The sequence below is a fragment of the Haliotis rubra genome, unplaced genomic scaffold (genome assembly GCF_003918875.1).
Source record: "Haliotis rubra isolate DU_JTF1 unplaced genomic scaffold, ASM391887v1 Scf524, whole genome shotgun sequence".
Classification (NCBI taxonomy): domain Eukaryota; kingdom Metazoa; phylum Mollusca; class Gastropoda; order Lepetellida; family Haliotidae; genus Haliotis; species Haliotis rubra.
This window is the reverse complement of record NW_025767218.1, coordinates 349,420-468,309: the sequence shown is the minus strand read 5'-3', so window position 1 is coordinate 468,309 and position 118,890 is coordinate 349,420. Positions and strand designations below refer to the sequence as shown.

Here is a 118,890-nt window from a genome sequence, read left to right as displayed (position 1 = left end):
TGGTATCCATTGTCCTAACTTTAGAACTTGTTCTTACTGTAAATATATCGCATTTATCAGTTCCCAACTGAAAGCTTTCTTTCATCAGTTTTCATCTCAATCCGTCTCCTAGCATGTGCGTGCTTGTGTCCAATACGCTGTCAACAATACAAACCACATTGTGAACCTCAAATATGGCTAACCTAAAATATTTCCTGTCATCTCTTGATTCAAGCTTGTCAAATATGTATAGATATAGCCGTATATGTTCTTCAATAGACATTCAAATTAATGCCCTTTGCTCATGCAATTGAAAAGTTGGTTTTACGTGAAATTGTCAATAAATTAGTTAAACATATCAGCACAGTCGCCATCCAACTCAGAATCATTATCAAAATACTGATCTTGATTTCCTCAAGGAATAATTAAATGGAAATCTAAAGTACGAAAACTGAAGTTTATTAAGAAAACAAAATGTTAAAAACTGACTGATGAAACATGAAACCTTGGCCTCTACATCAGGTACAAGTGAACCTGAAACATGAGGTACCACTGGTCAAATGAACCTGAAACATGAGGTACCACTGGTCAAATGAACCTGAAACATGAGGTACCACTGGTCAAATGAACCTGAAACATGAGGTACCACTGGTCAAATGAACCTGAAACATGAGGTACCACTGGACAAATACCACTGGTCAAATGAACCTGAAACATGAGGTACCACTGGTCAAATGAACCTGAAACATGAGGAACCTGAAACATGAGGTACCACTGGTCAAATGAACCTGAAACATGAGGTACCACTGGAAAATGAACCTGAAACATGAGGTACCACTGGATTTAATGAATCCGAAACATGAGGTACCACTGGACAAATGAACGTGAAACATGAGGTACCAGTAAACAAATAAACCTGAAACCTCAGGTACCACTGGATAAATGTACCTGAAACATGAGGAGATTGGCAGAAGAACAGGGCGTCATTACTCCACAATAAGCCGCCTGGTGAGAAAACATGCGCAGACTAATGATGTAAAGAATCGCAGACCTTCAGGCAGACCACACATAACCACAGTCAGGGATGACAGAGCATTGGTAAGGCTGGTAAGGCGACAACCCTTTGCTTCAAGTGCAACCCTGAAACGCCAATGGCTTCCTCATCGTCAGATCAGCCACCAAACAGTGAGAAATCGACTCAAGGCCGCTGGATTGAGGTCCAGAAGAGTCATCAAGCCCCCAAGTCACAGAGAACCACAAGAGGTTACATCTAGCCTGGTGTAGACAAAGACAAGGGTGGAACTTGAGGTCTTGGAGAAAAGTCCACTGGTCAGACGAGAGCAGATTTCTTCTGCATGTTGTGGATGGCAGAGTCAGAGTTTGGAGGCGTCCGGGTACAGCTTATGCACCTAGGAACATCATGCTAATGGTACCACATGGAGGTGGATCGGTTATGGTATGGGGTTGCTTCTCATTTGACTGTAAGCTGGATCTAGTGACCATACAAGACACTTTAACGGGCGATCGCTACATTCAGGAAGTGCTTGATCCAGTTGTTGTGTCCCATTTTGACAGTCATCCACTTGCAACCAGGCCAATATTCATGGATGATAATGCTCGGCCACATGGTTCACGAGCTGTGACCCAGGTCATCCAGAACAATGCACTGACTCACCTCCCATGGCCAGCAATGAGTCCAGATCTCAATCCCCTGGAACACATATGGGACACTTTGGGCCGTCTGATACAACGCAGGGATCCTCCTCCACAGAACGTGCGGGAACTGGAAGCAGCATTGCACGAAGAGTGGCAGCAGCTGCCCATAGAGCAATTTCGACGTCTGGTGAGGGGTATGAGACGACGACTGGAAGCTGTTATCCAAGTACTAGGCGGAAGTTCACGATATTGACTGTTCGTGTTTGTCCACTCTCTGTATGTCAGTTTCAGCTTAAGAGAAGTTTTGTTTCGACATTAAATTTCCATTTGTACCATACTTAAAACCGTCTCGTTTTCCTTGAATTTGAACGCAATACTTAAGGGCAAGATCCTTACATACCATGAGGTCAGGGGAAACCAAGACTGGTTTGTTGGTGTATGCACCATCCAGGTTCTAATTCTCATTCTGTTATCGTTCAGTTACGCCAAAAACATCATACCCCGGAAAAAAGATAATCCAAGGAACCCTGGAATTCGTGGACATATTATCTACCAAGCAGGGATAACAGTTAATGCAACAATCAGTCCAAAGTCCTGCCAAAGGAATGACTCAAACAACAGTCAGAACATGACATAAACACTTACCTGTGAAGATCAGCACAAGGAAGATGAAGACGTGCTTCTTTCCCCGACGTTCACACTGCGCGAAACCCAATTGCTGCATCATTTGTTAGAGGGACAATTCTGACATGATCTTGTGATCAGTCCTGAATATATGGCCGCTCCAACTGTGCAAAGATCAGCAAATCACGTACATTGTCCTTTGATCATTTGTTCAGACGTAATGCAGTTGTGCCATGTAAGTGACATATTTTAGAATTGATATTAATAATGCCGTGTATTGAAGATGTTTTTACATAGAGCACACTAAATGTCTTGTTATTGATGTTCACAAGAGATATTCAGGTACACACTAATCAAGTTTAGAAATCACTGAGATAAAAGGCTTGTGGGTCTCTTTCAATGCAACAAAGTCAGCGAGCGTGTCCACCCGTTCCTGTTCCCGTTAGTCGCCTCTTACAACAAGCATGGTAGTTTAATAGTTTCATATTGCTCAAGACTAAATCTAACCCGGATCTTGTATGTTTGGAAACATCCTAACCATGCCAAGAAAAATTCATTGTCAATACTGTCGTGTTTTAAATCAGTTCACAAAACTGTAGTCCACATACTGCAATTCTGAAAGTTTTACCAATGTGACTCATAGCTTTTGAGAAATTGTGTGAAGCACGTGTTTTCTGATGGATGGGGAAAGGGTTTTGTCGCTTCTATTTGCATATGCACTCCAGTGTGCTAGGGTATGATCGTTCATGCCAACCAGATTCGTAGATTTAGGAGGTAAGTACATTAATGCTCCTGTGCATGTTGTTATGAGAGCGTGTTTTTTGTAAGTTGTAATATCGCATAGATTATCTGATAGTTATTATGGGTCGCAAAATTTATAGTTTTGAGTGTTGGTTTTGGGTCGCATCTCGCATGATGTATGTTCAATGGCAATAGTATTTTTAGCGGCACGCCTTTGAGATAACGCTTTGGGGTTGCCTGCCCTTGGCTGGCTTGTTTATTTGTCTTAACATCCGGCGATGGCTCTCTTGGTGTCTTGTGTTTTCGATGGCATTCCTTCTGAGAGGATAGTGATGAAGCCTAGCTTTGCTAGAATGCTCGAGAACTGTGTAAAACTATATAAAGGATGACAGGACTTCGGATTTATACACATCTGTCTGCCATCATCAAGTTGATCAGCGTTTCAAAAGCGACCGTGCTTGTCTATTCAACTGCTGTCATTGTCAACAACCTTCAATCAGAATATCTGTTCTCATTGTGAATGTGAAGACGCATTGTGAAGGTGAGTTGATATTTTCGATTTGTGACTCAATTGCATTGTACTAGGAATCTAGTACATTCATTGCAACCTTGTTCATGGTTTCTTCAATATACAATTGAATATTATAAACTTGTCTCTGTTGCACTTTGCTGGTTGAAAGAGAACTCACAAACCTTTTATGACAAACCTTTTTTTTCCTACCTGGGGGCTTGTCCGGGATAGAATCCATTTGACATTTGAGACCTTTTGAGAAATGCATTCCAAATACCTGCATTTTTGCAAACAAGTTAATTGTGAGAGCAGCAAAATGGTGTTTGAACTTGAGAACATTCTTAAATCCCCTACCTTGAGACAGTCGGTGACTTGTGCAAGTCAGATTTGTTGCAACTTTCTGCACGTTTCAAACTTGACTCGAAGCCTGCGATGAGCAAACATCAGATTGAAATTGTGTTGAATCATTATATTGATGAGGGAGTTTTTTGAACGTGAAGTTTTAGAAGTGGTGAAAGAAGAAAATTCAGAAAATCTGGAGATGAAAAAACTTGAAATTCAATTACAAATTCAAAAAGAAGCTATAGAATACAGAAAAGAAAAAGAAGAAAGGGAAATGAAAACGTTTGAAATGGAGAAAGAGATAGAAAAAGAAGAAAAGAAATAGATTTGAGAAAATTGGAAATTGACAAAGAAATTGCGTTGAAAAAGCTGGAAAACCCCCTACTCCTCCCTCAAACCCTTCCTCTTTGACATTGCAAGGCACGCCAGACTGGTCCCCAATGATGAAGAAGTAGACAAATATTTTCTAAAAGTTGCTGAAGGGAGTCATGGACTATGCTAAGTACTGCAAACTGTTTTGATGGGTAAAGCTCAGGATGCTTAATCGGCCTTGTCAATACAGCAAAATTTGACTGTGAATTTGGGAAGGCACAAGTTATGTTTTTAGGGCATATTGTAGGACACGGCCAGGTACAGCCAGTTCATGCTAAAGTTTGAGGCCATTGTACACTTTCCAGAACCTGAGTCTAAGAGAGAACTCATGAGATTCTTAGGTATGGCAAGCTATTATAGAAAGTTTTATCAAAATCTCTCAGATGTTGTATCACCACTTACCAACCTTTTTGGGGAAAAGGTAACATTCCAGTGGGATAGCAGTTGTCAGACTGCATTTGAAAAAGTCCAAGCAATACTCATGAATTTTGAGAAAGCATTTAAGTTACAAATTGATGCAAGTGATGTTGGTACAGGTGCTGTCCTGATTCAAGAGGATGATTCAGGAATTGATCACCCAGTTTCTTATTTTTCCAAAACGTTTGACAAGCATCAAAGAAATTATTCAACCATTGAGAGAAAGAGAGACATTAGCACTTTTACTAGCTTCGCAGCATTTTGAAGCGTACCTAGGTACCACTACGTTTCCAATTGAAGTGTTTACCATGTTTACTGATCGCACTACTCTGACTTTTCTTCAGAAAATGACGAACAAGAATCAAAGACTTATGAGGTGGAGTTTGACCTTGCAAGGATTCAATCTTGTGATTAGGCACAATAAAGGCAAAGACAATGTTTGTGCTGATGCACTTTCCAGGTTGTAAATGCATAATGACTTGATGATGCTGTATGTTTGTCTCTGCATTATATTATGGTTATTCTGCAAGATGTTTCTCATGTTATTCATATTATTACATGTCATCATATTATGTTAGTTATCTTGCTGTTTAACAGAAATTACTTTCTTTTCCTTAAGGGAGAGAGTGTTATGAGAATGTAAAGCTGAAAGGGTTACATGACGAAAGGTTCATTTTGGTTTTAACTTTGTATATTGATCTGTTGTTTGGTGGTTTCCGATGTACAAATCATGAAAATGAATCAGACCTTCTCTACGGTCTTGTGGCCGTATCAGTGTCAATGGTCACAGTTTTTTATATTTGGGATGTGTTAAAATCTATATCTTATGGTTATAGACTGTGTTTTAAATTGTATATAACAGTGTAATGTTAACATGTGTATATATGTATATTACTAAATGCTAACTTCACGTTTGTAATGGACTTATGTACACGTGTTGATTTGGCCTCTTCGCTGAATGGCTGAAAATGGATGCAAGGTTAAATGTTAACCCCATCTCTACATCTTTTGGAGAAAATAGCTGATAAACGCAGTTTGCAAACTTACTCGGTCATGATTTGTCCGAATTTCGAATCACTTTTCGTAGTTAGGCCATCCAGCAATAACGCTGCGCTTTGTTGTTCACAGCAAATTTTAATTCATAACAAGACAAAATTAGTAATTAGTACTTTTACGGCGCTTTTAACAATATTCCGGCAATATCACGGCGAGGGACACCAAAAATGGGCTTCACACATTGTTCCCATGTGGGGAATCGAACCCGGGCCTTTGGCGTGACGCTTTATCCACTAGGCTACCCCACCGCCCCTAGTACTTTAAGAAGGACATCAGCCTGAAAAGGAATATTACCTAGTCTATATCATGGCATTGTTAATGGCATATATTAAATGCTAAAATGACGTCTTTGTTCATTTTTAGAAATATAAGTGAGAAACCTTTCCTATATAATATAATATATATCTAGGAGCTGTGGGGTAGCCTACAGGTAAGCGCGTTCGCTCGTCACGCTGAAGACCAGGGTTCAATTCCCCACATCGCCATAATATGTGAAGCCCATATCTAGTGTCCCCCACCGCAATATTGCTGGAATCTTACAAAAAGTGGCGTAACAATTAAACTCACTCACTCACTCAAATTGGTTCAAATCTGTCATGATGATTACCTTGATCATGCATTGTTTAGAGAATATTGAGTGAGTCAGTGAGTTTAATGTTTACGCCTCTATTCGTAATATTGCGACGGGGGACATCAGAAATAGACTTCACACATTGTACCCATGCGGGGAATCGAACCCGGGTCTTCGGGGTGACATGTAAACGCTTTAACCACTAGGATACCCCACCGCTTCTCGTTGGTAGTCGAAACGTCATTTTCGCGTTCCAAACAATGACGACACACATTTTTTGTTACAGAGATTTGAACCCGACTGTGGGAGCCAATGTAACCAAATTGTGACATTCAGTCAGATATTATTTTTACTTGATAAATCTTTGATTAGTAAAATTCCACACCAGTCAGGCAATATTTTAAATAGTGTGCTTGGTTTGACAGTTGTTTTTAGCCCTGGTTTCCTAAAATGAAAAATTATCTTCGGTGATATGTCGACTATAGAATCGATTTAAATGGCCATTATGCCCTCACTATGCAAGAGACTTGACCACACAATACATACGTAACAACGATGGTCATCCCAGTGATGGAGCTGCTGCTGACGGCACCGGGAGATCGCCCCATGTCCACGTTCGTAGGCGTTGTTTCATTCATCTTTGCACCATTTGTCAAGGATCCTGGTGATTCCGGTGCCGCTTCAGGGGCCGTTGCAGGTGTTGTAGCAGGTGTGGTCACAGGTTGACACGCAGAATTTCCTGTCGTCAACCAGCATATTGAATTGCAAAGAGCGCCGATGTTAACAAGGACGATTAATTAATAATAACTTACATGGATGTTGTCGATGTTGTACCTTTTTATCAAACGCGATGATCACGTGTATTATGTAGTGATTCTACTATGACAAATACCCTGGTCTAGCCTCGTTTTGGAGCCAGCATTACAATTTGTTATCAGCAACCCACATTTTTCTAGCGAAGCCAGTAGATTGACGGGTTACCAGGTCCGATTCCTTTATTCAGTCCTGCCCCACAACGAAGCACATGTGATACATGTGGTCTTACCTTCGGCAAGTGAGTTTGTTCAAAATTGCCTCTGTTCACCCAGCAGTAAATGGGTACCCGGTGGGATAAATCGTGTGACTATTTACCTTCTAGCGCCTCACAGGCAGCTTAGTTTATCTGGGGTAATAATAGAAGCGCTTTGAGCATATCCCTGTGACGTGGAAAGGCGCTAAAGAAATGGCGTATTATTATTGTAATTATTATTACTGTGACTTTAGGTTCGATGCTCAAGATATCAGCCACGGGTTTGCCAGTGGTTTGTTTATAATAAATAGGGCTTAGTACAACGTACACTAGCTAGGAAATAAGCCTACTGATCAACTAATGTCTATTAACAACCGTAGGTTTTCCACTATTCACCTGGTTTTCATTTGATCGTCACATTGCTGTTACTGGCTTCATACATCAGGATGTTTTATCCATTAACTGGCTTCCTGGTGAAACCTGACTGATTAGTCTGGCGTTTTGTGGGGTTTGGTGTTTTTCATACGTGTCTGTTCATTCATTCATTCATTCATTCATTCACCAAATCATTCATTTGAGAGAAAAAAAAGCTTTACCAAGTCGCCACCAGGCATTCTGTTTTGAAGAGACTTCAATGTCGTACGTTAAGGGAACATACATTAACGGGATGTCTCGAAGTAAGTTTTGTCCGATGTCGCAGCCTTCGCCCACATTAAGGCGAAAGAAATCAGTCTCCACCCATAGTGGTGTGTAGTCGTTACACAGATCACCAGATATAGTCGACATCGTCCCAGAGCAACTGTCAAAGGCTTTATCGTAACAGAACTGTAGATAAGAAGTCTTGTTTGGATAAATGTCGATAATTGCCAAGCCTGCATCGCTGTTTATGAGGAGCCGCACTTTACTGCAGCTCTTCACGTCAAACAACAGGGAACCGGAGCCGAAAAGCAGTTCCCCATCCACCTTTGTCAGATTTGAAATGCTTTCAGTTCTTGAGGTTTGAAACACGTCAGCATGGATTTGACCACCTGAAAGAAGTATAAGAGGTGAATGATCGATTGATATACAATAACATTTATGACAAAACGTCCACCCCGGACATGAACATACCATGTGTGTCATTAGAAATGTAAGTATCAGAAGATAACATTAGTATCATTAGAAATGTAAGTATCAGAAGATAACATGAGTATCATTAGAAATTTAAGTACACGAAGACGTCATGTGTATCATTAGTAATGTAAGTATCAGAAGATAACATGAGTATCATTAGAAATGTAAGTACACGAAGACGCCATGTGTATCATTAGAAATGTAAGTATCAGAAGACGCCATGTGTATCATTAGAAATGTAGATGTGTGATGACACTACTTGTGTCAGAACTCTTTGCACATGATCTCGCCAGGGATGTCATTAAAACTGTAAATTTGTGATGACAATATTTATGTCATTGCAAATGAAAGTACCCTATGTGCCATTTGTATCATTAGAACTGTAAATACGTGACGACGCAATATGTGCTTTTTTACTGTAAACTGTTCATACCTAATGACATTGTATTTGCGAAAAGGGAAACATATCCTGCCCTACCGATAGCACTCGCCACTCACCTTACTACTTTTGTTTATTATTAAAGTTGTTTTAGTCACGATATGGCTGAAATATTGCCGATGTGACTTTAAATCTTAATTCACTCACTCAGCTTACTGTCATTTGGTATCCATTGTCCTAGCTTTAGAACTTGTTCTTACTGTAAATATATCGCATTTATCAGCTCCCAATTGAAAGTTTTCTTTCATCAGTTTTCATCTCAATCCGTCTCCTAGCATGTGCGTGCTTGTTGGCATTATGGAGGCTTGAAACAATATTATTTTTTTTCTAATACATTGTCAACAATATAAACCACGCTGTGAAACCCCAAATATGACCAACCTCAAATATTTTCTGTCTTATGTTGATTCAAGCTCTCTCAAATCTGTATAAATATAGTCCCACATAGATATTCAAATTAATGCCATTTGCTCATGCAATTGAAATGTTGGTGTTACCTGAACTTGCTATGATACCTTGACATGATAGATGTCAATAAATTAGTTACACGTATCAACACAGTCGCCATCCAAGGCATAATCATTATTATAATACTGATCTTGATTCCCTCAAGGAATAATTAAATGGAAATCTAAAGAACGAAAACTGAAGTTTATTCAGAAAAAAAGCATCTTAAATAAAAATGACTCATTTTGTAGTGATGCTTACTATGGTTGCATTAAGTTAGCAAGTGGATCATTTTCGAGATTCTGGCTTACAAATCTCAAGAAATCACATTATGCCAATAACTAAGAACAATGTGAACATTTGGTGTAACCTCCGCCGACTGCACTAACATCACTTGATATTTGCTTAATGACAGCTACACGTATTCCACGTGATGCTCTATAATAATCAATGTATAGTGCGCCCGAATGGTCTAAATAATCATACAAACATAATTATAATATCAACATAAATGACCATATGTGGGTGAAAAATCATATCCGTTGCAATACCTTTTTTCATGTGTATATGTGTACATTGTGAATAAAGAGTTCATAATTGTTCACGATTTCTAAAGATGTGTTTTTAGGTGTGAGTGGCCATTTTTAGTCGGATCTTTGTATTAAAACAATCTGGATACCAAAACCAATTAAGCTGATATTTGGCCCCTTGATGTACCCAAATTCGTCGTTCATTTCCAATGTTCAAATAAGGCCGCAACGGCAGCCTTTATTGACAAACCTTGTGACCATTATTTGTAAGGCAACAGAATCATTTTTGGAACATTTGAAAATTTGACCTTTCACGTTGACAATGCTTCTAATGTAATTAACTTACAAACAGCGGCTCCTCCAAAACATCAGGTACCACTGGAGGCCATGTTGCCTGATCCTCTCTCTACCTCCATTCTTGCAACAGGTATCATTTTGAGCCAAAACAGATGATTAGTGTTTGGGCCATATCCATTATTAATTGAAGGAATCTGTCCTTATATGTGTCTGCTTGTAGTCAAGACATAATCTTTCAGACCAATTTGCAGGTACCAAGGTACTGTGCGGACACAACACTGCAGCTTTGCGTAACCGAAACATACAACTTTGTAAAAAAATCATCGGCGTTGCTTAACGGGTTTTTTAGGGGTACTTATCAATATAACTATATCTTGAACATATTTTCACACATTTACCTCTATCTCTCACCTATGACTGATCAGCAATTTTCAGCTTAGAGATCGTAAGTACGTTGCAGACAGTTTCAAGTTTTTTCGATTGTGCACAAACATTCTCTCTAAATTCATATTTCGCCTCTATGAACTTTGTGTCTGAAATTCTCAGACTTTGGGAGCTGTGTATATTCCTTATAATGGTGATGTCATGATTTCCAGTTCATCATATACTCATGCCAATAATGGTGGTCACCCCCTCCCCACCCCAACCCCACACCTACCTCACACCCCACCCCACACCCCTCTCCAATTAAAAAAATTGAAGGGGGTGACAACCATTATTGGCATGAGTATATCTTATTGCTTTTATGCAGAACAATGTTAAGTCTCTGTCTGAGTTAGCATGTTAACATGTTGACCACGTGTCCAGGCTAGACACCTTGCTGTGGCAGTAATTTCGATTTGTTTAACATGGAAAACTTCAAACCTGCCTTTCATGTACATAATATCTACCAAAGCATTGATAACAGTTAATGCAACAATCAGTCCAAAGTCCCGCCAAAGCAATGACTCAAACTGCAGAACATGACATGGACACTTACCTGTGAAGATCACCACAAGGAAGATGAAGACGTGCATCTTTCCCCGACGTTCACACTGCGCGAAACCCACTTGCTGCATCATTTGTTAGATGGGCAATTCTGACATGGTCTTGTGATCAGTCCTGAATATATGGTCGCTCCAACTGTGCAAAGATCAGCATATCACGGACATTGTCCTTTGATCATTTGTCCAGACATAATGTGGTTGTTGCATGTAAATGACATATTTTGATATTGATATAACACTGGAGCTACTGGTCTATTGATTATGCTTTTACACAGAATACATGTAATACATGACACGCCATCATTGCCTTCGAGCAATAATTAAGGGCAGAGTTCCTTACATTTTGTTCTACCAAATCTTGAAAAAAACATGAACCAGTCTGCAAAGTACTTACTGTCTCCAAGCTGAATTTAGCTGCTTGGTGAGAGGGAGTTGTAAATGTGTGAAAATATGTTCAAGATATAGTTATATATTGATAAGTACCCCTGGAAAAAACGCTAAGCACCCCCGGTAATTTTTACAAAGTTGTGTGTTTTCGCTTCGCTAATTTGCAGTGTTGTGTCCGCACTGTATCTTGGTACCTGCATATTGTTCTGTAAGATTATGTCTTGACTACAAGCAAACACAAAAAAGGACAGATTCCTTCAATTAATAATGGATATGACCCAAACGCCAATCATCTGTCTTCACTCAGAATGATACCTGTTGCCAGTATGGAGGTAGAGAAAGGATCAGGCAACATGGCGGGTATGAGATGAGACAATAACGGATATTTGTAATCTTGGAATGTTGTACAATCAATATCTAGTGCACCCTCCACGTGCTGTCTGGGTCCTATGTCGCACACCCACCGTCAGTCGTCGTACCCGTCGCAGAGGAAACAGCTGTCGCCATACTTGGTGCAACGCTACTTCCAACTCATGCAGACTTTGAACAGGTGGTACACGTGCTTGTATTGTCACGACTGACAAGTCAGGCCTCAAGACTGACAGGTCAAGCCTCACTACCGACAGTGTAAGACTCACGACTGACAGATCAAGACTCACGACTGACAAATCAAAACTCACGACTGACAGATCAAAACTCACGACTCATGTTGAGCCTTTCTGTTCACAACTCCCGTCTCACGACTCATAGCTCATGAATGCACAGAGCCAAATATGACATATGTTTCATAGCTCATGAATGCACAATGCCAAATATTTGAAATGTTTCATAGCTCATGAATGCACAATGCCAAATGTTAGACATGCTTCATAGCTCATGAATGCACAGAGCCAAATATGACATATGTTTCATAGCTCATCAATGCACAATGCCAAATATTTAAAAATGTTTCATAGCTCATGAATGTACAATGTCAAATATTTGAAATGTTTCATAGCTCATGAATGCACAATGCCAAATATTAGACATGCTTCATAGCTTATGAATGCACAATGCCAAATATTTGAAATGTTTCACAGCTCATTAATGCACAATGCCAAATATTAGACATGCTTCACAGCTCATGAATGCACAGAGCCAAATATGACATGTTTCATAGCTCATGAATGCACAATGCCAAATATTTGAAATGTTTCATAGCTCATGAATGCACAATGCCAAATATTAGACATGCTTCATAGCTCATGAATGCACAGAGCCAAATATGACATATGTTTCATAGCTCATGAATGCACAATGCCAAATATTTGAAATGTTTCATAGCTCATGAATGCACAATGCCAAATATTAGACATGGTTCATAGCTCATGATTGCACAGTGCCAAATATTGCATATGTTTCATAGCTGATGAATGCACAATGCCAACTATTACGTATATTTCATTGATAGCTCATTAATGTACAATGCAAATAATTACATATATTCTATAGCTCACGCGCAATGCCAACTATTACATATATTTCATAGCTCATGAATGCACAATACCAATAATTGCATGTATTCCATAGCTCATGAATGCACAATGCCAAATATTGCTTATATTTCATAGCTCATGAATGCACGGTGCCAAATATGACATATGTTTCATAGCTCATGACTAAAAGCGGCGTAAAACCAAACTCATTCGTTCATTCACTCAAATACTAGTATTATATATCATCTGTCATATCTTACTGTCTTTGTTGTCGTCAGTTTCAATATTAGGTTTTATGTATAATTTGGTCATATCACGATATGGCTGAAATTTTGTCGATGTGACTTTGTTTTGACTCAATCACTCACGTCAGTTGGGACGAACTGAGTACAACATTAATATCGCCGAAGAACCCACATTGGTACAACGTGCGAAGCCCTTTCTGGTGATATTGCTGGAATATTGCTAAAAGCGGCATAAAACTAAACTCACTCACTGTGACGTTTATATAAGTGTAAGCTATATTTTGTGGGTAAAAGTATCTCAGACACTCAGATCACACCTCATCTCATAACAGTTATAAGGGCAGTGGGGTAGCCTTGTGGTTAAAGTGTTTGCTCTTCACGCAAAAGACCCGGGTTCGATTCCCCACATGTTTTCTATATGGGAAGCCCGTTACGCGGGACCAAGTTTAAACTGGCGTCTGAGCCGGGATGCGATGACGTGTAGCGGGTACCATTGTGCTAAACACGCCTCAGTAATGACACAACACACAAATGGGTAAGACTTCCGGCCCAATCCCCAATTTTAACGATGAGGAACAATTTCTTTGAGTGGCATGTTTAGAAGTTGGAACTTGGATATGTCTTTCGATATACATGTATTCAGATACAATGTAAAGAAACATGTTAAAACTCATCCTTATCAGATGAGGAATATATATTCAGGTGATATGATTTGACTAGAATGATACTTAAGGGGGGATACGGGCGGAAGTCTTTCCCACAAATGTACCAGTAATACGATTCGTTTGTGAAAACGTCATGTGAACAGACGAAAATGTCCTCGGATAAACAACGTAAGGCCGCCAGTCTCACATATTGACATTTCAGCAGACCACTAACGACCTTGACCTACTGGTTTGACCCATAGCTTGTGAGATCCATGCTTGCTATCGCGGCTGCCAAATCCGTTGTCCCTCGACTGGTCACCAGATTGACACACTGCCGCCTTGTCTCTAAGATGACAGGTAAAAGACTAATTGTATTTCTTGTTCGATGCAGTGATTGCACAGCGATGTAGGGGCACTTTATCGACAGAGACGGTAGAAGTGGGACATGTGTACACAGCACATATCGATCGGGTGCTCCACATACGAGGGTCCATGTGTGAGTCGGTTTGCTTAATCTCTTGACTTGATTACATAGTGTAATATGTTTACGATGTGGTCTCAATTAATATGCAGCTCATTTAAGTTATTTATATATGATGTGGGCCATAAGGTTGTATTGCCTGAGCGGTTAAAATTGTGTTGTGGTAGTAGCTGTAATATTTGCAAACAGGTAACGTCTTTTCTATGTATTTCTCTCTAGCTGCAATACGGTGTATCTTTTGCACATGGCAAGACAAGGATAGTTGAGGTGGACGCGCACTCAATGGAAAATGTTCACGCTGTGGTGCAATAGCTGGGTGAAGTAGCGAGTTGTCTCCCTTAGACAAGCTGAGTTTATCTGTCAACACACAAACACAATATTTATATGACACATCGCACTGACACTCATAGACTAAGGCTTAGTCTCTGAATATATATAATTTTGATAGTAACAAACAAGCCCATTTATATTGAAAAGGAGCCCCAGGGAGACTAGAGATTCAGAACCTGAGGAAATCTAGACTTGCTTTATTTAGGGCTTTAGCACTGCAGGGAGGGCTTGGCAGTAGGGAAAATATTGTGGTTCAGGGACTGTGAGACAGACTATGACACTCACTGCGAGCTTGTGTGGGAGCAGCCTGGTGTGGGAGAGGGTAGGGGTGCAGATTGGGGAACATCACTCAGATACGGAGGCACAGACATGCACGCACACGCACACGCAGACACCTTTTTCACGACATGTCAACCTGTTTCAGTCTCACAATCAGGTTGGGGTTAATTCGTCTCATGATTGGCTAGAGAAGTGTAAAATTTCGCCGAAACCATATCATGTCAGTAGCATTAAATATGGCGGTACATAAAATGATAAGTGGAAATAATTAATTGACATGTATCATGATGGAGGGAAGAAAAGGTTTGTAGGCCAGGGACGACTGCATTTTTTTGTTTAAGGGTACAATTCCTCTTCATGTGTCACCACCAGCGTCAGATTACAAGAGTGAAGTCCATTTCTGGTGTCCCCGCCGTGATGTTGCTGGAGTATTGATAGAAGCAACGTAAAATTAACCTCATTCACTCACGTGGGGTTCCTTGTTACATAATAGCCATAGTCAGCGGCCATTTTGACCACCAAATCATCGATGTAACAATATACCCCACGTTTATACTTCGAAATCCTAGAATACAATACTGGCTGTGTGCATAGAGCTCACGTCACAAATCAGTTGAAGTTGGGCACGGTGAGACTTGGGTGGGTGACCGTGTTTGGCAGCATGACTCTTGCGGGTGTCTAGGACTTCAGTCCTGCCCCACAAGGAAGCACACGCGATACATGTGGTCTCACCTTAAGCAAGTGAGTTTGTTCAAAATTGCCATTTTGACCACAAAATCATCGATGTAACAATATACCCCGCGTTTATACTTCGAAATCCTAGAATACAATACTGGCTGTGTGCAAAGAGCTCACGTCACAAATCAGTTGAAGTTGGGCACGGAGAGACTTGGATGGGTGACCGTGTTTGGCAGCTTAACTCCTGAGAATTTCTAGGACTTCAGTCCTGCCCCACAAGGAAGCACACTAAATACATGTGGTCTCACCTTAGGCAAGTGAGTTTGTTCAAAATAGCCTCTGTCCACCCAGCAGAAAATGGGTACTCGGTAGTCATGTGACTATTAACCTTCTAGCGCCTCACAGACAGCTTGGCTTATCCGAGGTAGTAATGTCCGCGCTTTGAGCATGCACTAATGTGTGGATTATATAGCACACAGCAAATAGCCGTTATTATTATTATTTAACACTTACTGCAAACTTTCCGATGGTTTCAGAACAGACTGCTCTTCACGACGACATTAAGCCGTTGGCGTGGTTGTTGGGGAGATGGAGGGGAGACAACGGCGTCGGTATATTCCCCACCATCAAGGACTTCAACTACGGCGAGGAGCTGTATTTCTATCACACTGGACAGCACTACATCCACTTTCAGTAAGATCCAAACTAAGTTCCCTGCAAATCCATGAGTGAGTGAGTTTAATTTTACTCCGCACTCAGCAATATTCCAGCTATATGGCGGTCTGTAAGTAATAGAGTCTGGACCAGACAATCCAGAGATCAACAGCATGAGCACCGATCTACGCAGTTGGGAACCGATGACATGTGTCAACCAAGTCAGTGAGCCTGACCACCCGATCCCGTTAGTCGCCTCTTACGACAAGCATGGGTTACTGAAGACCAATTCTAATTAGGATCTTCACGTGTTGTAGTTTAGAGCAGCGGCGAGGTAGCGTAGTTGTTAAAGCGTTCGCTCGTCACACCGTCACCAAGGTTCGATTCCCCACGTGAGTACAGTGTGTGAATGTTGCTGCAATAAAACTAGAACTCGCTCACTCACCCACATAGCTGCAATATGGATGAGTGCGTGGTTAAACAACAACCAAAACAAACCACTCACAAGTATCTGTTGATTCGTATTTCAGCTTCATTTTTCAGTTGGGATTTCTTAAGTATTTAGCCCATTTCATTGTTTTGCACAGGTCAGATTTCTGATTATTTGAAAAATATTGATCTTCAGCTGCCTATACAGTTTCACCAATGTTTATTTAAGTAGATGTATAACTACAGAATGGTTTTTAATTGTAGTCATTGCTCCAGAAGATATTGTTTAATTTATTTAGGTTTGTACAAGGGTAATTATTGCTGACTTGGTTACAGTCTGTAATCATTTGTTTGTTTGTTGTAATACGCCGCACTCCTTATACGACGGCGATCCGTTAATATGCAATGCTGGACCAGACAATCCAGTGACTGTCCTCAAGAGCATCACACTACGCCGCTGGAATACGACGTCAACCACGCCTGCGAGCTTTACCACCCTCTCTAGTCAGGCGCCTATCATAAATGCATAAGGGACGGTTGGGTAGCCTGGTGGTTAAAGCGTTCGCTCGTCACGCCGAAGGCTCGGGTTCGATTCCCCACATGAGTACAATGTGTGAAGCCCATTTCTGGTGTCCCCTTCCATGATATTTCTGGAATATTGCTAAAAGCGGCGTAAAACCCAACTCACTCAATCACTAATCGCGTAGATCGCATGATATTGATCACTGAATTGTCTGGTCCAGACTCGATTATTTACAAACCGACACAATATAGCTGGAAAATTCTTGAGTGCGACGTTAAATTATGAAGAAACAAACAAACAATCCAGTTCTAACTCTGATCTTCACTGATGTGTTATGATCATTTATTTGGGATCAGACTTGTGTTCGGTATCACTGGTGCTTTGTGCTATATATCCGCGTCATATACATCTATGTAATATAAAATTCCGTTCCACAGAACACGCTCCTGGGATGCGGGGACAAAGAAACCTTTGCATGGAGAATCAGGTTTTATTCGACGACAGTCAGACACAAACCGCGTCGCCATCACTATTGCAACGAATATAGGTAACATCTCTTAACACGTCCCATCCTCTATAATCCAGTGTGTTGTTAGGTCACGTGTGTCAGAATCCTTTGTTAATAGGTTCGAATCCCTGAGTCGTTACTAGTTTTGGAACAGTACCGCTTCAATTTTCCTAGCAATATTACACTGACACGCTTTATACATGTTTAACTGAAGACCCGTGATGATCCGGGTTAGAATTTATCTTCAGTAACCCATGCTTGTCGTAAGAGGCGACTAACGGGATCGGGTGGTCAGGCTCGCTGCCATCCTATTCCAATAGCGGAGATCGATGCACTTGGATTGTCGATCACTGGGTTGTCTGGCCCAGACTCGATCATTTTCAGACCGCTGCCATACAGCTGTAATATTGCTGAGTGCGGCGTAAAACTAATCTCACTCACTTTGACTGAAAAATTGTTCAATTCAGTCGGACACCTTTCCTAAAACAGCATTCTATGTAAGTTGAAAAAAATCGTGAACCGATTCGTTTCAAGGCGTCATGTGATGATCATGCCCATGCATTCGTCGTGTAGTTACTCGAAACGAAGCTGTGTACCTTACTCCTAATGGGTTCAGTGCATTTGTTAACAGCATTTGTTAACAGAAATATAACAATTATATGATGTATTTCAGCAACATAACACATCCTGATCAATGCGCCTGGTATAATTTACACAACGGGAGCTGTGCGACTTCATGATCTCATACACATAGGATAATGTACGATTACGACGGGACCTCTGTCAGCAATCTTTCAGTGGACTCTAGCTCTGTCTGCGGTTTAAAACTAAACTCACTCACTCACTCTAACTGTGTCAGCAATCTTTCAGCAATACTATACCTGTCAGCTTACTTCAGCAATACCATACACCAACCATCTTCCAAAACTGTAACTCTATCGGCAATCTTTCAGCAGTACTATACCTCCGTTGACTATACTTCAGCAATACCACGCCTATATATAACACATTCAATAACACCATACCAATATCGGCAATATATACTGAACCACAAAAGAAACGTCGCTTTTCAAAACCAAATGCAAGATTTGGAAAGGAACCAAGTCGTGGGACGGTTGCAAGTTGTCCAGAGTGCACGGAGGGTAGCCAATCATTTTAATGTTCATGTTAGGACAGCAGGAGTGGTGTCAGGATTCAAGACCGTCCACGCAGTGGGCGACCTTCAGTATCATCACAACGTCAAGAATGGCAGGCTGTGCGCCACCATCTGCAGGATCGCTTCCCCAAAGCGACGGAAACAGCATGGCAGACAACTAGGACTCACAACAGACCCATCAGTGTCGATACAGTGCGTGGACATCTGCGCGGAAGAAACCTCTACTGTCACAGATCATATCGTAGTCCTGTCCTCACCGCTCATCACCGCCAAAACCGACCAAAATTGACAACTCAGCATCGAAATTGGCGTTATCGACAATGGAGAACTGTGCTGTTATCTCATGAAAGCCGATATTGTGTTTCGACAGTCGATGGCAGAGTGAGAGTATGGTGAGGGCGTGGTGAAATGTTTTCCAATGAGTGTATTGTTGAAAGAGACTCGTGGGGTGGTCCAAGCATCATAGTGTGGGGTGCAATCGGTCTGAACCAGTTAGTTAATACCGTGGAGTTCCCGAATCTTGTTCCAGGATGACGAAATGACATGACAGCTGCTCGCTATATTGATTAAGTCATAAGACCCCACGTTGTACCACATTTTGGACGTTACAGAAATCACATCTTTCAGCAAGACAACGGTAGTGCCCACACTGCCTGAGCAACATTGGACTTCCTAAGATAGCATGGCATCCAAACCCTACAAAATCTTGCACTCAGTCCGAATTTAAATCCAGTTGAACATCTTTGGGACAAGATTCAAAGAAGACTGAATGGCATCCAACCAAGGCCGACAAATACGGCTGGACTCGATCAGGCATTTCGCAGAGTATGGACCCAAGTGCCTATGGCCTTCATCGACCGGCTAATTCATTCCATGTACAGACGATGCAACGATTTCATCGATGCCCATAGAGGCCACACACGATACTGACTTCTGGGTATCTTAATGGTACCATTTTTGGTGATTTTGTTTGTGTGAACTCTAAATGTGTTTCCCGAAAATGTGTTAACCATGATTGTCAAGTTTGAACTCAGTCCTCCGTTTTGATTGTTAATTAGAGTGAATTAAAGTGTGTGCTTTAAGAAACCACTATCAGTGCGACATTTCTTTTGTGGTTCAGTATATATGAGATATATATCTATCGTATTATATAACTTCACTGCTATTCTGTTTGTGCTTTGGGTTTACTATAACAGGGGGCGGTGGGGTAGCCTAGTGGTTAAGGCGTTAGCTCGTCACGCCGAAGACCCGGGTTCGATTCGCCACATGGGCACAATGTGTGAATCCCATTTCTGGTGTCCCCCGCCGTGATATTGTTGGAATATTGCTAAAAGCGACGTTGAATTAAACACACTCACTCACTCACTACTATAAAAGACTTTGCAAGGGTAACTGGTGCGGGAAACTAAATACATATTCAGAAGAAAAACAATTTAAAACAACCATTGGCCAGACCTTTTAAAATGAAACTGATTATGCATGCACGATGCCTTTTAAAAAAGAATTACAAATTCTAATACTTTTGGGGGGTTGGGTCCCATTTCGGTTTGTGCAGGTTCTCAGATTGAGGCACCTAAATCGCCGATCTAACCGACCCAGCCAGCGCCATTTGGACAGAACCCGAAATAGCACCGGAATCTGTACTTTACTGAGAAAATGTAACACTGAATATAACATTTGCTACATAAAACCGATTGCTTCAAACAAAATATATTATTTATGCAATCGGTTTATCTCCCATTTTTGATACCAATACTATTTTTTCGACAGCAAGAAATTAAACACACAACTAGTTGGTGCTGTGAACATTACACACATCATGCAAATCCAGGTTTCAGTGAACTTGAAGAAGGGGAGCTAAATGGTGAAGAGCTGAATGTGGAGTCTCGAACTATAGGTGGCATGAGCTTCTTCCGGTTGACGCCAGCAACAAAGGTGAGAAGTGAAGACGACCTGACGTAAAGGGGCTCTTGAAATACAAATGTTATTCTGGTGAAAATAACAACAAAATAGCTTATCCATGTCTTGTCATAGCGAATTCATTACCAACATCTTTTCCCGGTCAAAGGCAACATGACATGCCCTGAAACACGGGCAGTGTAACAGTTCCTTTAACAATGTCAATATAATAATAATTCATTTATGATAATAATTCATTTTTATGGCGCCTAGTATCCATCTGTCTCGTTGCTCGCTGGCGCATGTGTAGGAGTTTGAGGGGAAAATGTCAAATATTGTAAGTAGTTCTGAACAGAAGGGTTTTGATTTGGCATTATGAAGTGGATTCACACATGTGGCTTTGAGTTCTGATGGTAAAGTGTTCCATAATTGAGAGGCAGCAATGGAGACGGCTCAGCCACCGATTTTGCTTGTGGATACTGGTTGGGACAAGAGTACCTGATCAGAGGAGCGTAGAGGTCTCCATGGCTTGTAGACCCTGATGAGCTCTTTCAGGTAGAGAGGGCTGTACACACGATTTGCTGTTTGGGGTAGAGAGGGTTGATTTCCATGTTGAGGACTCAATATCGGGCGTGACCACCATTTGCATTGGCGCTGGAGAGACAGGGGCGGCACACTGATATACCAGATAACTGGAAACTTGCCCTAGTAGGGATACGGGTTAGTTTCGGTCTTGTCGTGGGGATCCCATCCCATCCCATCCCATCCCATCTACCGTGGGAGAAAGGTCGGAAGGAACAGCCAGCCATGGTGCTGCAAATATGGGGGCTCACATGGTCCCTGCATGTGCAATATATTCGTACTACCAAAGTGATGATGAGTTCTGTTATTTGGGGTTCACTATCCTGTATTATATTTGGTATTGGAAGTTGTTATTTGGTAGTAGTTGTGGAAGTGATAGTGATGGTGATGATGGTCGTGTGGTGAGTGTAGGAAGTGGAATTGGTTTGTTTGAATGTTGTTTCACGCCGCATTCAGCAATATAAATAATCGTCTGTAAATAATCGAGTCTGGACCAGACAATCCACTGATTGACATCATGAGCATCGATCTACGCAATTGGGATACGCTGACATGTGTCAACCAAGTAAGCGAGCCCGACCACCAGATCCCGTCAGTTTACTCTTACGACAAGCATGGGCTGCTTAAGACGATTTTTACCTCATTCTTCATAAGCTGAAGCGGAAGCAGTTGGGTAGAAGTGGTAGCAGTTGTTGTAGTGCTAGTGGTGATGGTAGCAGTTCTTGTGGAGGTAATTGCAGTAGTAGTGGAAGTGATACTGGAAGGGGCAGTGGTCGTGGTCGTGGTAATTTACGACAGTGGTCGTGGTAGTGGTAGTGGTAATGGTCGTAGTCGTTTTCCTGGTCGTGGTAGTGGTAGTAATCGTGTAATGGTAGTAGTTGTGGCAGTGGTCGTGGCAGTGGTCCTGTTCGTGGTCGTGGTCGTGGTCGTGGCAGTGGTAGTGGTAGTTATCGTGTAATGGTAGTAGTCGTGGCAGTGGTCGTGGTCGTGGTCGTGGCTCTGGTAGTGGTCGTGGTCATGGCAGTAGTCCTCGTCGTGGCAGTGGTAGTGGTCGTGATCGTGGCAGGGTAGTTGCAGTGGTCGTGGCAGTGGTCGTGGTCATGGTCGTGGTCATGGTAATGGTCTTGGTAGTGGTAGTGGTAGTGGTCGTGGCAGTGGTCGTGGTCATGGTCGTGGTCATGGTAATGGTCTTGGCAGTGGTAGAGGTAGTGGTCGTGGCAGTGGTCGTGGTAATGGTCGTGGTCGTGGTAGTGGTCTCGTGGTAGTGGTCGTGGTCGTGGCAGTGGTCGTGGTCGTGGCGGTGGTAGTGGTCATGGTCGTGGTAGTGGAAATGGTGGTAGAAGCTGTTAATGTAGGATGATTACCAGCAGCTGTTATATTTGCTCCAGATTAAACGTCTCATTCGACGTGACGGGGACAGCCTGGAGCAGACGTTGTGGATGGCAACGGAAAAGACGCCCCTGACGCAGCACCTGAACATCCGTTACTCCAGGATACAAGAGGATGCCGCCGAACTGAAGAGCGTGCTGTGACCTAGCTAGAGTCACAGTTCAGAACCACACGCGTCTATTACATGCTTAAACACACTGAACCACTGTGATAGCGTAAAGGCTCTTTTTCGTCTTTTAGATTGGTTGTATGGGTTGTAAGAACCAAAGCTGAATGGAAGTCATTTAATTGGATATGTATGTTTATTCAGATTGGCTGTGCATGTATTTGTACAAATTAATTTAATTAGCATGCATATGATTTGTGTGTAATCAAGGTCATCTCTTTATGAAAGGCGTTTCAAGCAAATACAGTTTTCATTTAACTTCGAAGCAGATGCTGTAAATTGAAAATGTGTTCTTAGAATTGAGAAACGAAAAGCATGTCCTGTGACCAGCCCGCAATCAAAGTCCAGGATTGTAGACTTGAGACACACCTGGTCTATTGCATATACTGAAGCCCTTTCCAAGAAAATGGGGGCGGTGGGGTAGCCTAGTGGTTAAAGCGTTCGCTCGTCACGCCGGGTTCGATTCCCCACTTGGGTACAATTTGTGAAGCCCATTTCTGGTGTCCCCCGCCGTTCTATTGCTGAAATATTGCTAAGAACGGCGTACAACCATACACAGACAGTCAGTCCAACAAAATGCGTGATTTCATTTTGATTTTGTCGTATAAAGTAATATTGATTCTGATTTGGAACTGACAACAATTATGTTTTTCGCCAGATTCTGTTTTCATGGCATGGTAATGTTTATTTTTAAATGTGTTTGTTTGTTCGTTGTTAAATGCCGCACAACAGCAGTTTTCCAGCTGTATGACGGCAGCATCTAATTAAAGGTCTGGACCAGACAATCCAGTGATTTACATCATCTTCTCAATGGGGCTACCCGATCACGTTAATCGCCTACAACAAGCATGGGGTGCTGGAGATCAATTCTAACCAAGATCGTCAGGAGTTTTTGTAAGGTCGATATGCTCAAAGGACACCATTATGGGGTGTGCTGTACAATGTATGTGGTCTCGCGTAGATCAATGCTCATTCTGTTGATCGCTTGATTGTCTGGTCGAAACTCGATGATTTACATGCCGCCGCCATATAGCTGGGATATTGCTCAGTGCGGCATTAAACAATAAACCAACCAACCAACCATGGTGGATTGGAGTTCCATACCTCGTGCCACCTGCTTATGTGTGGTAATGTGGTCCCCTGACGATGTGTTGTTAATAAATCTGTCTGCCTCATTCTTTGCGTCCTCAACGTTGGAGTTCACCAGATTCATTTGCTTGTCATTGCATAATCGGGTCTGCCTTTAGAAGAGATTTCTTCTGGATGTGGAAAAGGGTTTGTTACATTTATTTGTCGACTATGTTCACATCCGACTAAAGCTAAAAAGTTGACTTATGTTGAGTTTGACATTATGGCTGATTAAATTCATGATTGTTCAATTTGACATTATCGTTGATTATATCCATGAATGTTCAATTTGACGTTATGGCTGATTAAATCCATGAATATTCAGTTTGACGTTATAGCTGATTAAATCCATGAATGTTCAATTTGACATTATGGCTCATTAAATCCATGATTGTTTGATCAATTTGACATTATGGCTGATTAAATCCATGAATGTTCAATTTGACATTATGGCTCATTAAATCCATGATTGTTTGATCAATTTGACATTATGGCTGATTAAATCCATGAATGTTCAATTTGACATTATGGCTGATTAAATCCATGATTGATTGATCAATTTGACATTATGGCTGATTAAATCCATGAATGAATGTGAATTTTAGCATTTTAAATCTGATTAAATTTGACGTGCCTGATTAAATCCACGAATGTTCAGTTTGACGTTATGCCTGATTAAATCCATGAATGTTCAATTTGACGTTATGCCTGATTAAATCCACGAATGTTCAGTTTGACGTTATGCCTGATTAAATCCACGAATGTTCAATTTGACGTTATGCCTGATTAAATCCACGAATGTCACATTGATGGCGTCATAATGGTTACAGTTATGACGTCAGACTGCTAATATCTCAGTCACATTGGTATTGGACCTTGCTTGACTTGCCGAAAGCTGAGAGTCATCACACTGTAGGTAGTTTCTATGAATCTATGTTGGAGAGTAATAAACAGAATACTAAAGTCGCTTCCGTGAAATACCATTTTATGAAACTCATGAAAGATTTAGTATCAAACTCGCTTTCGATCGTTTGATACCAAATCATTAACTCGTTTGATAAAAATGGTATTACACGGAAGGTCGTTTAGTATCCTCTATATATTTGTTGAAAATAATGTCTCCTCCCTGCATGGAACTTCTGTCTGCAGAGAGGACAAGTTACAGGGTATTGTTTGTTATCATCTTACCACACATGCTATTGCAAGAATAAGCCCGTGACTTCTTCGTATTCTGGGTGGGGATCACAAAACTGTGCCCAAACTATAAACAGCGCGAAATATAGAAATGTACCCATTGTAAAACAGTGTTTCAGCTGTGTGACATTATTTCGTTAAAGACCTGGTATGATGAAGAGGGATGAGGTTTATGTATAGACAACGTCTTTATTGCAATTGATGCTACGTTTCTATGTATATGACAGCACCGTTATCAAAGAGGGAACAAGTTATATTGTTTGACATCATTACAGCAATGGATAGACGTTTTCTGTGTGGGTGCTAATACCGTTCAAGATTAAGAATATTCTTTCGAGTCTTCTTGTAATTAATCTGACAAGCATTACCTTCATACAATACAAGTTTAAATATACCTATATGTTACACACACGTACTACTTTCGAGTCTTCTTGTCAATGTAATTAATATAAGCATTTCCTTCATGCAACACACGTTTAAATCTACCTACATACTCACACACACGTACTACTTTCGAGTCTTCTTGTCAATGTAAATAATATAAGCATTGCCCTCATGCAACACACGTTTAAATCTACCTATATATTTACACACACGTACTACTTTCGAGTCTTCTTGTCAATGTAAATAATATAAGCATTGCCCTCATGCAACACACGTTTAATCTACCTATGTATATCAATTACACACACGTTTAAATCTACTTTCACAGTCTTCTTGTCAATGTAAATAATATAAGCATTGCCCTCATGCAACACACGTTTAATCTACCTATATATTTACACACACGTACTACTTTCGAGTCTTCTTGTCAATGTAAATAATATAAGCATTGCCTTCATACAACATACCAAGTTGCTACCAATATGTTTAAATCTACCTGTATATTCACACACACCTACTACTTCGAGTCTTCTTGTCAATGTAATTAATATAAGCATTACCTTCATACAACACAAGTTTAAATCTACCTGTATATTCACACACACCTACTACTTCGAGTCTTCTTGTCAATGTAATTAATATGACAAGAGGTGCCCTCATGCAACACAGGTTCAAATCTACCTATATTTACATCACGTCCGAGAACTAAACATTCCAATGTATTTGTACTTGTAATTACCTACAGAATATCATGTTACTTGACCAGCTGTTCACAGCTACACACCAGTGAATAAATTATGACTGGCTGTCAATGCCAGTCACGTCTAAACTGTCTGTGAAGCAGAACAAACAGTTATAATATCGTGTTTCATTTGGTCGTCACTGTCGTTGTTGAAAACCAGCATGACAACATCAGGAAACAGCAAAGTCAGAGGTCACTGACTATTAAAGTCTCGAGGCTAGGTAATTATTCATAACTCTGGGAACATAACGCCGATTACAGTATAACTGACTGACTGAGTTTGGTTTTACGCCGCTTTTAGCAATATTCCAGCAACATCACGTCGGGGGACACCAGAAATGGGCTTCACATATTGTACCGATGTGGGGACTCGAACCCGGGTCTTCGGCGTGACGAGCTAACGCTTTAACCACTAGGCTACCCCACCGCCCCGATTACATCATAAACAACGCTATAATAATCAATGCCCTCATTCAAGGCACAGCCGACTCTATCTGTATGTAGATGTATATACATTGGGGAACCTGCTGATGTATTGTGTTTCTATAACCAGCGTATCTCGTCACTGGCAGCTACACAGCTTGTAGTATTTAAGACTGAATGTTAATTCAGAAGTTGTTACGTTTTATATAACTGAGGCAAACAAGACATGCCTAGAATTAAGTGTTACCACTTAACAGTTATGTTGGAACCTCGTTACAGTATCGTATTTCGGTTGGTGGTCGTAGTCCATGTAGGTTGTAGCACATACGGCAGTTAGGCTCTCGTGGCATACATACAGCAGTTACATCCCTTTGTTACCTGAAGAATGTGTGTTTATATAATAATATGTATGTGTGTGTGTGTGTGTGTGTGTGTGTGTGTGTGTGTGTGTGTGTGTGCGTAATAGTTAAAGCGCCGTTCGTTACGCTGATATACATCCCCACATAGCAATAAAAATGCAAATTGCTACAAGCGGCGTTAAACTATACTAACAAGTGATCTTTTCGGGTATATAAGCAATATATATGGATGTTGACATTATTGTTTATACATACTTATATATATTATATGTATATAAGTAGCTATATAAGCAATAAATAAGCAAATTGATGTTTATGAAGGATCATATTTATACAATATACTAATATACTAGTATATCATTTCCCTCCAACAATTTTATCTTCAGCGAGCAATTACTGTAGACGCATATGCTGATTATGTATACACGTCTTTCGTGCCTCATGTTCTGTTTGGAATACCAAATGCTGCCAATTGATTCGGGGCATGGACATAGCATCTATTTCCATTGATGAAGTCGTTGATGTAGAAGTGGTTGTGGAATGCGTCGAGAATGCATGACAGCACATTGTCACCCGAGGCAATAAATACAGAGACATCCCTTGAATACAAGCCGTCATACGTGTGCATTTTTGTATATGTGTGAGAACAGTTTGCTAAATGAATATTTACGAAGCATAGTGACATATTATGTTTGAAGCAAAATGAAATATTTATGAAGCCAAACAAACGTATTTGTAATGTAGCTATGTTGGGGTATAGTTCAGTTATTGTATATATTTCTGTCGTCGTTGTAGAAGCGGTAGGCTTTGACGTAGCTGGATGTTTATAACATTTTCGTCACGTGGCATCCTGTGACATCCCGTTGTTACGTGACACATGTGATCATATGTTGCGTATTTATTTGTGCCAATATACATTTTTATAGCGTCCTGTTACGTATGTGCATACATTTGAATCAATACATCATTTGTAGCTGGGGTTTCTTTTTCATTTTATTGCCTGTTTATTCGTCGCAGTTCAGTTCAGTTTGTCATAGGTATAGCAGTAATTATATTGCTTCACACATAAAAGTCGTTTTCTGATTGGCTGAGCGCTCTTCTATTATTTTCAATGTACCCCGCTTACAAGCGCGTAACATTTTCTACGTACCCTGCTTGGAATGCCGAACTCATTTGGTACTTCGTAGTAGTAATTCTTTATCTCGAATAACATTGAATAACGTATGATGTACGGAAATTACCGATAGTTTGCGAATGCAAATACATGGAAGGGAGATGACTCTAAATTTGTTTTTCTTCTCGTCTTGTCGCCTGGTACTCCATACTATGATCCGATACCCGTGCTTCAAACAGTTCAAAATTACCATTGAGGTGTTCGGTAAGATAAATACGTTGTTCACTGGTCCCTCGGGGCCCATGGGTTCAGGCTCAGGGAACATAAACAAACATCGAGGATACATCAGCCCATGTCCCCCTCGAGACCAGTGAACAACTTATAATGTCAAACTAATTTCAGGTTTTTTTATCTGTCGCAATGTATAGTACCTTTTTACGTCAATGCATGCTCAGTGACTTTGTGAGTGAGTGGGTTAATGGGTTTGATGCTACCTTGAACAGACGCACAGACCCAGACGGATTTTACTTTTGCCCCAGCCAGATTTGGCGTCTGGACCTCTGAACAGTACTTTCGGGCATAAAAATAAATCAACATTCATTGCGAATATTGAACTCGCAAAAACGACTGACCATAGACCGGTTAGGGGAAGCAACTCCTCTTAATCACTTGACTGCAAACTACATACATCATAAATATGTATGATATGCATTACCACCGTCAATACGTTTGTGTGCAATAAGTCTGTGTCTCAAAGGATCATTCACAGACCCTTGAACCGCTGAGGATGACAGGTTATTGTGGCAGTAACAGCTGTTGTATTTATAGCAGGTGTTACAGCAACATCAGTGTCTCTCTTAGCTGCAGCTGCCCCGATACAGGAGGATGCAGATGGACTGAACACGCCACGATACAGGAGGATGCAGATGGACTGAAGACGCCCTGATACAGGAGGATGCAGATGGACTGAAGACGCCCCGATACAGGAGGATGCAGATGGACTGAAGACGCCCCGATACAGGAGGATGCAGATGGACTGAAGACGCCCTGATACAGGAGGATGCAGATGGACTGAAGACGCCCCGATACAGGAGGATGCAGATGGACTGAAGACGCCCGATACAGGAGGATGCAGATGGACTGAAGACGCCCTGATACAGGAGGATGCAGATGGACTGAAGACGCCCCGATACAGGAGGATGCAGATGGACTGAAGACGCCCCGATACAGGAGGATGCAGATGGACTGAAGACGCCCCGATACAGGAGGATGCAGATGGACTGAAGACGCCCCGATACAGGAGGATGCAGATGGACTGAAGACGCCACGATACAGGAGGATGCAGATGGACTGAAGACGCCCTGATACAGGAGGATGCAGATGGACTGAAGACGCCCCGATACAGGAGGATGCAGATGGACTGAAGACGCCCCGATACAGGAGGATGCAGATGGACTGAAGACGCCCCGATACAGGAGGATGCAGATGGACTGAAGACGCCCCGATACAGGAGGATGCAGATGGACTGAAGACGCCACGATACAGGAGGATGCAGATGGACTGAAGACGCCCCCGATACAGGAGGATGCAGATGGACTGAAGACGCCCTGATACAAGAGGATGCAGATGGACTGAAGACACCCCGATACAGGAGGATGCAGATGGACTGAAGACGCCCTGATACAGGAGGATGCAGATGGACTGAAGACACCCTGATACAGGAGGATGCAGATGGACTGAAGACGCCCCGATACAAGGAGGATGCAGATGGACTGTAGACACCACGATACTGAGGATGCAGATGGACTGAAGACGCCCCGATACAGGAGGATGCAGATGGACTGAAGACGCCCCGATACAGGAGGATGCAGATGGACTGAAGACGCCCTGATACAGGAGGATGCAGATGGACTGAAGACGCCCCGATACAGGAGGATGCAGATGGACTGAAGACGCCCCGATACAGGAGGATGCAGATGGACTGAAGACGCCACGATACAGGAGGATGCAGATGGACTGAAGACGCCCCATACAGGAGGATGCAGATGGACTGAAGACGCCCCATACAGGAGGATGCAGATGGACTGAAGACGCCCCGATACAGGAGGATGCAGATGGACTGAAGACGCCACGATACAGGAGGATGCAGATTGACTGAAGACGCCCCGATACAGGAGGATGCAGATGGACTGAAGACGCCCTGATACAAGAGGATGCAGATGGACTGAAGACGCCCTGATACAAGAGGATGCAGATGGACTGAAGACACCCCGATACAGGAGGATGCAGATGGACTGAAGACGCCCTGATACAGGAGGATGCAGATGGACTGAAGACACCCCGATACAGGAGGATGCAGATGGACTGAAGACGCCCCGATACAGGAGGATGCAGATGGACTGTAGACACCACGATACTGGAGGATGCAGATGGACTGAAGACGCCCCGATACAGGAGGATGCAGATGGACTGAAGACGCCCCGATACAGGAAGATGCAGATGGACTGAAGACACCCCGATACAGGAGGATGCAGATGGACTGAAGACGCCCCGATACAGGAGGATGCAGATGGACTGAAGACACCCCGATACAGGAGGATGCAGATGGACTGAAGACGCCCTGATACAGGAGGATGCAGATGGACTGTAGACACCACGATACTGGAGGATGCAGATGGACTGAAGACGCCCCGATACAGGAGGATGCAGATGGACTGAAGACACCCCGATACAGGAGGATGCAGATGGACTGAAGACGCTTGATACAGGAGGATGCAGATGGACTGAAGACACCCCCGATACAGGAGGATGCAGATGGACTGAAGACGCCCCGATACAAGAGGATGCAGATGGACTGTAGACACCACGATACTGGAGGATGCAGATGGACTGAAGACGCCCCGATACAGGAGGATGCAGATGGACTGAAGACGCCATGACACAGGATGCAGATGGACTGAAGACGCCCCGATACAGGAGGATGCAGATGGACTGAAGACGCCCCGATACAGGAGGATGCAGATGGACTGAAGACGCCCCCATACAGGAGGATGCAGATGGACTGAAGACGCCACGATACAGGAGGATGCAGATGGACTGAAGACGCCACGATACAGGAGGATGCAGATGGACTGAAGACGCCCCCATACAGGAGGATGCAGATGGACTGAAGACGCCCCGATACAGGAGGATGCAGATGGACTGAAGACGCCACGATACAGGAGGATGCAGATTGACTGAAGACGCCCCGATACAGGAGGATGCAGATGGACTGAAGACGCCCCGATACAAGAAGGATGCAGATGGACTGAAGACGCCCTGATACAAGAGGATGCAGATGGACTGAAGACACCCCGATACAGGAGGATGCAGATGGACTGAAGACGCCCCGATACAGGAGGATGCAGATGGACTGAAGACACCCCGATACAGGAGGATGCAGATGGACTGAAGACGCCCCGATACAGGAGGATGCAGATGGACTGTAGACACCACGATACTGGAGGATGCAGATGGACTGAAGACGCCCTGATACAGGAGGATGCAGATGGACTGAAGACGCCCCGATACAGGAAGATGCAAGATGGACTGAAGACACCCCGATACAGGAGGATGCAGATGGACTGAAGACGCCCCGATACAGGAGGATGCAGATGGACTGAAAGACACCCCGATACAGGAGGATGCAGATGGACTGAAGACCCCCGATACAGGAGGATGCAGATGGACTGTAGACACCACGATACTGGAGGATGCAGATGGACTGAAGACGCCCCGATACAGGAGGATGCAGATGGACTGAAGACGCCATGACACAGGATGCAGATGGACTGAAGACGCCCCGATACAGGAGGATGCAGATGGACTGAAGACGCCCCGATACAGGAGGATGCAGATGGACTGAAGACGCCCCATACAGGAGGATGCAGATGGACTGAAGACGCCACGATACAGGAGGATGCAGATGGACTGAAGACGCCACGATACAGGAGGATGCAGATGGACTGAAGACGCCCCCCATACAGGAGGATGCAGATGGACTGAAGACGCCCCGATACAGGAGGATGCAGATGGACTGAAGACGCCACGATACAGGAGGATGCAGATTGACTGAAGACGCCCCGATACAGGAGGATGCAGATGGACTGAAGACGCCCTGATACAAGAGGATGCAGATGGACTGAAGACGCCCTGATACAAGAGGATGCAGATGGACTGAAGACACCCCCGATACAGGAGGATGCAGATGGACTGAAGACGCCCCGATACAGGAGGATGCAGATGGACTGAAGACGCCCTGATACAGGAGGATGCAGATGGACTGAAGACGCCCCGATACAGGAGGATGCAGATGGACTGAAGACGCCACGATACAGGAGGATGCAGATGGACTGAAGACGCCCCGATACAGGAGGATGCAGATGGACTGAAGACGCCTCGATACAAGAGGATGCAGATGGACTGAAGACGCCCCGGTACAGGAGGATGCAGATGGACTGAAGACGCCCCGATACAGGAGGATGCAGATGGACTGAAGACGCCCCGATACAGGAGGATGCAGATGGACTGAAGACGCCCCGATACAGTAGGATGCAGATGGACTGAAGACGCCCCTGACACAAAGGGTAGCTGTACTGCCTCGGTCTGTGGCATTCTCGCGGTTACAGTTCCGCTTCCTTTACTTGAGTCTATTACAAGCATGATAGGCAGACTGGATCAATGTGATAGCACGAACTGTTTATGGTCCTGAACTTTGTTAGGATGTGTTGCTTGTACCGAATTTGAATTCAGTGGCAATAGGACGATGATATATATCACCGTGAAAATCTGCTTAGTGTGTAAAATATATTTTTGGTAACAAATCAGGATCATCTTTTTCCTTTCCTTGTGTTTTTACAGCTGAGACAACCTTTACATACAAATCTGAAACGATTCAACAAAAATTAAAATCGAACAATTATCGAATTCAGAATCGATTCAGAGATACTCAAATGGTTTCTAACAGACAGTAAGAAAGTAAAATTGTTCACAACATTCTGAAAAATAATTAATTAAAATTTCTCACACAATTCTGATTTGTTCTCAAAGTCTGGTTACGGGAGCTGTATTATTAGTTGTTGTTTGTGATAGGTTCAACATCCAATTACACCCATGAAGATCCGGGTTATAATTGTCGTAGAAGGCGATTAACGGGATCGGGTGGTCAGGCTCGCTGACTTGGTTGACACATGTCATTGTGTCCGAATTGTGCTCTTTATGTTGATCACCTTCCACCTCAGCTGGAATATTGCTGAGTGTGGTGTTAAGTAACAAACAAACAAACAAACGTTCAACTGCTACATTTGATATGACTTCTAATACAGTTCAGGATAACAAAACAAATTTATCAATCTACTGACAGCATGACCCCACCAAAGTATGACGACATATTGCCATCATAGAGGTTGTGTGTCGACGACACCTCCACCCAAACCTCCTCCCCTTGCTGAGATGATCAACAGCAACAGCAGAACTATCAGCGACGTAAATATTGGAGTCCGTCGCCACGTACCCGCCTGCCATGGACACTCTCCCGGACTTCATGATGTACACGTTCATGTTGGTGTTGGACTCGACCATCTCCAGCTTGGTCCAGAACATGTAGGTTCCAGACTCCGGCGCTGAGAACCTTCCCGTGGTGGTGTTAAAGGCAGATCCGGCGTTGTACAGGGTCTTAATGAATGTCAGGGCAGTGAATGCAGGTGTCTTGCTTGTTGGGCTGGAAACTTGGAATGCCACGTTTCTGGTCTTTGATGCTGAGGTAAAACAAATGAATGAATTATTAAAAGAAAGAGCTGAAGACGCCCCTGGCACAGGAGGATGCAGCTGTATTGAAGACGTCCCTGATACAGTGAGTTTAGTTTTACGCCGCTTTTAGCAATATTCCAGCAATGTCACGGCGGGGGACCATAAATTAGCTTCACACATTGTACCCATGTGGGGAATCGAACCCAGGCCTTCGACGTGACGAGCGAACGCTTTAACCACTAGGCTACCCTAGTTTATATCACATCAGCAATATTTCGAGGAAATAGATAGGGAACAGTTGATGAACGAGCTGCCTTAGACGTCACAATGCATTCTGCAGAGTTGCGTCCCTTAGATGGGTCAGAAACCTATGACTGGTTAGTTTGACTAATCTATGTGCCTTTGTTTCTGGGGTTGTCAGCAGCCCGAGTGATAGTAAATGTCCAATGTGTTTTCGTATTAGTTCCAGCTCTGTCGTTTTGAAAGATGACGTCGAGTGAGTGAGTTTAGTTTTGTGCCGCTTTTAGCAATATTCCAGCAATATCATGGCCGGGGACACCAGATATGGGCTTCACACATTGTACCCATGTGTGGAATAGAACCCGTGTCTTCGGCGTGACGAGCGAACGCTTTAACCACTAGGCTTCCCCTTCACCCCAGATGACGTCGAGGTGGCCTTATAATAACACCTCTACCGGGCTCTGAAACCTACTTCACAAATATGGCAGTGATGGCTATATATAGTGAGTCCTTATTCATAACCTTGTATTTCTGCTGACGTCATCCGTGGTATTCAAGGCTGATGTTATTTATCGTATGTGTGTATTATTACACCTCGCTGGGTATGCCAGCCGCGGTAGCCATATGTTCTTGCTCCTCAAAACACAAAATATGACCAGGTCTAGTGAATTGTGGGGCACAAAATATACATGTCACTATCTTTCCGGGGGTTGTTTTTGCGATGATATCGGTTTTTTACCTCCATGTAACCCTTACACTTAAGTAAAACGTAGTAACATGGAAATTACCCTTTGAACGTATGAAGTTAATGTTGCTTCTTCCATATATGCTTCGCTTAATTCGTTTTTGACATGCTCTATTATTCTTACAAACTGCATATTTGTCTCTGAAAAGTCTTTCTCCTCTGAAATTAACGTACTGTGGGAGATCAAGTTTGACCTTGTTGCTCTTTATGATAATATTTACACAGGCCTTATTCTCAGAAATTATGTGAATACCATTGGTGATAGCAACATTTGCACTATGGCAGTCCGCTTTATAATCTGCTGACTAATGAGCTCTTTCATGCTCTGTCGAGCTTCTTTAGTTTGATGTCAAATGATTTAGCTGGCTTTTTATCCAATCAGGTGTCTACGCTGGGAAGTTGAGCGTACATATCACAAGGCTTCTACCACAACTCACTTCCGCTTCTTTTATCTAACCGATTAAACTTGGCAACACAATTGTTGCAGAGGTACCCTGAAAGAGGTAAAAGAGTTCTTGCATATTTTTTTTAGGATTTCAGACCTGTCAATAATTTGTCTGTATACGATTTTTCCACTAAATATGAGTCACACAGCGAGCAAACCTTCGCAGCTGCGGCCGTCATCTTTGTTAACGCTGGCAAGCTCGGTTGTACTTGTTTATCTGATTGTCTACTGTAACAAGGCGGAGCCATCAACGGGAGGTAATACAATTATCGGACCGAGCCGTATATGCATCCAGAGTACTAGTGGAGATTTATCGAACGTATACCCTGGAGACTATCGAGGATGAACAATAAGGTTACAAACCTCATTTGTCCTAACGAAGCTTTATGTTGTACTGCATAGATTCTATCGAGAACCTTTCAATGCATCTGAGATAATAAACTCTACACACAGTTCCAGACTACGACTCAGTCTGGCATAAAAATCAAATATGTCAGTGTGAGATAACTCATATCATATACTATCAGTCTCTACAAAGTGCACACGAAAAACATTGAATATCAAACAATATCTTCAGCTTGACGAGCGGAAGCTTTCACCATTAGGCTACCCCGCATCTCAGATAACAACCATAGACACAGTTCTAGACTACATCTCAGTTTTCCACGCAAAGTTTCTTGCCGATAATTTAGAATAATATGTCATATCATATACTGTCAGTCTCTACAAAGTGCACAGGAAAAACATTGAATATCAAACAATATGCTTAGCGGTAACTTACCAAGTGCCGCCACCAACTTCTTATTGTCCTCAGATTGTGTTTTGACAGCGGCCAGGTCAGCTGACAAAGTCTCCAGGCTGATATTCGTCGTGTGAACATCCGCCAACAACTTCAGATCTTGTTTAACCTTTGCCAAAGACTGCTTGTTATCCTGGGACTGGTTCTTCACAGCGGACAGGTCACCTCTCAAAGTCGTGACGTCAGTACTCGTTGAGATGAAATTATTCTGTGTCAGAAGCAGACCTGCAGATGTTGAGTTCAGTTCCAGTTCCAGCCTCATCAGTTGTTGCGATGTACTTTGTGTCAGCGTCTTTGTCGACTGGAGTTCGGCTTGTTGCTGTGTTATAAGCTGGATAGCTGATGACGTATTCTGGATACATCTGTCTGTCTCTCTCTTTACATCATCAACAGTAGCGTTTACTAGACTGAGTTGTTTGCCCAACATATTGACGTCCGTCTGAAATGCATTTACCTGTGCCGTGTTCATCTTGACGTCGTGGCTGATCCAATCCAAGATTGTTAAGTTCAACTGATTATTAGTGTTACTGGTAATCCGTTTCATGTCATTCATTTCTGATTTCAACACAGCGATATCATTGGAGGATAGCTTCAGTTCTGCTTTTAGGGAATCCACTTCCTTTGTCAAAGTCGCAATTTGAGCAGCTGATTGTGCCTTGCTGACCTGTAGATCTGTTTGTAACTGTCCAGTGGTTTTCTGAAGAGTGGTCACAGTCTGTTCAAGGAGGGTAACGTGACTCAGAGAGGCTTGAGACATCTGTACTACCATCTGGCTTTTTATGGGCAGAATCAACCCAGAAATAGACCCACATAGTAAAACACATAGCGACAGAACGGCGAGGTACATTATGCGTGTGAGTTGGTTGGTGTTTTAGCAGGCTGTTTTTTTATCTCCAGGAGCTTGGTCAGGTGGGAAACGTTCACCTGCTACAACTGTACGAGATTTCTGGCACTCCTATCAGTATTGCACATCACAGATACAATGGTGTCACACAGTATAGTTTTATCTCAATTCATTTAGTTTCACAGTGAATAAATGGCCCATATTTTCTGTGAGTGAGTGAGTTTGGTTTTACACCCCTTTTAGCAATACTCCAGCAATATCACGGCGGGGGACACCAGAAATGGGCTTCACACAAAGTACCATGTGGGGAATCGAACCCGGACCTTCGGCGTGACGAGCGAACGCTTCAATCCCTGGGCTACCCCACCGCGCTATATTTTGGGGGAGGACAGTACACTACAGTTATAACGAACTAACGACTAATTTTACTTCGTTAGCACAGTAATTCATTAAAAGCAGTTTCACTAAAATACACAGCAAGTGGACGGGACAAAGAGAAATGTTACATCGGTCAGTTCGTCATAAGTGTGTTCGCCTTTTCCATTATGATTTCATATCGCGCTTAATGTGCACACAATAAAATATGTGATTAAAGAAAACACATGAATGATATCTGGAACTTCACCAATAAAATCAAAACCAACCATATTTTTGTGGAAAATACAAACTTCATAAGGAGTCTGAATTGGGATTCCTATTTGAATTTCCATAAGAGACACCCAGATACTTAGCATTATGCTTCAGCATTATTCCACGCGGATGCAGAATAAATGCATGTAGGACCATGCCTCATCAAATATATACATTCAGTAACATCACCCCAGTTCAAATGCGTATAAAACAGTCTGGACTATTGTCTGACGCTGATTCCAGGGAGCGTTAAGAACAAACATTATTTCATTGATCATCGAGTGAGTGGGTGAGTTTAGTTTTACGTCGCTTTTAGCAATATTCCAGCAATATCACGGCGGAGGATACCAGAAATGGGCTTCACACATTGTAACCTAGACTAAGGCTTAGTCTACGAATATATATAATTTTGATAGTAACAAACAAGCCCATTTATATTGAAAAGGAGCCCCAGGGAGACCAGAGATTCAGAACCTGAGGAAATCTAGGCTTGCATTATTTAGGGCTTTAGCACTGCAGAGAGGGCTTGGCAGTAGGGGAATTAATGTGGTTCAGGGACGGTGAGACAGACTAATTGTACCCATGTGGGGAATCGAACCCGAACCTTTGTCGAACGCTTCAACCACTGGACTACCCCACCGCCCCCATTGATCATCGAAAAGCAGTGACGACAACAGGTATTAGCATTCATGCCATGTCATACCGGTAGCTCCAGCTTTTGTTTCCTCAACTCGTACAGAAGTATTCCTGTGAATCAACGTCGATCTGTAAACAAAGCATATAGTCTGTTTGCAGTGAAAACATACCGATGAATTTCACTTTAAACAAAAACTAAATCAAGTTATGTGAAATTAAGATTGCGAATCCTCATTATTTTACCTTGCCAAATGAACATTTTAACCTCAGAATTTTATTCAACTTAGGATAAAAGTTGTTTAACAAACGATCATAATTCAAATCGCTATTATTGGTTTGTATTACAAGGGGGTGAGCGCAGTAGATGGAACAGTGAAATAAATGCACGTGCGGTATGTGATGAGCGTTAACTAAAACCAACCCTACTTGTTCTCGGTGTTTCATTTAAAGTGCATACCCCTTTGTAATGCAAACCAATAATGGCGATTTCAAACTATGATCGTTTGTTAAACATCTTTTATCCTAAGTTGAATAAAATTCTGAGATTTGAATGTTCAATTGGCAGGGTAAAATTATGAGAATTCATAATCTTAATTTCACTTTATTCGATTAACCTTTTTGTTTAGAGTGAAATTCATCGGTACTATAATTGATAAATATTCTGAAGCACTGACAGTAGGTGGCAGCAAATGAATGAAGCGTTCGTTAAATTCAAATGGCCTCCCTTTGCTCTGTTAGCTCTGTTCCAATTATGTTACCTCTCCAAGGTGGAATTACCCAATTCGTGGATTGTCTGTAACAGTTTCTATATCAGAGGGACTTGAATGCGATGCGAAGCCATTTGCCATCTGACTGGAATCCTAAATTCCTGAGCAACGGAATCAACAATTTCTCAACATTCGTGTTTTGTTTGTTTATATATTGGTTTACGCCGCAAGCAACAATATTCCAGCTATATGGCGGTGGTCTGTAAATAATCGAGTCTATACCAGACAACCCAAAGATCAGCAGCATGAGTACCAATCTACGCAATTGGGATGGGATGACATGTGTCAACCAAGTAAGCGAGTCTGAACACCCGATCCCGTTAATCGCCTCTTACGACAAGCATGGGCTGCTGAAGACCAATTCGTCACAGGTTCGACGTTCGTGAGTTCACTGAAGGGCATTTATATTTTGCTGCTGCCACATATCTGACTCCTGTATTGCCTATTGACTTTTGTAAACCTAATCATTTATAAGTAAAATTTTGATATGTTTTTCTTTTGTTAGCATACTCTTAAAAACCTGAAATTTCAATTTGGATAGGAAGTATAAGCGTCAACAAACGTTTCAAGGACAGACATCTTATGAACGCACCACCATTTCTCTTATCACGACCCCTAAACACAACGCATGGGATGCACGTGCACAATGCAGTAGCCCCATACACGTGCATGGGGTGTCATTCTTGATTTTGACGGTTTTCAAGGTCGATAAGTCACTGTAGACCATTAATTTTGTCAATCATCTTGCATCACACAGTTGTTAGTGTTTGTTTCTAGCCGTTGTTTGTTTTAAAATGAAAACCGTCCACATACAAATTCCCCGTCATACACCAATCATCTTTGGCGTCTCATCTTTCAAGAGCGATTACTGTACAAACAACTATGGTCATAAGGAAGTACAAGTGGTGATGCACTCTCCAAACATTCATAATTATCATATCAACATTGATTGACTCTGATATATATCCCGATTCTTTTCAATCGCAAATTAAAAATGAAGTTCACCTACTTTTTTAAAGAGTACATTTGAATAATCGGGTGCAGTTGTCTTCTAATTTCACAGTTTAGTTGAGCTCGCGATACCGTCTTGGTTAACTAACTTACGCGTTTCATAATCACCAGGCAGAAAACACTGGATGGTTATGCTTTGTCCTCTTCCTTTGTGTTTTGTCAACAAGATGGATTACGTTGTCATGGAGACATATAACATTATCGATCATATTGCGATGGCATAACCTTTCCGATTAGCATTTGGTATGTTACAGCTGTTTGAGTAACCCTCTCAAACTGAGTACGAGATGAAATTAACGTTAATTAAGACTTCAGCTCCAAAGGGATTTTCTAAGTATTGTGTACTCAAAAACTACGATGTATACCGTACTTAGACGCACACTACCCTAATTGACAAACGCGAAAGAAAACATTTTAACGTTTGCGAAAAATAACTAATTATAATATTAATATTGTTGATGGGAATGTACTGCTGGATGGTACAGCGATGGGAGTAAACCTGGTGAAGTCCTTCACCACGTGTGCCCAGAGTCTGTCATTTGTGGAGAAGCTTTCAGAGAAACCCTTGCATCGTGTGTACATGCAGTGTGTGGAACAGAATAGCAATCCAACCGACTCCTTCGCCTGGATGAAATCTGCTTGTCTAAAATGTGAAACTGAGGGCTTTCTTTTTTGCTGCTCAAGACCAGTCACTTCCCACTCGCAACCGCCAAAATATCAATATGAAATGTCGACTTTGTAATGAATTCACAGAGACTGTCCAACACCTTGTCAGTGGATGCCCTTCCTTGGCACAAAAAGCATATCTTAAAAGACATGATGGCATGACTCGCTGCTTTTATTACCGTCTCCGCCATGCCTGTGGATTTGACTCCGAGGTCCATCCTTGGTACGACCCTGAGTATGTTCGGGCGTCATGGAAAATGATGCTTTCAAACTTCTGTGGAATAGGCCCATATACAGCCTTTGAAATGTCTCGCTTGCATCCCAAGTACACTGTCGCCAGACTCCCCATTGTTCTGGGTGCCCTTGTTTTGGTACCTCCTGATCTCTTGGCGCAGATCAGGAGAGTGCCCGGGTTCTCCACCGGGAGCACAACCCTTCTGACACTCTGGGTAATGCAGAAGGCTGCAGTGTTGGGGAGCCTTCATATTCTCCGGACAGTTCTTGGTGGGTTCGACTAGGCAGCGTTTCCTGGGAGAAGTCCCATTCGCTGTCTGGGCTGCGTGTAGAGGGGGCAAGGGCCCTGAGCTGATGATGAGCCTTACCAGCCTGACTGTGCCAGGATCACCCGAACACTGTCTGCGGCATTTTCATCTTAATCGATAAAACATAAAAATAATAATGGTACATTTATCGAAGCACCCAAACAATCTGATTATTTTTGCCCCGGATAACTCAAGATGCCTGTTAGGCGCTAGAGGGTTATAGTCACATGACTTTATCCCACCGGGTACCCATTTTTCTGCTGGGTGAACAGAGGCAATATGGAACAACCTCACTGCGTCGAGAGAATTGTTTGTTTTGTTAGTTACTTTGCTCGCTTGCTTTTCGTTTAACGCGGACTCGGTATCCGCCCAGCTACATGGGATACGATGACATGCATCGGCCAACACAGCAATTCGCACATCGGGATTTGTGAACATACTACAAAACATATACCGAAAGCAGATAAATCAGCTTTTAAGAGGTAAATATTTATTGATTCTGTACCATCTCGAGACCATCTTTGATTTTCAGTTGGCAAATGCGTTTTCTTGAATAGATCGGCTAAGGAGATATTTCATGCGTATTTTGTTTCAACGATTGTTCGATGATCTAAGTACCTGCCAGTCAAATCCCACTGAACACCACAAGAAGTGCCGTGTCGCCGTTCCTCTCTGAAATGCCACCATTTGGAAAAGAACTCTTTAATTGAGTGAGTGAGTGAATGAGTGAGTGAGTGAATTTGGTTTTACGCCGCTTTAAGCAATATTCCAGCAATATCACGACGGGGGATACTAGAAATGGGCTTCACACATGATACCCACGTGGCGAATCGAACCCGGAACCTCCCTAGACTGGTAAAGGCAAACTATGGTGAGATTTTGATGGTGAACATCGTATTGAGATATCGGAGAATGTTATCCGTGGAAAGAAAACGTCGTTTGTAAAAATATTCGGTTAGGCTGTTTCACTCCAAACCGAAACATGAGTCTCATTAACCAATTCAGACAATGACCTACTTTTCAGCCGATCCGAATTTTCTCGTGTGAAAGTGAAAAGAGACACTACAAACAACTATGGTTATACTGAATTCCAATTCCTTGTTTCATAAGAAAATGGTATTTACAAATGAATTTTAACAACATCGTATTTCTATATTTGAAGGCGAGGTTTAGGCAGCAAGACCTTAACTAAGACGTCACAGATTGCCCCTGTTTGATGAGGTAGTAAAATTATACACAATTCATCTGGCTCACTGGTTGCACCTGTTATGTGTTCTTTGCGCTCATTCAGTGTATTTTTATAACGCACAATGTGATTGATATAATATCAAGTCCGTACCAGTCCGCCAAACATTTCTACCAGCCGAGCCTCGTTTTGAGATTTCCACGATTTCTAGATTTCCGTTTGTGAAAGCACGTTGTACGACAGAGCACGCTTGCCCGACGTGTTTGCAAGGATTAGAAGGAGCGTAGTGTTGCAATATACAAGAGCATAGATATATCAAATAATATTGATTAACATGTATATATCCAGTTGAATGAATTGGTCTCAAAATTCTGGACTGGTTATTGTACTAAGTTGCGCAATAGGACGGAACCCAGTCAGCAGGAAACGAGACTGTTGTGTAATCAATGTTTTGACACGTGATTACAGAGAAGTGAACCTGTGAAGATCCGGGGTAGAATAGGTCTTCAGCAACCATTGCTTGCTACAAAAGGCGACTATGCTTGTCGTAAGAGGCGACTAACGGGATCGGGTGGTCATGCTCGCTGACTTGGTTGACACATGTCATCGGTTCCCAATTGCGCAGATCGATGCTCATGTTGTTGATCATTGGATTGTATGGTCCAGACTAGATTAGTTACAGACCGCCACCATATAGCTGGAATTTTGCTGAGTGCGGCGTTAAACAACAAACAACCAATCCTCAATCTCTCATCTCAGTCGGACTACTAGTATAGATCAATGTAAACAGGGGTATTTATTTCTATCTATAATATACCCTTTAAAAAGGTAGAGGAACTTCAGTTTTAATTTACGATTAATAAACTTGGGAGATATATTGGAGTCAATCAATGTTGATATGATAATAATGAATGTTTTGAGAGTGCCCTTCCTTATGACTATAGCTGGTTGTACAGTAATATGGTGTAAGACGTGAACTTTGCATGTGTACGATTTTCATTTTCAAACACTCACAACTGTGTGATGCAAGATGATTGTCCAAATTAATGGTCTACAGTGATTTTTCGACCTTCTTGAAAACCGTCAAAATCAAGAATGACACCCCATGCACGTGTATGGGGGTACTGCGTTGTGCACGTGCATCCCATGCGTTGTGTTTAGGGGTGGTGATAAAGACAAATGATGGTGTGGTCATATGTCTGTCTTTCAAAAGTTTGTTAACGCTTATACTTCCTATCCAAATTGAAAGTGTTAAAAGTTTATAATAAATTCATATACCTCCGGAGGTTTTAGTCTGTTTGGGTTAAAATTAAACCAATGAATCACAATCTAACTCCAAATAGGTTCATGATGAAACGTTCATTTCAACGCAGATTGTAATGAAACATCAGCCCAACTCTGGAAAGATGTCTGATAATGTTTGTCTCCAAAATAGAAAAGTTAAATTATCAATCATTTTCTTTTGATTTTCCGTGTGAAGTTTTGCGAGGGTAGAATAACAGTAGTCCTGTTGCAGGAACAGCCGCAAGGGCGGGAAGCACGTGCTATTGTGACGTCACATCAAGCGCGGCCAATTGACTGTAGGCGTTAGTGTTTATGAACACCTTTAACGGAGCAATGACCTTCGGGGCGACGTCACCTGCATCCATTATGCGCCAGTATCATACAGCTTACATGTATACAGTTCGTGTTAACTGTTCTGTAAGGCAGTGTTGAGTTTCATCTCACCAGGTCAAAAGTAAACGCAAACAAAGATTTAGCATCTTTGATGATACTTGTGCTTAGGTGCGGAGGTAAAAGGTCATTCGACCGTGAACTTTAGACCTCATTTAACTCACTGCCAATAATGAAGTGGCGGAACTGAATAGCACTTCACGGGAAATACAGATGCAAGGTTAACCGTCTATTTTAGTGAGTGAGTATGGTTTTACGCCCTTTTTAGTAATATTCCATCAACATTACGGCTGTGACATCAGAAATTGACTTCACACACTTTAGCAATGAGGGGAATCGAACCAGAGTCTTCAAAATGACGCGCGAACGCTTTAACCACAAGGCTACCCAACCGCCGTTATCACCAATATTCCAATTGCTTGACGACAGTCTGTATATGATCGGATCTGGACCAGACAATCCAGTCTTTGAGATCATACAATCAATCTACGTATTTTGGATACAATAACATGTGTGACCACCCGATCCCGTCAACCGCTTCTTACGACAAGCAGACCATTTGCAAAAGAGCTGTTCAAACCCGGATAGTCATGGTAATACGGTTTGTGTGATCCCGATAATTACCTCGACTCTGTTATGGTCAAGTTAGGCCGTCGAGGTTCGTATGATTCCGACGTCAAACATCGATCATATCGATAATGTGATGACAACAGCAAAGACCAACCAATACACAATCTACGCTGGGGCTGTGTAATCATTACGTCATAAAGGCCAGCACTACCAGAATAACATCATGCGTTCTCTTCCGAACACCATCATTGGGGTGGTGGGGTAGCCTAGTGGTTAAAGCGTTCGCTCGTCACGCCGGAGACGCGGGTTCGATTCCCCACATGGGTACAATGTGTGAAGCCCATTTCTGGTGTCCCTTGCCGTAATACTGCTGCAATATTGCGAAGAGCGGCGTATTTCAAGTTGAAATCTGAAGTTAATGTAACGAATTAACAAAACATACGGAAGGTTTTGAGGGCAATTCGCTTTGGGTTTTTTAAAATTTTAATTGGAAATTTCAAGACACTTAGTTGAAATTAAAACATGTACTCTGTACAAATATAGTCCGAGGTAGGTAATTAGCTTGAATTTTCAAGAAAATAAGTTGAAATTGTAAGAAACTAAGCTGAAATTTGAGCATAGCATCTTGAAAGTTTTACTTAGCATCTTGACATTTCCAGAAACAAAACAAACAAAAACCAAAAACAAATGGTTCTGAAACTAAATGGTTTCCGTACGTAATAGAAGAAAGAGCAAAGAAATGACGCATTGAAAGTCTCACGTGCGTATGAGAAGATATAGACTTCCCCTCCTTGCACTTCTTGCTCTACTATCACCACTCCCTCGACATCTGTTTGTTATTCCCCAAACAAAATCTCCCACTGACATGCTTCCCTTGAGTCATTACGTAAGCAGTGGTGGTATTACGACACAAGGAGATATACTTAGACTGGAAACAGACCAGAATACAGGCACAGCTGTGAGTGGCCCAAGTTTAGATCCAATGTAGGGTGTTTTTCACACGAGGGTACCGTTTCAGAAATTACGCAAGATCATACTTGCCGATTATTCCGCCTGAATGGGGAAGCGCTTCGATGCTGACCTCGAGTGGGTGTAGACCCTTGTAGATGTGATGGTGCCAAGCCTCAGAATTTCTGTGCATGCAGAAGTTATAATGTAAGGAAACCAAGGCGATTATTCTGGCGAGGAACAAAGAGGGTGAGTGAGTGAGGTTTACGCCGCTTTTAGCAATATTCCAAGAATATCACGGCGGGGGACACCAGAAATGGGCTTCGCACATTATACCCATGTACCCAATCGAACTCGTGTCTCGGTGTCATTGGTTTTGTACATGGCATAAATTTAAGGGGGGTTAATCACATTGTACGTTCTCCTCCATAAAATATCATCATCATCACACACCCTCTCCCCCCACTCCCCGCCGTAGCCATAAGTTATGAACGTCCCTTAGCATCACAACACTGCCAAGTCCACTACAGACTAACGTTTAGTCTCTGAATAGATATATTTTTGATAGTAACAAATACACCCATTTAAATTGAAAAGGAGCCCCAGTCAGATGGGAAATTCAGAACCTGAGGGAATTTAGACTTGCTTCATTAAGGGCTTTAGCACTGCAGGGGGGTGGGGGGTGGCAGTAGGGAAAATAATGTGGTTCAGGGACTGACGAACGCCACTACAGCATCAACGGCGTTAAACAGAGCAATTTGTCATTATTCATCAAAGTCTCAATATTGCAAGTAGCAGGCCTCCATGACAACCAGTGAGACGAAAGGTTAAATACGTAACTGGAATGTTGTTTATCTGTTTGTGGCGCCTTTATAAGTATGACTAGAAATTATTGAGAATTTTAGGAATATGTTTAATTGGATTTCTAGTATAAACAACCTTGACCAGCTATCAAGTGCTTGGTTTCATTCAAGAAAGACAACTCCGTTAATCCTTTTTCATTAGTTTGTGAAGAGTTATCCCCCTTTGTTTACTTGCTAGCAGACGACATTTTCAGTGATCCTCAGTATGGATGATTTAGAGAAAAGGGAGTTGATTTTAGAGTATTATAACAAGGACATCAGATCAGCTAAAGTGATTTCAAGTAGAACAGGCATCCCTTTGTCCACTGTTTATCGTGTTTTGAAAAATATTGCAAATGGATATGGCATTGAGCACCAGGGAGGCACAGGTAGGCCCAGAAAATTGACTGTCGGTGACAGGAGGCGGCTTGGTATTCTTGTTTCTAAAAACAAAGGAAGGAGTTTAGAAAACTTAAGGCTGGATATGATTGATAGAGGAACTATGGCTGTCTGTAAGGAGACAATTAGAACTGAGCTGCATGCAATGGGTAGGCAGAAAAGTCGAGGAATTCCATCACCGATCATGAAACCTGAACAAAAGGAGCGAAGGTTGAACTGGTGCTTACAGCATATTATTTTAACTGGGACAATGTTATTTTCTCAGATGAAAGTTCTGTGTGGCTGTTTCCTAATACACTGAAATTCTAGACCAAACAAACTGAAAAACCTTTGTATCAGCACCCAAAGTACGGTCCGAAATTTAACGTGTGGGGTGGCATATCTGTGTTAGGGGCAACGCCCCATTGTGTATTTGAAGGGAATATGAACAGTGAGCGGTACACAGATATTCTCGAGGGACATTTACTTCCATCTGCTCACGTGTTCTATGGACATTTTTGGATTTTCCAGCAGGACAACGACCCAAAACATCGTTCAAAGCATTCACAGGCCTGGTTTCGGACCCAAAATATGTCATTATTAGATTGGCCAAGCTATAGCCCTGACCTAAATCCAATAGAAAATGTTTGGGGATTTATGAAGGAAAGTGTCAATAAGAAAAATCTGACAAATATTGCTGAAATGAAAGAAGAGGTGGTCCGATATTGGGACAGCATGGACCACGACTTTCTAACTTCATTGATCAGTAGTATGCCCCGCCGCATTGAAGCCTGCATTGCTGCCCATGGTGACTTGAGAAAATACTAACTGTTCACCTGTCTTTGAATCTGGAGTTATGTTCTGCTAATATTCACATTTAATACGTGAGTAATGAGGGGGAACAAAAATAATTTACAATCTTTAAATTCTCAATAATTTCTGGTTGTACTGTAAAATTAAACGGGCGACAAATATCAGTACTTTCATGAATGAACTGAAAACGACGTAACGAATTATCGAGTTTAACATGGTTGTTGCACAGAGAGTAAATAACTTGGTTGTTGCAGGCACTTTCACACGGGTGGGTGCACGGAGTGTAACATGGGTGGTTGCACGCAGTGTTACATGGTTGTTGCGTACGCAGTTTCACACGGGTGGTTGCACGGAGTGTAACATGGTTTTTCCATGCAGTGTAACATGGATGGTTGCACTCAGTGTAACATGGTTTTCATGCAGTGTCACATGGGTGGTTGCACGCAATATAACATGGTTGTTGTGTACGCAGTTTCACAAAGGTGGTTGCACGGAGTGTGTAACATGGTTTTTCCATGCAGTGTAACATGGATGGTTGCACGAAGTTTAATAAGGTTGTTGTGTACGCAGTATCACACGGGTGACTGCAGGGAGTGTAACATGTTTTTTCCATGCAGTGTAACATAGATGTTGCACGCAGTGTAATATGTTTGCTGTGTACGCAGTTTCACACGGGTGGTTGCATGGAGCGTAACATGGTTTTTCCATGCAGTGTAACATGGATGGTTGCACGCAGTGTAACATGCTTTTTCCATGCAGTGTAACATGGATGGTTGCACGCAGTGTTGGATGGTTGCATGCACGCAGTGTAACATGGTTTCTCCATGCAGTGTAACACGGTTGGTGGACGGAGCGTGTAACATGGTTATTCCATGCACTGTAACATGGGTGGTTGCACGCAGTGTTTTATTGTTGATGTGTACGCAGTTTCACACGGGTGGTTGCACGGAGTGTGTAACATGGTTTTTCCATGCAGTGTAACATGGGTGGTTGCACGCAGTGAAATATGGTTGCATTGGCTGCATTGAGCTGGGGCAGCCCCGTGTGTGTGTGTTTACGTGTGCAAGCGAGTGTGTGTGTGTGTGTGTGTGTGTGTGTGTGTGTGTGTGTGTGTGTGTGTGTGTGTGTGTGTGTGTGTGTGTTCAATATATTATTGCATATATTAGACTTGTCTGTGTTCTATTTTGCTGGTTCAAAGGGGATTCTTAAACCTTTTGTCACGGCACATTATTTAACTGTAACAACATGTTCGTCAACGTCAAAACACGCTTCAGGCACTTCCACAATTGGCCATCGCATTGCCGGAAGAGTGGGGAAGAATCTCACAAGAGCGACTTCGTCGACTTATCCAGTCTGTGCCGAGAGGTATCGAGCAGTAGCTATATGCTGCCAATGGTGGCTATACAAAGTACTGACTTTGATGCCATCTTGTGAACTCAAGTAAACAGAAACACACCAATAAAAGCTACCGTTATGTTAGCGAACTCTTGGTCAAAAACATGTGAATTTTCACCTTATTACCATTGAAATTACATGAAATAATTGCTCTTAAACTAACGCAATAAATTCTTCTAGAAACTGTTTATGCGTTTCTTTTATGGAGAGTGTATATGTTGTGGGGGCGAGGTCACGGGGGAGGGTGGGGGGCGTAGTTTACTGACAATGTACAGGTGACGTCAGTGAACTATACATGATACTAAGCGTTATTGCCTAGTAAGTGATAACTTCCCTTCTATCGCTATCTAATATGATAACATTTATTACAGTGTGAGTAACTGTATCCGAGGTATATACGTGCCCGCTATACTACGCGTGATGCTAAATTCAGCTGAATCAGCAAGAAGCATTATCACCTCTTCGTATCTAATAGAATTATTTGTATTACATCATCCTCATGGTTCACACGGGCGGTGGGGTAGCCTAGTGGACAAAGCGTTCGCTCGTCACGCCGAGGACCCGGGTTCGATTCCCCACATGGGTACAATGTGTGAAGCCAATTTCTGGTGTCCACCGCCGTGATATTGCTGGAATATTGCTAGAAACGGCGTAAAACTAAACTCACTTACTCACTCATGATTCACACGATATTCAAGGATATACTCGATTACATATTTTTGGAAAATATTTACGTTAAATGTTTATTAATCATCATAACAAGTCAAATAAATTGGCATATAAAAAGGCATACATTTCGCGGTTAATTTCTCATATCATACGATTTCATGTTTCATGATTTCTAATCATAACAAACCGTTCGTTGTGTAACTTTTACACAAGCTTAAAAATATATCAATATATATTTATGCTGTTCAGATAATAGGCACCCGTGAAGATCTGGGTTAGAATTGATCTTCAGTAACCCATGCTTGTCGTAGGAGGCGGCTAACGGGATCGGGGGGTCAGGCTCTCTGATTTGGTTATACATGTCGTCGTATCCTAATTAATCGATGCTCATGCTGTTGATCACTGGATTGAATCCCCCAGACTCGATTATTTACAGACCGCCGTCATGTAGCTGGCATATTGCTGAGTGCGGCGTAAAGCTAAACTAACTCGTTTCTTCACATACTGTTTCCCAAAAGTTGTTATTTCAAAAATATAAAAATAACAATGTTAAAACAAAACCAACAAAACCCCACCACCACCACCACCACCCAAAACCGTAGAAATTTATTCTACACTTACCAGTGTCTGTTATTTGTCAGCCGTATAGTATTTTCAATGGGAAATGGGAAATTTATTGTTTTACTTCTCTGTGTAGTTTTATAGACGGATGTAATTAATGAGGAGTGCCGAACGCAATTCTTGCACAATCTTTTCTTTTAAAAACAGGGGAAAAGATTGTGCAAGAATTGCGTTCGCGCGGCACCTCATTAATTTTCTTTTAAAAACAGACCCGTGAAGATCCGGGGTAGAATAGGTCTTCAGCAACCCATGTGCTTGCCATAAAAAGGCGACTATCTTGTCGTAAGAGGCGACTAACGGGATCGGGTGGTCAGGCTCGCTGACTTGGTTGACACATGTCATCGGTTCCCAATTGCGCAGATCGATGCTCATGCTGTTGATCACTGGCTTGTCTGGTCCAGACTCGATTATTTACAGACCGCCGCCATATAGCTGGAATATTGCTGAGTGCGGCGTAAAACTAAACTCACTCACTCACTCACTCAACTCACACTTTTAAAAACATGAAAATGTGGGCTAGAAAAATAACTCGGTATTCAGCGAGTTGACTATATATAACTACCATGTTACATTCAGATAAAATCAAAAGTAAATGTCCATATTTATACAGTTTATAACACGACACCCCATGTCGTCGTCGCCCAGACAGCGGAGGTATATAGTTTGACCTTTAACACCGCCGGGTTACAACGAGTCTAAAAATAGAACAAAGCCCACCTGTTTTGCGTTCACTGCGCAGTTATATGGAGTGTTAATAAATGCTCGCTTAAAGGTTTCGCTGACGACAAACGAAATAACTGTGAAGACGAAAAGGAATCAGAAATGTGTCACCAACACCTGAAATTCCATCGAACGAACCAGAATAATCTCACGCGCATCCTTTCCCATATGTATAACCGACTTCGTCCGTCACCGTTATAAATCCCCGTTATAACGCGAATCCTTTGTCGTTCTGGGTGTGAGGGTTTTTGTAAGGTGATATGTGCGCCTGTATGTCTGACACGTCAAAAACATGTTTACTGAAAGGTAAAATTATTTAACCTTTGGGCTGTGAGACACAGATTTTCCAGCAATCGCGCTGTTTCCTCATAACTGATCAGCTGATTTCTAAGGCAGGGGTGGTCACGTGCTCAGCGCACGCCTGCATCCAGTCATTGTTGGTAGTGTACAGCATATGATCACAGCCCGGCTCACTGATGTCGGGGAAAACGTAACAACATTGGTTATTTCACCGGATACCATATTACACGAGTGGTGAGTACCTTTCATCTGTTATCGCCATTTTTGATTCCCTCCTTGAAGTATGGTGTTTCTAAGGCAACGGCCGTCGTCGCATCTTTAATGCGTCGATTCGGACATCAGTGATGGGGGGGCTTCTTTGTGTTGTGGTCAGACATGGTCACCAAGATGGTTACCACTGTTGGAATTCATTATAGTGAAAGCCAGGTTGTGTATGAATTACGAATTCATGACACATGTTTTTGTTACATATCGATCCTATGGTAACGAGTAGAGACGGTTGGAGTGTTTACTACTAACCAGCGTGAAAAAGGATTGGGTACAACTGTCAAATTAATTTTTTTTGGTCCGTTTGATCAGGTTACAAATAAGACAAGGTGACCAAACCAGGAATATTGTATGTTATGAATGATGTCATTTATATGATAACAACGTTTGGCTAAAACCCCATCGTGAGTTTGTGTACGTCGTAGAACATCTGTACGGGGGGTCGCCCTCATTATAAGGAGAATGGTGGCGGAAGACACCTGTTTGTTTCCTTCACGGTGAGATACCTCCAGTGTACGTTCCGCTTGAGTGCGTGAATATAGCCATGTTAAACTATGCTGGAAATATGAGTTGATAATATTGTATGTTATTCGAGATAGTTCGCGGTGATTCATGATGAGGGTTTTTCTTATAGTAGTGGGAAGAAAGGATATTGGTGATGTTCTTCTCCATCTTTAGTCGTCTCTCATCTTCCTACCCCATCTGGATCTTTTCTCTTCCGGTTCGTCCATCCTTCATCTTTCCCCATCTTCTTTCTTTCATTCCCTTTCTTTTATTCGTCCCTCCTCTTCCATCCTTCCATCCAGATCTTCCCGATATTCCCTTCATCATTCCGTCCTCTTCGACCGTCCATCGTTCCCTCTTTTATTGTCCTTCCGTCCGTAATGGACCATAACATCCCGTGATCGATACGGTGCGCAAAGATCAACGCTGACTGGGTACGTTCTCACCCAATCAACCAAGTCATCGAGCCGGACAACCCAATCCATTCTTTCGGCTCGTACGGTTGTTTGTTGTCTAATCCAGTTCTCGGCAGCTGTCCTGCTGTATGGCGGCGGTCTGTAACTAATCGCGTCATAACTAGACAATCAAGTGATTGACATCATGAGCATCGATTTCACTCAATTTGGATAACATGACCTGCATCAACCAAGTCAGCGACCACCCGATCCCGTTAGTCGTCTCTCACATTTTGGTTTGGTTGTTGTTACACCCCGCACTCAGCAATATTCGAGCTATACGGCGGCGGTCTGTAAATAATCAAGTCTGGACCAGACAATCCAGTGATCAACAGCATGAACATCGTTCTACACAACGGGAATACTATGACATGTGTCAACCAAGTCAGCGAGCCTGACCACCCGATCCCGTTAGTCGCCTCCTACAACAAGTGGGTTGCTGAAGATCATTTCTAACCCGGATCTTCACAGGTCGTCTCTTATGACAAGCATAGGTTGCTGAAGACCTAACCTAGAACTCCACGGGTCGCCTCTCACCACCAACATGGGTTGTCTGGGGCCCTTGTCTAATCCAGAATACCCTTGAGCCGCATAGAGATTTCATTATAGCAGTGGCCTGTGTATCTATGTTCAGTGACGTATGTAGACGCATATTAATGAAAGTAATGTGATAGGTAGTCATGTCATGAAACACATCATCTTCATATTACGGCCCTCGTGATTCATTACAGCTGTAACCAATTCCCTGTATCGAATGCTTAAATACCAGGCCCAGTGTTCCTGGACCATTCGTTGTTCATGCTAACAGACAATGGTGTTCCTGGGCTATTTGTTGTTCATGCTAATGGCCAATGGTGTCCTGGACCATTCGTTGTTCATGCTAACAGTCAATGGTGTCCTGGACCATTCGTTGTTCATGCTAACAGTCAATGGTGTCCTGGATCATTCGTTGTTCACGCTAACAGTCAATGGTGTCCTGGACCATTCGTTGTTCATGCTAACAGTCAATGGTGTCCTGGACCATTCGTTGTTCATGCTAACAGTCAATGGTGTTCCTGGACCATTCGTTGTTCATGCTAACAGTCAATGGTGTCCTGGACCATTCGTTGTTCATGCTAACAGTCGATGGTGTTCCTGGACCATTCGTTGTTCATGCTAACAGTCAATGGTGTTCCTGGACCATTCATTGGTCATGCTAACAGTCAATGGTGTCCTGGACCATTCGTTGGTCATGCTAACAGTCAATGGTGTTCCTGGGCAATTTGTTGTTCATGCTAACAGTCAATGGTGTTCCTGGACCATTCGTTGTTCATGCTAATGGCCAATGATGCTTCTGAACCATTCGTTGTTCACGCTAACAGACAGTGGTGTTCCTGGACCATTCGTTGTTCATGCTAATGGCCAATGGTGTTTCTGAACCATTCGTTGTTCATGCGCACATTAAAGTGTGGTCCTTGCCCATTCGGTGTCCATGCCAACAGCAATTGGTGTTTCTGAACCACCACTAACAACCAGTGGTGTTATTGGCCCATTCGTTGATCATGGTAACACCCAGTGGTGTTCCTATCCCATTCGCAGGTATTGCTAACAGCCAGTGGTGTTACTGCCCAGGCCCCACGACTATCAACCAGTGGTGTTCCTGGCCAAACGTGTCTTGTCATCAACCAGTATTGTGTTCATGTTCACAACTTGTAGCGTTCACGACACACGTTTAATTGAAATACACCCCTTCGTAATGACCGTGGAATACTGTTGATGATAATAGACAACAGGAGTGTAACTTTACAAGTAGAGGTGAGACGATACAGAAATTTCACGATACGATACGTATCGCGATATCTTGGAACGATACGATTCGATTCGATGCATATCACGTTATGCCTTCTTTAGTTATTTTCTTTAAAAATCATATTTTAATAGTAAGAAATTTTGACTTAACCGTCAATATCTAATGAAAATTAACAATTTTAAGGTCAACGATACATATCACGATGCGAAAACACGTATCGATATATTTATCGTCAGATAAAGTATCACGATTATCGATACTACGATATATCGTCACAGCACTATTTACAAGTACCTCTGATTCTTCCATATAATGGGATAGCCAGATAGATTAGACTGATACGTCAAGCTTGTTTTGTGTAATAACGGGGCCGATTCAGCAAATATTTTTTATATCAAAATAATTCGCAATATTCGTGCCTATCGTGCGTAAGAGTAGCGTGATAAATGCGCTCGGTCGTCACGCTAAACGTTCGGGTTCGTATCCCAACATGTGTGAAAGTTTTAAAGGACTTTTCGGTCGTAACCCTCGTTGTAAGAACGGTATGAAAGTCATTGACATCACTGTACCAACAAGTCACCAATTAATCGCTTATGTTTAGATGTATTCCAAACCTCGTTTATTGATTATTATGTCTCTCGAACGTCTGTCGGGAATGCATCTGGCTCGTGTTTCAATATTTTGTACTGTTACATTAATGATATCTGGCGTATATTTAAGTGTAATGTCTATGTCATATGTGGGGCTTCGAGATATGACACATTTTTCGATAGCAGGGTCGCGATACTACTGATAGCAAAATCGACATTTGCTATGTGGTGTGAGTGAGTGAGTGAATGGATAGGTGAGTATGTAAATTGGATTGTTTGTTTGCTGTTTTACGCCGCACTCAGCAATATTCCAGCTATATGACGGCGGTCTGTAAATAATCGAGTCTGGGCCAGACAATCCAGTGTTGAGCATCGATCTACGCAATAGGGATTCGATGACATGTGTCAAGGGTCAGCGAGCCTGACCACCCGATCCCGTTAGTCGCCTCTTACAAGCATGGTTTACTGTAGATCAATTCTAACCCGGATCTTCACGTGTCGAGTATATAAATGAATGGGTGAGTAAGCGAATGGATGGATGAGTGAGTGAATGGATGATGGGTGAGTGAGTGAATGGATGGGTGAGTGGATAAATAGATGGATGGGTGAATGGATGGATGGGTGAGTGAATGGATGGGTGAGTGAGTGAATGGATGGGTGAGTGGATAAATAGATGGATGGGTGGAGTGAATGGATGGGTGAGTGGATAAATAGATGGATGGGTGAGTAGATAAATAGATGGATGGGTGAGTGAGTGAATGGATGGGTGAGTGGATAAAAAGATGGATGGGTGAGTGAATGGATGGGTGAGTGTATCAATAGATGGATGGATGGGTGAGTGAATGGATGGGTGAGTGGATAAATAGATGGATGGATGGGTGAGTGAATGGATGGGTGAGTAGATAAATAAATGGATGGGTGAGTGGATAAATAGATGGATGGGTGAGTGAGTGAATGGATGGGTGAGTGGATAAAAAGATGGATGGGTGAGTGAATGGATGGATGAGTGAGTGAATGGATGGATGGGTGAGCGGATAAATAGATGGATGGGTGAGTGAAAGAATGAATGAGGGAGTGATTATAGCATATCGAATCGTCGTGATGTCGGATAAAAGCGGACGCGCACGTGCGTGTATATCTCTATCATTGTCTTGTATTCCGATAATCGTATGGTAGTATGCGGTATATCGTCGATCGTACTCGCTGCAGCCTTATCCATATGTATAGTATTAATCACCCCTTAGAAATCATCTGGATCCTGGGAGTTTGACAGAACTGTAATATTTACAGCTATTCTGTTCGTGGTTACTGCAAATGAACAATATAAACATTCACATCCCCATTAGGATCGTCCTTTTATGAAATAACTCATCACTAACTCACAAATATTGCAGACACTCGCTTACACCCAATAAATACAACTATTCTCGACAGCAGCTGGCGGTGCTGTGGGATTATCCCGAGAGCCAGGAATTCCGTCGCAGAATCTTCTGTGGCGGTTCCAGTCTGTCGATCGATTTGTCTGTTTGTTCTGGTAACACATCTTATCACCTATCAGTCAGGCATTCACCAGGCAGTCAGCTGCGTCCTTAGCGACAGATTCACACGCGACAGAAAGATCTTGACCTTTAAAATCCATGAGTGCTGTGAGGGCAACACCATGTCACTGTGCATGGGGCTGAATCACTGCCCGTACAGTGATTGTTTGTTTTGACCCAAAAGTTGTTGTGTTGTGTGAACGTGCAGTGAATAATAATTTTATTTATGGAAAAGAATTAAAGAACAAACACCCGAAGCTAATGTGGATTTGGGATAATAATTTGACTCCAAGAGTTACTCGAAGTAAAATATTTAGAATCAGCGTTCTGTTGCTCGCTGTGTCAAAGTAAAAACATCACTCAAATATCAGGGTTTGCAGTGTCGGGTTTTTCGCTTCGTCAGCGGTTATATCGAGTTTACTGACGACTGTGTGTCCTCGTTAAACCGGACCCTGTTTAATTGTCCGGATTAGTGATTGAGTATAAAGAGTATTCGAGTTATACATGTATGTCGAGGTGGATTTGGTTTCGTTAGTGTTTAACGCACGCCGCACTCAGCAATATACCATCTTTAAGACAGCGGTATGTAAATGATTGATTCTGGTCCAGACAATCCAGTGATTGACATCATGGTCATTTTGGATACATGTGTCAACCAAGTCGGCGAGCCCGACCACCCGATCCCGTTAGTCGCCTCTTACGACAAGCATGGGTTGCTGCTTAGTCAGTCACTAGATTGTCTGGTCCAGATTTGATTATTTAAAAACCGCCGTCATATAGCTGGAATATTGGTAAACAAAAATCGAAAAGAGGAGGTAAAGTGAGAGAAGAGGGAGCAGTGCACATAGAAGCGATTTGTTGTTCACCATTATGTGCTAAGTTGTCATATTTTGATAAACTGCACATTTGAAGCATCGGGGGATTCACTTTAAGTCAACCACCTCATATCTCGATAAAAAGGGTCATTAATGGCGTCCATGTTTTTATGCTTCAGACGACTCGCGCTTTTTATGAACAGAATTATATCGGCATATTGCATGCAATGAAGTAGTCACGGAGACAGATTTACATGATAGATCGATTTTATTGATTTTTCTCGAAGCAGTGCGACCAGCTGATGGAGGCATTATGCAATGATGACACCCTCATGGGGGCACGATTCGCCCACTTTAAAAGCCGTGTCGTCAGAGACGAATCAATACCAAAAATAGATAAGCATTACTCAAGTGAGTGATTGAGTGTAGTTTTAAGGCGCTTTTAGCAATATTCCAGAAATATCACGGCGTGGGACACCAGAAATGGGTTTCACACATTGTACCCATGTGGGGAATCGAACCCGTGACTTCGGCGTGACGAGCGAACGCTTTAACCACTAGGCTACCCCAAGGCTCCGCAATTTGTTAAGGGTGCAATAAGGCACCAGGCAGACAATTTAGGAGTGCCTTTGTAAAAATAAATATCCCAATACCTTTTGATGATCCAGTTAAACTTGAAACACAACTATTATGTCATTTCAATTTCATGTCAACCTGTAAACTTGAGCGCTCAGCTTCATGTGTCCTGGACCCATAAACTTACCCACAAACTATGTTATCATCCAGAACATGATTTCCTGTTATGCGCAATCACAATCAAAACAGCCATGCCTATGTTAAGCTGTGAGGTGGAGTGTTACCGATAGATGGGGTGCAAAAATACATTTTGAATAATTTGAGTTGGTCCAATTTATCGTATTTTCTATTATATGAATCATGGTTATACTTCTTTAATTTTAGTCTTAGCGCCAGGGCAAATTGAAATATTTCATCTGTGCCATTTCAGAATTTACCTTGCCATGACACACAAATTAGGCACTATGTCGATTGCTGAATGCAGGTCTATTGTGTACAGTGACTTCTGAGGATGAATACCGTTTACAGAGATATGTATCTAAGACCACCAGTCTCAGCTGTTGAACCTTCATGTGATTCTGCCGACATTGTGGGTCGTTGCCCAAGCTATAGACCACTTCTTTGCCTGGTGTGAATCCGACTTCAAATTGACACGGAGATTTGGTAAGGGACCAGTCATCCTCTTGGTAAAAAGGTCACTTGGTTTTACACCGCTTTTAGCAATATTACAGCAATTTCATGGCGGGGGACACCAGAAATGGGCTTCACTCATTGTACCCATGTGGGGAATCGAACTCGGGTCTTCGGCGTGAAGAGCGGACGCTTTAACCACTAGGCTACTTCACCGCCCCTACATATATAAGAATGGTATAACCTTCAGCAATAAGGTATCAGGTTAGTCGTTCAGGATACTAATGATTTAGAATTCATATTATTTCGATGTTATTTCCATAAACATTACGGGGCGGCGGGGTAGCATAGTGGTTAAATCGTTCGCTTGTCACGCCGAAGGCCCGGGTTCGATCACAGGAGCCCGTTATCGCTGTGTAGGTACTCTATCTATATATATATATGACGTGCGTGTAGATCTATGGTCTATTTTTAACCTACATAGCGATAGCGGGTTCCTCTGGGTTCGATACCCCACATGGGCACAATGTGTGAAGCCCATTTCTGGTGTCCCCCGCCGTGATATTACTGGAATATTGCTAAAAGCGGCGTTAAACCATACTCACTCACTCAATCAATCAATCAATACACATTACAATAAGACGACAGTTGATGTCTACGTGTTTTTATTACCGCGTGGAAATGGCATGCTGGATGCATTTCTCATCTCATCACACTGGGATCTGTCTTTTCGTATCAGCTTTACGTTCTCTGAAGGAATAACCATTTCAGGCTAAAAACCGATGTTTGTGAGAGGAATATTCAGAGCGACAACTGGCGCTTTAATCAATCATTCTCTGTGCCAGTTTTGCTGTGGTGAACTCACAACATAGCGTAGCATATACAACAGAGACCAGTGCAAATCGCTCACCACGCATGCGCAGTCGAAGATATTTAGACTATGAGACCGTTCCACATCAGTGGCTATATCGAGCTGTTTTATTGCTGAAGCGTGGTAACGCCCTGGCAGAAGAGCACGCTACCTAGGAAACCTGTTACTTGTTTGATTTTCAAAATAATGTCACTGGAGACATTGATCGAGCGTAATGTCAGATCGTGTGTCAGCCTCCATATATCATACCTGATAAATCAGTGCCCGAAGTGTTCCGATTGTGTCATTCAAACTGGGTGCCTGTCTGTTGATATGTGTATGGAACACGATCATTGAAAATCAATCCGATCGTCTCGGCTTAGGCAATGTTGTTCAGATGTCTGTGTGGTCCGACTGACATTCAAAATGCGTTTTCACTCGATTTCTTTTCCGATGTTAGGACTCGAGTGCACATCAAAACTGTCAAATGATGGTGGGCGCTGCAATTCGCTTTGCGTTAAGATGTTCTGATTACGGGTTCGAATCCGTGATTCGATCTCTCCAACCAGGGTGCCCTTGTACAAAGGGATCTTAGCGCTATGGTGACCGAAACTCCCATACCTTAACATGGACTTACAACTGTCGTAGCGCTAAGGTGATCGTAACTCCCATACCTTAACATAGACTTACAAATGACTTACAACTAAGGTGATCGTAACTCCCATACCTTAACATAGACTTACAACTGTCGTGGCGCTAAGGTGATCGTAACTCCCATACCTTAACATAGACTTACAACTGTCGTAGCGCTAAGGTGATCGTAACTCCCATACCTTAACATAGACTTACAACTGTCGTAGCGCTAAGGTGATCGTAACTCCCATACCTTAACATAGACTTACAACTGTCGTAACGCTAAGGTGATCGTAAACTCCCATACCTTAACATAGACTTACAACTGTCGTAGCGCTATAGGTGATCGTAACTCCCATACCTTAACATAGACTTACAACTGTCGTAGCGCTAAGGTGATCGTAACTCCCATACCTTAACATAGACTTACAACTGTCGTAGCGCTAAGGTGATCGTAACTCCCATACCTTAACATAGACTTTACAGCTGTCGTAGCGCTAAGGTGATCGTAACTCCCATACCTTAACATAGACTTACAACTGTCGTAGCGCTAAGGTGATCGTAACTCCCATACCTTAACATAGACTTACAACTGTCGTAGCGCTAAGGTGATCGTAACTCCCATACCTTAACATAGACTTACAACTGTCGTAGCGCTAAGGTGATCGTAACTCCCATACCTTAACATAGACTTACAACTGTCGTAGCGCTAAGGTGATCGTAACTCCCATACCTTAACATAGACTTACAGCTGTCGTAGCGCTAAGGTGATCGTAACTCCCATACCTTAACATAGACTTACAACCGTCGTAGCGCTAAGGTGATCGTAGCTCCCATACCTTAACATAGCCTTAAGGCAGTTTAGCGCTAAGGTTGTTTTGTATAATGGCACCCAGGTCCTTTATCATATGGTGGGGTGGCATAGTCGATACAGCTCGTCATGCCGAAGATTTGAATTCGATTCCCCGTATGGTTACAATGCGTAAAGCCTTTTTCTGGTATCCGTTGTCATAATATTGCTGGAGTGGTGTTAAAAGCAGGCTAAAGCTGTGCCTGACTGACTCACTTGATCTGATCCGTCTCAAATAACAAGGCCACGGGTCTCATGAACGTACAAACGGACACATGCTGATCAGGCTTGTCTGACTGCATTGTTTTCCCGTTACTTGTCTGACTTCATGCTGTGTTTACAATTACTGGCCACCGTGAAACAGCTGGTATATTGCTGACTGGTGTTACGTAACATTCACGAACTATTGACCAAGCGACCAGATAAATCGCTATTGAATAATTAATGTAAATAGCCGGATTCCTTCAAACGTTCGGGCTTTGATTAATATCAAGTGAAATAAATGATATAATCAAAATAATGTTAAAGCGGCTGACAAAACATCTATTGATTGACGTTGCTGTGTCACGTGAGAGTGTATATTTACGCTGCTTTCTGTAATATTCCCGCCATTTTGATGCAGGATGCCATAAGGAATGGCAGATTTCAACATCGTAAAACTACGACTGTCGTAAAGTTTAACATGTACTTACTAGATTCGTAGTGCTACGATCGCTTTGGAAAAACCGGAACCAGGTTCCCGCTCCACAAGGCGATCGTAGTACTGAGGTGATCGTAACTCCCTTCTTTAACGTAGACTTACGATGATCGGAGCTCTACGATCGCTTTTGTCGAGCGGGGCCCTGGGTCACGATCCACGAAGCGTTCGTAACTCTACGGCCTATTGTATCTCGATACTATATCACTGGCTTACGAATGACGTAGTGCTGCGAACTGTTATTGTCCCTTGTCTTCAGCAGCCACATCAACCGACAGCCACCTCACCGCCCCCATACATTTGCACCATTCCGTGCTTTCGTTTGAGTTCAGAAACAAACTACGCCAACTCAGTTCAACCACAAAATCGAAGTTTCTTGAGCTTCATAATCCCGGAGTTGCTTTCCAAGTGCCCATTATCGTGACAACTTCACGTTTTAATTGTTCGGCTTCTAAAACATCCCCGGTAGCTCGGCCGATCAATGCAAGACTATTCACCCAGTCTTGTGGATTTGCTGAAGCAAGAGACGTGCCATTACTGTTACGAAGAACAAGGAGGCTTCTGTTACCCTGACGTAGGTTGTAAAGGTAGCAGGGTAGCCTAGTGGTTAAAGCGTTCGCTCGTCTGGACGGTGACCTTGGTGCGATTTCCCTCATGGTTAAAGAGTGTGAAGGCCATTTCTCGTGTATTGCTGGAATGTTGCTAAAAGCGGCTTAAAAACATACTCACTCACTCACTCTTAACCGATGAAATGAAATCCCTTTATCAGTTACTTTCACAAACAAAGCATGACCGGGTATGCTGTTAGAACTATGCATGTGCAGTTTACCATGGTTACCCAACGCAGACGCACTACGCAGACTCCGAGCTGAAATGTTTCCCCACTAGTGCCTACTTCCAGGCAGGTAAGAGATGACTAACGGGATCGGGTGGTCAGGCTCGCTGACTTGGTTGACACATGTAATCGGTTCCCAATTGCGCAGATCGATGTTCATGCTGTTGATCACTGGATTGTCTGGTCCAGACTCAATTATTTACAGACCGCCGCCATATAGCTGGAATATTGCTGAGTGCGGCGTAAAACTAAACTCACTCACTCACTTCCAGGCAGGGTGACAACAAGTCTCCTGATACAATACATTCATCATCCGATTATTGAATTGATTATATAGGCCAGCAGTACATTGATACCTTCAACCCCGCTGGCAATGAATATTTTCATGCCTAACTAAATATTTTCGAGATAAATGGTGTAATTTTATATGGCAATAATATTCTCTATTAATCCATTTGCTTATTGAATAGCATGCAATAATAGCAAGCATTCGGTTCGGAATCAATACAAATGCAATTCGTCTTGACAAATGGATGTGACGTTACATGTATGCCCGTGCAGATCAATTGAATAATCGGGTTATCTCACAATAATTGAATCCCAATGGTTAATCTTTCAGTACATTTGTTTTCTGACCTGTCTGGTATTTTTTGACGATATAGGGCAGCTGCTGCCGTGGTATGAAGCTGCTCTGGTCATTATTGAGAGTTATGTCCCTTAGCCCCGTGGTGTTGGGTCGTTGGTTCGAATCCAAGATTTCCTCGATTATAAACTTTAGCCGCGAACATGAAACGCATGTTTGTGGAGATTTATAAATGTCCACAACGGACCCTTGTAAACAGTACACATCTCGGACATTACCTCCCCAGTAGTAAATGTAGTGGTCAGATTACGAGGGTTTCTCTATTCATTCATTCATTCAATTTCTATTCTGCTAAGTTTCCCACATAAACACATGGAAATAGAGAAGAGTGAGTGAGTAAGTTGGATTTTACGCCGCCTTTAGCAATATTCCAGCAATGTCACCAGAAACAGATTTCACAGACTTTACCCATGATGGGAATCGAACCCGGGTCTTCGGCGTGACGAGCGAACGCTTCAAACACGAGGCTACCCCACCGCCCCGAAATAGAGAAGGCAATCAGTTCATATATAGTCCATGTTTGAAGACACTGCCTGAGAAGACGCAGATTCCAAAGAGCGTTTCACGGCTCTTGATCAAAAGGCCTTTGATCAGGTGAATGACATTCAGAGAGGTTTATGGTGGACATGTGGAGGACGTTTTCCAAATTTGACCAGAATAATGTCCTATTCCCTACTTCCGATTGTACCACGTGGTCCTGTGTTTACACTGGACTTGTTTTTGTTTGTGACGGTGCCATCTGTGAGGCAGGATGCTCTCGGCTTCTCGCAACCTCGTGGTATCGTCGCAGTTTGATGCTGTTACATAAACCATGACTGTGATATTTTCGAAACTACTCTCTTTCAAGAGATCTATTGAGTGAGTGAGTTTACTTTTACGCCGTTTTAGCAATATTCCAGCAATATCACGGCGGGGGACAACAGAAATGGGTTTCAAATCTTGTACCCATGTGTGAAATCGAACCCGGGACTTCGGCCTGACGAGGGCGCTTTAACCACTAGGCTACCCCCAATCGCCCCAACACGGGTCAGAATGTGCCTGAGGGGTATCCAGGTTAAAATGCAGCATGTGTGTCAGCGGACTAGCCATATAAAAGGTGCTATTGGGTGGAGCGAGTATAAGCACACACACGCACGCACGCACGCACGCACGCACGCACGCACGCACGCTTATACATGTTCGTCGCTATGTAAGTGCAGTTATCTTGAACAAGGCGTTCAATTACACTTTACCTCACCTCAAACTCATATTAACAAACAGTTAGTCATATTCTACCTACAGCGGGCGATATATACATTGTTATTGGATGTAACAACCACAGCCATTAATAGACAATGGTTTAATCTATCTTACAGTCACATCAGTACTGCCCAAGCTTCAGTTATGTGTACAAATCGATAGCCAAGGTTAATAGTAATGGGAGTGCATTCATCCAAATTAAACCTGTCATGTTGAATTCGGGCGTCACCATGGCAATGTTATGAATTAGACATAAGGTCTTCGGGGCTATACTTGTCTCATCAGATTCATATTGATCAGTATCGATCTGTGTGCATGGACAATGGTCATTCTGGACTGTTTGGTCCCTTATTGCCACGAGATGTTTACTACAACTGTCTGTCGGACAACAACTGACCCACGCCACTGGCTACAACTAATTTACAACTAGCAGGGCTTAATTATACGACAGGTGCTCTCGAAATGACTAAGTTTCTTTATCATGTCAATAATATGTACTTCCCAAGAACAATCGCTTTGAAGTGTAATACCTAAGCGTTTATGGTTTTCAATTTCTTTAGTAGTTTCACCATTAAAACTAACTTGCCACTTTTTAGCCCAGTCTGCGGCTGCTGTAATAGGTCATCTATTATAACATACATCTATTATAACATATATTTTTAGGCCAGTCTGACATATTTGACAAATCATTATTTATAATTGCGGCTGCTGTAATATGATCATCTATTATAACATATATCGATGTATCGTCCGCAAAAAGGCGGGTGTTGCTATCTATACCATCAACAATAGATGAACAGCAGAGGTCCTAAAGCGGAACCTTGGGGCACGCCAGCTTTCACAGATTTATTATCTGAACTGAAGCCTTGTATCTTCAAACGTAATCCTCTTGTAGAGTTGATATCATTTGTTGATCAATACAAGCTAGGCCTACTAAGCAGGGAACACTAATAAGGACTGTTCCATTTCAGCCATGGGTGTTGTCTTAATTAATCTCTAAAATATGGGTGTCTAAGATGTGGGTGTCTACATTTTGAGAGATAGATGTTCGTACCGATCGCGATGCGTTACTGACATTGTCTATCGTGTTTATTCCAAGTTTGTTTTGTTATCGATACAGCTGTATATGTTGTCATTTACATACATGGCTCAACTGAAACTGTGACCCAATATTTTAATTCATTCATGCTGATTGGAAATCGAACCAGGGTCTTCGGCGTGACCAGCGAACGCTTTAACCACTAGGCTACCCCACTGAGCAATGGTTGTATGATAACATCTATTGTCAGTGATGCTGATGGTTATGTGTTGTAACCAAAAGACGTTAAAATATGGTACTTGTTGGTCCCTGCCTGGCGCTCGGCATTAATGGGTACAACAAGGACTGGTCGGCTCGGAGTCAGTATAATGTGTTTGCGTGGGGTATTTATCAGAGGCCCAGATAAGCTGCGTATCCGGGTAAAATACGCATAGAAAATTTCACAGAGAAAGCATCCTAAAACGTGTAACACGTCACCCCACCACACTCAAAGAATATCTATATTCAACTGAAAAACAATATGAAGAGCGCACCGAAAAGCTTGCATTAAACCAGTCTATGCTGATTTTAGAATAAGTGCGGTCACGTGATATGCAAATTAGCCTGAGACAGTGATGTTACGTCTTCACTGCGCCGGAGTCTGTGTGTCTTAGAGGTTCAATCGAATAACAACTGTTATCGCACCGACTGACGTATCGATCTATGATCGATTTACTTCACATGAAGGCTGGCAAGATGTCCCTGGCAATAAATAAACCGTTAATTAAGATGTATTTGTCTCTCAAGGACGTACTCGGTACAGACTCCTGAACAAACAAAGGTCTTGCTCAATCCAGTCTGTATCCGCTGAAGGCGAGTAAATACGCCCGTGCAGCATCGTATTGGAAGACAGGAATTTGAATCAATCAAATGATTTATCAAATTAAAACTTCCCTCCCGCGGGTTTTGTTACAGGGATGTTAGCTCAGCACGTCTAGCTGCCGCTAGATGGCGCTCGATGTCCAAGGAGATCCAACATGGTCTCCATGACAGGCCCTAGGGCATATACTTTTATTATACATCCAATTCTTCCCAGCTGCAGTAACACCATTGCATCACCTCCTCAGTCTCAGCAACCCGTTTCCATCCCTTACATTCTAAGGATACTTTATTGCTTTATACTTGGGAGAATTCTTTCAGTAATCCTTACCGATAACGTTATTTCGGGGATTATTGGTTTGTCTATTCATCTCCTTAAAAGATGCCACGAGCATTAGCCAGAGGACCTTCAGTAACTTGACCTAAATATGTCACAACCGAATATCCTTTCTGCACTGGAGTTATAACAAGTTATCTTCAGACACACCGGTTAGACTCATGCTTAGTCTCAGAATATATATTTTGATGGAAACAATAATTCCTATTAAGTTGCAAAGGGGCCTCAGTGAGATGGGCGATCCATTACCTGAGGAAATCTAGAATTGCTCGATGTAGGGCTATAGCATTGCACAAAGGGTAGGGCGGAATGGCAGATAATGCAGTTCAGGGACTGTGAGACAAATAGACTATAGTCTATTTGCAGAGAAAACGTACCGACGAATTTCACTTTAAACAAAGATGTAAATCGAATAACGTGAAATTAAAGTTGCGAATCCTCATAATTTCACATTGCCAATTGAACATTTAAATCTCAGAATTATATTCAACTTAGGATGAAAATTGTTTAACAAACGATCATAGTTTCAAATCGCTCTATTTGTTTGTATTACAAGGGGGTATGCACATTAAATCACACATCGAGAACAAGTAGTGTTGGTCTAAGTTAACGCTCATCACGTACCGCACGTGCATTTGTTTCACTGTTCCAACTACTGCGCTTACCCCCTTGTAATAAAAACCAATAATAACGATTTCAATCTATGATCGTTTGTTAAACAACTTCTATCCTAAGTTAAATAAAATTCTGAGACTTAAATTTCCAATTGACAAGGTAAACTTATGAGGACACGCAATCTTAATTTCACTTTATTTGGTTTATTTTTTGTTTAAAGTGAAATTCATCGGTACGTTTTTCACTGCAAACAGACTATAACGCTTAGTCCCTGAATATGTATAGTTTTGATAGTAACAAATAAACCCATTTAAATGGAAAAGGAGCGCCAGTGAGATGGGAGATTCCAGAAGCTAGTGAAATCTAGACTTGATAGTGGTTTCAGCATTGCAGGGAGTGAGTGAGTGAGCGAGTTTAGTTTTACGCCGCACCCAGCAATATTCCAGCTCTATGGCGGCGGTCTGTAAATAATCGAGTCTGAACCAGACAATCCAGTGATCAACAGCATGAGCATCGATCTGCGCAATTGGGAACCGATGACATTTGTCAACCAAGTCAGCGAGCCTGAACACCCGATTCCGTTAGTCGCCTCTTACGACAAGCATTGGTTTGTTACTGAAGGTTCATTCTAACGCGGACCTTCACGGGTCATTGCAGGGAGGGCTAGACAGTAGGCAGAATAATGTGGTTCAGGGACTGTGAGACAGACTAGCACCCCAGTGAGAAGTCACGATAAGAGAAGCCTAGTTGTGGATCAAGGAGCTCTTGGAATGAGAGCTTGGTGACCTTTAAAACACTGTCCTTGGCATGGAATGTTCGTTGGACACAAGCCATATACCGATATACGTAAAGTAGGCCCGGGTTCGAACCATCTGCCAATAAATATCATAATGATGGCATTGTATTCTATAGCCTGTAGTTATCCATAAGCTACTTGTTCCATGTAATATTCCTGTTCAGGTTTCTGTGTTGGCCGAGGGTTTATGTGCAGGGTGTATTTTAATGTCTGTTGTACTGATAAGGAAAGTAATGTAGCTAAAGTAAGCAATATTATCTCCGAAAGATATACTGGGAGTGAGTGAGTAAAATGTTTGGTCGCTTTTGGCAATATTCCAGCAATATCACGGCGGGGGACGCCAGAAATGGGCTCCACACATTGTACCCATGTGGGGAATCGAACCATTAGGCCAGAGACCATATACCGATCGGTATATGGTCTCTGATTAGGCCAACCAACCGCCCCACGGGAGATGGGAAAGAGGCCTAATGATGAGTGAGTGAGTTTGGTTTGCGTGAATAACTAAATGTTTAGCGAATTCAGACGAAAATACGATTGCATCATTCTCCCTGTAATTCGCTGTGGTCTATTATCTCGACTATACAACTATTGCGCAGACTGGGAACCCGTCCTCGGACTAGAATACGGTTAGAATGCAGTGAGTGCGCAAGAAACAGTCAGTGACTGGGAACCCTGCCATCAATATGCACATTATACTGGTGTATTGTATCGATCACGACCTTCTGTGGCCTTTGTATAAGTATCTGTAACTGGTGACTGTATCAGTCAATAGCGGGTGATATCTTAAAGGTCAAGGTCAGTATACAGTAACAGTTTCGATTAACCGAATTCTTCATGGCTCAGCATAACGGTGGTTTTGTAAGCTGTATGTTTACCCTTATTCGTTTTCGTATGCGTTGATGTAGAATCTAGAGCAACCGCTTAACATTATGTATGTTACTGTTAAGTCTTAGCAACCAGTTGCTTTGACGTGTTTTTCTGACAAAACACTTGTTTGTTGTTAAAGCCGCTCTCAGAATAATTGCAGCTGTAAGATGGCGTTTTTGTCAGTACCCGAGACCTGACTAGACAATCCAGTGATTGACATCATGAGCATCGATGTCCGATCTCCTGGTAGACCATCAGTCCAATAGACATAGGAAGCGATAACAGCTGGTTGTAAAGCGAAGTTTCATGCTTTTGTGTTGAGAAACATTTTTTTTCATAAATTTAAAATTAAGCACTTTCCACTCTTCAAATTGAAAACACTGTCTCAGACAAGGGTGCGGTCTCAACGCCCAAACTCCATTTGATATACGTTTAAGGAGCTGTCATTAAATATTACTATAACACTTTTGTTTTAAAATTCAGTGAAAAATAATGTTATTTGAAAAAAAGACCGAAATGGTTTTGATACGACCCCTCGGTGACCCTCCGAGGCTCTGAGGGCCGTTTTAGCAAGTTTGTCACGTTTTCGGTGACCCTGACTGGATAAGTGACCTGTCCGTCAATTTTGATATTATCGACCTCATGCCTTGCGAGGCAACGCGACGTGGGAGACGTTAATTGGATTCCAAGTGTCAAAGAACGTTTGATGGAGGGCTTGTCCAGGTTCAGAACTTCCTATACTCGATAGACAACGTTGGGTGACAGAAAAAGACACGCACTTTCTCCTTTCTAACATGTACAGGGAATCCATTAAGTTGATTACTTGTACATCGCATTTTTTCCGATTTTACGTAGGATGAAAGGGTTGTTTCAGAAAAGAAGAGACTTGGGATATTCTCTTGACATCTATTTATTTAAGCAGATCGTAAATTAATGATTAGACGATGAGATACAATTTGTGTTTGGCTAAACGTAGAATAAGGCTTTGTCTCTGAAAATAATGTACTTTTGATAGAACTTAATAATTAAGTTTAAATGGCACCCAAGATAACTTGAGGAAAATCTAGACTTGATCCGTTTTGAGTTTTCCATTGTAAACAGGCCCGGGCGGAAGGAATATATTGTGGTTCAGTGACTTTGAGACGGACTCGGTCTCTGGTCTCAGGAATATTATTAAACCATACTTGAAACCATATTTCCATTTGGGTATTCTGGATTCAATTGTTCGCTCATGCCGAAATACCAATTGAAATCCTTGATGTTCCTGCTGTGATATTACTGGAGTGTAGCTGAATAGTCTAATATACAGTCTGACATATGTGAATACGTGTGTAAATGACGGCGTCGTTGTCACAAATATGTTTTAAAAAAAAGGTTTGACTATTTCTGAAAGCAACACCCCATGTGGAATTTCTTTGAAGAAAGATACCGTTGGACTTCACCGTTGGCTATTTCAGAAAAATAATCACTACTTTTTCATTTAATTTGCATCTTAATTCGAATCATGCTGATGTCAATGTAACACGGAATAAGTGAGTGAGTGAGTTTAGTTTTACGCCGCACTCAGCAATATTCCAGCTATATGGCGGCGGTCTGTAAATAATTGAGTCTGGACCAGACAATCCAGTGATCAACAGCATGAGCATCGATCTGCGCAATGGGGAACCGATGACATGTGTCAACCAAGTCAGCGAGCGGAATAAAGGGCAAAGTTTCCTTTGTATGTAATCCTACTAAAATATGCCATTTAATTATTCTGCCTATGGTATGTGGTAAAATTAATTTATGATGTCACTCAATCACTCACTCACTCGCACGCTGACTTGGTTGACACATGTCATCGTATTCCACTTACATAGATCGATGCTTATGCTGTTGATCACTTGATTGTCTGGTCCAGACTCGATTACTTACAGACCACCGCCATATAGCTGGACTATTGCTGAGTGCGGCGTACAACTAAACTCGCTCACTCATTGCGCAGATCGATGCTCATGCTGTTAATCACTGGATTGTCTGGTCCAGACTCAATTGTTTACAGACCGCTGCCAATAGCTGGAATATTGCTGAGTGCGGCGTATTGCTGAGTGCGGCGTAACTAAACTCGCTCACTCATTGCGCAGATCGATGCTCATGCTGTTAATCACTGGATTGTCTGGTCCAGACTCAATTGTTTACAGACCGCTACTAAACTCGCTCACTCATTGCGCACGATGCTCATGCTGTTAATCACTGTTTACAGACCGCTGCCAATAGCTGGAATATTGCTGAGTGCGGCGTAAACTAAACTCGCTCACTCATTGCGCAGATCGATGCTCATGCTGTTAATCACTGGATTGTCTGGTCCAGACTCAATTGTTTACAGACCGCTGCCAATAGCTGGAATATTGCTGAGTGCGGCGTAAAACTAAACTCGCTCACTCATTGCGCAGATCGATGCTCATGCTGTTAATCACTGGATTGTCTGGTCCAGACTCAATTGTTTACAGACCGCTGCCAATAGCTGGAATATTGCTGAGTGCGGCGTAAAACTAAACTCGCTCACTCATCGATGCTCATGCTGCAGGATCGATGTTTACAGACCGCTGCCAAAAGCTGGATATTGCTGTTAATCATGCTCATGCTGATCACTGTTGTCTGGTCCAGACTCAATTGTTTACAGACCGCTGCCAATAGCTGGAATATTGCTGAGTGCGGCGTAAAACTAAACTCGCTCACTCATTGCGCAGATCGATGCTCATGCTGTTAATCACTGGATTGTCTGGTCCAAACTCAATTGTTTACATACCGCTGCCATATAGCTGGAATATTGCTGAGTGCGGCGTAAAACTAAACTCGCTCACTCATTGCGCAGATCGATGCTCATGCTGTTAATCACTGGATTGTCTGGTCCAGACTCAATTGTTTACAGACCGCTGCCATATAGCTGGAATATTGCTGAGTGCGGCGTTCAACAGCAAACAAACAAAACCATATTCTACAACACAGTAACTCAGAAACACAACATGAGCAGGTGTTGCCAACACTAACACTGTCATTTAAAAATCGTGCAAGTCATTCAGTACGTCAAGTGCATCGCTTTATCGTGCCTGGATCATGCGCATGCGTACATACTAAGACTGTGACGCAATTTCTTGACACCTTTACCTTCGTGTTTTGATGAACTGCCAAACAATTCCTCTTGCGCGGCGAACATACAGCCCTTGTGTTATCTTACTATTAATTTCAGATACAAAGTGTGGAGTTTTTTCAGTATTTGTTAGAAAAGGGGTTAAAACAAAATTATGACAGTTTGCTGTGCCAAATGTCAATTCGTAAAAACTCTGTAAGCAGTTCTCACGTTAATCGTTTCTCGCGAGATGATGTTTTGTTGTCGTTTACTTGGATGAGTGAGTATGGTTTTACTCACGGCGGGGGACACCAGAAATGGGCTTGACACATTGTACCCATGTGAGGAATCGAACCCGGATCTTCGGCGTGACGAGCGAACGCTATAACCACTGGGCTACCCCACCACCCCAGTACAGAAAGTTGACGTGATATTATCATTATGTTTTTAGTTGTGGATTTGCAAGTGCACTTGCATCGTGCATGCAGTGTCAGTTCTATGTCATCATGGATAGAAATGACAATGTTCACTGATGCAATCACGACATGACTGGTAATTTGAATACTGTATGCATTTGTGGCAGGGTGGATAGAAAGGCACCATGTATATAAGTGGCTAGCTGGATAACAGCACTGCGTGAGATACACAAGATCGGACATCCTTAGCATGTGAATCTGTTTGAAAGTGGTAATTAATTTGTGTTTCACTATTACTTCAGGTGTTTTAACAATAGAATATGACCTGGCTGATTAGGATGTTGTTCGTAATATCAACCACTGGTTTGTCTTTCTTAGTGAATGAGTGAGTTTTACGCCGCTGTTAGCAACATTCCAGCAATATCGGGGGACACCAGAAATGGACTTTCACACATTGTACCCATATGGGGAATCGAACCCGGGTCTTAGGCGTGACGAGCGAACACTTTAACCACTAGGATACCCCACCTCCCGATTATTTACTGGCCGTCGTGATCTACTTGACAGAGATATGATATTGATGTTTTCTGCGTAAAATAACGTTCATTCACTCGTTCACTTAAGGGAATACCTGATTGGGGCCTCGTTCGTCAAAGTAGTCGTTGTTGAAACAAAATCGTAGCGCCGAACACGGACGACGACAACGTTGACGGAGCTGTTGACCCATTTGACTTTGACCCACTTCCGACATTCCAATCTGTCGTACCTGGTATTCGAGCTAGAAAAGGTCCCAGGTAACCTGTGCTTGTCGAAAATAAAAAAAATAAGATAACGTTGTGCAGTTTGCAAAACACATAACTTTGTTTGAGATGTTTCAAAATCCTGGGCCTAGATTTTCGAAGCTCTCTTAGAGCTAAGATGGTCGTTTGTTAATGTATGGCACTTACGACCACCTTAACACTTCTGTCTTGTAGTTGCCATACCCCGTGGAGTTATAGGTAGTATTTTACCCGTTAAGGTCCGGGTTAGATTGTGCCTTCAGTAACCCATGCTTGTCGTACTTGAGGCGACTAACGGGATCGGGTGGTCAGGCACGCTGACATGGTTAACACATGTCATCGGTTCCCAATTTCGCAGATCGATGTTCATGCTGTTGATCACTGGATTGTCTGGTCCAGACTCGATTATTTACAGACCGCCGCCATATAGCTGGAATATTGCTGAGTGTAGAGCGTAGAACTAAACTCACTCACTCACTAGGTAGAATTTGCCCCAGTAGACTTATTTTCTGCATATATAAACTCAGAAATGATTCCATATAGTTGTAGACACATACGACATCATGCATCATAAAGTGTTCGACATTTACGGGCTAGGTCCGTACGTTAAGTCTTTGGCAAATACGGGTTGGGTCTCCAGCAACCTGTACGTTAAGTGTTTGACAATTACGGGTTGGGTCTCCAGCAACCTGTACGTTAAGTGTTTGACAATAACGGGTTGGGTCTCCAGCAACCTGTACGTTAAGTGTTTGACAATAACGGGTTGGGTCTCCAGCAACATGTACGTTAAGTGTTTGACAATAACGGGTTGGGTCTCCAGCAACATGTACGTTAAGTGTTTGACAATAACCAGCAACCTGGTTGGGTCTCCAGCAACATGTACGTTAAGTGTTTGACAATTACGGGTTGGGTCTCCAGCAACATGTACGTTAAGTGTTTGACAATTACGGGTTGGGTCTCCAGCAACATGTACGTTAAGTGTTTGACAATTACGGGTTGGGTCTCCAGCAACCCGTACGTTAAGTGTTTGACAATTACGGGTTGGGTCTCCAGCAACCTGTAGGTGTGTGATGCAACCCCACTGGTCCGAGTGAGTTGAGCCATTGTATGTATCTTTCTATGTACGTCGCTGCTCATACTATTAATCACTGGTTTGTCGTGTTCAGATTCGATTGAGTACAGTGCATAGCTAAAATACGAAAAAGGAAAACGTTATAAAGGTTAGAATAAGTCAAAAGCAATCTGCACTCGTAAGAGGTGACTTTAGAGATGGATAAGTCAGGCTTGCTGGGGTGCTTGACTGAGCTCGTAAGTAGGTCACGGCACTTCGCGAGACCTTAGTACTTCCGGTGACAAACAACCTTTTCGAATCCTTGCAGGAATAACAAATTTCCGATCTAACCATCCCCAAATTAGCCAACTATTACGACTGTCTACAGCTGTGACAGCCATGGATGGACACTTGGTCCAGTCTAGTAAAGTAATATTAGGCGGTCGCGCAAGTTGGAACTGGAACTAGTTCTCGAATATACGCTTGTCACCGGAAATCTGGTACCGGAAGTAAGCTGGGTCCCGTCTCGCATATCGCAAGTTGGAGCCCGCAAAGGGAGCCGGTAACCAGTTTAGTACTGGGAGTAGCGCCTCCCGGGACTTACAGGTCCTATTGCGTTTAGCCTTACCTGAAAGCATGGTCTGGTGCGCATAATACGACTGTATCATATTGCTGAAAAATTGACGAGTTGGCCGTTACACTACAACAGAAAAAGAATTGTCTGTGTCAAAGAAAAAGACTACTAAAGCCATAACACTAAGTTCGCTTTGTGCATATGGTCCCAGGCTGTGTTTGTGTGACATAGTCCTGTTACTATGTGGGTCACTCAACTATCATCCTTTGCACGCAATAACCACATTAGGGTCATTGGTATATCATTACCGAAATCTTATCAACGATAGATTACAATAGAAATAAAAGTTGCTACTATTAATTGGAGCTCGGCTTGTGGGTAATGGAGACACAGACTCAGGTTCAAGTAGATACGCCGGTAACCAAGAACACTTTCGTCGATATACTAGGGATGTCACCTGTTAGAAGATTACTAAACTGCTTAATGTACACTTGTACTCCAAGTAAACCAATACTATACAGCTTACGTCAGGAGGTAGCTTAGTGGTATAAGCGTTTAACCGCCACGACTGTTCGAGTTCGATTCTCCCACATGGGTACAATGTGTGAAGCACATTTCTGGTGTCCCACGTCGTGATATTGCTGGTATATTTCTAAAAGCGGCGTAAAACTAAACTGATTCACTCGTCATCAGGCCTCTTTCCCATCTCATGTGGGGCGGTGGGGTAGCTTAATGGTTAACGCGTTCGCTCGTCAAGCTGGAGACTGTTCGAGTTCGATTCCCCAAATGGATACAATCTCAGAAGCCATTTCTGGTGTCCTCTGGATAAAACCAAACTCACTCACTCCTACGAAGGGAGGAATTAATTGTTTGCCATGACACGAACAATACCGGGATGTTGATGCAAATTTATGCAGCAGCTCGTGAAAATAGCAGTTCAGTTTTGAAGCAACAGAAATGTGTCCACCGGAAACCGGAAACACGTTCGTTTGACCTCCGAATGCGTATCACGTACGCCCGATAACGATCCGCAGATAACGGATTGTGATAACAACTTCAGATAACATGTGGTACACTTGTCCGCATGTAGGACGCCGTCATGTAGGACCGATATGGCCACCGCAATCCCGCCTTTATGGTGTTATCGCAGCTTCCCGATGCGTTCGTGCTCAGCAACGTGTGCCGAACGACAGAAGCCACCACAACCTTTTCTGATTTTGCCATTCTAATTTTTTGCGGCGCGGTAACCAATTGGTTAAACCGCTTGCTGGTCTCGCCGAAGACATGAATTCGATTCCCAATATGTTCACTATGTGTTAGGCGCGGTGGGGTATACGTAGCCTTGTGGTTGAGGCGTTCGCTCATCACGCCGAAGACCCGGGTTCGATTCCGCACATGGGTACAATGTGTGAAGCCCATTTCTGGTGTCCCCCGCCGTGATATTGATGGAATATTACTGAAAGCGGCGTAAAAGTAAACTCACTCACTTACTATACGTGAAGCCCATTTACGGTGTCCCACATCGTTATATTGCGTAGATATTTCTAAAGGCGGCGTAAAACTATTCTCACTCAATTTTTATTTAGGTAGCATTGCTTTGGGATTCGACATAAGTGAGTGAATCGGGTTCATCGCTGCTCAAAAAGTATGAGAGTTTTCTGGTTGTATCAGTTTAATGCTCAAAGCTCGAGGTGATGCAGGTATGCTATCAATGCCTGATGCCTGCACCTTAATGACACGCTGACAGTAGCTGCAACTATATCACGTTACAAGATAGATAGGGACATTGTTCTGGGGAAAGCGCTGGAGTAAATGGAGTGGATGAGTATGGTTTGGACGCCGCTTTTAGCTTTATTGTAGCAATATTACGGTGGGGGACACCAGAAACGGGCTTCACACATTTTGCAGATGTGAGGACGAGCGAACGCAATTAACCATTAGGCCACTCAACCGCCCAACAGGAGATGGGAAGGATGCCTGTTGATGAGTGAGTGAGTGAGTTTAGTTTTACTCCGCTTTTAGCAACATATCAGTAGGCTGCCCCACCGTCCCCGGGGTAAATGGAAAATCTGCCCAAGTAACAAGACGGCTAAGCGTTATCTAAAGTTATCTAAGGTCTACTTCCACCCATGCTAATTCAGACCGTTTTTAGACTAAGCTATGCATCTGAGATTCCTTTCCTTAAAAAACTGCCTTGACCTTAGAAACGGGTATCGTCTTTCGTCCTTCGTTTCCACGCGAGTCTTTTTCACACGTCATTTATTTCTTGCAATAATTCAATTCCCTTTGAGCCATGACAACGGAAGGCAAATCAAGTCTTGTGTACGTAAGCTCAAAAGTCTCGTCAAGTCACAGTACGTATCCGAGAACACCTCTCGTAATCAGATCTCGCGAGAAGTGTCTCCTTACCAAACTATCTGTGCATTGCATCATGCCCAGGCTATAAGACGTGATGCACGCCTTGGGTCGTAGTCAGTTGTGTTGTGTAGTAAGAACTGGCTAACTCGAAGTCCGTTATTTTTATTTAGTGAGTGAATGGATTGTTTCACAGCTGGTATTATTCCACTGCGACATGTTAACATTGTTGTGTTCTGGCACGGTCCATACTACTGGTGTTCCGATTAATTGAAATAATCGAAGATTGGTCGCAGTGACCAAACGACCAAGCAATCGATCACATTTTCTCATAATCGAACACAAACGATTTTGGAACTGCTGTTTTAGTCTTTAAAACACTTGACGATGGAAAATATCTTCGAAGTTGTCGGGGCCTGCAAACTCGTTTAATTTTTAGAAAACTCACTTCATTAACTGAAAATTCATGACTGAATATTTCTTGAACACTCCAGGAAGTTTATGATCATGATATATTAGTCACCACTTTAAAGTAGCAAGTTGCATCATCTCATACATATCTGCAATAACAACCTGGATAGGAAAATCTGAAAAATGATGCTAACCAATTTTTTCGATGATTGTTCGTTGGTAATGAAGCAATCATTAATTGTGAGATTTCAACCAATTCCCAACACTAGTCCATACTCTATACATTTACAGAGTGACGTAATAGCCGTTGACAGCTGTATTAATCAACATTTCCGTACATATGCCACCCGTAGTTTTGATGTGTTTGTCATCTTTAACCTCAGGAAACATTTCAGAAATAATACACCATAAGTGATTCACACATTGTACCCACGTTGGGAATCGAACCCGGGATTTGGGTATGACTCTTTAACCACAAGGCTACCCTCATTGTGGATAAGTAATAGGGACTGGAAGGAATAGAGAAAAACACCTATCCACTAACCTACATGAAACTCCCACCACCTCCCTCCGACAGCCCCTCACCCACTGAGTTCTTGTTGCCTCTCCCCGGGGACGACTTCATCGGGGTGGTTGTCTCATAGCGCCACCTGGAACCTTGGTCGACATCCCTCTCCACGTGACTCCGAACGTGAAGAAGCGAGAGCTTACGTAAGGCTGATTGAAACTTGAAACATAATTAGCTTCAATATATATACTTAGGTACAATGTAACAACCGTGTTTGGTTACAACAGAAATCAATTTGTTTGAAGAGACGACACAGCATTACCGATAAAGCGATCGATTTACCTCCTGCTTTCGTTAGTCTCCAGCTTCGCATGTGACTTCTAGAAAGTGATCGTACGATGCCCAAAGACGTCAAAGACACGTCGCTGTTACATAAGCAGGGCATGGAGTGATCGATCGATAGATACCTTTAAGCGTATGCAAACATAGTTTGTGTCAATTATAGAAATATTACCACGAATGGGATACATGTTTGTATCGAAGAGCGAGGCCGCTGTGTTTTGTAACATTGAGTGAGTATGGTTTTACGCCGCTTTTAGCAATATTCCAGCAATATCACGGCGGGGTCACTAGAAATAGGCTTCACACATTGTACCCATGTGGGGAATCGAACCCGGGTCTTCAGTTTAACGAGCGAACGCTTAAACCACTAGGCTACCCCACCGACCCGGTTTGTAACAGTAATCTTTGTGTGTTGCATTAGTATGTAACACAGGTCACAGATGCATGTGTCAAACAGACTCGAGCCTTTTCACACAAACAATTGGTAAAATATTATTCTAAAATTGAATATGAATATTTTTTTATTAACATATTTTAAAATCAACTATTTCTTAAAATGTCTACCCCTATCATGGTATTGCTATATGGTGTTCCCAAAATGAAAAAGTACTACAGTGCACGGACCTAAATGAATTCATTTAAACGTACGTATTCAGGCCCGTAGTCAAAGTAACATGTTCACTACAGAACGGGATACCGTTTGTTCCTACTGTCACCCAGCTGGGCAATGGAAGCAGAGATTACACATCAGTGCGACCTTGACATATCTTCGGGATGAAACTACACCTGTTTACATTTCGTAGTAGTTTTCTATGGAACTAAACCACGGCCATATCACGTGGCGTTCCGCTCCAGAACCCACTGAACAGCGGTGTTGTTTGTGATGCCATGAATCAGCTCTATACAGGGACACTAGTCTGTCTCGCAGTCCCTGAACCACATCATTTTCCCTACTGCCTAGCCCTCTCTGTAATGCTAAATGAGGTAAGTCGAGATTTTCTCCCTGGGGCTCCTTTTCAATGGGTTTGTTTGTTACCATCAAAATTATATATATTCAGAGACTAAGCGTTAGTCCAAGGGATACATATTTACACAGAGGGGCGGTGGGGTAGCCTAATGGTTAAAGAGTTCGCTCGTCACGCCGAAGACCCGGCTTTGATACCCCACATGGGTACAATGTGTGAAGCCCATTTCTGGTGTCCCCCGCTGTGATATTGCTGGAATAGAGATAAAAGCGGCGTAAAACCATACTCACTCACTCTCTACTTGGATACAGTGAGGTAAGTCAGATGGGACATTTCGCACTGTGAAATGGCGTGTGTACAAGAGGTCGCCAAAACAACTCTTAGATTCCGTCAATTTTACGCCTAGGGACGGTTCATAATTTATGGCTCGGGGAGTGGGGGAGGGGTGTTGTTGGTTGATTTTAAGGGGAGTCACCCATTTTGTTCTTGGGAGGTACGAGGGTCATCTATATTGTACACAAAATGAGTGTACTATTAGTTAGTATAGCCTAGTTTTACGCCGCACTCGGCAATATTCCCTTAAAAAAATATAGAAAGGAGGGGGGTGTCATTGATTTTGTACATGGCATGCAAGAAGTTGGGGGTCACTTCCTTCTTACATAAATTTTAGAATATATTCATCATCACCAATCCCACCCCCACCCCAGCCATAAATTATGGACGGTCCCTTATGGCGAGGTGCTATACGTGTTTAAATGGGCTATACATAACACAATAGTATACGTGGTACAGTGGCGTGTCAACCACACTGAGAGCGAAAGTATTGTTGTCATATTTACTTATGACATGCACTTGCATACTCTTGACCTAGATAACGATGCATTTTAACAAGCTCTGAACGTCCGCATCCTCATCAGTACTAGAGACTCTCCGAACCTCGACTACAATAATACAACCTCATCCACACTGTCCATGAATGCAGACTTGTTTTCGTCGCTATATGGCTGAATAATGCCGATGTGACGTAAAGCCCAACTCCACTGTCATACGGGTTGGAGAAAGTCACAGTGCCCTTCGTTGGATGCGACCTTAAACGAGATACAGAAGTTGGCAGTGTGTCATCCATGTTTCAATGCGGTGTCCCCATTTATTACCCACGTGGTCAACGTATGGGTAGTTGCATACTGATCTCGTACGTCACACGAGTGTCGTATCGCGTTTACCTGTGTCGTAACGACTTGACCTCAGAATCTAACGATTTGATTGGATAACCGATGACCTCTCAATTAGGTCACATTCTGACGTAACTATTTTTTCATTCATAACAAACACGCGAATTCATTCATTCTACAACTTAAATGCATTGTGGGAATGTAAACATTGCAAACGTTGCCGTGTCGCTGTTTAATTGTGAGTCGAACTGAGACATCATATCCGTCGAAAAACATAAACGCAATGTTTCCACCAGTGATGTTAGCCGAATGAAGCAACTGCAAACCAAGAAACGGGGTGCTACGGAGTAGTTTACTGTAGGAGGCTGTACGAGGCGATGACAACTGACATGCATCGTGACGTCGGTTACCAAGGCAGTGACGTCATTACAGTGTGACGTCATGCAAATATTGTACTACAGTACAAAACTCTTCCGCAACCTCTTTATGAAACCGGTTTCGGTTTGAAACCCAAAATATGAACAAAAATACGCTATTTTGTCAATTTAATGCATGTAAGACGTGGGTAATAAATAAAATACCACACTCGGTGTCATTACATACGAATTATACGAAACTCGTGACCTTCCTATGTTATCTGACCCCGCTTTCGCTCGGTCAGATACCATAGGAAGGACACTCGTTTCGTATAATTCGTATGGTACAATGAGACCTCGTGTAGTATTCTCTATGTCTTCATCGTAGTGCCATACAATACACACACACACACACTCACTCACTCACTCTCACTGCCACTCTCTCACCCACACACTCACCCACACACTCACTCACTCACTCACTCATTCACACTCATTCACACTCACTCACTCACACGTTCCATGTACCGAATAATCTGACGACCCTTACTGCACTTGCATACCTGATTCCAAACCTATCGCATCCAAGCCCCGAACAAAAGACCCTCCCCCAACCATCCCTTCCATACACGAACAAATACGACATTCAATACCACCCATGCCTCGAACAATTCCCTTACCCAACCAACCCTTCCATACACGAACCAATACCCCATCCAATCACACCCATCTCTCGAACAACAAATCCTCACCCAAGCATTACCTGCTTACACGAACCTCGTCCAGTCCCACCCATATCTCGAACACCAACCCCCACAAGACAATCCCCAGTACACGAACTAAATCCTCATCCCTTCCCCCATACCTACACCTATGACCGTACCTGCGCCCCATACAACACCCCCAACCCCCTCCTATCCATGCCAAGTTGCATGTGAAACTACACAAACCGCCAGTGTATTCTGGTACCAGTTATCATTTGAACAGTCTATGAATCAGTTCGACTCATGCCGAAGAGTCGATGAATCACTTCGCGTCATACAAAGGTGCGGGATATATAATCCGAAAACATTCGTGCATTGAAACTAGCTGTAGCATTAACTCTTATCCACGGTGCATGTGAGAAAGGCACTTAATGTCCTCTTTGCAAGTCTATGTACTTGCTGAACTGCTTAATAGCCGTCCGTTGTATGGTATATGTTCCAACAACACGAACGTCGGCCATTGCTGGCGTTCACTATGAATACCATGAAATCGAAAGATCACAAACAATGGTCACGGCTCAGTAAGTTTTAATTTATTGCAGTTGGTTTTGCAAGATCAACACTCACGTGATTTTCTAGGCTATTGTTCCCTTCTCGTCTAAATCTCGCGAGGCCATCCGCGAAACACGTGCGAAACGGGATCTTGCTGTACTTGATATATGAACTCCGGTGAGTGGAGATTTATTATTTTGTCTTACAATGAAAGCCTCGTTATCATCCAGCAAGTACATGTGGTGTATTAATTTACACGTGAACATTCATAAACAACACTATGTACTTATATCTAAGGTTTATGATACTAAACTCACGGGCGAAAGAGACGTCACCTCGCATTTTAACATGTCACAAAACAACAAACTCAGATTAACAATCATATGGATATATTAATGGATTTACAACATTCTGAATGATGAAAGTGTGAGCTACAGATATGAATAATCACTTAGTGTACGATAAAAGATTTTAAAAAATCATTTCGGTGACGTTTCTTTCGCCCGTGAGTTTATTTACAGCTGGTGTTGTGCGAGAGAGAATTTAGCTTGTATACATTCATGTGTTTGTTGTGAACGGGAAAGAATTTAATTGCTAAGAATGGTTCCCCTCCTCCAGCTCGTATTTCACTCTGAGAAATCGCTAAAGGATGATGGTTAAAGCAACCTGATGCATTAAGTTGTTTGTTTGTTGTTTAACGCCGCACTCAGTAATATTCCAGCTATGTGGTGGCGTTCTGTAAATAATCGAGTCTGGACCAGACAATCCAGTGATCAACAGCATGGGATAGGATGACATGTGTCAACCAAGTCAACGAACCTGACCACCCGATCGCGTTAGTCGCCTTCTGAGACAAGACCAATTCTAACCCTGTTATTCACGGCTCTGATACATTACGCAGATAATCGGGACTGGGTATTTTCTGTCACTGAGATTTTATTATTTGGTTTTGAAGTAACCTAATAATGCTGGAAAAGCCATTTGTCGTTAGACTACAAAGAGTCAGAACGTTCACTTGACATGTAGCATGTTAAGGATAAAGTGATGTGTTGTGGGTCCATAAAATGTGAACGTGAGCGAGTTTTCTTAAACCTGATGTACTTTATAATTACACATATTTAGACAAAAATATCGGAAATGTGTCGAAGTGCTCGTTTTGCAGATAATCGAGACTGGTTACTTTCTGGCATTGACGTTCTATGTCGAATGTGGGCAGAAAATCGGAAATGTGTCGAAGTGCTCGTTTTGCAGATAATCGAGACTGGTTACTTTCTGGCATTGACGTTCTATGTCTAATGTGGGCAGAAAATCGGAAATGTGTCGAAGTGCTCGTTTTGCAGATAATCGAGACTGGTTACTTTCTGGCATTGACGTTCTATGTCTAATGTGGGCAGAAAATCTCAATATTGACGAAGGTCTGAGACACTGTACACTGTGGCAGTCCCCCTATCGTTCACGTGTCTGACGGATGTGTGTGTGCGTATGTGCGTACGTGTATGTATACGTGTGTGTGCGTACGCGTATATGTGTAGCGCACTTGGTCTGCGTTCGACAACACGTATGGCTAAAATGCAATGGGATCGCAATGATTATCTTAAACAAAGCTGTGTCTGGCAATACCATGATTATAACGGAACGAGTTAAGTAGACATAAAGATAATTGTGTAATAACAACAATTACGTGTATCACAATTGCCCCGTGATGTGCCTATTGAACTAGGAAATTGACTATAAAAGTACGACACTAGTTAACTCTGTGTCTACGAAGCCGTGTTATTAGCATTATGATGGCAACATGTCTGATAGAGAATGGGATATATGTTTAAAGGAGTGAGTAAGTGAGTTTGGTTTTACGCAGCTCTCAGCAATATTCCAGTTATATGGCGGCGGTCTGTAAATAATCGAGTCTGGACCAGACAATCCAGTGATCAACAGCATGACATCGATCTGCGCAATTGGGAACCGATAAGCCTGACCACCCGATCCCGTTAGTCGCCTCTTACGACAAGCATGGGTTACTGAAGGTCAATTCTAACCCGGATCTTCACGGGTCATATGTTTAAAAGAATAGGCAATGACATATATGCATGGCTCAAGGGTTTGGCTGGTGTTTCAGTTTTGTATGTGATTTATCGCTTGGTCATTGATTTTGTACATGAAATGCACGGGTGGTGGGGGTGTCACTTATTTTGTACATAAATTTAGGGGGCGATCATTCACAGTGTACATGCTTCTCCATAAAAATCATCATCACACACACACACACTAGCCATAAATTATGAACGGTCCTTATACCCATTTAAATTGTAAAGGAGCCCCAATGAGTTGGGACATGGGGAAATCTAGACTTGCTTCATTTAGAGCTTTAGCATTGCAGGTAGTGTTAGGCATGATGGAAAATAGTGTGGTTCATGGACTGTGAGACAGTCTATCTGTCTACCTATACTTACGGCCATGATGTAGATATTTCCTGAGGAAGATGATACAGAAATATAACACGACTTGATACATGGTTAGGTGCACCTAGACTAACGCTCAGTCTCTGAATATATATATACATGTATATACTAGTCACACTTTGCTAAGGATCACAAAAATTCGCAACTTTACTTGAACGTAGATTAATAAATTGAAATTGTATTCATTTAAAACTGGATAAATATTGATATGGTAACACATCTTTAGGAAAACAGCTACTTTAAGCTATGTGTATGCACTATGATGCATGTGTAGCCATAAAAATGGTTTTCATGGCACCAATCAAACATTTTGTAAATCATGGCACGGGTCATTGACAAATACACAACACCTGTCAATAGCAGGTATGGGATCCACAAGATGCAGGGACATACTGAAAACTTGGATCCTTGCTTACAATTGGCTTAGATATTTAAACCAAATTTAACCCCACATCATAGTTTTCTGTTGAATCAATGATTTGATCCTTATCAAAGTGTGAATAGTATATTTTGGTAGAAACAAATAATTCCTTTTAATGGAAAAGGAGCCCCAGTGGGTCGAGAGATTCAGAAACTGAGGAAATCTAGACTTGCTTCATTTACGGCTTTAGAACTGCAGAAAGGGATGGCCGGAAGGAAACATAATGTGGCTCAGGCACTGTGAGGCAGGCTTGTGATTGTGTAGCTCCATTGTGAGGGATACGTTGAAATAGATTCAAAACAATAACTGGCTCATCACATCATCAGAGAATGAATGAACCCAAAATATTCAATGCGGAACAAGATTAGACACCAGAGACGCGATATTAGACATCACGATCCTGTCCAATTAGTTTGGCGATGCCTACATCGGTATTTCCAGGAAATCTTGAACGTTGTGAAAGAAAATCCAACGATTTTCTACAAAGATCTCTCACTGAGATTTGTCAGCAAGGCATCGCAAACAACTCTCTTGCTGAACTCTTACAGAGCTCAAACACTGGAATTCGAACAGGAAGTTTTGTCAGATTGAAAACCAGAATGGTAAATGTCAAAGATCATTCTTTTGTCCTTGGTGTTCAAACGCAAATAAACACATTTCTCTCGGCAAATATGATCTGTTTACACAATTTCGGCCACCTTTCTCTCGTACAAAGGCCAAGGTCAATAAATAGACGAATGTGTTGGCCCCACTACCGGGTGTTTTAGTAAAGGCCATGAACGTAAGAGCTGTCTGTCGATGTGCGGAGTAACACCTCCTGGCACAGCCACCTACAGGCGTCTCAAAAGCATCTTGGACTTTTTAACTCGCCATCTCCATACCGCTTTTCTTCTTTACAGCTGTTGATATCACACTCACACTCACACTCACACTCACACGGGGTGGTGTGGGTAGCCTTGTGATTAAAGTGTTCGGTCATCACGCTGAAGACCCGGGTTCGATTCCCCGCATGGGTGCAATGTGTGAAGCCCATTTCTGGTGTCCCCCACCGTGATATTTATGGAATGTTTCTAAAAGCGGCGTAAAACTAAATTCACTCACTCACTCACTCACTCACTCACTCACTCACTCACTCACTCACTCACACACTCATGCACTCACTCACTCAAACACTCAAACACTCAAGCACGCACACAACTATATAAACCCACAAACAAATCAACACACTTTCAGGTAAAGATGGCGTATTTGATTTTGGTCGGTGCAGTAGTTTTGAGACGATCCCCAGACATTGTGGCGTGGTTTCTCGCGTGGTTTTGGTGTCAAACAACGGTAGATGGATTGCTAAAAATTCGCACAAGGTATCTAGCAGTCAATAAGCACAAATGTTTGATTATGTTGTATAGCGCTGTATCTATTCTGAGAGCTTCTTTGTAGATATTTATGTACCCTGTTGTTTACAGAGAAATAGGTGGCGAGGATTATAACAACAAATCATTGATATCAAAATATGGCAATGATATTTATGCTGGGTTAGTGCTGAATGTTTGTCTGCTTGTCGCTTAACGCCGCAATAGTCCAGGTATGTGACAGCTGTCTGTAAATATTCACGTATGCACCAAATGATAATAATAATACAATTCCATGGAATGTATGACACCGTACGCGTGCATGACACAACCTATTTTCTCACCTTAGTACATCTGGCACATCTTTATTGAACTACGTTTGCCCAAATAAATCTCTATTGTATATTTCCATATGATACAAAAGGAGATGATGATGATGATGATGATGATGATGATGATGATGATGATGATGATGATGATGATGGTGGTGGTGGTGGTGGTCGTGGTGGTGGTGGTAGTGATGGTGATGCAGAACGTGCTTCGGCCGACCGCTTTCGTTTTGATGTAATGTTAAAAAAGTAGGCTTGGCGAAATGACGATGACGTTGCTGAAGCTGCTGCTGATGATGATAATGATGATGTTGATGCTCCTGCTGCTGCTGCTGATGGTGATGATGCAGGGCGTGCAACACGCGACCACTTTCGCGACATTAGCGATAAGCAATCAGCTTGGCGAGATGATGATGATGATGATGACAATGCTTCTGCTGCTTTGCTGTTTTTGTTGTTGCTGCTGCTGCTGCTGCTGATGATGATGATGATGATGGGGCACAACGTGCATCACCAAACCACTTTGGCGACTTTCGTTATGGTGTAATGTCAAATCAGCTTGGTGAAATGAAGTCAGTTTAAAATATTTGGGCTAATATTTAACAAGAATTGGGGACTCCGCACATGGAGTGACGTGTTCAAGTCACTCTCTTGACGATTTCAGTTTCTGCACTTAATACGATATGGCCACAGTGCTCGCTACCTTTTCCTATCTACATGGGTCAAGGTTGGCTGGAGGAAATATATGTGTCCACATTTATTAATGTCTGTACCATGTCCCACCTTTGACCTGCTCATATCAACGATGTTAACGTATACAGTGAGTGAGTATGGTTTTACGCCGCTTAAAGCATTAAAGCAACATTCCAGCAACATCACGGCGGGGACACAAGAAATGGGCTTCACATATTGTACCCATGTGAATCGAACACAGGTCTTCGGCGTGACGAGCGAAGGCTTTAACCACTAGGTTACCCCATCATAACTCATTATTTGCAAATCGCCGTGATCTTACTATTTGCCTAAAACAACAAGTAAACTGGTGTAAATCTATTTTTTATGGATGAGTGGATTTTGAATCTGTAATGGCGTTTCATTATTGCTGGAATGTATTTGCCCTCTCGCCATTGGTTCGTAACAAAACCAAGGGTCTCAGCGCCTTCAGGCCTTTGTCATGTACAAGGAGGACACACCAAGCGGTGTGCGGGTTTTGTTTGTTTGTTAGAGTGAGTCTGTCGTCTGAAAAATTCCGTTCCGAGGCTACTACTACTACTACTACTACTACTACTACTACTGCTGCTGCCACAACACCACCAAAGCTACTACTACTGCTGCTGCTGCATCTTCTACTACAGCCACAACTACTACTACTACTACTACTACTACCACTACCACCACCACCACCACCACTACTACTACTACTACTGTTACTACAAATAAAACCATCACCACTACTACTGCAATATTACACTTACCACCACCACTGCTATTACTACTACTACTACTACTACTACTACTACTACTACTACTACTACTACTACTACTGCTACTACTACTGCTGCTGCTACTGCTACTACTACTTCTACTACCACTACTACTACATTTAAAAATGTTACTTCTACTACCGCCATTGCTACTACTACCACTATAACAACTACTATACTACATTTTCCACCGCCGCTGCTACTGCTACCACCGCCATCACGACGACGACTACTACTACTACTACCACCTGTGAAGGTCCGGGTTAGAATTGATCTTCAGTAACCCATGCTTGTCGTAAGGGGCGACTAATGGGATCGGGTGGTCAGGCTCGCTGACTTGGTTGACACATGTCATCGGTTCCCAATTGCGCAGATCGATGCTCATGCTGTTGATCACTGGGTTGTCTGGTCCAGACTCGATTATTTACAGACCGCCGTCACATAGCTGGAATATTGCTGAGTGCGGCGTAAAACTAAACTCACTCACTCACTACTACCACCACTGCTGCTGCTACGGTAACCATACCTACTCCTGCTATAGCCATCAACCAATCACTTCACCCAGAGACCATATACCGATCGGTATATGGTCTCTGCTTCACCAAACAGACAATGGCGATCACAGCATTCACACACCCTTCCCATCGTGGGTCTTCAGAAGAAAATCAATAGTTCGGTAAATTTTAGCAAGCTACCAATATAAAGTCCGTCATCAATAATCTAACGACGAACACTCTTTCAGTTGCGATAACATGTACACTCTTGGCATAAACAGTTCCACAAAACCACTGAACACAACCACATATCCGTTCTGAAGGGCGCACTTCCGATCACATGGGCCACATGAAACCAGTCGCGCCGTGGCACCAGGTGCTTTGTGACGTCACGATGCGTCACGTGACATAAATAGTCCAAACAGATATATTCGCCAGATTTGGACTCGCAGTTGTCAAAACACGGATATAGTGTCATTCTCAGAGTTCTTTCAAATATTTGGTATGTATGTTGGCCTATGTATTATCTGTGTCTTATTGCACTTGTGCTTACTAAGTAGAGGATGGGGTTATTTTAATGAAATGGTGCACTTTCATCATCCATGTAATCAATATTGTATTAAATGCCCACCCGTCATGCAACAAGGCATACAGACCAGCTGTTAATTGACCAGTGATGACCTATTTAGACTCTGGTGATCATACAAGGTTTTGATTTGTTTTTATTCATATGACTGTCACGAAATTATTCCATCGAATCTTCGGAATGTGAATGGAATGATTAGTTTCGTTCTGGATGTGAATACACAATGCAGTTTAGGAAGCGGTCAAATGTAAAGTGTTAATTTTGGGAGGGCACATTCTCAGTAAAGTACAGATTATAGTATATTTCCATGCTGCGATTAGTTGCCTGACTCTCAGAGAGTGGGTTCGAACTCCGGATGCGACTCAACCCTGGTTACAATTTGTCTTCAGCAATCCATACTTGTCGTAAAAGGCGACTAACGGGACCGGGTGGTCAGGCTCGCTGACTTGGTTGGCCCAATTGCGTAGATCGATGCTCATGCTGTTGATCACTAGACTGTTTATTAAGTTAACCAAACTCCTAAAGATGTCGTGTCTTTGTTTGTTTGTTGTTTAACGCTGCACTCAGCAATATTCCAGCTATATGGCAGCGGTCTGTAAATAATCGAGTCTGCACCAGACAATCCAGTGATCAACAGCATGAACATCGATCAACGCAATTTACCCAGTTATTTACAGATTGCCGCCATATATCTGGCATAGTGTGGCATTTAACGACAAACAAATAAACTCACCTTAATTTCACTGAACAGGGAGTATTTTTCTTGTCATTCGCTTAGCCAATCTGGGATAGGAAGTAGATATAACCACCACACACCCCACCACACCCCCACACACTTGGTTCCGATCAATAAAAACACCAGCAGCTTCACGGGATGTCATAAATAGGTTTTACGTGAATGTAGTAAGGCATTCAAGGTGAATAAGTGGTATATTAAATAGATTCCTGAACACCGAAATCGCACCTGATCAATATTAATATGTGTGAATTTTTTCTTGGCCGACTGAACACGTGCCATACTATTGTCACTATGCATTAAATATGCATGATTCATATCTGATTCTAGTATTTCATCCGTTACACTTCGTTAGTTCAGCTGATTAAATCTATCAGATGCAGATTGGAATCTCAATTATTATATATTAAAGTGACTCCCAAACCCTCAATTAAGACTGACTGAATAACTGACTGAGTTTGGTTTTACGCCGCTTTTAGCAATATTCCAGCAACAATCCAGTTCCGAGTAATTTAAATAATCGAAGATTGGTCGCAGTGACCAAACGACCAAGCAGTCGATCACATTTTCTCATAATCGAACATAAACGATTTTGGAACTTCTGTTTTAGTCTTTGAAATACTTGACGATGGAACATATCGTTGAAGTTGTCAGGACCTGAAAACGTGTTTAATTCTTAGAATACTCACTTCACTAACTGAAAAACCATGACTGAATATTATTGAAGACTCCAGGAAGTTTATTTTCATGATATATAAGTCATCACTTTAAAGTAGCAAGTTGCATCATGTTATACATATCCTGCAATAACAACCTGGATAGGAAAATCTGAAAAATGACGCTAACCAATTTTTTCGATGATTGTTCGTTGGTAATGAAGCACTCATCAATTGTGAGATTTCAACCAATTCCCAACACTAGTTTAATGTGTGTAAATGTTTACCAGGCCGAATGAATACGCGTTTCTGATAAAGAGACATATTGTCATGCATTGAAGGTTCAGGATTCATATGTGATTATGTTAGTTCATCAGTCTGAAGCCACATTAATTCAGGTAATTGAATTCAGTATACGATTGAATCTCAATAAAGTTAAAGTGACACGAGTATGGGATGTATATTTTCAACTCTGCGTTAGGGCCCAGTTTTTCAATCATCAGCCCCTCATGTGTATAATATATCACTTTCATCACGCTTCATGTCATATTTTGATTACGATAATATATAATTATTCCTACCAAACGTCAGCATATGTCAAAACTTGACTTGTATTGAGCAATTCGATGAATAACATTCATTTCATCCACCTGAAAATTCATCGATTTTAGGGAACAGGGTATATGAGCTGATGAAATACATATTTTACATTTTAGAGGTTTATGTATGGAGCGGTGGGGAAACCAAATGGTGAAAGCGTTCGCTCGTCACGCCGAAGACCCGGGTTCGATTCCCCACATGGGTGCAATGTGTGAAGCCCATTTCTGGTGTTCCCCGCCGTGATATTCCAGGAATGTTGCTAATAGCGGCGTAAAACTAAACTCACTCATTCACTTATGTACAAATGAGAGCGACAAACATACAGACGGACTGAGAAACAAACAGACAAACATACGTGGCGATCTAACTCTATCGATGTATATTATTCATCTCTCGTCGTAAATTCGAATTCGTGTTTAACACACGTATACTGACAATACAATGTGAATGATAAGTAGGACACGTGAAATACAATAGTCATAGATTAACAGCCATAGATTAACCTCTACAAATTGTTATGTAAACCTCTGGTGAACTGGGACTTGGCTTTTATGTCTTACGTGAGTGAGTGAGTAAGTCATTCTAATGGGGGAATTAATGCATGTTTAGGACAATTTTTATAGTTACCCCGCAAAGCTGATCAGACACTGACGGCTAAACACAATCCCATACACGCCATACACGTTTAACTGTTAAACACAATCCTATACACGTTTAACTGTTAAACACAATCCTATACACGTTTAACTGTTAAACATAATCCTCTACACGTTTAACTGTTAAACACAATCCTATACACGTTTAACTGTTAAACACAATCTAACACACGCTTAACGGCTATACTGAAGACACCTATGATGTACATCGAATAAAGTGCCGTTAAGGTTTAAATGACTATGCATTTCAATGAGTAAGATTTCACGCCGATTCAAGCAATATTAAAGCAATATTGATTGTGTTTAACAGATAAACGTGTAAATGATTGTTTTAATTAACATTTGAACATGTTCAGGATTGTGTTTAATAGTTGAGCGTGTATAGGATTGTGTTTAATAGTTGAGCGTGTATAGGATTGTGTTTAGCGGATAAAAACGTCTTTGTTTTGTTTTAAATAGATAAACGTGTTTAGGATTGGGATTAACAGAAATGTGTATAGGATTGTGTTTAGCAGATAAAAGCGTCTTTATGATTGTGTTTAATTGATAAAAACGTGTTTAGGATTGTGTTTAACAGATAAAAACGTGTTTAGGATTGGATTTAACAGTAAGCGTTCTTTGCGTTTGACGTAAATTTGATTCATTGAATCAAAACGGGCATAATTTTCTGACATATTGTACTAAATCATGAAAGGCGAATCAAGTGCGCAGATAATTTCCCATGATCTAACATGCACCACATGGCGCCTGTTTGAGCCAGTGCAGCTGACACGCATTGAAATGAAATATTACTCTGAAATAGGTCAACTTAACACTTATCCGATCAGCTGATCCTCGACCTAGTTAACAAGCAAATACTTATGATTAGACACGAGGCTTCCCTGACATAAGAGAGCCTGACTTATGGGTGTATTCTTCTTTCAACCATTGTTAAAGGTTAGTGTGTGGGGTACTCCCATGTAGCCGTGCTCTAGCTTGCTGAGGTTAGAGAAGCAGGAACCACACCCCCCTGTAATGCGATTGTATGCTGTGGTTGGTGTCGCCAGGTAAGTCATTGCTGGTCTCCGAGTAGGTTTACTAATTAAAGGTGTTGTTGCTTTGGTTTGATTTGGTATCCATTATGACTAACGCTTGGATGTTTATTTCAGATTAAATTACATTTGTGACGTCATTCCATTGTCTGTTCGCTCCATTACTTTTCAGGAATGGAGCGATGTGTACCAGTTTCAAAATAAAACCTTCATTTTGTCATTTTGACATTTAATTTTGATAACAGAAATATTCCCAATACTTCGAATGTAATTTAAGTAGGGTAATATCCTCGTAACTCTCCATTCCTTAAAAATAATGTAACTCGGCCCCTTCGGGGCCTCGGCTCCATTATTTTTCAGGAATGGAGAGTTACTCGGACATTACCCTCTACGTAATGCGTGATGTGTAGCGATAGTATAGACAGACGAACGAGCGAACGCTGTGAGGTGCTTGAGTTCTTACCGTTGCGACCATTCATGTTTGTGTGTGTGTGTGTGTCTGTGTGTGTGAGAAAGAAAGAGATAGAGAGAGAGAGAGGAGGGGAGTAAGCCATTACGCCACATTTAGCAATGTCCAAGCAATATCAGGGGCGGTGGGGTAGCCTAGTGGTTAAAGCGTTTGCTCGTCACACCGAAGACTCGGGTTCGATTCCCCACATGGGTACAATGTGTGAAGCCCATTTGTGGTGTCCCCTGCTGTGATATTGCTGAAATATTGCTAAAAGCGGCGTAAAACTAATCTCACTCACTCCAGCAATATCTTATCTATGGACACCAAGAAACGGCTTTACATGGGGCAGTTTGGTATTTATTAATTGCGTTCGCCCGTCACACCGAAGGCCTGGCTTCGGATTCAAACTCCACATGGTAAATGGCTAATAATTCCATGTGTATGGGATGCAAACGCATGCCCTTCGTGGCTGTAGACCAGCCTAACTTAAACGATGTCGAACTGTATGAGTAGACACATTAAGGTAAATGGCGTTCCGCGGGTCATTTCTGAGTGTGCTGCCAAATTATAAGTCGAGACAAAGATGTCTATCTGCATGATAGGTACATGAAAAATGTCTAGTATCGATTCCATTCCCTGTTGATCCAAATTGTGGCTGACACCAAAGATTATGACGTTGTATTCACTCATTTTTAACCACCACGTGAACATCGTGCCCGTCACTGCATGCCCTGTGGCTTTGAGGTCACATGGAGGTTTCCTAGACATTATGTACGGGGATATTACAGTGTCTATTTGTTGGATTATTTTCTGATATCATCAAAATTTGATACTCTGCAAACTTTGAGCAGCACAGCTTGATCTGTTGGTAACCACCACAGGATAGGTCTCACTTTTCTCTCTGTGACACTCTCATGCGTATTACTGCTTTTCATTATTGATCTCGGTTCACCCCATCGTTCGATCGTCGTTTGCCTGGTTGTAACCGTTGTACATGTATTTACACCACTCAATTGCTTCTACAACTTATGTTAGTTAAAGAATTCATCAAGCAATGTCACACACTATAACACATCGGTAGGACATCACGACCCCTGAACCCCGTACGTGATGTTCCCGGCGTGTAAAGACCGAAAACGTCATTACATGTTATCAAGCGATATAACATACAATGTTTGTACATCCTGTCTCTAAAGAAGGCCGACGAGAGTGGAAAACAGGAAATATTAACATATATTCCTGATCTATCATTCTTCCAATCTTCTAATTTCCTTCTGCCATTTTCCCTTCCGTCAACCAGACGGCCATCTTGAATAACCCCGGTCACATTGATTGTCGGTTTATGGTGCTGTGAAGTCAAACTGATGAACGTGAAAATGTACAAAGAGAGGACGTTTGTTTTAGTTTTCTGTTCAGATGTGCAGCATAATAATACTTATGAATGTTCATGAGGTTAGAATGCCCTGAAACACCGGTATCTCATTGCGCTATCTCATTTTGCTGCAGTAACGAGACAATATACGAGACTGCATTTGATTTGCGACAGGATGTGACAACATCACACTTTCCATACCGTGCATATAGTCATGTGACTCTCATTGCAGTCATTTCAGGCGTCAAGTTCAAGCTTACTGCACTTACGTAACGACATGCGTTACATTACGCGTGCATGCGGACATGTAACTGCTGGTTGGTTTGTTGTTTAACGCCGCACTCAGCAATATTCCAGCTATATGGCGACGGTCTGTATTTAGTTGAGTCTGGACCAGACAATCCAGTGATTGACATCATGAGCATCAATCTACGTATATGGGATACGATTACATGTGGCAAGTCTAGATTACCACAGTTTCTGATAATGGAGAGTATATGGACACCTTTCTCTTGTATTTTATGGACATCATTTAGAAACGGTTTTTTCTCCTCAGAATGTGCTTATTTCAGAGACCAGACGTTAGTCTATCACTAGGTGCGTACTTTCTTTTGTACGTCAGCATAGATCAAACTATTGGACAATGGAGTCTGTACAGTAATGTATTCGCGCCAACCAGTAGATGCTTTCCTTCCGTTCTATAGTTAAACAAGGATGCATATTCCTGGTGTGTTGACACAGAGCAGGTGGGTTACACGCGTGAAGACCTGTTTCACTGTTGGGAGTCATTTTTAGACCGCTGTGGCACGCGTGGTCGCTGTCGCAGAGGGAAACATTCACCAGCGGCTCGGATCCATGATCAGGTAAGGGATAGTGTGTCTGTCTGTCTGTCTGTCTGGATGGATGGATGGATGGATGGATGGATATCTGTATGTATGTGCCTGGATGTCTGTCTGTCTATGTGTGTGTCTGTTTGTCTGGATGTCTGTCTCGGTGGATGTCTGTCTGTCTGTCTGGATGGATGGATGGAGGGATATCTGTATGTATGTGCCTGGATGTCTGTCTGTCTGTATGGATATCTGTCTATGTGTCTGTCTGGCTGGATGTCTGTCTCGGGGATGGATGTCTGTCTGTCTGTCGGGATGGATGGATATCTGTATGTATGTGCCTGGATGTCTGTCTGTCTGTCGGGATGGATGGATATCTGTATGTATGTGCCTGGATGTCTGTCTGTCTGGATGGATGGATGGATATCTGTATGTATGTGTCTGGATGTCTGTCTGTCGGGATGGATGGATATCTGTATGTATGTGTCTGGATGTCTGTCTGTCTATGTGTGTGTCTGTTTGTCTGGATGTCTGTCTCGGTGGATGGATGTCTGTCTCGGTGGATGGATGGATATTTGTATGTATGTGTCTGGATGTCTGTCTGTCGGGATGGATGGATATCTGTATGTATGTGCCTGGATGTCTGTCTGTCTATGTGTGTGTCTGTTTGTCTGGATATCTGTCTCGGTGGATGGATGTCTGTCTGTCTGTCGGGATGGATGGATATCTGTATGTATGTGCCTGGATGTCTGTCTGTCTGTCTGGATGGATGGATATCTGTATGTATGTGTCTGGATGTCTGTCTGTCGGGATGGATGGATATCTGTATGTGGCTAATCATGAGAAGTCCGTTGCAATTTTGAACACTGAGTCTGTTTCTATGATCTGTCACAATCAGTTTCACTTTTGAGAACACTCTCTCAACTTCAGAAGTGGACAATCACAGTTGCATGAATGGACAGTAATTGAACAGTGTTTGGATTCAAGTTTCCAAGTTGAGGCTTGAGTCTTCAAAATGGTGGAGGGGTGAACTGGTGTCAAGCTCCTTTACTTGACTCCACTCAATCTGTGTTTGGTCGACATTAAGTCCATTTCTGCCCTTGGTGTTCCACTTAGAACATAATGAACAAAACATCATTCCCTTCTTTTGTCATCTTCTGAGTACCTCGACCAGGGACGGTTTTGTTGCCACTTTGTGTCAAATGCAGTCTTGTGACCACCATCTTTCTTCTGTGTTGGATTAACTGAACGACTCTGTCTCATTGTGCCCTTGAATTTTCATAGGAAACTACACCTCTGACTCGTCCGGTCTGAAAAAAATTAATACAAAGTTCATATACCATATTCAAAATATTCTAAGATATTAAATTTGCAATCATAATTATTAAAACAAAAATATCACACAATAATACACCTGAACGTAAGTATCTACTGTCAAGGAGCCTCGACAAGGGTGTGGCAGCTTCCCATTGTTTGAAATCGTAAAATAGTTTCACGCCTTCAAGACTTACATTTTATGAAATCAACAGTAAACACTAAAACAAGGCTACCAAGTGAAGCTGTTATGCAAGCTGTTATTAACTATTTCATTTCCCAGGACAAACAACAAAATAATTCAAGATCAATTTCAAATTGCCGATGGATTCAAAATGGCGGACATTTTCGAGTTTCAGATTTTCACCTAAACAGCACAGTCACATGAATATCGGTCCCCCAAACGTACCAAAATACATCCCATGTAGTTCACACATCGTTGTCTTTAATAAATGAAGGTTTTATTTGAAGGCATGTGAAATGGAAAGGGAAATCAACGGCCTAAAAATCACGAACTTAGAGGCACATACCTGTTAGGAGCGAAGAAATCTATTAGTCGGCGACACTTCCTTGCTTCAACCTTCACCGCTTCTTCTCTTTTTCCATATGATTCTTTCCTTGGTAGGCATTGTGATTTGTAAAGCGAATTAAACACATTTGACTTCGCCATGGTTTTAAATGTCCAATTTCCTAATCATTATCAAAACAATTTGGTGTCTCCCCTTGAAAGGAGAGAAACTCCGTCCTTAATAAAATCCGGAAAATACACACGGGTTGTTGTAAAATCAAGCACAGCTGGAAAAAACTGGGATTGAGGCGAAAAAGGCAGGGGCAAAACAAAAGGGCAGGGCGCAAAATCAAAGGGCAGGGCGCAGCGCCCTCCTAAATGTGCCTAGGGGAACACTATATGTATGTGCCTGGATGTCTGTCTGTCTGTCTGGATGGATGGATGGATATCTGTATGTATGTGTCTGGATGTCTGTCTGTCGGGATGGATGGATATCTGTATGTATGTGCCTGGATGTCTGTCTGTCTATGTGTGTGTCTGTTTGTCTGGATGTCTGTCTCGGTGGATGGTTGGATATATGGACGTATGTCTATCTCTGTGGATGGATGTCTGTATGTATGTATGTATGTATGTATGTATGTATGTATGTATGTATGTATGTATGTATGTATGTATGTATGTATGTATGTATGTATGTGTGTATGTACGTGTGTGTGTGTGTGTGTATGTATGTACGTGTGTGTATGTGTGTGTGTATGTATGCATGATGTATGTATGTATGTATGTATGTACGTGTGTGTGTATGTATGAATGGATGTGTGTGTATGTATGAATGGATGTGTGTGTGTATGAATGGATGTGTGTGCGCGTGTGTGTGTGTGTGTGTGTGTGTGTGTGTGTGTGTGTGTGTGTGTGTGTGAACGAACAAGGGTTATAACGAACTACAATGTGTTGTATATTCGTTATAACCGGAGTTTACTGTACGGAATCAGGATTCGACTTTTATTCGCGGTTATGCTTATCTACCCCATGCTGTATGCTTGTCTGGTTGTCATGTTATTATCCTCCACAAATAGGAGTGTTAAGAAATAGAGCAACTTATGTAGCGTTTTATGCAGAGGTTTGGATAAACTGTTAACGTGTATTGTATGGTTGCATACATTTGTATCGCTACAATACTGCCAACACTGAATACCATGTTAAATTTTTACTGGTAATATAAAAGTTCTATAAGACTACACGTGCATCAGACATTAGATGCAAAAAACACGCGACCATATGATATCAACTCATCTCAGTTTCCTTCAGACGTTTTTGACGCAATGTGAGCCTCAAGCGCCAACTGTCTGAATAAGAAAGTTCGATTACTAGTACTTCGGGTCAAAACAGATATTTCATTCATGTCTTCGCACTGTTTAAGATAATCCGATGGAAAAAAAGGGAATTGTGCGATTTGGATGGGTTTTATTAGTATTTCTCCTCTCCCGTGGGAAATAAAACTACCGGTATTCATATGTCTTGGTTCCATAAAAACGCGGTTTCGTAAAGTATCGCATGTTTCTAGAAGCGAGGTGATGGGGTACCCTAGTGTATTTAGCTTTCGCACGTCACGCCTAAGGCCCGGGTTCGATTACCTACATGGGTACAATGTGTGAAGCCCATTTCTGGTGTCCCCGTCGTGTTATTGCGGGAATATTGCTGAAAGCGGCGTAAAACTAAACTCACTTACTCATTCACTCAAGAAGCGAAAGTTTGGAAAACATCTACAAGACTGCTAATGAGTGTCTTTTCCCTGTACTGTTTCGGGGCCCGAACCACAAAACGTTCGTAAGTCTATGCCATTCGTAAGCCTATGATAAAGTATAGAGTTACGATAGGTCGTAACGTTACGAACGCTTTGTGGATCGCGACTATGTTCCCTTTGAACAGATATCTAGGATTGTGGGTTCGAATCCCGATTCGCCTGGAATATGTTTTCCGGTTTGTCTGCACCAGATCTGTGCTGGCTGATTTCATTACTATGGTAAACGTCTGTAACTTGACTGTGTCATAGTTACAGACACAAGCGTCACAGTTACAGATAGACAAGTCTGTTACAGACAGACAGGCTGATATAAAACTGTAACTGGAATACTATTCTAGTGAGTAAATGAGTTTAGTTTTACGCCGCTTTTAGCAATATTCCAGCAATATCACGTCGGGGACTCTAGGAATAGGCATCACACGTTCACCCATGTGGGGAATCGAACCCCCATCTTCGGCGTGACGAGCGATCGCTTTAACCACTAGGCTACCCTGCCGCACAGAATACTATTATGGTCCATCTCAGTCACCTTTCCAAGATAAAGGCCCCGTTTCCCAAAGCGGTTTTAGGGCTATGACCTCTTCGATCACTCAGGGAAAGGTGCGGTGGGGTAGCCTAGTGGTTAAAGCGTTCGCTCGTCACGCCGAAGACCTGGGTTCGATTCCCTACATGGGTACAATGTGTGAAGCCCATTTCCGGTGTCCCCCGCAGTAATGTTGCTGGAATATTGCTAATAGCGGCGTAAAACTACACTCACTCACTTAGTGAAAGCCGGTCCCCGGGCCACCTGCAGAAAGCGATGTCAGCGTTACGACGACTTTTCTTTAACCCCCATTCTTTAACTTAGACTGACGAAAGTCGTGTAGCTAATTTCGCTTTGTGAAGGTGGTCCCCGAACCACAGTCTTACGAACGACCTTTATGTTATTTCTTTATGACCAACACTCCCTTATAAGCTAAGGAACACAAACTAACATGGATTGCCTTATCTAAAAAATAGTCTGGAGCAAGACCCTGCATAAAAGCTAAAACAGAAATGACATGTCTAGTATGTAAATGTTATTTATTGCTCAGCTTTTGAATAATCTTTGAAAACAACAATAGCCGCCTTGGAAATAGAATACAAATTTAGGTTATGGCTCGAAGCTTTTTAGTTATTCATGGGAACTGGTATGAGAGTTATTTGGATTTCCCGAGGTGCTGCTATAAACAACATGCCTTCAAGCGCGAATACGGAAAATGCCCTTGAATGTACTTGACTTTTGGTTCTTGGCGTTGGTGAGCAGGCTTGTTTTATAATCCATTGTTTGGGCATCTCGAGGGGGTGGTCACGTGGTTTTGACGCCATTACATGTTGTGTAATGGTACTTGACATAGAACTTGTGGATTTACATACTTGCTTAATACCTTCCCTTACCGATTATTATCGATGTAATTTCCAAATGTTTGTTTGTCTGATTAAAACCACGCGTTGAAGTGTTTCCTGTAGTGTTTGCGCTGAATCCACAACCGATTGTTCGAATACATTGGAAAGAGGTAATGCTTACTTTATTTATCGGTAAATTTCTCCTGAGTTTTCGAATGCAGGGAAACCGTGGTTACAACTTACAAGGCGACATTTTACATTATTTCAGGTTTATCATCATCATCATCATCATCATCATCATCATCATCATAAAAGATTTATATAGCCAGTTCCAGTTCAAAAGTATTGCTCAGTACCGCTTTCCGAAAAACTCGAGAATGAAAAGTTACTGTTAGACTCTGTTTTCTTCAAAAGGTATGTCGTCAGTTACTGGAAAGAAAACGACATCAACAGATTGTCATGAATCTTGGGAACGTATTCTTGGAACGAAAACATGGCTGTATAAGTATAATTACTTCCTAACTGAAAATGGGTCCGGAGGCAGGGATGGACCGTTTCCCTTTACAGAAGTAATTTGCTGTGTACAGTTGCCCCACTTTGACGTGTATTCATAGGTTCGAATCCCATGATATACGCTGTTTATCTGTGATATTCATAGTTCGCCAGCACCATGCCTTGCTCGAACATGTCACCCAAGTAGTAAACGTCGCAGACCTGCATCACTCCGGGTTTCGCTCCCAAATCAAACAGACCCGCCATGGTATATACGAAGTAGCCGTCAAAGCGAAGGGATGACATTGGCCCCAGCCTTTCTCACGCGATGGCTCTACCATATGTTGCCCCTTGCGGCGTAACACAGCATTTATTCACTACTTTGAATCCACGGTGGTGATGATCAACGTCATGTCAGCGTTGTTGATGATGGTTGCCTTGATAACGCCGTCGACAGTTTTCAAGATGTAATTATTGATAGTCATGGTTGTGACATTATTTTATTAGTTGCAGTGGCAGTGACATTTCTATGATGATGATGATTATTATGATGATGACAGTGACGTTGACGATACACTCTCTACAGTACATAATGCGTTCATGATGAAGCTGTGTCCAGAGACAATCTATTGTCATGCCCTAATGAGTTAGTGAGTTTGGTTTTACGCCGCTTTTAGCAATATTCCAGCAATATCACGACGGGGGACACTAGGAATGGGCTTCACACATTACACCTATGTGGAGAATCGAACCCGGATCTTCGGCGTGACGAGCGAACACTGTAACCACCATGCCTCCACACCGTTCAATGAAACTGTAGAAACTTGTGGAAGGGCAACGAATATTGTTAATAGTCATTTGTCCTTCAGAACAGGTTCGAAAAAGATCGTAAAACGATACACACGTATCAAGTATACAATTAACAGACCCATAATGATTGACAGATGCATTACGAGTCACGTGACAACACAAAGGTCATGGATGCAGTAACAATATCATCACGTGCATTTCAATGTCACGTGACATTTGGTAACAGGTGGGCTTGTCCTGAGAGCATATGTCACCTAAAAATGATGTTACTTGTAGAGTCCGAGTAAATCGCCTGTCCAGTTCCAGATGAGACAAGGATGTTCCTTGTCTCCTGTACTCTTATCCATTTTTTCCATCAGTTACTGATTATGTGAAGACTGATTCCAAATTGGCATTGATATTGGTTGTACCGTTATGATTTGTTTGTGTGTTTGTCTGTAAATAATCGAGTCTGGACCAGACAATCCAGTGATCAGCAGCATGTGCAACGACATATACAGTTAAGATACGATGACATGTGTGAACCAAGTCAGCTAGCCTGGCCACCCGATCCCGACAAGCATGGGTTGCTGAAGACCAATTCTAACCCGAATCTCTGTTGGTGGAGCGTATGCTTATGATATTATATTATACGTTATATTATATTATGTATGTAGAATCTGAAGATGAATTAACACATTGGTGCAATTATTTAACAACTTGTGTGAAACTTATGATATTGTACATGGCGTTTGTTCAAGTTTCATGTGGCCTAAAAAAATATTTTTTTAAATTCTTGATTCCTTAGAACAAAGAACAGTTTGTGTTAGTTGATCGTTAAGAATTGCTATCTGTTACAGATGTCTGAGTTTATATTGTTGATCGAACATGATTATATTCGTCTAATGAAAGGCAAATGATGCGACCATCTCATCTTACCAAACATCCGGCCTACTTTTATTATTAACCTGAGGAGGCAGTGGGGTAGCCTAGTGGTGAAAGTGTTCGCTTGTCCCACAGAATCCCCTGGTCGATTCCCCATGTGGGTACAATGCGTGAAGCCCTTTTCTAGTGTCCCCGCCGTGATATTGTGCTAAAAGCGACCTAATACCAGTCACTCACTTCTAAATCTGAGATAATAGGACATATGAAATTTAACGCTTTTCAACTTATGTGACACTGCTGTAGTTCTGTGTTTGTTGTATAGACAAAACATATTTGTCCCCCGGTTCACGATAACTCAGGTTTTGGTACAAACCATGAATTTACAATGCAGGGAAACCGCCTTTACAAGACGACGTTTTACATTATTTCAGTTTTATAACCAAAAATCGGATAAATTGGAAAGAAAACGTAGAGATCCAAACATTACCATGAATCTAGGTAACGAAGGGTTCTTGGAAAGAAAACATGGTTGTATACATATCATTAATTTATTACTGAAAATGAATCAAGCAATCTTCACGACATCTCTATTAAATTTACAGATTGATTTTTCAAAATCAGTCCCATTGAATTATTTATAATGCTAGACAGCCAAACACCTTAAATTCATATTCAATTTCTATATGGATCCTTTCATCACAAAAGGCGCATTTTAGTCAAGGCTGCGCTTATTTAAGGACTCGTTTACATTATTACACATTTGGCGGCCTTGGATTTAGCTGGTGAACTTTAGCCTACACTCGTGTATTGACAGGTCACTGCATAGGAAACCTGATTCATCGTCACACTCCAACCTATCATGTACAAAGTACCGTTACAATGTCTCCGTGCATTGACTGCATCCTTTGTGGCTTCCTAAATAACCCGACGGACACAGTGTTGGGTTACTCAACGAGGGCGTCAGTTCAAAGTTCAGTTTGGTGGTTATATTAATGATTGATGTAGTCAGCTAATTAACAATAGAAACAGATGTGTATTGTCCTGACTAACCCGACTTGAGCTTGTGCCGAGATCCGCAGTGTCCTGTGTGAACTTGAGATGTGAGAGATGGTACTGGGTTGATCAATTGGTATTCTGGGGATCGGCTTTGACTGTCTAATACTTACTCTTTTGTGGATATTTCGTATGTGGCTGGTGCTACCAGTAAAGTAAGAGTGAAGTTGGTGTTATTTCAACAGTATCACGGCGGGGGCACCAGGATTTTATCTTTGTGGGGAATCGAACCTGGGTCTTCGTCATGACGAGCGAACGCTTTAACCACTAAGCTACCCAACTGTCCAAGGTAGGTCAGTACATGCTTACCTTTCCGCGGATACCTAGTCTGTCATACAGACCCTGAAACAAATATATCCAAGAAAGTCTAGAATATGTGACAAGTCTAGATTTCCACAAATGAGGAAAGTCTCAGGGCTACTTTTCATAATAATATATTTTTTTTATTATAAACTGTTTTATCTGTAAGATATGTTCATTTCAGAGACTAGTGGTTAGTCTAGTGGATACCCAGCTTCATCACTGAATTTCAATTCATATCATTTTCACCTCCATTTTGTCTTTTGCGCGCATCCACCGTTAAACATATTAACTGGTCTGTACATTCTCCTTAGAGTGAGCGTCAACTCTAGAAGCATGTAAAGCGCTAGACTGAAATAAGTTTCACTTGTGTTTGATGAGGACTGAAATGATTCTTCGATTGTGATGTAATTGATACTGGTCAAAATTGCGTTTTAGTTCGTAAGAACTGTCTCGGGAATTTTTTTCAGCCATGAAGCGTTTTGCTAACGCTTGTAACGTTTCAGGAGCTGAATTACAGGTTATACATTTCCCATACACATAATAATGATTTAATGTTCCTGTTTTCAGAACCCACGAACAGCAGGTATGAAGATAGAACCGGCCAGATCGCCACCTGTCTGAGCACACCTTCGTTGGTTGATATCCCACAGAGCTGATATCCTTTGTACGACGTTGATATCTGTAACTATCCTTGTATGGCAAGCGATACCAATCGGCCTCAGCAAGAGCCGTTGTGATCTGAACAGTCATTCATCATCTCAGCCTTTGTCTCAAACCCCAAGAAGTTCACAGCTATGTTCGAATAGATGACGGACAGACAAGCCAAGCTGATGACAATTCGTAGGGGGCATCTAATCCAAGATTATCCCACCGATTCCGAAGTCCACTGAAGTTGTACCCAGCAGGTATGAACAGACAGCCGTTGCCTCTCGCACCTGAGCTTGATACCTGCCGTAATAATCCGCCGATATTTTAATCCTGAATTGTTTTCATGGGTCACGCCAGGTGATCGCGCCATTTTGTTTTTCGAAACGACCAATGGCGTTACAGCGTGAAGTCACGTGACATGGTAATACCTATAAAGGATGGGGTTTTTAATAATTGATCAACCGCTGTAGCTTGTTGCATTCCAGTGTTTACCATTCCATTTGAACTTTGTAACCTTAAGCCGTAATTCGTGGTTGTAAAATTCCGTTATCATTGTTACGCTGGTGAGAATCTTGATAATTTAGCCGTACCCTTGACATTAATTTTCATGCACGTACGTGACGATTCGGAACTAGCAGCTTCTCGTTACCGATATTACATTGACACCTGTTACGGTTCCAGGGAGTTCGTGCCAGACCGCCAATCGTCCAGTCGAGGCACATGTCGTGATCCAGTGGTCATTTGTGGGAAGCACGTGAGGTAACCGGACTGACCAGTAGGGTTGATGGGTAAAGGTCGACATCAGGAAACTACGGAGGACGTTCAGGGGAACGGCAAGATGGAGACGGACGCTGCAGCGTCCCTCCCCGTCCCTCCAGACGGGGGCTGGGGATGGATGGTGGTGTTTTCATCGTTCTTGATTCACGTCATTGCAGATGGGATTGTGTATTCGTTCGGTGTGTTTTTTGTGGAATTCTTGGATTATTTTAAAGGAGGGAAAGGGGAGACGTCCTGGGTTGGATCGCTCGTCCCCGCTGTCACCTACACCGTGGGTAAGTACAAGTTTCATGTGCCATGTCTATAGCATTTCTGTTGAAATTGACAATGATTGATGTTCATACCTATCAGAGACCAAGCTTGTGGTTAAAGAATAGTCAAATACCATTGTGTCGAAATTTACGGGACCTAAGTAAATTATTCGAATTTTCCGGGGTTCGATACAACCGGAAAACGACGAATAAACTAGGAATAGAATGGAACATGCTTTTTTCCACATGTTATAATGTGACAACGGCTTTTACTGCAGATGTTTATACCGGGCATTCTAAATAATGGCGAAATTAACAACGATACCCGTGCCTATGTAAAACTAAGCTAAATTCTGCATATCATCTGTGTACGGGGCATTTTGGATATATTTCGAAATTGACAATTCCGGATACGGGTTCCTCTGTAAATTGTGCTGCACGTAACGCGCGTGTGAACGTAGACTGACGTCTCTCTGTTTTGGGATGCAGTGAGCTCACACACAAGGGTTTTCTTAAGTGAGTGAGTATGGTTTTACGCCGCTTTTAGCAATATTCCAGCAATATCACGGCGGGGAACACCAGAAATGGGCTTCACACATTTTGCAGATGTGGGGACGAGCGAACGCATTAACCATTAGGCCACTCAACCGCCAAACAGGAGATGGGAAAGATGCCTGAAGATGAGTGAGTGAGTGAGTTTAGTTTTACTCCGCTTTTAGCAATATATCAGTAGGCTACCCCACCGGAGTAAATGGAAAATCTGCCCAAATAACAAGACGACTAAGAGTTGTCTAAAGTTATCTAAGGTCTACTTCCACCCATGCTAATTCAGACCGTTTTTAGACTAAGCTATGCATCTGAGATTCCTTTCCCTAAAAAACTGCCTTGACCTTAGAAACTGGGTTGCTATCCTTTGTTTTGAATTGGCTTCACACATTGTGGGGAATTGAACCCGGGTCTTTGACGTGACGAGCGGGTGCTTTGACCACTAGGCTACCCCACCGCCCCTGGGTTTTCTTAATTCCTTGTTACCTTTACACCCCAGGGCGATATTAATATTTCTTGCACCATCGCACCGCCAATGCGATCTTAATGCGGATGGTGGCATCGTAACCCACTTTCATCAAAGCGTTCTGAGAAAGGGGCAGTTCTGGAGCCTATGTACGCCAGGGTTTTGTTTTATGAAGGACAAGAGTTTCTATTTTAAATTGGATTATCACTTCGTTAACATTTCAAAGCGCGGATATGGCATGTCCGCAACAACATACTTCCTTGTTAAGCCCGTGAAAACGGAGAGGTTTTAATCAGGTCTTGATGACCGATGTGTTTTGGTTAAGCAGCAACCTTAATAACGTTACCCTCCGCTAAAACGTATTTTCACATTGAAAACCTTAAAGGCACAATGTCACACATTTTCGACAATATTCTGGCCTATACTTTTATATATTGGGGCATATGCACTCACTTTAGCTTCCAATTGATGCAATAAAATACTTATTATCCCTTACGACTTGCCTGAAATCGATAATTGAAACTTCGAGGCGAACAGCTTCCAAACAGACAACACTTGCCATATATGGAATGCAAATGATTGCTCCGTACATCGAAAACTGACGCACGCGGTGTTGTCGGTGTTTGCCGAACTGGCCTCAATCACAAGTTCGGTTATGGGATATTCGTAAAGAGCGCCCAAAGGGACATAACTCTATGGGGTTCGCTTGAAATAATGTTCGACCGATAGAGGGCGCGAGAGTCGACGTCATGCAACGTTGCATTAATTCACTCGAACTTTTTAATTTAATATTGTAATCTAAATACATAATTGTTTGGGGAGTAAATTATAGCTTCCCCGAGGGCTGATAGTTAGAATTATTGAGAGAAATGCATTATGTGCCTTTAACCAGTGTAGGGCACGTGGTCATACCCTACAACGTAATTCAATGCTAATACTATTGGCCCTTCTTTGATTTAATCAGAATGGTTAACACTGTTTGGTGCTGTAATGTCGCTGCCGATGACGCTGCAATGGCCGCCTATGTTGGTGTTGGAACGTCTGCCAGGAAAGCAAAAGGTCGGCAGATTGATCCCTGGTATCGCCTTACCATAACACGTTAAAAGATCGTACATTTTGTTATCCTTCCTGGCGTGCGGCTCTAAGGGGATTAGGGCGGTGGGATAGCCTAGTGGTTAAAGCGTTCGCTCATCACGCCGAAGACCCGGGTTCGATTCCCCAAATGGATACTATGTGTGAAGCCAATTTATGGTGTCCCCCGCCGTGATATTGCTGGAATATTGCTAAAAGCAGCGTAAAACTCACTCACTCACTTACTCTAAATGGATAAAAATACGACTGGTCGGTTCGAAATTGACTGTGTCCGAGTGGGGTGTCCATGTTTAGCTGAGGCATTGTATCTCAGTAGGCAAGCCCTGTAAAACCGGTTCCGACAACTACAAACAGCTGCACACACACACGACACCGACGTGGTTGTACTGGTACACTAATCTTGAAGGAGAACGTTAGCCTCCATTTTACCTCGCCGTCATAGCTTAATGCCTCAAGGTCGTCTTACTAACTTGACAGGCCAAAGTATTTAATTATGTATCACCTCAGGTAATACCAGTTTGAGACCTCATTTCAAAACTGCCCTTTAATTATTACAGCTGCACATATTAATCTAGTGGGGAATATTTGTGCTCTTACTGACGTAAGAATTGGGACAAATTTTACCTGTGAGCGTCAACAGCCTCTATCTGTTGTAACCTTGACCTTCAAGACACGTGGTTTATCACAAAACTGAGTGTTCTCACACAAGAACTGGGGTGGTGGGGTAGCCTAGTGGTTAAAGCGTTCGCTCGTCACGCCAAAGACCTGGGTTCAATTCCCCACACGGGTACAATGTGTGAAGCCCATTTCTGGTGTTCCCCGCCGTGATATTGCTGGAATATTGCTAAAAGCGGCATAAAACCGAACTCACTCACTCACACAAGAACTTTTCATTAGGATATCCTACATGTGCGTTATTTTCAAATCTGAGGCACGGGTTTAAGTTCTAATTGAAAAATCTTAACTCTGTAATATATATAAAACTTTACCCATATGTGTTTTGCGTCAGATGTAAATAGAATGCGCAGGTTTGTGTCCACTCAATATATCCACGTGTTGTGTTGAGCCCCTGAAGATCCGTGAATTGGGGGCGGCGATGGGGTAGTCTAGTGTTTCAAGAGGTCGCTCGTCATGCCGAAGGGTATTATGGGTACAATGTGTGATGCCCGTTTCTGGTGCCCCCCGCCATGATATTGCGTGAATATTGCTAAAAGCCGCGTAAATCCCAACTCACTCACTCACTCACTCCGTGAATTGGGTTTCAGCAACCCATGCTTGTCGTAAGAGGCGACGGGTTCGGAGGGTCAGGTTCGCTGACATGGTTGACACTTATCATCGTATCCCAAATGCCTTGATCGATGCCAATCACTGGATTGTCTGGTCCACATTATTTACAGACCGCTGTCACATAGCTGGAATATTGCTAAATGCGGTGTTAAACAACAAGCAAAAACGGTGTGAAGAATTTGAAAATAATATTTTGTTGTTGCAGGTCCCATCGCCAGTGCTTTGACGAACCGATACGGATGCCGTGCCGTCACCATTGCCGGAGCCATCATTGCCGCCGTCGGCTTCATCCTGTCGTTGTTTGCTCCCAACATCTACTACCTCTACTTTTCCTTCGGCATTATGTCAGGTAAAAAGTGTAACAGTCTTCGCTCTAAAATTACAATGGGATCACAATGATTATCTTAAACATAACTGTGTCTGTCAATACCATGATAACGGAACGAGTTAAGTAGACATAAAGATAATTGTATAATAACAACAATTACGTGTATCACAATTGCCCCGTGATGTGCCTATTGAACTGGGAAATTGACTATAAAAGTACGACACTAGTTAACTCTGTTTTCTACGAGGCTGTGTTATTAGCTTTTTACGGGGCGGTGGGGTAGCCTAATGGTTAAAGCGTTGGCTCGTCACGCCGAAGACCCGGGTTCGAATCCCCACATGGGCACAATGTGTTAAGCCCATTTCTGGTGTCCCCCGCCGTGATGTTGCTGGAATATTGCTAAAAGCGGCGTAAAACCAAACTCAGTCAGTCAGTATTAGCATTATAATGGCAACATGTCTGATAGATAATGGGAGTATATGTTTAAAAAGAGTGAGTAAGTGAGTAAGTGAGTTTAGTTTTACGCCGCACTCAGCAATATTCCAGCTATATGGCGGCGATCTGTAAATAATCGAGTCTGGACCAGACAATCCAGTGACTGACATCATGGGCATCAATCTACGAAGTTGGGATACGATGATATGTGTCAACCAAGTCAGCGAGCCTGAAGATACTTCCAACACGGATCTTCACGGGTTAAAATTACAGAGGCACAATGACATGGACCTGGGCCCCGTTCCACAAAACGATCGGGGCGCTAAGATCCAATACTTTAACATAGACTTACGACTGTCGTAGCGCTAAGATAGCTTTGAGGAACGAGGCCTTGTTACTTTGTTTGTTTCTTTGTTCGCCTGTTTAACGCCACAGTCAGCAATATCTTAGCTACGTGAAGGGGCCTATAATTAATCTGGACCACATAACCCAGTGATTGATCTACATGCGTACGATACGACATGCGCAGTCCAAACACACACACACACACACACACACACACACACACACACACACACACACACACACACACACACACACACACACACACACGATCCCGTTAATCGCCTCTAAGGACAAGAATGGGCTGTCGAATTTTCACGGGATAAATGTGTTTTCGTGGGTTGTTATCCCAGTTCGTCCTAATAACAATTCCAGGCTAGCTATTCTCGAAACGTTCGTAGCCCTAAAACGAACTTCTTAAACACATTGGCTACGATCAAAGTTAAGAAATCGATGTTAGTTAAGCCGCTTTTAGCACTATTCCAGCAATATCACGGCATGAGGTACTAGATATAGGCTTCACCCACTGTACCCGTGTTAGGAATTGAACCCGGATTTCGGCGTGACATGCGAACGCTTGAACCACTAGGCTATCCCATTAGGCTTTCCCCGACTCGTTTCAAACAATGCATGTATAACTTCATAACCCTGAGCGACCTGGGGAAAACTAAAAATGAGTGATATCAACGATTAAAAATTGACTTAGGATATACTATTATGTTTTCAATTTCTCTGAATATTTTTTCTGTTCGGTTTTTCTAGGCGTCGGATTCGGGCTCATCTATCTCCCAGCTATTGTCTCCGTCGCCAACTACTTCGAGAAGAAGAGAGCTTTTGCAACCGGTTTGGCGGTTTGTGGATCCGGATTCGGAACGTTCATTCTCGCACCTTTTACAAAATGGATGATCGACGAATTCGGCTGGAAAGGAACGATTCTCATCCAAGCTGGGCTTATTTTAAATGTTATTGTTTGTGGAGCCTTATTTAGGCCTCTTGAAAATAAAAACAAGAATCAGACAGACGAACTGCTGGAAAAATTGGAAAAAGAGGCGAAAGACATTTTAGAAAATGAAGAGAAACAAAGCCGGAAGTATGACAGTAAAACGGAAGTTAATGGTAAAGATGAAAGCGAGGCTCTCATATCACCAAAGCCCAATCCTAATGTCGAGAGGTTGATCCTACCTGGAAGAGAAATTGAAATGAACCGCATTTTCAACAGCAACAGGGAACTTGCCAATCCCAAAGGAAGCACAATTGACACTCCGAGAATTGCCGACTTGGCTCGTAGTGACGGCGCGTTGCACAGAGTTCAAAACGGAAGAGCGAAGTCTGCCTCCCCGGTCGGTTCTCCCGACTACCTTGACCCTCACAGATACCACAGACAGACATCTGGGGGCGGAACTTCCGGTTTGCTGTACCGGAAGGACATATTTTACAGTGCAAGCTTGCAGAACATCCCAATGTATCGCTCTCATCATGACGTCTACATCGCCAGCATCACCTCCATCCCCGAGGCGGTGGACGACGACAACGGCAAATGTTGCGGAGTGTTCAAACCGTCACCAGAGTTTCGTGACGCTATGAAAGAAATGCTGTCCTTCTCCCTTCTAAAAAATCTCGTGTTTCTACTGTTCGCCATCTCAAATTTTTTTACGAGTATTGGATTCAACATGCCCTTCATCTACCTCCCAGATCGTGCTATAGAGTCAGGAGTTGAAACACACAACGCTGCTTTTCTGTTGTCTGTTATCGGTATCGCCAACACAGTCGGCAGGGTCATCTTCGGCTGGCTGTCAGATCGGAAGGGCGTCAACCGTCTTGCGCTTTACAACTCTGCGTTGACTATCTGCGGCGTCGCTACTGCGTTGAGTCCGTTCTGTGGAGGAAGCTACCCGTTGCTGATTGTATATGCTGCTTGCTTTGGGGTCTTCATTGGTGAGTACCTTGCCATTCAATTTGCTGGTCTGAAAGTGTATCTCATTAGGTAGGTGTGATCGCATTGAAGACACAGATTAACAGGTAGATACTGACAAGTCTATATCATACGGCAGACACTGACCTAAAGACGTAAAGTCAGTATCACATAGATGTAAAGTCAGTATCACATAGATGTAAAGTCAGTATCACATAGATGTAAAGTCAGTATCACATAGATGTAAAGTCGCATGGAAGCCTACATCACACGGACGAGATGAACATAAGGTGTATAGACACTGACCACAGGGTAGACATTGAAGTGAGTGAGTGAGTTTAGTTTTACGCCGCACTCAGCAATATTCCAGCTATATGGCGGCAGTCTGTAAATAATCGAGTCTAGACCAGACAGTCCAGTGATCAACCGCATGAGGATCGATCTAGGCAATTGGGATTCGATTACATGTGTCAACCAAGTCAGCGAGTCTGACCACCCGATCCCGTTAGTCGCCTCTTACACGACAAGCATGGGTAATGAATATCAATTCTAATCCGGATCTTCACGGTTAGAAGATCATACGAGCGAAACAGAGCAATCAGAGATGTTTACGTGTCTAAAGTTAGATCGACGAATCCTGATAGATGGCGGACTACGTGATGTTTAGAAGAGACGTTCGAGGGGAATTAATGACCTCATACAAAAACCAAAGACAATCTTGGCATGATTGATTATAACGACAAAGCCTCCATTCGAAAAAAAGGACACTATTTTATGTAACCTGTTGTATGCGTCAATCGATCGTGAGCTTTTAGAGCACAATAATAGCCTTAACAGTCACGGAACTGCTCCAAGGGTCCCCAGGCTCCCGTTCTAAAAGACCTGGTCTGACGGCACTCATTTAGACAGTCATTACCATCCATCAGCTGTAAAAGAGTCTCCGCGGTTACGGCCATCGGTTTTATTTTATCCATGTTGGGGATCGGTCATTGCTCATTGGGGCCCTAACCATGCACATGAATACAGTGGATGACGTTATGTGACACCTTACCTTGTTAAACTACGTCATATGTGGGTCAGGATTAACGGGAATTCGGTGTCTGATTTTTCGAATGATTCCTGGAAATAGTCTGAATGACGACTCAAAGGGGAATGGTTATCTATCATAAATAACTGGGAAGATGCACGTGGGTAACATGAAAAGGATTATATAAGTAGGTATGTGGGTTAAATGTTAGATAATACACGGGTTTTTTCACGTGTGAGTCCCCGGATAGACGTGTGAGTTAAATGTTACATGATATAAGGGCACTATACAAAAATGACCAGTCCCTAATTAGTTTAATTTCACGGAGATAATTAACTTTGGTACACGTACCTCTGTGCCCTTTGAACGATTTTGCTGGTCTCATCGTGTATTTCCTAACGGAGTCCCTGACCGGATTAGGAGTGAGTGAGTATGGTTTTACTCCGCCTTTGGCAATATTCCTGCAATATCACGGCGGGGGACACCAGAAATGGTTTTCACCCATTGCACCCATGTGGGGAATCGAACCCGGGTCTTCGGCGTGACAAGCCAACGCTTTAACCACTGGGCTACCCCACCGCCATAACCATATTTGGAACCCACAATAGTAACAACCCATGGCCATTAATGTAATTGAATTGTAATTCCACTGCAATGCGATTCCCTTCCTAAAGCACTTGTCTTACGCATGTCTACTTATGTTTTCAATCATGCAGTTTCTATGTGCATATCTGGTTGAAATCGTCGAGAGGGTACAGACTTTTGGCCGCCATGTCTGAACGCTCTGGGCAATGTTCTGTCTGATGTTCAGCTTAATGAGATTGTTGCACAATCTCAAATATAAGTAATCTTATTGAAGGCTAATTTCTTGGGAAATGAACCGTGTTGCATTTGTCTTCCCGTGTGCAGATCAGACTAAATATGTGTGCAGATCAGACAAAATATGTGTGCAGATCAGATAAAATATGTGTGCAGATCAGATAAAATAGGTGTGCAGATCAGATAAAATATGTGTGCAGATCAGGCAAAATATGTGTGCACATCAGACAAAATATGTGTGCACATCAGACAAAATATGTGTGCAGATCAGGCAAAATATGTGTGCACATCAGACAAAATATGTATGCAGATCAGACAAAATATGTGTGCAGATCAGATAAAATATGTGTGCAGATCAGAAAAATATGTGTGCAGATCAGGCAAAATATGTGTGCAGATCAGATAAAATATGTGTGCAGATCAGACAAAATATGTGTGCAGATCAGACAAAATATGTGTGCAGATCAGACAAAATATGTGTGCAGATCAGACAAAATATGTGTGCACATCAGACAAAATATGTGTGCACATCAGACAAAATATGTGTGCAGATCAGATAAAATATGTGTGCAGATCAGGCAAAATATGTGTGCAGATCACACAAAATATGTGTGCAGATCAGGCAAAATATGTGTGCAGATCAGATAAAATATGTATGCAGATCAGATGAAATGTGTGTGCAGATCACACAAAATATGTGTGCAGATCAGGCAAAATATGTGTGCAGATCAGATAAAATATGTGTGCACATCAAACAAAATATGTGTGCAGATCAGACAAAATATGTGTGCAGATCAGACAATATATGTGTGCAGATCAGATAAAATATGTGTGGAGATCAGACAAAACATATGTACAGATCAGATAAACTATATGTGCAGATCAGATAAAGTATAATTATGCAGATCTGGATCCTGGATCTTTTATGAAAACACTATCAGAGCGACAGGTCAAAATCGTGTTTACGGAGTACCACAGAGATGTGGCAGATACACTAATGTACATATGTACGCTTTGGTGAACATCACATCTGTGGGCATGTGGCTATCTTGCCTTGTGGTGAAAGTACCTAACCAAAATGCCTAGCCGCATTACCGCATCAAAATAGTGAGTGTGTAAGTTTAGTTTTACGCCGCTTTTAGCAATATTCCAGCAATATCACGGCGATGGACACTAGAAAGGGGCTTCACACATTGTACCCATGTGGGGAATCGAACCCGGGTCTTCGGCGTGACGAGCCAACGCTTCAACTTCTACACTACCCCCACCGCCCTTATCGTCAAAATATATACCAATTATCACTAAAATCTTAAAACACATTCCTTAGACCTATGGTAGCATGTTGGCTCTAAATGCATGACTCGTGACCTTGACCCTTACAACATGGTGACCTTGACGCACAAGCGAGATGTGATGCATGGATTTTGATAGATATAATTTACTTTATTAATTACATAATGGTGTTTCTTCCATCCACAGGCGTTTACGTGTCCTTGACCTCTGTCGTCCTTGTTGACCTTTTGGGATTGGACCACCTGACCAACTCCTTCGGCCTCCTGTTGTTGTTTCAAGGAGCCGCTACGTTCATCGGACCTCCCATGGCAGGTTAGTGAATGGGGTCATTTTGGAGGTCAGATAGATAAGAGGTTTGATGGATAGGTGGAGGAAATTGACTCGCTGTTTGCGTGGGAGAGATTAATTAGATCAATGGCGATATAATTATCACATTACCATATTCATTTGACTGAGAAATTCGACACAGGTTGACCGGTTGCCTAGGATTATCACTGGTATTGACACAATCAATTTTAGCTCCATACCATGACCCATGGATTTACAAAAGTGATACCACTTCCATGATCATTTCCCATTGAGAGCAGACATTCAATATGCACATTGACCAATGTGCCTGTAAGAGTTACGTCCCTTTACGTTGGCGGTAAAGCTGTATTCGTTATGGTGTTTTAATTGATTATGAAAATATGACATTGAATAATAATAACGGGATGCATGAAACATTGTTTACTTCACAGTGATAATATTTATTCAGGACTGTAATTACCGCAACATTCCCATATATTTGAGAAAAGAAGAAGAAATCTTCAAAGTCTAACTAACATTAAATATAGGTTGACTACTGCTTGTGCACTTTTTTCTTTTTTTATTTCTTTATTGTTTTTTGCGAGGTTATGATCTAGAGACATGTTGTTTTTTTCAGGTTGGATGTACGACTGGACCGGAAGTTACGACATATCATTTCACGTGAACGGCGCCATGATCGCCATCAGCGGGCTGATGCTGTTCTTCATCCCGTGTGTGCAGCGCTATCAGTACATGAGAGACGGCGTGAGCGCGAGGGACATCGAATACGGTCGCCACGTCAAGTCGGAGACCGAGATTGGGGAGATATTAGAAACACCAACAACGACATGAAGAAATATTTTGTGAGCACATCGTGTCTTCCATCATCGTGGCCTTCAGCTGATGTCCTGCCTATCTGCATTATGATGCTGTCAGTGAAAGGAATATTTCTCTGGACCATTATGCCTTCACAAATGATACGTTGTGTTGCCCTTGTGATATGTGCGCAATATGTGCATAGAGCACCTCATGCCTTCACCTTTTTGTCACGTGACCCTCATGTATTCAATTAGTACATCACGTCAATCGACGCCATATTTTTATTTGTTGCCCGTTAAATAGAGAACGGCTGCCACATATCGGACTAAATTTCACGACACAAATGTTTTGAAAATGAAGTGCTTTAGGTCGTATCGACTTGTCATATATTTTCTGCCGCCGTGTGAAGTACCAAGAAAGGATTGGACACCAGTGACGTGAATCAGTGGATACCTTAAAAAATATCCCTGGTTCAAATGAAGCGGAAACTGGACCACACTTTCTGCAATATTCAAGTCTAGGGCATAAAGGAATATGGATTATTGATTATGAGACCTTGTGGTGAACTTGCGTTAACCCTGAACTTTATCCTGTTGGGAAGAGTTATTGCCCCTAACGTCCTCCACAAGTTCATAACGAGATACACGTGCGGATCTATAAAAGCCGATGCGCGAGCTACGCAAATATATGTTTTGGATACTTTTATATACATATATGACCATATATACTTGTATGTTGTGTTAGTGTTGTGGATGTATGTTGTCGCAGAGTGATTGTTAGTCTGACAAGAGTGTTGGAGATGAGTTAGTATGTTAGTTGATCGAATCAGGTTAAGATTTGTTATGCTTTTGTTAATAATGAATACCTCTTTTTCACGTAGCATGTTCGTGGAAGCTCTCGCGGATATTCATTATGCGCATGCAAAATGCTGTAGTTGTTACGAAGTTGAAGATTGATCATGTCTCATCATTGTCATGAAACTTGACCAGGGTGCATTCTGTCTGCGTTTTAGACATTGTAATTGTTAATAGGGTTAACGTGTCATTCCGGGAGATATGGTTAATGCCAGTGTTGGACACCTGACCATGGTAAAGTTTACTGTGAAAAATCGAGATTTGGGGTTTCGTGTAAGGAGACTTATTTGTTATGTTTCACTAGAGACGTTGCTGATAGATATTGATCACTTTGGTTTGCTTGATCTGGGTCTGACAGGCTTTTTCTCATTATCAGGAAGAATATGAGATTCGAACCTACGATCAGCAGATCCTGGAACAAGCCAGGATGCGATACGAAGCATATAGAACTGTAAGGGCTGGACAATAAAGCCCACAATATTGTTATGTTTGTATGGGCAAACACGAAGCACAAATCACGCTAAATAAATGTATTTTGTCGAATTCGTAAAATTTCATAAAGTTGTATTTTATCACAAGTTCATGTCAATTTGTTGTATTTTTCGTCATGTTCTTGTTATTGATATCTACAGTAGATATTGATTCCTCTCTGTGAGAGCAGTCCTGCTGACCATGTTTCATCTGCAGGTATCAACAGCAATATGGATAGTTCCGAGGTATCGCAGATGTTCCGTTTTGACTTTGCAATCACCATCGCCATCGCCACGCTTCTGCTTTTGTCAGCCAAGAGAACTGAGTAACGATATAGAGGTGTCAGTTTACATTTTCCTCTTAAGCCAATCAAATATGTAGCGCTGTTTTTGTGCCCAATCAGAATCGGCGGTTCAGCCATTTAAAACCACCATTTCCCAGTGACATGTTACGGTTAACTTGTAACAAAGCATTTGATTGGCCCTCAGTCGGTGGTACAATGAAAAGTGGACGCATGGTTTTAAACGGAATAGCTGCGAGTGCTGGATATCTGAGTGAACAAAGTGTGGGCTGAAGGATATTCCATTGTACGATCCTGAAGAGACATTTCCCACTACGTCCATTATCTCATGCTATGTCGATGAATGTGTCATAATGTCCATTATCTCATGCCATGTGTTATAATGTTTATGCTTCATAACTATACAGCAACATAAATATTTACAAAAATACCAGTTAACTGTTTGATATGAATGGGCATATTGTGAAAGGATGTTGGATGTTTCTGGAATAAAAGGTTTTGGGATTGTCCAAGTTGACGTTTTTGTTATAGTTTTCCAGAATCCTTCGTTAATTTACTCATCGGATCATTCTAGCGTGTACTACAGATAAGACCTTAGTGACTTGTACTTTAGAATAGACCCTAGTGACTTGTACTTTAGATTAAACCCTAGTGGCTTGTACTACAGATTAGAACCTAGTGACTTGAATACAGATTAGAGTCTAGTGACTTGAACTACAGATTAGACCCTAGCGGCTTCTACTACAGATTAAAACCAAGT

General features: G+C 42.3%; 3 protein-coding genes across 10 annotated transcripts; 2 read left to right on the top strand and 1 right to left on the bottom strand.

Annotated features, from left to right (window-relative positions):
• The first annotated feature begins 14,084 nt into the window (after positions 1-14,084).
• LOC124252805 (peroxynitrite isomerase THAP4-like) lies at positions 14,085-45,199 on the top strand. 2 transcript variants are annotated; one of them, XR_006892031.1, is made up of 6 exons: positions 14,085-14,201; positions 16,149-16,305; positions 17,656-17,765; positions 20,714-20,817; positions 22,752-23,357; positions 45,084-45,199. XR_006892031.1 is itself a non-coding variant. In XM_046686480.1 (5 exons), the coding sequence occupies exons 1-5, from the start codon at positions 14,117-14,119 to the stop codon at positions 22,893-22,895; spliced, it is 600 nt and encodes a 199-aa protein (XP_046542436.1). In that variant the 5' UTR covers positions 14,085-14,116; the 3' UTR covers positions 22,896-24,486. The 2 variants fall into 2 exon arrangements, 1 of the variants encoding a protein (XP_046542436.1); XM_046686480.1 differs by lacking the exon at positions 45,084-45,199 and having other exon boundaries at positions 22,752-24,486.
• Positions 33,591-37,201, bottom strand: LOC124252804. Its single transcript, XM_046686479.1, has 2 exons — positions 36,261-37,201; positions 33,591-34,057 (listed from the first exon to the last, which is right to left on the bottom strand). Exons 1-2 carry the CDS (start codon positions 37,123-37,125, stop codon positions 33,654-33,656), a joined length of 1,269 nt encoding a protein of 422 aa, XP_046542435.1. The 5' UTR covers positions 37,126-37,201; the 3' UTR covers positions 33,591-33,653.
• Positions 45,200-51,584: 6,385 nt separating the features above from the next.
• Positions 51,585-118,642, top strand: LOC124252802 (monocarboxylate transporter 12-like). 7 transcript variants are annotated; one of them, XM_046686470.1, is made up of 7 exons: positions 51,585-51,724; positions 104,742-105,079; positions 105,504-105,874; positions 109,447-109,590; positions 111,109-112,281; positions 115,584-115,709; positions 116,323-118,642. In XM_046686470.1, exons 3-7 carry the CDS (start codon positions 105,607-105,609, stop codon positions 116,535-116,537), a joined length of 1,926 nt encoding a protein of 641 aa, XP_046542426.1. In that variant the 5' UTR covers positions 51,585-51,724; positions 104,742-105,079; positions 105,504-105,606; the 3' UTR covers positions 116,538-118,642. The 7 variants fall into 7 exon arrangements, with proteins under 7 accessions (XP_046542426.1, XP_046542431.1, XP_046542432.1 ...); XM_046686475.1 differs by lacking the exon at positions 51,585-51,724 and adding an exon at positions 79,311-79,445; XM_046686476.1 differs by lacking the exon at positions 51,585-51,724 and adding an exon at positions 82,309-82,387.
• The last annotated feature ends 248 nt before the right edge of the window (positions 118,643-118,890 follow it).

Bases quoted from the DNA above. Each gene is read 5' to 3' on its own strand.
- LOC124252805 (XM_046686480.1), top strand. From the start codon at position 14,117: ATGCTTGCTATCGCGGCTGCCAAATCCGTTGTCCCTCGACTGGTCACC. The intron at 17,766-20,713 runs GTAACATCTCTT...ATGCAAATCCAG, and splicing joins CACTATTGCAACGAATATAG to GTTTCAGTGAACTTGAAGAA. The intron at 20,818-22,751 runs GTGAGAAGTGAA...TATTTGCTCCAG, and splicing joins GGTTGACGCCAGCAACAAAG to ATTAAACGTCTCATTCGACG.
- LOC124252804 (XM_046686479.1), bottom strand. From the start codon at position 37,125: ATGTACCTCGCCGTTCTGTCGCTATGTGTTTTACTATGTGGGTCTATT. The intron at 34,058-36,260 runs GTAAGTTACCGC...GTTTTACCTCAG, and splicing joins GAAGTTGGTGGCGGCACTTG to CATCAAAGACCAGAAACGTG.
- LOC124252802 (XM_046686470.1), top strand. From the start codon at position 105,607: ATGGGTAAAGGTCGACATCAGGAAACTACGGAGGACGTTCAGGGGAAC. The intron at 105,875-109,446 runs GTAAGTACAAGT...TTGTTGTTGCAG, and splicing joins CGCTGTCACCTACACCGTGG to GTCCCATCGCCAGTGCTTTG. The intron at 112,282-115,583 runs GTGAGTACCTTG...TTCCATCCACAG, and splicing joins TTGCTTTGGGGTCTTCATTG to GCGTTTACGTGTCCTTGACC.